The sequence below is a fragment of the Ascidiella aspersa genome, chromosome 1 (assembly GCF_963924565.1).
Source record: "Ascidiella aspersa chromosome 1, kaAscAspe10.2, whole genome shotgun sequence".
Classification (NCBI taxonomy): Eukaryota; Metazoa; Chordata; class Ascidiacea; order Phlebobranchia; family Ascidiidae; genus Ascidiella; species Ascidiella aspersa.
The window spans coordinates 22,477,895-22,622,073 of NC_139447.1; the positions used below are offsets into that span (position 1 = coordinate 22,477,895).

A 144,179-nucleotide genomic window follows, 5' to 3' on the forward strand; every position below is an offset into this window, starting at 1 on the left:
CACCATGAACGTCAAAACTGACGTGATGCTTTCTGCATGCTACAAGCACCTGCTGAAGGCCTAGAGGCAGTCGCTAATTATTTTCTTATCGTTTTGTTGCTCGCGTTTATTTCTGCTTTTTTTTCCTTTCCATTTATTGTACGAGCGTTCAGTGTCAATCACCCTGACGAAGGCGGCTTGTATAGGTTGCCGAAACGTTGGTTAACAATTACACTTACCAGAGGAGCTGTTTTTTGATTTATATTAAAATTGTGTGTTGATATGTTGGATTGGAGTAACATACTATACAGGTGCAAATAGCAAATATTCTCCAAATACGATTTTTTCAAATTGTATTTCATCGTATTGTCGCGGTAATACAAAAAGAGGTAAGGCCGTGAATAAAGTTTCACCCACCGTACAATTAAAGCAGGGAAGCATTTCGAGTAGGGATGTTCAAGGCAGAATATCGGCGACACATTTATAATGAAAAGCTTTGCCTAATAATCAAGTGTCAATAGGGTGTATTTACCGCCGCAAATTTAAATGCGAAATCTTAAGGCAGTGTACGCCTCTCTGTTAGCACCTGTTGTGCATGTTGCTCCAACCAACATACCAATATCAGGCCTAAACAACTAGCAAAACTTTCGATTTAATAGTTTGCGTATTGAGCACATAATAGTGTGTTTCATATTGTTTGAAACTACAGATTTAAAGTCTGTTTTAACAGTGATTGCTCGGACCAAGCCATGGTAAAAATTTACCGAGTAAAAGTTTGCAAAAGTATTGCAAACCATAGGCGTTAAACCATTTTAAGTCTTTAGGAGAATGATAATATTTGCTTTTCAAACACGTAAGCTGGCCAAAATGTAATAAAATGGCCATACACATTATCTACCTAAATTCTATTTATCAAATATATGTTTCGATCATTCCCCAAGTACTACGCCATATTTGAACCCCTTTCGCATCAAAGGCATAAGTTAAGTGGGGAAGTTTTCGGCCCATATCTGTTTTTGCTTGCAGAAACAAGTTAAGGAAAATAAAAAACAAAATATATAATATAAAGTACACAATACAAAATATTAAAAAAAAATCAATAAATAAAATAAAAAAAATAAAATAAAGTAAAAATTGAAAATAAACACTAAGCCCTGAAAATATACCCCTGACAAAATATACAACAACCGCACCCCCGTCTAGTCTAAAGTTGGTTTACCATGCAACTGAGGTAAATTTGTCATGGATTGCGCAGTATAAAATAATAGTAACCCTAGCCTAGAGATAGCCAGAGGTCAAATCAGATATGAGATGACCCAATAGTCTAGTTAATTCACTACACTATGTTAAAAAATCCGCTCCGGTATACAATGGATAGGCAAAGCATTGCCAGTGTGACGTCATATTGACAGACAATGTGTCCATACCTCATTTTAAAAACCGCTAGTATGCACTAAAGAGTGTCCGGATTTTAGGTCACGAAAATATGGTAACCCTAACTTAAATGTCCTTAATATCGACTTGTGTCCTTACTTTGTCTTATTTCCAACAATTATTTCCTCTGGTAACGTATCCGGTGATGCATAGGCTAATATTCTAAAGGTATGCTATTGCCCCGAGATATTATGACATCATAAATAAAAGGTAGGCCTACTCCCGTGGCGTAAAGTACAAGTCACAGACTTAACTTCTAAGTGGGGAGACAGCTAGCGCAGTGAGACTGCTGCACCAGGAGCAGCTGACAACATTTTAGCAGTAAACAGCAGTAAAAGGTTACTGCTGTTTACAGCAGAATAGGGTGCGGAAAAGGCAGCATTTATTGCGAAGTGGTTGTTTATAGAGAAATTGATGCAAGTGCGGTCGACACTTGGATTAAAGCAGTAATGCTATAAGCAGGGGTGTCCAACACGTCGATCGCGATCGACTGTTCGATCGACACATTTTACCTGGTCGATCGCGTTGATTATGTGTCGGGTTTCTAGAATAGCGTTCTTCAAGCAACATTAACGGGATAACAGACCATAATCCTTGATAAATTGCTGGAGCAGATTGTTTCTGGCAAAAACTGTAGAATGTAATACGACATGGCTTAAATATATGCCCCAAAACGATTTTTTAAATGCTAATCTAATTTCTCGGTTGTCTTTATTTTTAGTCTATGTGGATGACAACGCTGGTTATAGGTCATATAGTGTCCCGAGTTGTTTAGTGATCATTGTTATTATTAATAACGGCCCGCATCGATAAGTGGCTTTTGTAGATGTAGTTGATAATGAGTACTCATTTAATTGCCTTTAGTGCCTCGATGTATCAATCTTACGACTACAATGTAGATACTGCATTCAAATTGAATTGTTCATTGTCGACTGCTTCTAACATACGAGCACTCCAATTGGTTCCTTGAGTAACAGACAACACTTTATTCGATACTGATCTTCATAATAACGAATTGAATATTCCCTATCTGCTTCAGTCACAAAAGCACTCGAGTTTGTTGTCTGAGTAAAAGCCATTGTGTATTGATTGAGCACGCTATTTATAGACGAGAATCAGTTAGCAAAATTTCTGTGAACAAAAAAGGATTTACGTCATTTACGTCATTAATTCTTACAATATTTAACAAAAGGTCACGTGACAAGGGCGGTTTCCTCAAACCTTCTTTTTACACTTTTGCCTGACGCGAATATACAATTTTTACGTCAAAATACCATTGCAAAATCATTTCTCGGCTCGCACAAACAACAACAATATATACTTCACGAGCTGTGGAAACATAAACTTTGCTTGCACGACGGCACTGGACGGCGCTTTAAAAACATATGTTATTTGTATGAAACGGATGTACGTTATTTTCAAAACTGATCTGACGCATAAAATTGGTGTCAAAATGTATCGTTTGCACATTGGCTGCAAAAATAACGCAAACATTGTGTATCGTTTGCAAGGAATTTAGGCAATTGAATTTTACTGAAAATTTTCCATTGCGACACAGCGATGAAAACAAAAATTCTCTGTAGCAAAACAACAATATGACAAAGTGCTGCTATACTTCAAATAATATGTTACTGACTTGAGTCGGACGTTGTTGTTCACCCGGAGGGGACGGACCTTGATAGTTTGCAATTGTGTTATTGTCATATACTTTCTACATTCTGAAATTGCCTTCCTAGTAGGGCGTAAAGGAATAAGTTGAGAACATTGCCTCGATGCGGTATATAAAGCTTCTCGCAGCCAGTATTCTTATTCTCTGTCTATTAGACCGCCGTACCGTACTCAAGCTTTTCCATGGAGAATTACAATCGTCGTCAAAAAGTTTCGACATCTATTTAATATTCAGCGACATAATATATGCGCCAAATGTTCAACATATTTGCTTCTCCGTGTTCAGTATTTGCGCATATTTTCGTTCGCTTAACTTGTTCCCATCTAGATACCCATATAAATTGAAATAATTTCGTTTTAAAAAAGGTTTGAACTTTTTTGTTTAGCTTTTGTCAGTGTATTAACTCTCATTGTATAAACCAGTGGTTCCCAAAGCATGGGTCGCGACCCAAAGTTGGGTCGCCTGATTATTTTGGGGGTCGCTTGTTTTTCAGGCATATTATATCTTTTCACAAAACTGGAAATCATAATCAGAAAATATGAAAACTAAACAGCGAAACCGGCTGAAAGTTAGAGCTGACATGCGTGACTCTATATGCTCAAGCGAAATAACGCCTCGATTTCAAAAACTCACTGAGAGCAAGCGAGCACAACTATCTCATTAGTAAATTAATAAACATATTATTTTCGGAAAAAGTAACTGCTTTTGTAGTGCAATTTGTTTATAAGGCAATCTTCAACTTGCTTGGGTCGCAAGATTATACCAAATTATATTTTTTTTTAAATGGGTCGCCCTAAAAACGTGTTGGGAACCACTGGTATAAACGAACACAAATAAATATACTAGCAAACCGTTTCGTGCAGCAACTGACTTAGTGTTAGCGCAATACTTAAAAAACATTCAAATAGCAAAAACTAACTAAAAGTAACACATGTAAAACTACATTAATGTATAGCAAACGTAATATTAACTACATCGTTTGTGACGTAACAGTGCACGACAAATAAAAGTGTGGCATGCCTGTGATCGACTGTTGTGGTATTGGTCATAAATGCTACAAAACAAAATTATTAAGAGCAAAATATTTATAAATTTTTTCATAAAATAGAATAACGTTTTCGCTCGAGTCAGGGAGCAACACCCAAATTTCCTAGCCAAAGTTAATCAGAGATCCCCAATACAATCAAACATGCCGAAAATCAGCAAAAAACATCATTAAACTGAAACGTAACAAACTACTTTCGTTTTACTTGCCGGCAAAAAAAGTCCTCTTTTTGGGTGATAAAAATATGGTAGCCCTAGCCTATAGCCACTTTCGCTCTTATGTTAAAATACGACTAAAAAAACAGCCAACAAACCCTTGTTCCCTGTTCTTCACTGATTCAATCAAGCCACTTAATGACCACGTGAGTAAGCTACACAAATAACTCAACGCACAAAAGGTTTATTTGTTTTTATTTTTAAAGAAAATTAAGAAAAAAAAACTTTTTTAGGATTGTACCGCTTTTATTTATTAGCAGTCCTTAGTCTTCTCTTAATTGCCTCTTGCTTCTTGCGCTCAATTTCTTCTTTAGAACACCTACTAATCTTTAACTGGTTTTCTGGAGTTTGTACGTGTGTGTTCTTCTTTTGCGATTCCGATAACATTACAGCAAACAACAAATCTTCGTCATCATCGGATAAGAAATTCTCACATTCATCTTTACGCATTTTTAATGACACATTCAATTCTTGAATTTCTTCATTTTTTATCGTAGATTTATTTTTACATAACTTAACATCAGTCTTCTGAAGGGGCGTCCGGCCTCGTTGAGAATTTCGCGAAAATCCTTTGGAATTAATAGTTTTTATGTTGGACGTTTTACAAGAACTCGCTGATTGAGATATTTCGTGCTTTAAGTACTTCATTTGTCGAGTATCTCCGCATGCATGTGTAGCGTTTGTATTGGTTGGTGACACTGTTTTAGTGCCACGTTTTGTCGAGGATATTAACACCTTGTCGTTTCTCTGAACGTTTGATTGCTTTGTTTCAAACGGTGAATTACTGCAAGATTCAACCCAACTGTCATCCGCCAATAGTTGTGATAACAGTTCGTCAGATATGCTACTGTTTTGCATAAAACAGTTGGTTGCTTGTTTTTCTACAAAAGGTTTGTTTTGGGGGGGCTGCTTCGAAGACACAAAAAAATTAAGACAACCTTCTTTTTTTGTTGAAAAAGCTGGTTCCTGCTTTATTCTTAAAGGCGTGCTTGTGGAAACAGTGCTTTCAGTTTCTTGAATCTTGTTAACAGTTTCCAGAATACAATCATCATCTAGAAAGTCATCAACCCAAATACCATTTACTTCTGGATCTGAAAAAAAAAGATCTCTTTAAATCTAAACAGATTCCCGTGGCGCCAACCTACGAGCACATAAAATGGGAAGTTAAATTATTTAGGGGAAGTGGGGTAATTCATATCGTTTAAAGCATTTGTAATAGGGGTCGTTTTGACAAAGTGAATTTATTTAGATTAAACTTGAATAATTTTCGTGAAGTGCCAAATAATTGGACAAAAGTCGAAATCAAATCGCGCGAAAAGTAGTAAAATTTCGTTCAAATATTTTTTTTGGGGTCATGGCATTCAGCATGCGATGAAAAACTGTCAAGTGGAAGCAGAACATTGCGATCTTTATTTTCCAGCTCTAAGTGCAAACTGTAGAACAAACAAACACTTGACAAATTTTATTCAGCAAGATGAAAATAGCATTTCTGATTATTAGTTATAATATTGTTCCACTAAGTAATTACTATCTCGTCTGATGTAGTGGTTCTCGACCTTTTTACGAAAGGGGCCCGTTTACCGCTATTTAGAACTATATCCTAAACCACAATGACTAGAATATCAAGGATTGTGCTTGCCTCCTTTTAGAGTCGAAAAGAAGTTTCAACGTTAGTTTGTGTCTTGGGTAATGACCAATTTTGCTTTATTGTTCAAGTTAAGAGATTTCTGATTTACAAAAAAGAAAATGATGGTGACCATATTGGAACCCTGGAGGGTCTCAAAGACATCTAAAATGTTTTTTTTTTACAGAAACGCCGAGAATATACAGGAAAACGTTAATTCCAAGAGGAAAAGCACTAAGGAAAAAATTGTTTAAAGAGCAATACTGATTTACAATACAGACTAGACATTTTATGCTATTTAAAGTTGTATACCGTGTCTTTTATGCATAGATTGTTCACAATTGTAGAAAATATGGTACTTAAACACTTTTGTTTAAGACATACAATGGGCCTTTAAAGCCTGTTAGAGCAGGTTTTCATCATAAAACCGTCTTATGTTTATATGATTTATTTACACAACGATGTACAGTACTGTTCACGCCTTGAGGCAGAAAGCCTAATCCGCAAGGCACAATTATTCACATGGGTATGTCTTACACAAATGTGTTTTTCCAAAAATAAATGTAGAATATGATCTTAGTGACACATACTGATAATTGTGACAATTTGCAATTTAGTACTCGTAATTTAATATTTTATTAAATTTATTTTAAATCGGTAAACAATTGACGTTTATATAGTCGTCAATCCCATATGTGGCGTCCTATGTGTCTGTGCCAACTTGCACATTGTATGCCATTTGTAGCATTTCATTGTGTATGACATCAAAATTCCGTCATAACTTTAGACAATTACATTTTCCAATATAGTTTTTTGTTATCCTAAGTATAACCTTTCAAATGAGATCAATATTTAATTTCTTTAAGCATTTTTAAATGTGTGGCCAATAACGCATACGGATGACGTCATTATAACATGATAGAAGATTTTTGGGAGGACTTTTTTGGTGAGTTTCTTTGTAACTTTTTTTTTATTATTTTTTTTTACTTTTTTTTTCACTCTGTTTCTGGCCTACAACAGAAAATAGAATTAATTGGAATTATATGACTCTATAAAACATATATAAAATGTTTCTGCCAGACAAGAAATCTATTAAAACCGTTGTTGTCTGTTTGGGTTTTACTCTCATTCAGGTTGCCTTCATCAGGATATTGACACTAAATGGTAAACACAAAGAAATAACATATGAGAAAAATTAGGGTTGGGCATTTGACCAGTCAAATAAAATCCGGTCAATTGACCGAAATAACTTATTTATTAACAGAATAACTTATTTTTTGACTATAAATAAGGTTTTTTGCAAAACCATGCACATCTTGCAAGCGATACTATAGCAGTATTGTATCAATTTTTACCATCACTACATCAACCACCAAGTTAAGCCAACAAGTTTATTACCAAAATTTAACAACAAGTGAATGCATCAGTAAAAAAATATTTTTACTCCTCATCACAACTTTTGTCACTCTGAATTTTCTCAGCGTGGTCCAACATCTTTTCATCTCGGGTCAAAAACTGTTTTTTTTATCTTGCGGGCCAAAAACTATTTTTTTTTATTTTGCGGGCCAATGTTTTAAATAGCGATTTTTAGGCTTATTGCTTTAAACATAGCCTATGCTGCCATATATACTAACTTTATGAAATTTACACCTTTGTTCAGCTACGGTCAGCAACACAATGGAAGTTAACGCAATACGATAAATGTTTCATTACATGTGATATTATACATTTTTGCTTAGTGGTGCTATAAATCACAAAGGATCATTCACAAAGTTTTTTTTTGTCAATTACAATAACAAAAATTTAAGTAATATTGCTAGATGGAAGCAAAGCTGTCTATCAGTTTGCGGGCCAAAAAAGTGTAACTCGTGGGCCAAGGGCCTGCAGTTGGACCACACTGTTCTAAATCATCACCAGGGTCCATGGGAGATAAGGTATTTGGTTCTTGTAAATTTCTAAGTAGCCTCAGATTGTGGTATACCCCAACTAGTATTTTCTTTTATGACAAACGCTATTCATCATATAGGTGCATTTATTCTAAATAAATAAATCTACTTTGCTATTACAAACACTTTGTTATTACCACAGAACATGTGTTTGCATCAGGTAAACCTACCATTTCATATTTGAATTGTTTAAAAAAGTTACAACCAAGATTATTAAAAACTCAAATTTACAACATTTGAATCTTATATGAGTATTTGACTGGTTAAATAAAGTGCGGTCAATTGACCGTATTTGACCGGTCAATTGACAGGCTTGCCAACCCTAGAAAAAATGTCTACAATGTCAAGCCTGCTGGGCGAACTAGATAGCTCATTGAAAGGTTGGGAATAAAACACTTAGTCAGAATAGTTGTTTTAGATATATTTGTGAAAAAAACTTAGTCAGAATATCGTAGATATATTTGATAAAACATTTTTGCCCTGAGCTATATATAAAGAATAATTTCCAACATTGGGACTGACCATCTTTCGACATTGCAATGGATGACGCTGATGCTGTAAGTGTCTCGCCATTGCCCGATCTTTCGAATAAACATTCTAATGAATTGCTGGCAGCATCTAAAAATAAGACGTATCTAAATACACCTTATATTTGAAATTGGATATTGGAATTTTTAAAAACGTTTTATAACAACCTAGTTAAATTGGAAATAAAATTGCAAAATACATCAAGTTATTTTGAGCAAATAACATACACTAGACATAATACACCTTTCTGTAATATGTAATAGTGATGGAGGAACAGTAACATAAATTTATACATACTTGTTTGTATCCTGAATTTAATTAGGATGCGAAACTTTGATGATTTTACTTTGGGCTTTTGAGACACTTTTAAGTTTTTTAAAAAATGATAACATTACCAAACTGATTGAGTTATATTAATTTGGTACAATTTAAGTTAAGAGTTTAATGAGCAATTACCAGTGTGAAATTTATTAAATTCTCTGATAAAGCTTCGAGCTTTTTCCAAACTTTTTTCATCCACATTAAAAAGAGAAGTCTTTACTTTCTGAAAACAAGTTTTTTTCCTTTATTAGTCACAAATTAATAAAACATATACAAAAATAATTAATTGAAACTTTAGAGCAGTGGTTCTTAACCAGGGTTCAACGCATCTATTTAAAGGGTTCGGCGAGAACGTCCTCTGAAACAAAAATGCTATTATTTCAAGCTAAATTCGAATCTCTTTTATGTGCCAAGGTGTCATGTAACGTTATAGAAACGAAAACTGATCGAAAATTTGGGGTTTGACGAAAGCTTGCAGAATAACATAGGGGTTCGACAGGTTGCCAGAGGTTAAGAACCACTGATTTAGAGCTTGTATGTGTGTGTATTCTTCAGAACTAAAAATGTAGTTGTTAGGTGTCTTGGCTAAATTCTGCACAATTATGAATAAGTTAAATTAATGTTTAAATAAGTAAAATAGGTTTTAATATCATCTGGTTCTGTAGCATTGAACATATTCTAGCTAACCTATTAATTAAAGTATGCAAATTCACCCAAAATACAATGTCATTCAAACCGGGGCTTAGGAGCCACATTAAAAAAAACATTGGCTCCAGCTCTAATCTGGAGTCATTAAACACTGGGGATGTTCAAAGTAGAATCTTGGGGATTCTAGAACTTCAGGTTTCTAATCTAGAATAACAAACCCAGGATATCAAATCCTAGTATGTTTTTTTTCAAATTATTTAACCTCGATTTTGTTGGTGTAAAGAGATTAATTCTAATATACCATACAGGGCCCACAGTCAAAGAAATAAATCGCAAAGGAATTTGTTAACATGTGTATATTGTAATAAACAAAATAATCTCCCAAATGTTTAACATTCTTAACAACTGTCATTTAAAGCAGTTAAACTGTAATACATGTCCAGGCTATTGTTAAATCCTATTTTTTTTATGTAGTGAGAACAATGCAACACTATGCAATGAACCCTTTTCCGGTCTTCAGCAATCGCCCGGTTTTTCAAAACATTGTTGTGTATTAGTTCTACTTTGACTAACGTGATCTGTTATGCAGTAAAATAGTGTACTACAAAGAATACAACAATACCATTGCCATTTAAACCAATACTTGGCGAGTATGCTGTTCATAACTTTGCTAAATATTGACCTAAAGTTGAAGTAACCCTGTAGCGCATTTTGTTCAAGGCAACAATATTGACTGGTATATTTGTTTTTAACCCTTATTAAAAATGTTAGCCTAAAAATATTATATCTTCAATATCATTACTTCATACAGAAACTGTGAACGCAAAACAAGGTGATGGCTCCTGGCCAGCAAGAAAGATCACTAGTAAAAGGAAAGCTTGGTTACCACAAGCGACTATGTCAGTGGTTCTCAACCTTTTATGCTTTGTGGCCCCCTTTGAAAAGTTCTCAACCCTTGTGGCTCCCCTGCTTATAAAATGCCTAGCATTATGTTTAACGTCTTTACCCTTGTTTTACTTTTTCACGTTAATAACCAATACAGCGATTAATCAACGAATAAAAGTATTGACTTTCTAAAAATAGAACAAATCAGTCATTTACTTTAAATTAACTTATAGTTAGTGATTACAAAGCTTGTTCTTGGACTCAACCAAGGTATTTTTTATATTCGGCTCTGTTTTGTACTGAGCCAAGCGATGTCACTACATTCTTCGAGATAACTTCTTGATTTTCGTTTTATTAATTAATTCTTTACTCTTACTTAACAAATAAGCTGTGCATAACCTTGCGGAATATTGGCCTAAAATGGCGGTGAAACTTTTTGCAACGAAACAAACGAAACGAATAAAAATGATCCAATATTCTACTTTAAACATCCCTACTGATGAGTCAAAGCAGGTATCAGAAAAATGTGTTACAAGAAAGGTTTACAGTCATATTAAAAACACAAGTTTAGGTTAACTGGCATATTAAAAAAGTAACACGTTGGTTGTACAATCCCTAGCTAGAGAGTTATGCCCGTGGCTCACAAGGGCCAAGGTTGAGAAACCCTGGACTATGTCATCAGCAGGAGTACCAAGTTTCAATATGTATTTGATTTATGCCTGATATGTGAAATAAATGGTTCAGCACATTTATCAAAGCACACATCGGACGTATTTTTCAAACAAACCAAACTCCTACAACTTAAAAGCTGTTTTCTAACTTAGTACTTCAAGGAAGCCCGTCCAAAAGTGTTATTGATCTCTATATTGAAGAAATTAAAGTTTTTATGAAGAACCAGTTTGACTCAAATTGGTCATTGGTAAAGGTTTAAGTTTTGAAGCAACATACAACTAAACCGTGGTCAAACTATTGAAGAATTGGCTACACGTATTCATCTGGAGGCTCGTGCTGACCTTCAAGAAAGCTTTCCATTCCCTTCATGGAAATCGCCAAACAAAGTGTTACTGGGATTCTTAATATGAATAATTTAGAATCAGTTTGGCATTGACACCGCCATGGTGTCAGACGAGTACTGTTATTACCCGGACACCCCTTAAGATAGCTACGAGAACTATATAAATGTACAAAAATAGAACAACAGAATAATAGAAAACCTAATATTTAAAAATATAAATGATACCTTGTGAATTTGGCCATGTCTATTTTCCAAAGAAGTAGTTGTTTTTTGACTTGGTACATCTGCAGAACTTGGTGCTGATCATAAAAAAATAGAAAATGGTCAAAGTCTGGACATTTATCAAGTTGTTTTTTAATATCATTATGCGAAATTTAAAAGTGAAATGTTGGACAATAGGTTAACAAAATGTTTCCAAATCATATATAGACTTTAGTAGCCAAAACTGGGGTAAGATTTTCGCTCGCCATTTGCCAATATGGGTGCAATTCGCTCAAGGTAAGTGCTGATTGAAATGCTTCACTTGACTGGCAAGTGCACTTAAACAAATATATATTGGTTGTTGTCAGGTGCGTAGCATGAAATTTTGAAATAAAGGTTTCACAGGATGACAAACCCTAAATACAAATTATTATAGTGTATGCTGAAAATGCTGACTAAAAGCGAGTGGTTACTGAGCATTGTCTGTTTGACACAAGAACAATTCACCTGTAGTTAACCATTTATTTTAGATTTTCAAGCTTTCACTCTTACTTTGTGAAGCAAAGTTCTGCAAATGCTTGGCAATGTTATACAGCAGTGTTTTCACCAAGCGGATTTGTTTTGCACAAATGTCTAAAATTAGCTATGTACGAACAAAAAGTGTTTCGGTCTTTATTTTGAGTTTCATATATCAGAAAAAAGTACTCAAATTAGTTTCTTGAGTTACAAAATAAGAGCCCAATTTTGATTTTTCTGAGTTTTGTACAAACTAAAAAGTGCCCAAACTAGACTTTTTCCAGCTGCATATGAACAAAAAAGTCCCGGAATTAGTTTTATTTTAGTTTCATATGAACAAAAATTGCACATTTAAGGGTCTAGTCCAAAAACATAAAAGCCCGGGCATTATAGGCTTTCGACACCTTGAAGAATAAATTTGCATTTAAATTTGCTTGTCTGATCAAAACATTTTACTTACTTTTCAACTGTTTATTATGCAACTGTTGTTATTTTGTATTTTAGTTTGTTTAGGAATATATTTTTGCATCTACATGGTTGGGATTTTGTAGTCGCCCGCTTAGCAATACGGGTATAATTCACTCCTGGTGCGTGCTAATTAACACCATCCAAAAATTGGTTGTTGTTTTTACACCAACTGAGGCATTTTTTAGGCTGTAACATAACGCATAGCACATGCTAAAAAGTCCTAAACATTAAATATTTCAATGAACAATCAAAACGGTCTTGTTGAGTTCGGAATAGTTATTTTGATGAGCATATGATTAGTTTACTAATACTTCTCAGAAGAGATTTTGCGCTGTGAAAATGGCACAACAAAAGTTCACTATGTTGTTTGTTTAGAAAAAAAAAAACGACTAAGCAGATAAAAACTGATGCAGCATGCCAAGGCCGCACTATCCGTGTTTTGGCTCACATATTGTTGACAAGATATCTCTCTTTAACTGTCCTTTTGTATCCCTTTTCATTTTCAAGATCAGGGTATGATTTGATTGCTACATCCTACATGTACTTATATGGAACCATTTTTGGATTGATCAATAGTAAAAAGGATTGATCAATAGTAGAGATGTTCAACGTAGAGTCGCATGGGATTCTAGAACTTTGATTTCGAATCTAGAATAACGAATCCAGAATATTGAATCCTAGTATATTTTAATTAAATTATATTTAACCTCCATTTGTTTAGGGGAGGGATTAATCTTACTTTACCCTACAAGGCCCAAGGTCAAAGCAATAAATTGCAAAACAATTTGCTAACATGTGTATGTTACAATAAAAAAAATAATCTCCTAAATGTTTAACATTCTTAACAACTGTAATTTGAAGCAGTTGTGTAAACTGTAATACATGCCCATGCCCATGCCTAGGTAGGTTGTTGCCAAAACTTAATATTTTGCCAATATAGTGAGTACAATGCAACACCACACAATGAACTCTTCAATTCGGTCATGTTTATAAAAACATTGCTGTTTATCAGTTCAACTTTTTTTAGTGATTTGTTAGGCAGTAAAATAATGTATATACTGCAAAGAATGCAAAGAATGCAACACTACTATTACTGTAACCAATATTTGACAATTATGCTGTGCATAACCTCGCTGAATAATGGCCTAAAGTTGACCTTAATTAACCCTGTAGCGCATTATGTCCAAGGATAACACTGTCACCAATTTAATTATTGTAACCTTTTGAAGCATAACTAATGCGTTAGGCCGCGGGAACTGCCGTTCGGGTCGGCTACCCGCCGCGACGGTTTTCCTGAGGGATAGAACTTTGTGTGAATTTCGTAGCCTCCCTTTTCTCAGCGCTGCGTGATATCTTTGTGTCGATATCGTTTGCTATTGCGTGCAATGCGTGGTGTCGTTTTTAGTATTATTCGTTGGGTGTTTACCGAGAGAATCGGACGCATTTTGAGCACAGTTTGCAATCTCATTGGTTAGAGACAAGCTGTAGCCTTATGCGAGCACTTGGTGTGCATGGTTATTTGCCGTATATATAAATACTGATTATCGTTCTGTCGAATAAACGTCTTGCTTGAGAAAGTAAAGTCATTCATATCCTTAGCAGCTACTTTAGGATTGTGTCCAGATCTAGTCTGCGACAAGCACGTTTTACAAGAGAATGTGACTTTTGTAACTTAACGGAGTCAAGGAAATTGCTTTCCACGGCGTCAATCGCTCAATAATGTCTGATTGAGACTTTGTTAATCCCATTTAGATTTGAATCCAAAGATTCGTTATTCTACTTTGAACATCCCTAAATTGATTAAACTTCAAATTCTTGTTATTTTAATCAACTGGTTTACTTGTTGGTGTAAGGATTTCTGATAAAACTGCTACAGTGTTAAGAACATACATTACATTTCATTTTTCATTTAAGCAGGTAAATAAACAAACATACTGATTTGCCTTTTTTAGAACTTATGAATACACACCAAGACAGTAAAGCAGGTTATTATTGCCCCTTTTTCAGTCTGTTTAAGGATTCACCCGAAGTGACGCGACAACCCACACCTAATCAGTGCTTACTTGCCATTTAACAGAGCATTCTGACTCAATTGCAAATTCTAGTTGTTGCCAATTTAATTATTTCACAACCTAATTCTGTTTTTGCAAACTCTTAAATATAATCTGTAATTATTTTTTTTTTAGTAATTTGCCGTAACTTAGCTCTTATAAAACTAATTTGGGCACGTGTTTGTCAGTACATTGTCTTAATGTTGCTTGCACAAGACTAATTTAGGCACTTTTTTTATTGTACAAAGCTCAGATAAGACTAATTTTGACAGTTTTTTGTCTGTACATAGCATGGATAAAACTAATTTTGGCATTTATTTGTCGGTACGCAGTTCCGAAAACTAATTTGGGCACTTTTTAGTCGTACATAGCTCTGATAAAACTAATTTAGGCATTTATTTATCCTTACGTAGCTTCCATAAAACTAATTTGTGCGAGTTTTTGGTCATACATAGCTCAAATAAAACTAATTTTGGCCCTTTTTGCTGTACGGAGTTCCATACGCACAAAACATGCACAGCAAGTTCGCATCCTTTAGTTTTATTTGTGAAATAACAATGAACTGTTTTGTATATTAAAACTGTGTACCTAAGCCTTGGCCAATATAAAATAGATAGTTTAAGCTGACAAATTTTGAAAAACTTTAAATGCCGTCGACCTTGACGATAGCTGACTAAAAGAAAGTGACGACTAGGATCAGTGGCGCATCCAGGGGATTTTGGGGTTCGGACCCCCCCCCCTTTTCGTAAGTGACATTATCGTTTTTTGTTCGTTGTTGCCAGAGTTTTACTCACCGTCCGAAGCTGCGTGTTTTTAAATGTAATTGGGTCACGCTTCTTAAGCTAATGTAAAACCAAAATCAAACGCAAAACGCCGTTTTTCGTCTTTTGTTTGGTCGACCTTAAACGCTAGACAGTTTTTCTCTTTCGCCTTTAGTTATTCGTTCGGATTGGCTAATCAGCAAGTGTGCGTTCGACAATTAATAATCTAAATCAAGCGGTTTCCGCTTTTTTCTCCCTGAAAACGTCGAGTTATAGTAGACAGTGCTCATGTTTCTCGCTGTTTGTTGTCTGCGTTAATATCAAATGTTGGTGCAAGACTGGGGTCGGCAACCAACTGTAATTCATCGGGCCCGTCGCCTCTTTGACAAACTATACACGAGTTCATTTCAAATACTTTTTGACTATTTTAACTACGTAAGTGCGAAAAATTTTGAATGATTTTACTACGTTCGGTTTGTTAACGTTTTGATGATGTATTTTGAACTAGATCAGCGCTTCTTTACCGTTGCGCCATGGAAAGCTGCTAAGTGCGTCGCGGACAAACCAAAAACGTATTCAAAAATATTTACATATAACATTTTTTATTTTCGGCAATGTAATAAAAACTTGCAAGAAATTTAAAAGAAATACTGTTATACCAAAATAAAATCCCGCACGCTTAGCTTGCCAGGTGCGACAAACTTAAAACGGTTATCAAACGCTGAACTAGAAAACTAACTTTTAAAGTTATACCGTTTCTTCGAAGTAGTTTTATATGTCGCGCTAATCGAAAAACACCTGGGGAAAAATGATCTCTGTTTAGTATTGCAGGGGGCGACAGACGTGCTTGTAATTTAGCTAGTCCCGTATATGGATCTATCAAAATCAATCACAGATATTTCACGGTCTTGGTTTAGTTTTTCGCCTAAAGTTAACGATTGCATACTAAGCGGTTTTGCAGCCTGGCAGGATTGTCGACAATGCACGTGTACGCTTTGCGTCTAAAAATGTTCGCTTTTGGAATGATTTTTTTTTTCTTGTTTATGACATCATTACTCACTATTTTATGACGTCATATCCGTCACTATTTCATGACGTCATTAACGCCACACGAAAAAATAACGGGGAATTCCTAAGTTGAAAATTTGGAACCCCCCCTTTTTGAATTTCTGGATACGCCCCTGACTAGGATAGTAAAGTACTCTAAAGCATGGCTAAGACAACTCGTTTACTGTGTTCTAAAATTTGGACTAGTTTTTCATGGAACGCATGGCTATACTAAGAGAGCAACTACACATGGGATTCAAATCTTATCTTATCATGCAAAACACTGTAGTTAGATTATCAAGCGCAAAGATGAAATGAAACTACAAAGAAAAGATGAGATGAAAATTATGTGTTTCCATTTTTATCCTGCAACATCTTAAGCAAAACCATACCCTGATATTTTTGCCAGGTTGTTGGGGTTGGTGAATCACAATTCCAATAGACTTCAGCTTCGCTCATAGATTGGGATGATATATCCTCCATTACAAAAAAGCATAGAAATATTTAAATTACAATTATATATTTATAAAGGCAAACAAAACTTCAAAAAAGATACAAGTCTACAACAAAATAAGTCAACATATTTCGAACTTTAGATAATACCAAGATAGAACAATAGAATATTAACAAAATTTATTTTCTTAATAAAAAGTAATTAAAGGTAGATGCTTAAACCTGCATTGTGATCCTGAAAATCGTAAGCATTATTGCAACCGATGGGCTTACTTTTTTGATGTCATACATGCTCTACTGAGCAGGGTGGCAGTGTTTGTTAATCTTTGCACGAAGTGAATTTTTTTATGACAAAATTTCAGATGCAATGAAACTTATAGTTTTTTTCAACAACACCGTAGCTATCGACATCAATTATGGTTTTTCACAGGGGTGCTTACACTGCTTACAATATTCTGCTAAATATGACATCACTAAACACCTGCTAAAAAGACGACCTCATATATGGAGTAATATACATTTAACCTTGCTTTTTAATACTTTTATGGCCTGATAAAAACAAAAAAATATTATCCTCTACCGGTATTTGAGGAAGTGCTTGTTAATGGTCGAATCATATTTTCAGGAAATGCTTGTTAATGGTTAAAATCTTACTCTGGCACTTTTATATAGATAATCTGTTTGTGAGCGAACTAGTGTGTAAACATGCAGTTCAAAACCAGTTAAACATGCAAAGTGCACAAAATAAGCAATTTTTTTATTAAATTGGCAGAAATTTTCAATTTAAAGAGATATGATGTGATGTAATATACTAAGATTATAGTCTCTCAATAAATAGAATGAAATTCAGCAAAATTATTCTGCAATTTTTTTCTTTATTGGACAAACGGTCATTTTGACCTTTCGTGGTAAATCTATAATGAACACACGTGGTTATTCTAGTGTTAACAATAAGATAGATACACACATAGCAGAAGTGGTTTTAAGTACGCGTTAAACACGATAAAAATTTGCATTTACGGAATTAAAATAGACAAAAAATATAGTTAGGGCAGTGGTTCTCAACATTTTTTTTTGTCCCGTTAAGCCTCTTTTTTTGGGCTCTTGATTGGTATTAACTTTTTAGTAATAAACTTTATTTTAGGAAAAAATAAGTTATTAAATTGTCAAATTTAAATAGCACAGAATAAATAAAAATGGTAGAATAAATGAGACTGGTTTAGAATTCTATAACTTTTTTACAGTAACGAAGCGAGTTGTTAAATTAAATTCCACGACCATTTACCAATCATGCCTACTAAAATGTGCGTTTATTTGGTTCAAATTAATAAATTGTAATACATTTTTTATAATTAAAAACAACGCTAAGCAATCTTTTACGAAATAGGCATACGGCAAGCGAAACGACGCGCGCATGAAAACTAAAAGGAAAGGGTACTGGTCCTAATAAAACGTTTACCAGAAAATAAAAACTTTATTTTTAATCGTCAATACAAAAACTGGCGATAGACAATTCACATAACTACGATTTTTTACACAAATACCAGATTCCCCCTTTAAACTTTAAAATTCCCGCCCTTGTGGGAAATACCCCGTTGAGATTTTACAGGGAATAAAGCGGTGCATCTAAAGCAGGGGTCGGCAACCAACGGCCCGCCGATGAAATTCATTCGGCCCGTCGCCTCTTTGAAAAATTAGAAACGAGTCCATTTCACATACTTTTTGACTATTTTAACTACGTAAGTGCGAAAAATTTTCGCGCTTCGCGCAAATGACCATTCTGCGCCGGTTTGTTTACGTTTTGACGCTGTCTTTTGAACTAGATTAGGTCTTTATTACCGTTGCGCCGTGGAAGGTTGCCAAGTGCGTCGCGGAAAAACGGAAAACGTACTTATTCAAAAATATTGGACATATACTTTTTAACATTTTATTTACTTTTTTTAAGAAAATGCCCGTATACAAAAAAAATCGCGATCGCTTCGCTCGCTAGGTGCATTGACTAAAAAAGGTTAACAAACACTGAGCTATAGATTACCTTTAAATTATCGATTTCAATCAAAGTAGTTTTATTACACTTTTCATTCGTTGAACTCTAATTTTAAACCAAACAAACGCTTTTTTTCGCGCTTTGCGTCAACACTTTACTGCCTCCTTAAATGTAATTAAACACGTTTTTAAGTGCAAAAACGATCCGAGGCCCGCCTGATTCAAATTTCTAACATGTTAATAACTCAATTCTTAGTTTACACTTTGTGCGGAAAAGTTAAAATTCCCTCTAAAAATGCCCCCAAAACCTGAAACTAATCATCAAACCAATGATAGGCCCACTACAAAATCATATTATAGTATCATTGATCAAACTTCACTATCAATTCTCCCTTAAACGTTAACATTTATGCGGTGAAAGATGTGCTATTACGTCACATTGCCTATTGACTTATGTAAAGTTGTCACAACGCACAATAACGTTGAAAAGTGCGCCAGTCAGGTGTTAGTGAAATTGGTCATAATGTTCAAATTGATTGTCGAGGTGTAGGCTAGCCTAGTATTGAATTTGCTATAGTTTTAAAAGCTAAATTAACCTTGTCTTTTGCTTCGAAAATGAGTAAAATCACAGACAAAAAGAAAGTTTTTCACGTTAAAGTTGGGAGGAGTTATATTTTGTCACCGCGGTCAGAGATAGGCTACTAGTCATTGCCTTATTTTTCAGCAAAAGATAACTGTGATAAAGGAGTACAATATAACATGCGTCAGCACTTCGAAACAATGCACCGCGATAAATGTGATGCTTACCAGGGCAAAGTAAGAGACCAAAAACACTAAAACCAGCATTTTGCAACCAAAGTTTCGTGGTCAACATTAAGCAGTCCACATCTGCAACAACTCTTCTGCTGACAAGTTGAAGCCCAATATCGAGGTCGTTGTCCATGAAAAACGCTGCCAGTTATAGCCAGAACAAACAAAAAAGTAGCCTAAATCATCAGCCTACTTGTGTTTATCTTTTATTTTGTTCTTGTTGGTTTACATTTCATTGTGAATTGCGGCCCTTGGGCATTTTACATGTCACCATTTGGCCCTCAGAGCAATTTGAGTTTCAGACACTTGATCTAAATCGTCTGAATAAGACCTCACCTGTAGGAATGAGGCTAAATGGCCAAAATAACGCCCCAACTGCATAGAGACGGTATGGGACGATCAGGAGTCGTTGGTCTGGCATCGGCCGTGTCGACGTGGACTTTTGGGCTCGCTGTTTTGGCAACGGATTGTGTGCCTCCGTTTGGGGTTAGTGGGGGGAAAGGTAGGATTAGGGTTAAAATTACGGTATAGGGGGAGTTAGCCTAATCATGTCAAAAAATAGTTTTAAACGCTTAAGCAAATTTTGGCCAAATAAACTGAAAAAATATGCTACTCTCGAACGATTCAATTCAATCTATTTTGCTTATTAAGTATAGTAATGACATCCATTGGTATCGGATCGCGATACTTTTGGTCTTAAATCTCGGGTAGGCCTACCGGAATAAAATGGTAAGTATTGGACATAAAAAAGTAGAACGACCCGTTTTTAAAAAGGCTTGTTTAAAAGGTAATTTCATTCTTATTTTTTTTTCAATTTTTGTTTGGTAGGTTGCCAAAGCCAACACAAGGTGTGTAAGAACTTTTTTTAGATCTGTTACGTTAATCTTAGACCCACTTAACTTAAGCAGTTATGAATTTTTTATCAAATATTAAAACCATAGACCGATTGATATCGACTACATCTGCGATAGCTCTTTTCAAAAAGTATGTCTTGTTGTAATTTATACCGTAAAAAATCAGCGAGAAAGCTCGACGACCAGCTGTTAATATGTATCGAAATCTTTTTTAAAGTGTGTTTGCTGGATTGCTAAAGCCAATACAAGGACTGTACAAATTTTCAGTTATTAGCGGCACAACTTTCGGGAGATATTGGCAAAAAAAGATCTGCGCGCAAAGTTCACCCAAGTGTTATTCAGATTAGATATTGATATTATTCTTGTTTTGGTCTTGATTTAAACTGTATTTTACTCCGACCTTGATGTTAAATCTAATTTCGTTAAGTATTTCTTATTCAATGTTATCATATTTTGTTATAGCTAAGTTCACAGATGCGGGGCTGGCGAGATTCAATTGCTCCTCATAACTAAACTTTAGATTACAGAATGCCTAAAATGTATGGGTCCAACCGTCTTTTATTGAACTGTTATCGAGGCGATCGTCATATTTGTATAACTTTCGTACAAACGTTAAATACCATTGGTGGATGCGCAGGGCGTCACAACACGTAAGTCGCGAAGTAAAATTCAAACAATTCAGAAAATTATACTGCTAATCCTTGAAATTTAAATTGAACAAGAAAGCAACTTAGGACGTAGTATAGAAAGAGAAACAAGAATCGCTTCTTCCGTCCTTATAGTCCTACTGCCTTGTGAAGGACACGTATTAATGTAGTGATCAAAAAGATGTCGAGGATCATCTACCCCAAGTAGGTCTTGATCAGCCTCTAGTGATTCTTCAAGACCTTTAACTCCACCAAATACAATTAGGCAATGACTAAATTTTTGAAAGTTGACATTGTCAACAGTTTCTCCTCGTTCTGAAGTACCAATGGTTACATCATATTTTCCAGTATCTTGAAAAGGACACTGAGATATGACATTACTAAGTGAGCTTGCCAGCCTAATAGTGTAACCCCAGTAGTGTCCGTTTTGTGTACGAGGCTTCTCTGGTGGAACCACTTTTCCCTTAATATATTTTTTTTGCTTTTCACTCTCCGGAAACATTTCCACTGTTACTCTTACATTGGGTTGGATAACTTTGTCAATTTGAACTAGTTTACAAGTGCCGCAATTCACAAAGGAACCTCTTCCGGGTTTTATTGGCCGATCCAAAACAACGCCTTCCCGGAATGGGAAAACATCATTTTCTCTCATGTGGTGAACACAGTCAAGTGGATTTAACAATCCTGCATATTGAAGGTCGGGGTGTTTGGGGAAAAAAGACTTGCGGAGATACTGTGGGCACTCCAAATATTGCAGGATTCTTGCAAATTGCACATTACAGTTTCCTTTCCTACCCACTCCTGTAAATTCGCCAGAAGTTGTCAGGTCATCTTTACTAGTCGTTTCATTGAATATGATTATCTCATCAACCTGTATAAACAAATAATTGTAACATATTTATTTTTTGTACAATAATTTTAGCATTGTAAAAAATAAAAATTGATTAGCCAAATAATGTGCACAGATTTACTTAGTACCATGAAAAGTTAAAAACCTTATATATTTCTATATTTTCTGTGCTTTGCACAACAACTTACAAATAAGTTTTTATGTTAAAATACTAGATTTGTTTTTCTTTTCTGTTCGTATTTTTTTTATAACTTAGCTAAAAAATACAAATGGATTAAATTTATTTGCCTGTTGTTGTATTAAATATATAATTAATCTATTTTTTTTAAATGTCTAAAGGAAAATGGTTGTCATTTTTTAGAACAAAGTATTAACTAATGTGATTGGTTTATAGCTGTCCGGTACTTAAAAATGTGACTGAGTAAAAGTAAGTTACACTTCTAAAAACAAAAATAATCTTTGAAAACAAATACTTTAATAACACTTTAGAGTTGATGTACAATGAATTGTTCAATCAAGCATAAATTAGTTTGACAAAACCATTATCACAAAAACTGTTTTGTTATGCAAACCATAATGTTTAAACTAAGACCCTCAAGCGCTTTATGACATCTTTAACAAGCACATATGTGCTACAACATAGTCTTGTTCCTTATTTAAATGCTCACACAACAAAACTATTTCAGTTTCAATATTATAATATGATGATTTAAACAGAGATTAAGACTTACATCCATAGGATAAGCATTATACTGAAGTTGCTTCATTCAACAAAATCATAAACTAGATTCTATATATACTTTGTACTGGCACAAAAAATGTTATGCAAAAATCGTTCAAAAACCCTAGGTAATCTAAAAGTGTGTTTACTATTAATTGAATTTAACTTTTTTTATTTACCTGAAAGATTACACATGCTCTAGCCACTTGTCCAGCCAAGTAAGTACGTAGCTCAGGTGATTGAGCATTGTCCAATATTGATCCAGGTAGTGCAATGCTTAGTGTAAATGATCGACCATTTGTAGGTGGAAGGTTATCACCAAGTAAGGCTTGTTGGTTTGATCCTTCTTCTTTGACATGCAGCTTTTCAAGTTTTTTCAATTTTCGCCTTTCTTTAAAAACCTTTTTTTCAGATTTTCGTTTGGCTTGAAACCTATTATTTACATTCATCCTAAAAAACAAGGGTATTCTTTTATAAATATAAAAAAGCAAAATAATAACCAGAACATTTTTGCAAGGAATTATATTAACTATGTTGTAAATGAGTTTGCAAAAAATGGTACTGTTCATTTACATGTTCAAAAATATACAGGACATTCCAACATTGATTTTCCAATATATCTAACAACTAGGGATGTCCGATACACATTTTACTCCAATACCGATACACAATATTTTGGAAAGAAAAGTATCGCATAAAATCTGAATGTCATTAGAATGCTCAATTAAGCAAAAGAAATGAAATTGATAGTTAAATGATATTTTCCCTGTTAATAACGCTAACATTTCCCTTATCATTATAAGTTTAGTGACCATCAGTTATTAACCTACTGGTTTTCGATCAATTAACCTTTCAAGCAGAAATCATTGCTTGAATCACAAATTACAGCTGAAATTCCTATATAAGATTGGCATTGAATCGGCACTAGTATAAGACTTCTGTGACTTGGCATCGGTATCTGCTCTGATCAGATAATAACGGACATCCCTACTCAACAACTGTGTAAACCTGAAAAACCCTTTCAAAATCACTTGTGGTAAAAGTTTAAGAGGTTAGAAATCACTGTATTCGAATAAAAAACATCAGGAATAAAACAACAAACAAACAATAAAAAATAATTTAAAAGGTATTTTTAGCATAATTTAACTATTTTTATTCTTCTTTTGAGTCTTTAAAATATCCGGGCACAATGGTGTACTTAAGAGTAGACCAAATAGCTTCTCCAGCTTTTTCTTGAAAATCCTTATCACATATAATTTTAGTGGATATTTGACGCCCCAGTTCACTGCCTTGCTTTGTTATAACTTCTGAAGCCATTACATTGCGAAAAAAATTAGACAGCGTTTCCTGAACCTTAAAAATGTAAAAAAAATCATATGTAAATTAACTGTTCTTTACAACAGGCACAGCATTATTGTGTTACTTCTTTAGAGCGAGTTATTTCTCGAATAAGATTTTGAACTGACAATTTAATAGCAGGTTGTTGAAGCAACTTTTCTACTTGTATTTGTACAATATGGCGAGTTTCATCTGCATTTAGGATACCAAGCAATATCATCTGCAACAAAAATGATATGTTATACATAAGATATGTAAAGTATGAGTGGGCTAGTCCTGGAAAAAGTTTTGTTATTAATTTACAAAAAGGGCTTAAAATGTCATTTAAAAATGACTTTTTCCAAATGTGTTTTTTGGGGCCTAATATGACTTTTATATACAGGGTTGCCATCGACATGGACCCCCCAAAAAGGACAACCGAAAAATTAGATTAGCATATAAAAAACCTTTTTGGACATACATTGTATTTAAACGAGCCGTGTCATATCACATTCCATACTTTTTGCCAGAAACAATCTGCTCCAGCAATTCATCAAGCCTTATGTTTTTTTTTCGGTCTACTTTTTTTAATTTTGCTTGACAAAAGCTATTTTAAAAATCCGACACATAACGCGATCGACCAGGTGAAATGTGGCGATCAAACGGTCGATCACGTTCAAAGTGTTGGCCACTCCTGCTTCAAGCTTTACTGATTTAATCGAAGTGTCGACTGCACTGCACCCATTTCCTCATTATCAACCAATTCGCAAAAAAATCTGCCTTCTCTATTTTGCTGTAGCCTAAACGGCAGTAACCTTGTACTGCTGTTTACTGATAAAGTGTTATCAGATACTGTATGATGGTACAGCATCCAAAACTGGTGTACCACTGCCCTACCTATCTCACCAGTTAGAAAATCCTGAGACTTGTAATAATTATAGAATATTATTCAACACCGATTACCAGAGGAAAACGATCAAAGTTTTGTAGTTGTTGAAAATAAGACAAAATAAGGACTAAATTCGAAAATAAGGACAAATCTTAGAAATAAGGACAGTATGGCAACCCTGTTTATATACCTTGGATGGGAATAATTCAAGTTAGTTAAAAAAAAATTTCATATTTATCTACCTGTATTTATTCAACTCTTATTTTGCCTAACTTTGCAAATTACTAAACGATTTTTTAGGAGGCAAAAATTATAAAACTTGTTTGTTTGTAGTACCATATGTTTTTGTAACAAAATAACAGCAAAAATGTAGGTTTTTACCAATAAAATTTACACACAACTATATAATAAAATTTAAGAGTAACCTTAACAAATAGGTCATTTGGATGAAACTATAACATATAATGTCAGAATGAAATTTTAGACGTATTGGAGAGAACCACGCTTTTAAGGTTAGGGAAATAATATTGAACAAATATGATTACATAGCAAATAGCTATTTTCTATTCAATGAGACCGTTTTGATTTTTCAAAACACATATATTAAATCCGTAATGTACGATGCATTTGGTCAATTTCTTGTAGTAGGTGTGCCAAGCATATATCTTTAGCGATTAAACAAATTAATAATATTTGGTTGTTGAGGCTAACATAATTTGTTACAGATCAATAAGTTAAACCTTCAGTTGAAAAAACACAACTTTTTTATTCACGGCACTCACCAGTGTAGGTGTCATTTAACATTCATCCGGAAAATTGCACTCGATTTTCATGAGAGAGAGAGTGCAAAATTCCTACCCTACATAGCTAAGTTGTCACTACAACAGAATGTCTTGGCATAATTAAGTTACACATTATTGTTTTGTGCTTGTAGAGTTGAGATAAGATATGTGACCACTCCTAAAGACCTACTATTAACTGTAAATTTCACACCAATCGTGCCATTACTTGGATTAGGTGATTTGGTCTAATTAACTTTTGTGTTATCCTTATTATACTCTTTATTATGAGATCAATCTATATCAGCATTATATATTTTGTAGCTCATAAAGAATATGGATGACATTATTATCACATGTTGGCAGGATATTCGTTTTTGGCAATTTATCATCTTTCTTGGAATAAATAGATTTATAGACTTGATTAGGTAAGCTCGTGTTCACTTGGTCCAAACAATTTTAGTGCGAAAACTTAAAAAGATAGTTAAAAGGCAAAGTAGATGGGCAAAGATTCTATGCATATTAAGTATTGAGTGTTAATGTTCCTAATTATTTGTGTTAGCTTTTATAGAAAAAGTATTGGTTGGCTTGTCCTTATCCTCATATTCCATATGTTGAGTCAGTATAACCCCTTATACAACCTAATGCATTTAACAATCATTGCAATATGGAAAGGGTAATCATATGTATAAATGCTCCTTTGTTAAAGGTAAATGCCCAATTTGCACCATCATCACAAAGAACCTTTTACTATTTAGTTTTAAACCTATTGTTTGGGATATATAAATGCAAAATAGATTTGTAAATAGGTTATTTTAAAACATGTAATAAGAATAACTAATTGACATACTTTTAATTTAGTTGAAACTTCTTCTAATAGTTTTGGATCATGGATTACTCCAGAGATTAACACATCAACAGCCTCCTTAGTATTACTGCTAGTCAAAATGTCTAATAAAATATTTCAAATAAAAACAATTATGGAATAAAATTTCATTTAAAATTCTTTACTATGAATGTTTAATTGTTTTGTTCTTAACCTTTTCTGGTTGCATACCACCTATTGTATTGTTACGTTCACCACCTGGTTCCAAAATACGGCATTTTATTCAAATTTACTTGCGTTGAGTTTTGTTGTTTGCTATTTTTACAGTTTCCTGTGCCTGAAAACCAACCAAGTTTAGTGGACCACCCGATTCAGTGGTTGAAATCAAAGGTTCTAAATCTTTTTGCCTTAAAGGACTCCTTTTGGTGTCCTTTAAGGTGGTCACTGGTCATGCCTGCCACAGACCCATTTTAAGGTTTTATAAAGTAAATATTCTAGAAATAGGCCAAACTTTGCCAATGAGAGTGTAATTTACTTTTAATTGAGTGCTACGCACTCATGTTTCTTTTGGCAGCAGAAAAAAAGGATAAAAAAAAATTTCCTTACAGCGCAATAAAACATACTTGGAAGCAAAAAAGTTGCATTTAGGTAGTTAAAGTTCTTAGGAAGTACAAGGCATCATTCTTCACCACCCAAAGTTAAGCACTACATTTAACTATGCTCAAGTATGTGACCCTAAAATAAACAATAACACAAATACTGTTAAGACATTGCTAGCACTGAAAGCAAAAAATGGGAGAAGCAAGATATTACTTTCATATACTTTTGTGTACTAATGTAAACTATACAATTTAAGGCAAGAACAAAGCAAATATTATAAAAAAAAACTCTCTATCTTGCTCAAAGGTCAATCAGGAACAAACTGCACCCTTCCTGATATTCATACTAAATTTTATTATGTATGTTTTGCACAGATGCTATTTGTTCACTTCTAAAATAAAGGAATTAAATAACATAATATTGTCAGTTGTCACATTTGCCTCTGTTACAGCAGGGCTACACGAAGTTGACTGTTAAAGTGTTATAATACTAATTCTTGAAGAATGTGACTAAATTAGTGATTCTAAAACAGTAATTAAAGGTATTCTATGACGGCAGATCACAATCAGTAATTTAATACCACTGAGGCTTTGCAAAAAAATTGTTTGTTTATCACTATTTAATGACTGTAATTCAACAAATTGATTGTGGAGGTGTGCAAACTTAAAATGCCAGAGTGATACATGATAGCTTGCCAGAGCAGTTGCTAATATAGAGAACACAAAATAAGACCTACAAGGCAACAATATCTAAAGCAGAATAAATTAAAATACCATAGTAAAACCAACAGCGTAATAAAACCAAATATACAGTAATATACATGAACAAATAAGATCTTAAATCGTCTGGATACGAATAAGTCATATTTTAAAGAAATTAGGTCTTAATTGACAAAGTAATGCCTTAAATGAAAGGGGAAGGCATGACATTTGTGCACCTAACTCGACACAAGCAAAAAGAGGGTTGTTTTGACAATCAACTCCCCAAATTTGAGATCAGACAATTAAAATAAATGAAAACTAATTTGTCAAGGATACTGAAGGCTGATAATGAGCTTTTATGGTTGGTGTCTTTTTCACAAGACCATTCCTTATTTTTCACAAGACCATTCGGGGCGAATCCTGAGACGCAAAGCGAACATGTGCGGCGGCGATCCCTGTCCAGGTGCCAGCTGCAATCACTAACTTGGGCAATTTTTAACAGCATGTGTTCAAAAAAAATAGTAGGGGCTTTTATATTTGTAAATAAAATTATTTTAGGCACTTTTTTTCACACAAATCTAAAATACAACTAAAATTAGCACTTTTTGGTCGTACATAGCACAAAAATAACTAATTTGAGCAATTTTTTAGCAATATTCTGTAGTAAAAACGTGATACTGAAGGTATTATATTTGTTATTCTTGCAAACTAGTTATGTAGGCTACAGGAAACGATTGGCGTTTAAAATCTGTAAAAAAACAATATTTAAAATTTTTTGCTTGCACTCTTTCCTGCAAAAAGTCATCCAGTGCCCAAAATTTTCTACCAATGCTTATTGGGAACATTAAACACAAATCCATAACATATATATATTTAGGTGGAATTAAAACCAAATCAAATACTTTGAATAAAATGTCTTGACATTTCCATTGTTGCTGAATCATGTGAAAGATGGTCTATAATCGCTTTTGACATTTGTGCAGTTTGGTTACGCAAATGTTCATCTTGCAATGACCTCTGGGCAACAGTAGAAACCTCTTCTACCATAATATCCCTCATTTCATCACGAAAGAAGTAGAAGTAACATCCTAATAAGTAGTAATTAGCATATTAAAATATCTAATAAATTAGAAATATAGCCATATGATTAATCATAATCATAGATGTCAAAAGTTTTAGATGCCTTGAATTTCTGCCTAAACGACATTTGACCAAGATATGAAAACAGTGTACAAAACTATTTTGGGTAAAATTATTACGAAGGTCGCCGAAGTATAAGCCACCAGTAGCATAGTTTTAGTTTACCAAAAAACACGTGGGTTGTACTGTACCACCTACAAAAGTTCCCAGAATTTTTTTTTATAATGTTGTAATGTAACGCCATAACACTGTTCGCGACAAAATTAATGCTAAATGATACAGTGTGACGTTCTGTCCATAGGCGGTAAACTCCAGGGCGATATTTTCTAAACAAGTTCCGTCATTTAATGTGATGAGAAAACTTTATAATACCAAGTAGGGATGTTCAATAATACCAGATTGAAGCTGCTACCTTATACCAATTGGTGCTATTAATACTCAGTCTAGATATGTTGTTGTCGTTCCTATACCATATTAATTTAAAAATTTTAATATGCGGTCAACCACAGCTATTTTAAATTAAGGGTATATCTATCAAAAACGAATAGGTTAACAACGGGTAGGTAACTCACTAACCCTACAGCATACTTTAGCCAACAACTAAAAAGAACACTTTTTAAAGTTTGAATTTTATCCATTTGGCATTTTTAAGCATAGTAATAATGTCATTTGGTATCAGACCGAATTGCGATACTGTTTGTCCAAAATATCAGGTATTGAAATAAAGTAGCGGACATCTTTAATCCCAACTTGGGTCAGTCTGTGAACTAAACAATTGGAACATTTGTTGAACAAAGTTGTCAATTCCTAAAATCAATGATAAAAAAATCGCATTTATGCCTACTCTCGTGCACACGTAATGAGGTAAATATAAGTGTCATATTCACAAACTCTTTATGTTAATATGTAAACTGCAAATGGTTTAGGCCAGCGTTTTTTAACCCTTTTTTAAACTGTGGAACACTTTATACATTTAGATTCAGGAAACAGTAAAAAAAGTTATAATAATGCATTAAAATAACATTATTCACTTTCAGTTTTACTTAGTGGGATATCTGGGCCTGTTTGGATGAGCACAAACATCAAGAATATTCAGGCTGTATTGCACTTAAACCAGGGCCCACACAATTGCCATACTATTATTACACACAAAGTTATTACTCGAGATAGACCGATATATCGGTTTACCGATAATATCGGCCGATATTTGGCTTCTACCGATATACCGCTATCGGTAAATGTTGGCTGATATTTAAATGCAAAAATATGATATAATTTTTCCTGTACATCAAACAACTTACCCGTTTTTTGATGAAAAAAATTTGAGTGTTAGCATGAAGCCAAGTTAATATGCAAAGTAATTAATTTAATAAGTAATAAAGGTATATAAACTAAAACTTCAGTTGGATTTTATTTTCAAATAATTCAAGTTTTAAACATTTTCCAGCTATATAAAAAAATCGGTATCGGTTGACAAAATTGTCAAAAAATGGGTATCGGTATCGGTCCAAAAAATTGATATCGGTTGATCTCTAGTTATTACAACACAAAAATAACTGGGGCAAATCACAAAACTGGTGGTAGCTTAAATAAAACAATTTAGGCCACATATGTCAATCTTCCATTGTGTTTAACCAGTGATTTTTAGCCGGTGTTCTGTAGAACAATGGTCAAATAAATAAAGTCCATGCAGAACACTGACAACCTTTCATGGTTCACCAGTTAAAAATCACTGGTTTAGGCGACAGTACTAAATTACTATTTTTTTTAAGAACACGCTGTTTAAAGGTAGTAAAAGTTGGGTATTGTGGATAAATAATTGTGTAATAGGGTAAGTTTATTGTTCAACCATAGACAGCAGAGGGACAATGCGCTTCCGCTCCCCAGCCATGGTTGTAACTACAAAAAGTAGAAATTTACTTCGGCCCACCTTAAAATCCTTGCTTTGTTTGTGTTTGTGTTTGTTTTTTTGCCAACAACATTTGAAGGACTATATGCAATAACTAAAAATATGCGCCATAGAGTGAAGGCTACTGGTGCACTTTGTGCAAAAAAAAACAAGAAACATAATTTTATATAAATTTTGTTGGTGGGTGCATACAAATACCTGTAGGCAGTGGCGTATCCAGGGGGGGGGGGGGGTTTGGGGGTTCGGACCCCCCCCCCTTTCGTAAGTGATTGTTCGTTTTTGTCAGCGTTTAAACTCACCGTCCGAAGCTGCGTGTTTTTAAATGTAATTGGGTCACGCGTCTTGAGCTAATGCGAAACCAAAATCAAAAGCAAAACGCCGTTTTTCGTCTTTTGTTTGGTCGACCGTAAACGTTAGATAGTTTTTTCTCTTCTTTCGTTATTCGTTCGGGTTGGCTGATCAGCAAGTGTGTTCGACAATTAATAATATAAATCAAGCGGTTTCCGCTTTTTTCTCTCTGAAAACGTCGAGTTAGACTGTGCTGATGTTTATCGCTGTTTGTTGTTTGCGTTAATATCAGATGTTGGTGTAAGACTGGGGTCGGCAATCTACTGTATCGGGCCCGTCGCCTCTTTGACAAACTATACACGAGATCATTTCTAATACTTTTTGACTATTTTAACTACGCAAGTGCGAAAATTTTTCAATGTGATCTTTCTACGTCCCATTTGTTAACGTTTTGATGCTGTATTTTGAACTAGATCAGCGCTTCTTTACCGTTGCGCCGTGGAAAGCTGCCATTTGCGTCGCGGACAAACCGGAAACGTATTCAAAAATATTTGACATATATTTTTCAACATTTTTCATTTTCGGCAATGTAATAAAAACTTGCAAGAAATTTAAAAGAAACGCCGTTATACCAAAAAAAAAATCGCGCTCGCTACGCTCGCCAGGTTCCCCCAAACTTAAAACGGTTATCAAACGCTGAACTAAATTAACTAACTATTAAAGTTAGACCGTTTATTTTCGAAATAGTTTTATATGTCGCGCTAATCAAAAAAACACCCGGGGAAAAACGATCTCCGTTTAGTATTGCAGATGGCGAAAGACGTGCTTGTAATTTAGCCTATTCCCGTAAATGGATCTACCAAAATCAATCACACATATTTCACGGTCTTGGTTCAGTTTTTCGCCTGAAGTTAACGATTGCACACTAAGCGGTTTGGCAGCTGGCACCGGGTAGGATTGTCGATAACGCATGTGTTCGCTTTCCGTCTAAAGATAAAAGTTAATACTATAACCAACTTCAAAATAGTGTCTTATTATTTTTTGAACTTAAAATACCTTTGCTTTGATGACTAAACATGGCAGAAGTTTCAAAGTTTAATTTAAATAACTCCTTAATGATACTTTTCTGTTTGTGTTAAAGTTATTATCGAATTTGGACAGCATTTTATCACATAGTTAGTTATAAAATGTATTTGTTACTATTAGGGCCTTTATATACAATAAGGTTTAAAAACTACATGATGAGAAAAAAGTTAGTTCACCCATGTTCTACAAATCCTTAAATATTACACTTCGGCAAATTTGTATTCTAATTTATTCTAACTTTTGATAGCTTAAACCTTAAAATATTATTATACACTTGGAGTTGGGAGTATATATATCATAAATCACAAGAAATCCTATAGTTCAATTTTTTGTAGTTATGGTTAAGCACAGTGGCTTTAAACCTTTCATACAAAATGCACCCCTGCTCAAATTTTGGAAAAAATGAAAAACACAAAGAGTCTAACTTCTGAACAATTAAAAAAAAAATTGATCCAAAGGCAGGGCGAAATTTCAATTTAGAAAATTACCCTATTTTCTGTATGACGTAAGTCAATAATGACACCCGATCTGTTAGAAATTAGTGCATTTCTAAGCAAAAAGGTCTACGACAATCAGAGCATCCAATGGCAGAAAAGTCTAGCCTTTTAGATCTTGAGGTCCTGGCAATACACTAATTTGGACCTTAAGTAACTCCCGGCGTAGATAAATTGAAAATGTTCGTTAAACATTCACAAAAGATTACAAAAAGTGTGAGATGGCATTAATAAAACTTGACCCACCCCACCCCAACCCAAACGCTAACCCTAACCCTAACCCAAATAATGTGCGTTAATGTAATAATTATTTGAATGCTGGTGAAAAAGCCCAAACTCAGGTGGGCATGAGATAGTTTCTCGTCTATGGTACCATAGGATTGTTACGTCACAAATTGAGGTATTGGAGCCTGAAGCGTTTATGTAATTATTAATTCAATGCACATTATTGGGGTTAGGGTGCTGGTTAGCGTTTGGGTTTAGGTAGGTCAAGTATTATTAAATTTAATCTTTTGAATCACATTGTTAAGTCAAATTAGTGCATTGTCCGAGACCTCAAAGTCTAAAAGACGGACTTTTTGATCCTTTGGATGCACTAATTGTCGTAGACCTTTTTGCTTAAAAATGCACTAATTTCTAACAGATCGGGTGATAATGACATCATAAAATAGTGATTGTAATGATGTCATAAAAATATCAGACACAGCCAATTAATGTTCAGCAAAAGAGAACCTTTAAGACGCAAAGTGAACACGTACGTCATAACCGCTTAGTGTGCAATCGTTATTTTCAGGCGAAAAACTAAACTAAGACGGCAAAATGTGTGTGATTGATTTTGGTATCCCTTTGACTATCTGCTGCGCAGTTTTAAGTTCCATGTACGGGAGTACACTAAATTATAAGCACGCCTTTGGTCACCTGCAATACTAAATAAAAGTTTGCTTTTTCCCAGGTGTTATACCATGATTAGCTCAACATCTGCGCCAAGCAGTATGCCTAGTTAGCTAAAATACAAGCTGCATTTGAGAGAAAATAAGTTGTGTCAATTGTACACTAAGTGACTAAACACGTGGTCTTACGATATGCCTACAGAATAATTTTGCACTAACCATTATTACATAAAAAGGCGGCTTTGAACAGTCACACGATCATCTTTTAAGAAAATCCGCATTAGTTAAAAAAATGGGTTATACCAACATCTGATATTTTCGCAGACAGCTAAAATCGAGAAACATTCGCATAACTTGACGTTTTTAGCGAGAAAAAAAGGAAAAGGGATAGAATTAACTTACAAATTCGCTAAATTTTGTTGATTAATCTTTTACAGTAATGCATTACCATTAAAGATTCCTGCAAGCATTTGTAATGCGGTTTAACACAAAACTTAAACCCAGAAATGCAAACTTGTAACCATAACAAAGAGGCAGGGCAACACTGAACTGTGTCATTGTAAGTTAGCATGAATTTTTAATGTAGAGCTAGATTGCCATTAAATACTCACAGACTCCCGAAAAAAGAGATTACATACTAAAATAGGAGGTGAAATTCACTTGAAGCGCAGGACAATTTTCATTTAGCAAGTTAAAAAAATGGGCGGAACGGCAAACATTTAACACAGACTGGCTGTTAGAAACTAATGGTATAAACAGGAAAATAGTCATACTTTTAGAATAAAAAAACGTTTTAATGTAATTGCTTATATTTATTATTTTTTCAGATAACTTCACAAGTTACATTATAAGTTAGGTAATCTTATAAAAACTGGGCTGTTCTTGAAGAACTGGTTTGCAATTATGAAACAATGTTATGTTAACCTGAAAACAAAAAAAATGTGTTTAGTTTGACTCAGTTGGCAAAGGTTTGGCTTCAGTTGGCTTCATGCAAGAGGAACATAGAAAGACCAGCATTATTTTCTTCACAACTGGCTGCACTGAGATCACATAAAAAGTTTACTTTAAGGCAGGGGTGTCCAACAAGCGGACCAAATAGAAAATGGCACGCAAGCCCCCCTAAATTACTTAATTTGCTATTCAGCCAATTGTAAAAAATACCTAATTTTTATACAGTAAATTTCCATTGCATATTCAAATCACGAGAACTAACAATTACTTCTAATATATACTATAACATTATATTGTAGTGGAGGCTAGCATTCACATAACTATAAAGTTTGGTGTGAAGAAACAAAAAGCAAAACTCAGGTCACCGACAGACATTTAGATGCAGTAATGCACACTGCTAACTACATGCTTTTATTATTAGAAAGATTTATATTACTAAACTTTGGCACGGGAAAAAGTTATAGAATGAAAATTGGCACGCCGGCATGTTTGAGTTGGACACCCCTGCTTTAAGGGCAAAAATTATACTCTGTGTAGATACTTTATTCAAAGGATACACATGTTAACCTTTTATAAATCTTAAGTAATTACTGTAAATCAGTTTATACAGTTTAGTGCTATTTTTATACACACCTGTAACAGCAATAATGCCAATTAGGGCAAATAGAACCGTTCCTTTCCAAGTGTAAACTCTTTTAATATCATCAAGTTTTCTTAAAGCAGATTCAATAAACTTGGTTTCTGAATTGTGCTTCTTTTGTTTGGGGTTATTATTTGTGCTGTATCCAGATGACTGCGAAAAGATGACAATCTTTGAGAGGAATCTAATTTGATGAAATCTATATATACTGTACCCATGTGTTGTTGTGTGGTGGAGCAGATTTGCGCATCTAAAGCATCCTAATAGATATGCCTGCATACCTTAAGACAATGTCAGCCTTATCAGCTTGAGAAAATAAGATAAATTGTGTCAGTGAGGGGAATCGATTTTTTTAGAATAAAAAAATGTTGTTACTCAAATAAACCTCAAAGAGTAACTATAGTTAATTGTGTATGTTTATGATGTAAATCGATACATTCTCACCGAATTAGAAACAATCCGTCAAGAAACGTGAACATTTTGCCAAATTGTATAATATGATGATTGTAATCTGGTTTCATACGCATAGGAAGGGGGTTGCAATAGGTTTTTGAAAATTGAAAAAGTGTTTTTTTTGGAGAGTACAAACGTTGCAAAATCTTAAAGCATCCCAGTTTATCAACCCCTGCTCTAGAGTAGTGTTTTTCAACCTAGGTGTCACAAGAGGATGTTCTATGCACATTATTTGGTGAAGGAATAAAAAAAACAATAAAAAAATGATAAAACTAATAATTTAACAGTAAAGAAGGAGCGATGGCATGTGTTTGTGTAAACCAGTCTGGTATATGGGTGTTCTTTAACCGGGGTACACAGTGCACTCCATGGTGCACCAAAATATGCCAAACAGCAAACAGTGCTTGGTAAGCTATACGTTGCAATATTATTACATGGGGATGGGAAAGAATGGCAGTACAAAAGGTTATAGATTGTCGCCAAAAAAATCTAAAAACTTTTGGCAGAAATTTTACTTTGAAGACAGTATACATGTTTACAGAAATAGTTTTTTTAAATGTGATAGAATTGCTGTATAGTCTTCAAGACTCACGCAAAGCAAAAAATGTAAAAAACAATTTGGCAGAAATTGCATTTTGTAGTCTACACCAGTGCTTCTTAAACATTTTTAGTTTTGTTCACCCCTAGCATCTATCTCCAGATGTCATTCACCCTTGTCTCATGATATGATAAAACTATCTCGTATTTATATAACAGCACAAAATGACTTGCCAAGTTTTACCATTGCAAATCTACAATTTCTCGAGTCCAGAACTATAAAGCTACAAAAAGCACAATACACAGTCACCAAATCTTTGTACTTATACACTCAGAAGCAAAAAAAAAACACCAAAAAATTACAGTCCAGTAGTCGATTTACTGGAGAGCTATCACCCATTTCTGACGGTTCACCCTTATTCACCCAAAAATTGCAAATATTTTATCCACCCTGGGTGAACCATTCACCTGTTTAAGAAACACTGGTCTACATTACAGTATAAGTATTCACAGAAATAGTGAAAAAAAACTTTCTTTAACCATAATAATTTTTGTCAAAAACTTTTTCTAACCGTAATAAATACAAATAAGGTTGAAGAGCACTGCTGTATATCATGTCACAAAAGATAGATGTATTTATTCGGAACATTGAACGCAAAATTAAACAATAATACAACACACTGCTACAAAATTCACGGTTCTGAGTTCCCAGGGGGCAACAAAACGTACATCATGTCATAAAGCCATAAGTTGTGACAGCAATTGTTAGAATTGTGTGATATTCATGCTAATGTTTGTTTGTTTGGGTTTATTTGGCTACAATGTAAATTTTGCACTGGGATGAATTACAAGTTTTAGCCTAAACTGAAGAAAAATTAATAAATCATGTTATTCAATTAGTCACAGTCTGCGATTAGAATTTAGTACAAATTCAGTTTGTAACTTAATACTGTTTTCATTAAACAGAAAGTTATATTCAACATTTAACTTATTAAAAAATACTAGTTTAAGATTTTTTTCAATGTTAAAGTATGTTGGCAAAAAACAGATAATTTTTAGTGGTATCTGGAGTGTGGCAAATATTACACATTCCTTTTGGGTGGCATCCAATTCCAATCCTTTACAGATGGTAGTTTAATTTGCTATGGCCAGTAAGAATTCTATCATTCAGGTAACAAACTGCTTCGAACGTACGAAATATCCCGTTTAAAAATGAAAATTAAAATAACAGCTGTTATAACCAATAAACGTAATATTTTGCGAACTTCGCCTATTTTTTGCGCGGTGACATACTGCAAGAGGTTATAACAACATTTGAAATATTAAATTTTATTTTTATCTCTGAGGCAATACATTTAATTTTATTTTATTTTACGGCAACTGCGCTAACAATGTTTGAAAAAGTTTTGAAGGTGTACATGGTGCACTTGCGATGTTTGCACCAAATGTGCACTAAATCTGCATCTAATGTGTACCTCACATGAATTTGATGTGCTCTTAAAAAATAATTATTATTAAACTTAAAAACAGACAGACAGGAAGATGTAGGATTTGTACTTGCTAAATTCTTACCAGAACATATACAGATAAAAGAAAAACGGTCTCCGTGGAAAAGGACCGCGCAGCTCTCGCCACATTTTTTGTTACTAAAAATTGTACGAGAAATTCTGCAATATATATTTACAAACACGAAAGGCAATATTTAAATGTGAAATCACAATGCTATAGCATGCCACGTCAGATAATGTCACCTGCAGGCAGGGAGTCGAACCGTTTGACTTTTGCGGTTCAGGTTCGGGTTTAAGGATTATTTCAGAATTCTGTTCAGTTCCGGTTTTGAGCAATTTAAAAGTTCCGGTTCAGCTTCGGTTTGACAATTTGTTATTTCAAAACCGGTTTGTAAAGTTCTGGTTCGGATACAATATAACTGCTTTAAATCTAAAAATATGGGTCAATAAATGTATAGAGAATAATTTTTAATTGTAAATCATTTAAGCTAAGTTACATGACGTATTAAAAAAACAGCAACTCATTATTAATACATCTAAAAAATGAAAAATCAACGTTTTATTTAATCAATATTCATATTTTTGTCATAAAATTTGGAACATGGCATTAACTTAACTCTGTAAAATACAAGTTGTGACATCATGCTGGAGTGAACCTCTTTGTTCCTTCAAATTATTCGGTTCAGTTCAGGTTCGGGACCTTAAATTCTCACAAAAAACGGTGCAGGTTCAGTTACGGTTTGGCAAAAATTGACCTAAAACCGGTTCATAAAGTTCCGGTTCGACTCCCTGCCTGCAGGGCTATTAAACAAGCATTGATTGCTCGAAGTCTTTGACGAAAAAGAATACATTCAGGTGCAGGGCTAAAAAATTAAGTGTGCAGTTTGCAGTAAAGGTTTTTATGTGGCTAAAAAATAGGTTTGCAATTTGCAATTAATTAATGTGGAAAAATATGCAAACGAAAGCTGGGAACGTTGTCCAGTTTGCGTTAGATTGATTCTTTACCGTTTTTGGATGTTGCATAAATGTAGGCCTATGCCTTTACTTTTCAATCTCAATAGTTATTTTTTTCTCTGTAATCTAACATTAAATATTTTTTATGTTTCTGTAGCATTTTCTACATTCGTCCTTAACTTCCGTTTAATGTAATTGATTTTTAATTTTTTTATTCCGAAAGCCTTTCATTTTTTATTTATCTTTAATTTATTTTAATTCCATTTTTCATTTGAGGTTATATTTTTTTTTCTGTCGGATTTTCATATCACATATCTATCAATAGTATTTTGTTTACAATCTTGCTTAAAGTTTTTCAGAAATATTGCTGCTGCAGTTTAGGTTGCGCTTTTCGTTTTTCTATTCAACCATTTCCAACTTTTTATCTTACAGTTGATATTTTGCCTTGTAGTGAGTATTTTTTGTTCCTAATTTTTGTTGTGCTATATGCGTGCCGTGACACCTTAAATTTTCTGGTTTTGTAAAATAAACTTTTGTGTTGAAGTTTTTTAAATTTACACAATTATAGCCTGACTTAACGTTGTACAATCACTCATTTTGAATGTATTTTATAATAAAAATGCTTGTATTTTTTGAAATGCAGTGAATCAGAGAGGTTAATAGAGCCACTAATTACGAAGTTATTTTTAGGGGTCATTGATCATTTAAAAACAAAAACAAACAATCTAAGCTGACGTATCGCTATTCAATTTTTTTTCTAAGTTAACAAAATTAAAATGCAATATTGCAGTTAAATTAGATTAAAAATGGTCAAACATAGATCTTTAAATACAAGAAGTGTTGCCATAAATTTAAAAGGTCCTATCAACATGCAATTGGGTAGGGGTGCCCAAAACGTGACATTTTATGCCGATAACCAATATTGTGGACTAAAAGTATCGCAATCCGATACCCAATGACGTCATAACCATGCCCACATAAGCAGAGTAGACAAAAATTATGAACGTTAAAAATACTTTTACAGGTTTTAAGGTTAAATTTGCAGGTTTAGTTATCTCCAGTTGTTAACTTCTTTTGTGGTAAATTTACCCCATATTATCAAAAGTCAATACAATTGGTAATCAATTAAAAAAAAATTGAATTATAAAAAGAATCAATCGAAAAATAACATGCATAATAAATTCAGGCGCTCTTTCACTATTGTACGTGAAAAGTTATGCAAAATAAATAATAATAATAATACCGCATACCACAACGCATATTGTTTGGGTTAGGGTGCGGGTTAGCGTTTGGGTGAGGGTGGGTCATGTAATATTTTGTTTATTAATAATAATAACTTGACCCACCCTCAACCAAACGCTAACCCGCACCCTAACCAAAACAATATGTGTTGTGGTAAACGGCATTTGAAGAAAGTTTTTTTTTTATTAATTTTTACGTACAATAGTGAAAGAGCGCCTAAATTCACTCCACATAATCGATAATCTATAAAATTGGGACAAATCAAAAAATATATAATAATAAAAAGAATTGCACGAAAGATAACATGCATTACTTGATCCTTTCCATACACAAAAACATCAAGTTATTTCTTTTACTGTATAACGTGCACATTAAGGGATAGTGCACAATGTGCACTTAATCGTCGCATATCGCAAGTGCACAATGTACACCTTCGAATTTGCACCGAACCTTGCACATATCGCAAGTGCACATTGCACGTTTTGGTTGAGTCCTTGCTGTGTGTAGAAGCGTGAGCAGTTTGATTTCGCCGCTCGATTTACCAGGAGGGGTCGTGACTTTTTAATTTTTATTGTTACCCTGTCAGTGTCACCAAATCGATGACACCTGTCACCGATTTTGTGACACTCTGTCACCGATTCCGTGACACCCTGTCACCGATTCCGTGACACCTATTATAGTGTATGATATTTGCCGTACGTCCCGGTTTAGCCGGGACAATCCCGATTTTGAGGCCTCGTTCCGTTGTCCCGCCCGGTTAACCAATTTGTCGCGTAATTTTCAATTTTAGATTTACGAAAAACTATAAATCTCTTGAGCCATTTTAGCATTTCTCTCTCAAAACTAACTAATATTCCAATTTCTGGGGATGCGGTATCCGGCGGGAGCTGGGAGATATCTTTTTGAGGGAGGTCTCAAGTGATAAAAAAGAATTTTATTAAGAAGGAATATTTTTATTTTGGATGTTGGGAAATATGTTTACTGTTCCCCTTAGGGGCCTTAAATTAGGGAACTTAATCATTAAATAACAGTACGCTGTCATCGTATAAGCCCTATATGTAAGCTCTATATCGAATGGTAGCAATATCTCGTAATTAGGCTACTCGTATCTCAATTTCGTGGTAGCGTAATGGGATTTGTATTTCAAGAATTGCTTAAAATAATATTTTTTGATACGTACCATATTTAAATCGTTACTATTGAAGCGGCGTGTTGATTACAAGTCTCATTAAACTAATTTGCCTCGGCAATCAACCTAACTATTACTTCAATAAGTATTGCTGTTGTCTGATTACAATTCCACACAGTTTGTGTTGGCTATAATGGGCAAACCGGCTAATGCCGGCAAGCACAACCACTCACTGTATTGACTAGACAAGACTAGATATATATTGATATAACGCGCTGCTTATAACAAGGTGAAAATTTGCATGAACAAAAACAAAGGCGACACAGAAAAGCGGAAATGTTTCATATCCCGAAGCCTTTTTGTCAGCCGGGAACTGTTACAATAACGCGTTCACACAGGTGAAATACTTTTATCTATAACGGAAATATGTGTCACGATATAACATTATTCATGTGTGAAACAGCCGAATGCTTTGTTCTCAGAATGACAGCGAGTGTTTGGTAAAAGGCGTGAAAAAGTGACAAATCATAAATCGTAACATATTTGATAAATACACAGATTCTATAAACGTTTAAAATATTCAATTAACCTCTAAATTGACCCCTGTCGTTACACTATTATGCCTATTTTTTACCTACTGATCGTAACTTGAATTGTAGGCCTATCTGTTATCAAACTGTCCCCTTTGCATCACTAAAGTCATGGTAAAAGGGCTGGGAATTTTCGTCCCATATCTGTTTTTTTCTATCAGAAAAAGTTTTGGGGTAGGTATGTTCACTCGTTTCCTAACCCGTCAAAAGGAGTGGCTTTCAATCCGTTCGCTGCTGATAACATGATTGTTTCGCTAACGGCAAGAATCGAGCGTTGAAGTATAACTATTTTTAACGGAGTATTTCCGAAGTCAAACGTATATAGTTGCTAGTGTTTGACAACGGAGAACAGCAAATTTTGCACTGGTTAGGCTGCTAAAGTGTATCTAGTGTGACAGTTAGTATTTTTTTATCGTAAGGAAAATGAAGGCGCTGGTCTAGAATCTACCACATCGAACATTATTTGGGTTAGGATGCGGGTTTGGGTATGTTTAAATTATAATACTTGGCCAACCGTCACCCAAATATTGCACATTGCTTTAATAATTGTCTCAACCCTGTGGTAGGAATCTAGACCAGAGCCAAAATAAGCTCTAAAGTAAGCCAAAGTAGTTGGTCAAAAGAAAAAACTAAGCTGCTTTTAAATCTAATTAAGGAAAAACAAATACTATCTAAAATTGATGATTGCTGATTGGTTAAAAATATTTCAGAAAAATTACCTGATTTACAAGTAGGCCCTACAACAAAGAAACATATGCATATCAGTAAGCTACAGCTTGTACACTTGATTGTGCATTGCGTTAATAATTGCCTCAACGATGAGTATGATTCTAGGCCAGCGCTAAACACAGTTTTTATTAGTCATGTACATCTTCCTCTTCTTTTGTTCACTCTGACTTGTATGTAGCCTTGACCAGCACGCATGAGCTTAATTTTCCCGCACTGCACGCATGAGCTTAATTTTCCCGCACTTACATTCTGTGTGCCAGGCAAACAGTAGCACTATACAGTCAAAAACGTACTTAATCGGCAAACCTAACTCAAGTTGGCCTAATTCTTTATTTTTAGGTTATTAAAAACGAACGAGCAGCAATAGACTGCTAACGCAAGGAGTAGGCCTAAGCCGAAAAAGTGGTTGTGCGTCCTAAGTTTACTGGAATATTATATGGAATATTTATATTATGTTCAGGGCCATTTTTATTTTAACCTAAAAAAATGTTTTGACTTTATTTTGACTTAACGAAATTGCTTGTTTGTAGAGGCCACAGTTCTTTCTTGAGTTAATGCCAGGTAACCAAACATAATATTTTGTCGATTTTAGACCCAAACGTAATATTTTGTCGAAAAGTCATGGTGTTTTATATATTACTAGACAAAATACCCAGCGTTGCCCAGGTTAAATAGAATATTTACCAGTTATTTTAACTTATTAAAAATTAATTACACCACAATAATCACCATAATGTACGAAGTCTACATGAATTTTGTCTGATTAACACTAGAATTACCGCGCGGTGAACACACCTAAAATTACCGCGAGCGGTCAAAATAACCGTTTGTATAATACAGAAAAAAAAGTCATAATAGTTTAGATTTATTTCATTCTATAAGTTCCCTTTACTATTGAGCGACCTTAACCTTTGTAAGTGTTAGATTAATACGCAGTATAGGCTCCATTATAATATCATGTTCTGAAATATACTTTAGAAGCCATATCTACAAATTGATGCATTGTTGGCTTTCAACCTGCTTTTTAGCTGCGTATGGAGAATTTGTTTTTGTATGTTTTCTTTACAACTAACATGAATATTTATTGATTTGTAAAACAATAAGTTTTTAATTGGGTTAAAAATATCAAACATGCATTTTTATTATGCTGCTTGTCACATGGACCACAAATAGCTATCCAATGTATACAAGAACCAAAAAATTAGCAGCGCTTAGCGCAATCTACACATTCAAGTTTCACACAAGTTATACACTATCCGGAATCTAATCTACAGCAACCACAACACATTTTTGATTTTATTTTGTCAACAGTCACCATTAGTTTGGAATTACTTTCGCTTTCTGCTTCCGTCAACCATCGAATTTGGACAAGAATTGTTGAGTTAAAATTATGAACTAACATGTGACTAACTGTTACCAGCTGCTGCAGCAATTGTTCCATGCTTGTTTAAAAATAATAGCGACACAAATAGCTATCGTGGCGATATAATTCGTGGAGGAATTAGAATTTGCTTTACGGTCAAAATGACCGTTGACGGTAATTTAAGGTAAATCGATTCCTATCTTATACTGTGGTTATTCTAATAAACGAAAAATTTACATAACAAAAGGTGACCTAGACTTAGGAAAAGTCAGGAAGTTTCAATGTTCTACCAGTGACCAAAACGGAGATATATACGATTGAAAATCAAAATCGGTCAAATTGACCGCACCGGTAATTCTAGTGTTAAACAAAATGAAACAATCCAACATACTGTGGGCTCTTTATCACTATTGCACATTACGTTACATGTTAAACTGCTAGCCTCATGTCATAGCCCATGTTTTATGAAAGCGTGTCACTAAATAGAAATTTCAAATCATGAGATGTGTTTCAAATGTCATATCGTGTGTCTAAAAAAAGGTTAACCTAATGCTTCCCCACAATCAGAGTAACACCCCACAGCCTGTGTGAAAGCGAAATTGCAACGTTGTGTGTTTTTTTTAGAGCTACTAAACACATAACATTCGCTAAACACGTCTCGCATAATTTACGTAACGAAAGCCGTAACATATGTCGATCAAAAATTACTAACAAACGTAAAAAAGTTTTAGCGCTAATTTTTGTGCGCGAAATTCAGGCAAATACGTAATCCCGGTAGGTACCATACTGCATCCAACGAAAAAAAAACGTTTAAAAAGTAAATTTGCTTAGTGTTCCAACCGCTGCAATAAAAGTGATATTTTGCAAACTCAGTCTAAATGTGGCGTAGGTTATACTCGGTTAGGGTTGCTGTACGTTGTCTAAGTGTCTTAATTCCTCATGAAAGAATGTTAAAGAAAACGCTGCAATAAACGCAATATTTTGCGAACTTAGGCTCCATTTACGTGGTTAAACAAACTGAAAAAGCTATTAAACATAAAAGTAGAAATTTTGCTACTTAAAATTTTATTTTTACCAAGGCATTGTTCTTGACTTGATTTTTACGGTCACTCAAGTTATTCCCCTAAAATTTTGGAAACGTTTTACCCTTATATACGCGAAGAGGTTTTGCGAGAAGTCGCTCGCGCGCCCTTGTATTTAACATGCAAACAAACTACAATGTTGCATGATGTTTTTGAAATGGTACGGCTAGACTATATCACATGTCACTTGGTTAAGCATGTCATACATATTTTAAGAAACTAAACCCCATAACATTTGTCAGTTGAGAATAAAATACGTAAAACTTTAGGTTGAAGCAGCATTTGTTTAAACCTGCTTGATAGCGTGATATACGTAATCCAGGTGCTAAACTGCGTCAAACGTGAGAAAATCCTCATTGAAAAAACAAATGCTTACTGTAAACTATACTGCAATAAACGCAATATTTCGCGAACTCTGCTAAGTATTGCATGGTTAAACACGGTTTGTTGTACGATGTCCGTGTAGGTTTCCTGATGTTTAATCAAAGCATGTTTAAAAAAGTGAAAATTGCTTAACCTTTGCACTAAACGCCAAATTAAGCTGCGTCTAACGTCAGACAAACCCGAAACCTGTAGAAAATATAAATTGCCTACTGTTTAAAATGCGACAACAAACGCGATATTTAACTCTGCCTAAATTTGGCATTTGTTAAACTTTGTTAAAAAGTCTTTACTTAGAACGTTGCACACGATCGTTAACATGGATTATAACATGTGATGTGCTTTTTACGTAATCCCGGTACCATTTCTTCCAACGTAAGTAAATCTCTCTTAAATGTCCACGCAGGTAATTGCGCTTAACAAAAGTTGTGTGCGGTGACGTTAAGAGGTTTATGATATGTCGCGCGCCCGCCCGTGGAGAAGCGAGCAAACGACGGGTGGTCGCCGGTCCTTTTGTCAGTCGACGACGACGTTGCTCTGCCAGGAGCGACCGGGCGAACATGTTGCCACACTCATCTCACAAATCTTTTCTTTTATTATGTAGAAGATAAAAAGTGCGTCGTATTTTTTGCGATAGATTTAGCTTGCTTAGGCATTTTTGTATTACAGAATGTCAGTAGGCTATTCCTAAAATCCAAACTGTTGATCTTCGAAAAGACCACGTTTATGAGGATGAAGTGTTTTATAAAAATGATTTAAACTTGTAACTATGAATAAAAAAATGGACAATTTGAGATAAAAGTTACTGCTGAACCAAGTGGACATTGTGACATATTTAATGCTCTTATGGGTTGATATGGTTTAATTGTGTCGCAGTTCCTGATTTACAATGCTTCCACGATGATTTTTACAAAAAGTATTCTCAAGAAACACAAAAACTTTGTCTAAAGCCATAATTTGACAAATTTTGACTTTATTGAAAATTTTAACTTTATTGTAAATTTTGACTTTATTTTGACCTATAAACTTCTTAGAAACAGTCCCCTAGGTGCTCAAAAAAAAACTTTATTCTTTGATTCGTGGACAGGCGAGGTCCTTAACAATTTTTAACTTTATTGACTTTTGCGGGCCCTAATTTATAATGCGTATCAATGCAGTTTGTACACTCAAGCTGGCTTGAATTTCGCGCTATATAGTTACGACGCTGGAACGGATTACTTTTCAATCCAGATTGAACCTCAATCTAATCCAGTGGTTCCCAACACGTTTTTAAGGCGACCCATTTTATAACAAAAATTCAGTTCGGTAAAATCTTGTGACCCAAACAAATTGTCGTAATATTTTAAAAGCCATTCAAGACTGCGTTGCAAACAAACAGCTCTACAAAAGCAGTTACTTTTTCCGAAATAAATATGTTTGTCAAATCACTAATGAGATAGCTGTGCTCGCTTGCTGTCAATGAGTTTTTGGGATATAGCCTCATGTCGGCTTCAACTTCCAGCCTGGTTCGCTGTTTAGTTTTCAATACAGACATGTCGCTAAATCCAGCCTCACAAAGCCAGGTTGTTGCAAATTGAGTCAATTCAATCACTAATTTTGAAACTGCAAGGATACACTTTCTATACGGAAGCCCAAAAGTGGATGTTTCCAGAATCGTTAGGGTGTGTTGTTGATAAAGGGAATAAAGACGGGAAGTCTTCAGTATCGGTGGTTCATTCAATTAAATGGAATTAAGACTCCTTCACATGGATAAGAAACTGCTAGAGAACATCATCAGCCTTATCTACTATGCGTCTTTTCACTGTGTTGTTTGACAAAGAGATTGCATTTAACTTTTAGCTTTCTTTTTTTCTGCTTAGTAATTTGATAGCACGCAACCAAAGAGATAATCTCTTTGGACGCAACACAGGAAGAGTAAACAGCTAATTTATTTATTGCTGTAAATTAAGTCATACTATTTATTTGTACTTGAATCTATTTTAACTTGCTCTCAAATATTTTAACTTGCTCTTTTTAACTAGCTCTTAAAATTCAACAGGCCTATTAGCACTGTTTGGACGATTTTCCTCTAAGCGGCGTGGCAATTTGCCCTTTTTTATTGGTTCTGTCGAGCAAATTTCAGACATATCACACATTTTGATTTTCCGTCTAGTTCTGTGAAACCAAGTTTTAAAAACACTTTATTGCATGATCGTTTTGTCATTTTTCGTAAGCTTAATTTAATTGAAATATAGTTCACTTATCAATAACAATTATATTAATAACCATAACAACAATAATTAAAAGGAAAACTGTTAAATGTTCTTGCACTACGAACATGCTATAAAGCTTTCCGGTGCCTCGACATGAAACGCTTCATGACTTATATTTAAATTTCCAGTTTTGTAATCTCTTCATTTTTTTAAATTTTTTATTGTAATTTTTTCGCCCAACATATGTTATGCCTAAAAAACAAGTGACCCAAAAAAATATTCAGGCGACCCAACTTTGGGTCGCGACCCATGCGTTGGGAACCACTGATCTAATCTACCCGTTAAAGGTACGTATAAACGGGCTTACTCTGTTTGACTGAAGCCACGCTTGATTCATTAATTGAAAAGTGTAATGGTGACGTCATAACCCGACTGGTTCAGTTCAGCAAAATTCACCTAAACACAGTTAGACTGGCGGTTGCTTTTGCTTCTTCTTTACTGCTAAACTTTTAGTTCATATTGCTTATTTCTTATGATTATGTTTATCACTGCTACGCAGCGACCCCTTTGGGAGTCGCGACCCTCAGGCTGGGAACCACTGATGTTAGGGCATAGGCCTACTAGGTGTACTTTTAGCTTGTTTATTTATTTCATCACAGAAGGATTCGAGGGGAAGCAAGGGAGACCAGAGAAAGTGTTCTGGCCTTCGCGAGAGACTTGGGCGGTCTCTGGCAAAGATAGTAGATTCAGAGCATATAAGCAGACACAAGTAGAAGGCGATCGATGCAACACAGCAGGGTTATAATATCTGAAAAAAAAAATAGAAATATTGATTCATGTATTAATATTGATGCAAATATTTCACAAACAATATTATACTAAATAAAATACTTTTATTTAATTTTAAACTGTAACCAAATATGTTTTGAGGTATGTACTATGTAAAACATACAACATTTACCAACTTAGCCATACTGCTATTAAAATGATTTAAATTGCTTATTAACTTTTTGTATGCTGGCATACCTTATAAAAATAAACCAGACAATTATTATGTGGTTTGAGTTAATTCACTGAGGGGCAAAATAGGCAATTTCAAAGTCACATTTGCGAACACTGTGCTGCATATAAATTAACCAAAAAAGTATTTAATCTGACAGTTTTCGTCAGATTGCTAAAAAATATCAGCCATCAAATGACGAGGGTTTCATCAGCTTCTTCATTGTTAAGATTTATCATATCCTTTAAGTTTTAGTGAGTCCTTCATTTCACATAATGCAACAATTTTAGGCTCAATAAAGTGTCATGTTGTTACGCACTCTGTTAATAGAATATAAAAAAGTGTTATATCAAAAGTTAGTAATTGTTTTCTAAACTGATTTAGCATAAAGGAGTACGAATAGTGGGGTAAATTTGTGCCGTGTACCCTCCTACTCTATGCTACATTACTAAACGCAGTTAAGAAAAAGCCTAACAGTCTCTAGATCAGGGTGGTCCAAACCGAGGCCCGCGGGCCATATGTGACATCAATTTTCGTGGGCCGCGACCACTGTTGTATTATTACAATGCGTACCATTAAGGGTTTAATCTGAGACCAAGAATATGTGACCAACGAACAGCAAGAATTTTCGAATTGTTGGGTTATGTTTACATTTTTCTGGTTACCGGTACACCACTAAATAAACCAGTTTACTAACGCTCATCAAGTTCGAAACCAGAGGCTGTCAAGAACGCCTAATTTTTGATATATGTTAGTCCGGTTTGAAAGTCGCAGTACATCTTATAAGAATTTTTTTTAAATGGTTACTTAAAAGTTATATTTGCTTTTTGTTCTCCGTCTTTTCATATGAACATTACATAAAAGTAGGACCCTATATAAATTACTATTTTTGCAACTTTGAAGCTAATAAAATATATTGCGCTTCTGGGAAGTAGTGTTTTACGTGTTTTTACTGTGAATAAAGACTGACGCCCTGATCCTTTCCAAGTTGCAATTTCAGCAAAATGGATCTAGTTCATTCTGCGCTTATAAAATGCATGCTTCAAAATTTAAAGTTATGTCAAATACGCATTTTTTAGCGCTTCGCGCGAAGTATTTTCCCACTGTCGTTATCACCCGATTCATTTGCGCACAAGTTGGACGAGAGCAGCAAGTTTCTGGAGCGTAGGCCTATATGTCTTTCGACGTTACTTTTTGACGATGCTTTGTGGCGTCATCTTTAAACATTTTATGCCCCGACCAAACGAAAATAGATCCGCCCCTGGCACGCATGCAGCACTTTAATGCGGCCCGCAAGGAATATGCAAGAAATATTGTGACCCGCGATGCTGTCAACCTTGGACCACCTTGCTCTAGATCACCATAAATAATATGATTTAGCTAGTCATTTATTATTTAATATTGCACGTTACTGATGAAATTTATATAAAAAGACAAATACTGTAGACTCTAAACAAAAAACTAAAAGTGAATTGACTATTGCAGGGTTCTTTACTGAACAAATTATACTATTCTTTTATGTAGAATTGTAGATCCCTTTGGTCAGTGGTCGGCAACCGCCGGTCCACGAGATGTATATTACCGGTCCGTAGCAGGGTTGTCAAAAAAAAAATTTGATTTAAACAAAAAAATGTTTTTTTGATTTAACTGTACGAGCTAACCTAAAAATGTCCAAAACAATTAATTGTGTTTTTACATTAAAAACACAATTAACTTTTGTTTAAATATACATCACGGTTGATCAAAATGATAAAAAAAACACAATTAGTACCAAGTTCTCGTTGAGGATCAAAACAATTAGTGTGCTCTGACCATATGAGTTACATGGCACGCAAAATCCAAAAATGCATGTATTTTTATTGCAAATAGCCAATCTGGCATGTACGTATGAAAGTTTTTGTATTAATAACTTTAAAAAGTGTCGTGCAGGATCTGCATGGTAAGGGGAACTGAAAATACATTATAGCAAAAGAGATTTGAAATACATTATTATATATAATACAAACTGGGACTTCAAAAGAATGCTTTATATATCTTTATTTTAACAAGCTGGTGTAGGAATAGGTAATAATGGTAGGCTATACAACTGTCATTTCATGGTACAAGTGTAATTTAAGATAAAACGTAAATGCCAAAAGTTTTATTTAGGCCGCGGGCTGGGTTCAATTGCTTGGCGGGCCTAATGCCAACGGCGGGGTCAATAATTCATTAGGTTCAATAATTCCTAGATGGGAGCATCTTTTTGCGGCAAAACAAGCTTAAAGTTCGCATTGAAAAAAGTTCTAATAAATTTTTTTTATTGAATATTTGTTGTTTTGTAGGCTGGTCCGCGACTAAGTTTCAGTTTTAAACCGGTCCGCAGTGCAAAAAAGGTTGCCGACCCCTGCCTTTGGTGATCTATGAAAACGGGTGTTTCCAGATAGCTAACCGATATTGCAAAGAATATTACAATAAAAAAAACTTAAGTTTATTACAAGATAGGATAGTTTTTCGCAAAAAGTTACCATAAGATGACATTTGCATAACACATAATTTTTCTATAATTATAGATGAGTGCACAAATATTTCAGTGACACAAATTTTGGCAATTGTTGTCAAGTATTTTGATGTAGGCCAGCTTGTTGTGGTTGATGCACTGGTTGATATACGGTTGCACTGCAAGGCACTGCACAAGTCCTAATGTGTAAAAAATATATATGAACTTATTATTTCATTTGACGTTTTGTGACGTAATATTTAGTACGTAATTTTGAGCAACCTTGTTAAAAAAAAAAAAAAAAATTGTGAATATAAATCAGAATGATACGAACATTTTTACACGCTGCCATTGCATAAGAGACCTTAAAACATTATCGCGATCGGTTATGAAATGTCAATATCGGTTTTTGCCGACAAAAACCTTGCTCCCTAATTAATTTATAACAAGCAACGCATCATTGGAAAGGTGAGATTTGGTTTTATCTGTAGCAGCCTGCAATTGTTATCGGGCCAAACCTCGGTTATTTTGTTTGAACTGTTCGAATAGGACGGCTGTTTGTTACGTCATCACGCCTGAATACGTGTGTCGTTCTAACTGTCAGCATTTTGCTGGACGCGCTTTGTCAACCGTCTAATTTCCTGTTTTGTGGTAAAAGCGTTGTCGACATCTGGTACATATTTAAGTGATGGCAATTTATGGCAAAACAAGCGGTTATGTTCTGTTTACACGTGGAGTCGATTGCGTACGTTTACGAAGATTAAGTTATTGAACTTAACGTAACTAAACCCGTAAGTAATGATTTATTGTTTGTTTCTTCGCGATAAATCTTCTTTTATTGTGGTTCACATCCACACATCCTGAGATGAAAATTATATGTGCACTTTTTGGTCGGATGTTTTTTGGCTGAAAAATTGCGATACTGCGCCTAATGTTATATAAACATGAAATTAAAATCAGGTATCAGTGGTTTCAACCAGTGACAACGTTTTTATTTTGATGTTTATTGCGAATATCACTATTGGATATTAATATTTTTTAAATATTTATTTTTAAACTTGAAAAATATAGACCGCTCTTATAATATGGTGGTAAAAAGGGGTTTATCGCAGGTTAATGGTCGTTGGCTTTATGTTTGCATTTTGCCCGAATTTAAAGTTATGTAGTGGCACTTTTTTTGTTAGGTTTACCCTAACAATAAACACACCGCCATAAAGAGACAATTCCCTCGTCTGTACAGCGAGAGAAAAGAAAACCCCTATATGCATGCTGCGACGTCTAGCGGAACTCTTAAAGTATCCAATACTATAAAAAAATTGTCACTAATTGACTGCACAGAAACTCCGGCCAAGTCTCGGGGTAGCCTTTACTCTATTGCAAAAACCTAAGTATGAGTGCCTAGCCCATCAGCCCTCCTTTACAGAGTCGAATTTTTGGGGTAATTTTGATGGAAAAACTACGACCGGATATCACACGAAATTGTTGTGAAGTTTTTGCAATAAAGTAAGGCTTCCCCAAAACTGGACCGCAGTTTGTGTACTGCTACCTAGTGACAAATATTTTATAGCATATGTTACGTCAAGAGTTCCGCTAGACAAGGGCTACCATATTTTCAGCACGCAAAAAGAGGAAATTTTTGCCGTCCAGTAAAAGAGGTGCAGTCGTTAGATTTATAGCTATAATGCTGCTTCATTGTAGGAAATGCCACGGTGGCTTCGGCAGCTGCAACTTCGTCTCCTGAGTTTACAAAAATAGTGAGTCACTTTAGATTGTGCTTCTTAACCTTTTTTCAGTAGTTCTGAAAAGGGATAACTTTTATGGTTTATCTATAAGTTAGCAAAACTGTAATTAAATAGGGCCGTTATACTTATACCGGCGCTCGTCTAGAATCCTACCACAACGAACATTATTTGGGTGAGGGAGCCGGTAAGCGTTTGGGTTTGGGTGAGTCCAGTAATACCGTTAAACAATATTAATTGACCTATCCACACCCAAACACTAACATACACCCTAACCCACATATTGTGCATTGCTTAATATTTATTTCAACGTTGTGGTAGGATTCTAGACCAGCGCCCTTATACCTTCGATGATATGTGTATTACTAATAAACAGAAAACATCCAATGGCACTCAAAGATAATTTATGCAAAAAAAGTCAACAAAAGTAGAAAATTCGCGAAAATTTGTTGCAGTTTCAATGTTAAAGTTGGCAGAAACAGAGCTTGTTCAGCTGTAGCAGTGGTGCCACACCAAACTGCAAAAAATTTAAATATTAAAGTAGAGCTCGCGAACCAATAAGACAGTACGCCACGGTCAACAGTCTAACAATTAACTTAACGAACTACTATAGGAACAGTCGATTAATTATCGGCGTTTACATTTTCAACGGTCTTATTTAAATAAACGAGTTATAATTACCAACCAGCCAGCAACACAAGTAGTTCACAAATATAAAATACTAACTGTAGCATTAGCAGCAGTAAACAACACCGTGTGACGTAATAGGCGTTACTGTTGTAAGATAATTAGCAATTTTTAAGCAAGCAAAACTTGGCGGTTGACGTAACACTCCCCCCAAATGTGGGAACTGGGAGACACATTTTGACAGCATAGTCACATGCAATTTAGTCGGAAACTTAGTGTCTCGGTTTCGCATGATGCTGGCGAAAGCGAGCTTCTCATCAAGGCTGGGTCTCGCTTCTATCGTCAGCTTCGACAATTAGACACAATTTCGCGATTGGTCTTTGGAGTTCCCCGGAGCTCGTCCGTACTCGGACCTTTCGAACATCGCCAGCGGCGTCAGGAATAGCTTCGATTACCCTTGCAATCGGCCATCGACAGCGTCCATGATTTTCATCGTATAGCAGCACGATGTCGTCCTTTTTAGATTCCTTTTCTTGTCGTGCAACTTGGAGCGCGTCGCGATCACTGGAAGGTATTCGCGCCGCCATGTCTCCAAAACCCATCAGATAGGAATTGAATTTGTCGCCACCTCCTCGCCGAACAGAAGCGGGCGCATCTTGATTTAAGTGTCGTCACAGATATGTTTTGAATCGAGTTAACCAGGACACTGCTTTCAGTAGCCGATGTGAAGATGAGAAATGATCAATCAGTTTGTCAGTAGCAGCCTTCATTATTGCTGCCGTCGTAAATGACTTTGCTGCCGTTTCGTTTAAAGGCTTTAGATCAGTTGGTATCTCAGGACATTCAACTATTTGTTGGGGCCACTTTTCTACAGGCTGACGAAGAAAGGTGGGACGATTGAGCCACTGGCCGCTTGTAGCCAGCTGTGTAGCAGTTAAGCAACGGGAGGCTTCGTCGGCAGGATTCAGCTCTGTCGGGACATACCTCCAGCTCGATGCGTCGCTCAGTCGGTTCGCAACAAAAACAGGAAAACGTTTCTTTGCGTTGAAGATGGTCTGTAGTCCTGCCGTAGAGTCGCTCCAGAAGGTGGAGCTCACAATCGGAATGTCCAACTCCTTTCTCATTAAATGGTCCAGCTTGACAGTGAGCACGGCAGCAGTCAATTCTAGCCTCGGAATAGTTTTTGTATTTAAAGGTGCCAGTCGAGATTTTCCTATCAGAAAGTGGCAGCTGACGACACCTCGGTTATCGGTCGCGCGCAGGTAGGACACATCTCCATAGGCTTTTTTAGATGCATCGGCGAAATGATGCAATTCGTATTTTAGAGGTTCACAAGAAGAAGTCGGCTTAAAGCAACGAGAAATCGAAACGTGATTCAACAGAGGTAAGCTTGCAACCCATCTGTGCCACTGTTTGGCGTCTTGTTCAGATATAGGTTCGTCCCATCCCAACTGCTGTTTGCACAAGCCTTGAAGCAGCAGCTTGGCTTCTAAAACGACAGGTGCAAGAAACCCGACTGGGTCGTAAAGCGAACTGACAGTCGAAAGAATTCCTCTTCTCGTGATCGGCCTTGTCGGTAAATCAACGTTGAACCCAAATTCGTCGTTCTTAACGTTCCAATAAACTCAAAGAATTCGTTGGTGCGTCCCTTCATTTAAATGATGAGTAGTTGCCATCTTGGCTCTATCACCTTCGGGAATCTCTTTCAAAACGCGCGGGCTATTGGAAAGCCATTTCGTCAAACGGAATCCGCCTCTTTGCAAGAGAGCACGAAGTTGCCTTGAAACGGCAACAGCAGTCGCTTCAGACAAAGTAGATACCAGGCAATCGTCGACGTAAAAATTACGGTTCACAATGTTAGTCACGGCGGGAGAAAAGTCACTTCCAAATTCGTTGGCGGTTTGTTTTAGGGCAAACGCAGCACAACTCGGCGAAGACGTCGCGCTAAACAAATGAACCCGCATTCGGTGCGGAATAGGCTGCAGGTCCAAGTTACCATTAGGCCACCAAAGGAACCTTAAGGCGTCACGGTCGCGGGGCTCCACGAACACTTGATGAAACATTGACTCGATGTCAGCCACTAAAGCAATTTGTTCCGCCCGGAATCGAGTCAACACACCGACTAGGTTGTTTGCAAGGTCAGGCCCTTGCATTTTTGCGTCATTTAAAGAAATTCCTTTGCTTTTTGCGGCGCAGTCAAAAACCACGCGGAGCTTATCTGGTTTATGTTGGTTAAAAACGGCATGATGTGGTAGATACCACGTAGGGTTTTCAGTCTCAAGTTCCTCTTCTGGTATTTGCTCAGCATACCCTTCACTAATGTAATTCATTATAGTTTCGGTGTATTTCGTGCTCATGTCTTTATTGGAGGAGAGTCGTTTTCTTAGGCTGTGCAAGCGCCTTTCGGCCATCACGCGACTACTTGGCAGCTTTGGTGTCTGGAAGCGCCACGGTAACGGATTTTGAAAGTGCCCATCAACATGTTTTACAGATGTTTGCATAATTTGGTGTGCGATCCTGTCTTCTCTGGATGTTGGCATGTCAAGCACCGAAGTTCCATCACCGAAATCGCTCTTCCACAGACAATCAATTTCTCTTTGGAACATAACACGTGCTACTCTTGTATTGCACCTCAATTTTCCACAATGAAATTCATTTAGTTCAGGACCAAACAGTGTCCATCCGAATGGTGTCTTTACAGCGTCCGGTTCGTTTCCACTTCCGTTCGAACGCTTTCGAACCGAAATGCTTCCGGGACATCTGCCCCAATCAAAAGCGTCACTGACCCATGTTCAACTTGTGGAAAGTTCAGATCTAGCAGATGTGGTAGCTTGTTTAAACTTGCTTGATTAGGAATCTTGTTTGGTTGGACCGGAATCTCATCCACAGATAAACAGTGATGCAGCTTTATTTCCTGGCCACCAGTTAGCGAGGTTATCGATAGGGAAACGGCTGTCGTATCGTATTGCTTGTCACGATCGGTTAAAGTATTTAAGAACATCCCCATTTTTTTGCCTTGAATTCCGAGTTGATTAATTAATTTTCTTTCACAAAACGTCGAGGTTGACCCATCATCCAAAAATGCATAGGTACATACCTCCCTTTGGCCGCATCGGACCTTTACTGGCACAACCTTAACGTACACTCCACAAGACTGATTCACCGTCATCGTAGTAGATTGCTCGTGTTCTTCTGTTCTCAATTGGGGCGGGGGTTCTCGGTTCGGTTTTCGGGTCCATGAAGGATCATGCAGAAGTGTGTGGTGAAATTTTCCAACGCAACCTTCCACTCCACATACGGCTGGGTATGGACAACTGGTACATCTGTGACCGGATGTCAGGCATTTAAAGCATAAATTATTTAATCCAATTAACTTTCGGCGCTCCCTTACAGACATGTTATTGAACAGATAGCAGTCGGCGGGAAGGTGGTCGTTTTTACAAGCAGGGCAATGTAATTGCGCTGACACTTCTTCGGTTGCTGTCACATTGTAGGCAGCAGTGCGACAGTTCTTCCGAGGCTCATTCTTACACTTCCGAAACACAACTTCTCGTCCATACAGGCTGTTTGCAACACGCGAACGGTAAAGAACAAATTCAACGAATTCAGAAAATTCAGCTTGGCGCCCTGTGTCCTCAAGAACCTTCATTGAGTTTTCTACCCACTTAACTTGCAAGGAGTGTGGTAACTTATATATTATTTGCCTCATTGTATCGAATGAGTTGAGGCTGGCGAATTATTGGATTTCTTCTAACGAACAGCGACACATTTCCAACAAATGGGCAAATTCGGCCAAACTTTCAGCGTTGTCGGGTTTAACTGTTTGACAGCGTTTTAAATGGTTTTCACATGCATTCGCTATGATATGTGGCTGCCCATAGTCGTAGTGCAACCTCTGGCGTGCCCTCGTGTATCCTCCAAATTTGTCCTTGTTGTAAATCTCGAGTTTGTTAGCAATTACAGGTTCACAGTACTGTAAAAGGCATACGAGTCGCGATTCTTCGGAGTTTGTCCAAGGGTGGAGATGTGATTCAATTGCACTAACGAACCAGTATAAAAGCGGGTCGCCGTTAAACATTTTTACTGCGGGTTGTGGTAGAACTATGCGCTGTTGCAGAAATTCGTCATGGCATTGCGGTTGTGAGACAGAAGGTGTAAACTGGGGAGGCGGTATAACAGTCGGTGCGGTATGGGCAACAGGTGACGCGAATAAGGTTGGCTGGGTGGCCCTTGGGACATTGGTTGTGTTAGAAAGGGTAACTAATTGATTTGAGCTTGGGAACGATGAGCTGGGGTAATAGTTACAGGCTGTGGTACCTGAGTTACAATTCTGGAATAACTTTGTGGGCCTAACGGTTGTGCTTGCTGAATCGTACTGTGGGGAGAAAACTGTAACATGGGTGAAAAATCATTTGGCAAAGCTGGCTGGGTTGTCACTGGCCCACCATAGTTTGACAAGGTAGAAACTGGATTCTCAAGAGGTATAGGGACGTCATAATTATAGGTAATGTTTCTTTGCTGCAAATGGGGTGCGGAAGTCATCATATTGCTATGTGAGGGTATATTAGAAACGTAATTCTCACTCATCGACGCCTCGTCCCACGCACGAGAAACAGCCTCGGCTAATTCTAGAGCACGATTTGCTTCTCTTTGCTCTAGTTCCGCCTTTTCACGAGCTCGTTCAGCCTCCAACTGCGCTTCTGCTATACGAACAGCTGCTTGACGTTGTAGGATCTTTGCCCTCTCAACGGAGACACGGACGGCAATTCGCTGATTACGGACTGAACTTGTGGTTGACACAGAACTTACAATATCGTCATCTCGTGACGTGTTGCTACGGATGGGAACTCTTTGAAACCATTTATCAACCCTTTGGGAAAATTGCTGCATTGCCTTAATGTTTAATTCTCGGTTGACAGCAATTTCTGGGGACTGCTTTTCCAGTTCAAAGTACGATTGTTGAACTGATTGAAACTCTTTATCTACCTGATTTAAATAAACCTTTTTTTTTCTGCATTCAAGGGATTTGACATAAGTTTTTCAGCATGTAACCAACTCTGCTGCAACTTGTACATGCAACACGAGATGTTAAGTTCCGCGTTTGGATCTGACGTAGATGCTGCGGGGCTTTCCATCATCAACGGTATCCAAATCGCAGTCTTCCAAGTTTCCAAAAGTTCGAAACAATGTTAAGGCGCCGAGTTCCTAATACGTAGTAGCCTGTTTACTGTCCTAAGTAGTAAAACTCGCCTTTGAGACAAGAAGCCAATCGTCGTTCTTTAATTCGTCCAACAAATGCGGTTTCTAAATGCAAACGAAATCAGTAACCAATAAGACAGTACGTCACGGTCAACAATCTAACAATTAACTTACCGAACTATTATAGGAACAGTCGCTTAATTATCGGCGTTAACATTTTCAACAGTCTTATTTAAATAAACGAGTTACAATTACCAACCTGCCAGCCAGCAACACAAGTAGTTCACAAATAAAAAATACTAACAGTAGCATTAGCAGCAGTAAACAACACCGTGTGACGTAATAGGCGTTATTGCTGTAAGATAATTAGCAATTTTTAAGCAAGCAAAACTTGGCGGGTGACGTGGTGACGTAACATTACATGTGAGGTTCGGTTGCAATTTTTCTGTCGCAATGTTTGCAATAATAATCAAGAAGATATAGGGCTGGCGGGCATTTTGTTAGAAAACCTTTAAACCAGCAATTCAGCATGGCTACAGTAATTTTTTTGGAAATAAATACAACGTCTCGCCAAAAAGTATTGTTGAAAGTAGAAGCAACTAACTCAAAATTCGAAAAAAGAGGACATTTGGGCATTTTTGAGCGTCCTCGGAGGACCATTAACTTTTGTTGAGAAAAGAGGACTATAGCAGCCATTTCGTTAATTGTTAATCGTGTAAGTCTATAAACACGAATTAGGGATAAGCCCATTACCTGCCTTTGTTAAAATTAATAGCGAAAAAGCAGCAATTTCAAAGCGTATGTTTTTGTGATGCGTCGTTATTTTAAAACTTACATTGAACGAATTGTGCAAACTAAAAAAATGCAAATTTTTAAGGAAATGTTGCTCAATGTTGAAAATCAATAGAATTTAATTTTGTATTGAATCGCAAAAGATGTTACGTGAGTAATTACAAATTGCAGTAATTAATTGTCTCAAACTTTAAAAATATTCTAAAGCGCCTATATGTATAAATATAAATATATGAAACTATAACCAAAATGTTAATAACCTAAGTTTGAAGTGCTGCAATAAAAATGCTCCCACGACATTTTGAACACACATCTCCGCAAAATATTTTGCATTTTTCAGAAAACAAACAAACGTTGGACAAGCGAAGAGATCCAAACGCAGCGCACAAAATCAACGGCTTTCCGGTGACGTCAGAATTGCAACGCACCGAACAGGGAATTCCCCTGCTGCCGCACAGATTGCCTGAAAAGCTCAATCCACAGCAATGCAATGGTGTGTCAAGCACACAACAATTTCGAGCAACTCAGCGAACGCTGACATCAAAGTCCTCGGTTGCCAGTTCAGGCACCAAAGAGAAAACTTTCTCGAGGAATCATGAATCTGACTAAAAACAATTGCGCAAATGCGTTATGTGATCGAACAATTTTCGCGTCCACGTGTCCACACACATTTCACAAAAACAAATAACCAGCTTTAAATATGCAAGCTGGTCCAAAATCTAGCATGGGAGTATTTATAGCAGCCACTTCGTTAATTGTTATTTATCACAGAGATTTTTTTGTTTTATCGCTGTATCACCGTTTTAATATTTCGTCATGGAAATTTTTCTGTAAAAAACATCAAATGCCGATCTAGCAAGATTTTGCAAAGACACCATTTCTCACTGAGTCAGGCCTCGCCGGCTCATACGAACATCCGTTTAAAGTTAACGCATGTTTTGAAATTCGCAATATTGTCAACAATTCGGTATTTTTAGAATCGAATATGCGTTTGGCCAGTTACGTGGCTTTGTCGATCGAAGGACTTTTGTTTTAGCCATATTGGGACAAAAATAGAGTTGTCTCTTTTTGGCGATGTGTTCATCATAGGGTAGACCTACAAAGTGCAACTACCTAATTTTAAATTCGGGCGAGAAGCCGAATTATTGTGGTGCACGTCAATACAATTTTGTATGTAAGGCGATCGTTTTTTTTTCAAGTGCTAATCGCACTTGGCACTTATACTTATGTTTTGCAATAGAGTAAGGCTAACCCAAGATTCGACCGGAGTTTTTGTGCTGCCACCTAGTGACGAATATTTTTTTAAAATATGGTACGTTTAAATTCCGCGTCGCACCATGCATATAGGGGGGTTGTCTCTTTCTTGCGGTGTGTTCATTATTGACCTAGCTCAAGTTCAACTGTATACATTCAAATTCGGGAAAAATGCAAACATACATATTTTTGGGATGACAATTCGCGATATTGAGCTTTTAACAAATTAATATAAAATTTAAAAAACTTTGATAGTTTTTACATTTTTTTTTCTTTGACAAACAAAGCCTTTCAAAATCAACGTGTAAAAGTTTCGTTCGATTTTGATTTATATCGAGCATAGTAGGGACTTCGAAAATTATCGCGTTATTATGAATATAAATATCAGAATATCAAAGCCCATACAGAAGTAGTAGGTATCATTTTGAACGTTTCGAATATCTCTTTATTCATTTTCAACATTTCATTGATGTTGAAAATGAATAAAGAGATATTCGAAACGTTCAAAATGGTACCTACTTCTGTATGGACTTTGATATTCTTATTACGTCTTACTACAACCTCCAACCATTATGTTCCAATATAAATATCGGTTTTTGCCGGATAAAACCCATACTCCCTATTACTAAGCGAGGCATTGCTGAAAAGGTGAGATCGATGCCTATGCAATGTTTTTGGTTTCTTACTTTCATCCTGGGATGAAAATTATTGTGTGCCCATTCTGGTCGGTTTTGGGAGATAAAAAATCGCGATATTGTGACTATTAATAGATAAATATGAAATTTAAAAAACTTATAATGAGCATACTAGGAAAAAATTGTCGCGATATGTTATGAATATTAATATCAGTTTTTTCCGAATCAAACCAAGGCTTCGTACAGGTATTGATTTAACCATACTCCCCAACAAATTTATACCAAGCGAGGCATCGCTGGAAAGGTTTATTCCTGCGCTACTGAAACAAATCTAGTTTCAACATAGAATACTAGTATTCTATGGTTTTTACGTCAGATGACATCTTTAATTTGATTTTAAGGCTAATATTATTATTGAATATTATTTTTTTTAGACTAATAATTTTTTCTTCAAAATTTGAAAATTATAAACCAGTCTTAAGACGGTGGTGATTTTTTTTTAAATGACACGTAAGTATTTTTATTTTGGCGATTTTTTTTGCTGACTAGGGCTTGGATAGTTGTAGATTTGCCAAATTCAGGTATTATTATGTAGCTGCATTTTAGAGATGTTTTTTCATGTTATTTAACCATTTAAAATATACTTCTCTGCCCTGGTCTAGAATCGGCGCTAGTTTAGAATCTTACCTCTGGGGGTTTATATTGCGAAAAATATCAGTTATTAGTGCATCTAAAGGTTCGTGAAGTATGACTTTTAGACCTTGAGGTCTTTGACAATGCACTAATTTGAGTTAACAAATCTGCATAAGAAGATTAAGTTTAATAATACTTAACCCACACGAACCCAAACAGCACCCTAACTCAAATATTGTGTGTTGATTTAATAATTACATAAACGCTTTAGGTCCCAATAAATTAATGTATGACGTAACAATCCTATATGCCCTGGACAAGAAATTATCTTTTGCCACCCGAGTTTGCTTTTTCTCCAGCGTTTAAACAATTATTAAATTAACCCTTATTATTTTGCTTAGGGTTAGCGTTTGAGTGGGTCAAGAATTCTACCAAGTTGTTGAGCGCCGGATTTTAGGTACTTGCTCTATTTGACAAAGACCTATTTGTACAGAACTGCACCAATTTAAAGATTGCTGTGTGTGTTGACCTCAGAGGGATAACTAGACATTTATTAACTGTGTATTCAATAAACATTACCTGCAACACAAAGAATATATAATTTTTCTCATGAGAAAGTAATAACACCACCTGTTCCTTGGCTGGTTCCACTCATACAGCTATTTTTTGTTTTATGAATGGCTCGTATTAAACCATCAAATGATCGCCACCAATGCTTATACACTTTAATGGCCTCTGGGTTATTAGGATTTCCAGGCGGGCTGGACTTATCAGTCGTTCCATCTTCCATGGTATTGGGCAAAGAGCAAGGTTAATGTTAAAAAATCAGTTAACAAAATTGTGGTGAGTTAGGAATTACTAGGATTTTATTAACTTTGAGGTAAATATGACTTGCAACACAACATCGGCACAAATAAACATAAAAAATGAATAACATAAATAGCATAAAATAAGGTACACGGCACAAATTTACCACACTGTGTATAGCTTGTGTGTTTCAGTCTCACTAACACTGTGCATTCAATATGCAATATATTTCCAAGCTACTGTCTAATATTGGATAATTTGTAAGGATCCTAAACACGTTGTTGTATTACAAAAACTACTTATTCTTTGTGTTTGCAACCACCGTTGTTGAAGAGTTTCAAATGCCGAATAAAATAGCTATCTTTATCAAACTTGAACTGTACCAACAATTATTCTCACACAAGAGGCTCAGAGCACACTATTTGACATAAAAAGACAGAAAAAATTTTAGCAAGTTGATTATATTGAAGTTGCAAAGACAGAAAATTGAAAAGAAAATTTGAAAGACAGAAATATAAAAAAGGTATATATATTAGGGTTCCTCTCCGGGAATGTTTCGACGGGAAATTCCCGGGATTTCCCGCGAAATAACGATCCCGAATCCCGGGAAATTTTTTTTACAATCCCGGGTATTCAGCTACAAAGCAAAACTTAAAAAAATGTCATTTTTGACTAATATAAAGAAAAAAATATTACCAAACCTATTAAAGTCGTTGCCTGAGTTGCTTTATTTGCGCTTACCAGCGAAAAAATCCTAATTAAATTTATTTTACCGATAAAAATGCGCCCTGCATGCGCGTGTTTTCTAAATAAAAGCAAATAAGAGTCCAGCCTTTAATACGAGAAGGTCTTGTAAGATTGCAGAAGCAATACTACAGAACATAAATGAGCTTAATTAAATGTTTAGAGCTAATATAAAGTAATTTTAAACATCATAATGGCGTAATTAGGACACAAAAATTACGTCGAGATTCCCGGGAATTTTTATTTTTCAATCCCGTTTCCCCGGGAGTGAAAAAATCGGGGAAAAAGAGGAACCCTAATATATATATATATATCAGTTATAAACAGCTCTTACTTAAGTTACATAGACCTACACCAGCAAGATACAGCCTGGTGATAACTTTAAATCTTCAATGCCCTTATTTAATGAGTTACCCTTTCTACACCCAGTAAATAATCTCAGCACCAGTGTTTTTTTTAAGGTGTAAATTTCTCCAACGGTTTCCCAAATTTTGGACTTCTTTTTGGTATTTAAATGAAACACTTGCGGTCTCTTAAACTTACTTAGCGGTCACCCAAACCAAACCTTAAAAAAAACCTGCTCAGCACTATTGAGAAAAAAGTTTTATATGTAACATTGTAAATTAATATGAATCAGTAACTGAACCTGCAACTCCCAAAAATATATACACACCCATGAATCTGGTTACTCTGTTTTTCTAGGTCCTGAACATGCAAGATCTACCATACTTTACAGAACTAGGTGTTCACACCACACTTAACATGAAGATGTTCAGTCTGTCACTGATCATTTGACAAGTTGTTTAGAATGTCATTTATTTGTAATTTAATTGTTTTACTGCTTTATATATATGTTAGCAAATATTTTTTGGTTTTGTCACTAAACGGTATATAATGACTACACACCCCCTCCAGGGTGCTGCCAAACCCCACCACCACATTCCTATTTGAGCTATTAATAATTTTGACTTAACTGTTTTTCATTGAATTGCTATGAAGTTTTTACCAATGTATAAAACACACTATTAAATACTTTTTTTAAAGGTATATGTTATTTAACAATTTTTGTATTGCAACATTGGTACAATGACTCTTTTAAATCCTGGGTTCCTACCAGTACCTAAAGATGGGAAGATTGATACGCTCAAGTTCATTGAAGCATGTGAAAAGATACCTTCATTCTTTGATATGTTAGGCCCCACAGTGTTTGCACCAGTAAAAATAGATGTAGAAGGCAATATCAAAAAGATAAAGACTAGATACTTGCAAAAACCAGATTGTTTTGCTACATTGTATGACATCATTGAGAAAGAGAAGCAGGAGAAAGACAAAGAGTTAAAGGTCAAAGATGGTAACGGAATTGCCACTAATGCACTAATGTGGTTAAAAAGAGGATTATTGTTCATACTTGAATTTATGGAAAGATTTTTAAAAAATGACTATGGTGAAAATTTAGAGAATCTAAAACCTTGTGTCAAGAATGCCTATGCGACTTCCCTTGAGCCATTTCATGGTTGGATGGTTAAGAATGTTGTAAAGTTGGCTATTAATGCTTGTCCCTCACGCTCAACCTTCATAAAAACTTTAGCTACAGAAGAAAACGTTAGTCAAGATGAAGCATTACACCTTGCTAGTCAATTTGTTGTCAACTTCAGAGAAAATGTTGACAATTTGTATGAATTGTATAGAAAAATGGATGCTGAAACAATTGCTAAAGTGTAACTTATCTACCAACTCAACTAAAATTGTATGGTACTTATAATTGTATATGTAATTGTAAATTGTTAAATTTATTAGCACTATTTTTATTTGCGCTTCTCCATCTGTCACATCTCAGACAGTAATTTTGACCAAAGTTTTTTAAATTTTTTGTATGATTGCATTTCTGTGCAATGAACTTCATATCAGTGCCTTGACTTTCTTTTTTTTTAAATAACTATTGGATTTTTGAATTGTGTTTAATATAATTTGCTTTCTGTAAATTAACTTATTTTAATACTGAATCATTGTTTACTTAATCTAATATCATTTGACCAACACTATGCATTAATTGCATTTATTTATTATTCTATTTCCTTTTTTTAAGCACACTCCTGGTATAAGCAAACAAATTTAGGTATTAAATAAATTGTATGCTCATGATTTTTAATTATTTGTCAAATCATGTGTTGTGAGAATTTTGTTATGTAAAATGATTCTTTCTTAAACCCAGAAACGATTGGTGTAATTTATGTTTGGAAATTTAACTGCTTTGTTATGTAGTGTTTTATTATAGACCAAATAGATGTGTAAATTGTTTTTGTCATCTTGTAGAAATATTTTAGCATTAAACCCTATTTGTTAGTCTATGAAAAAATAGTAGCAAACCTGACCCAGCTTATATTGAATTTGATGTTTCTAGTACCCTGTATTTAATGTTGTTTTTAATTTGTTGCCTTGACAACAACAAAGTTAAACGCCATGTCCACATGATCACTAATGGTGCTGAGGGGCTCTGGAAAACCTTTTACTTTTCGTGTATTTTATACCCTGAAAACGCTGATTATTGGCAGCAAGTTGCTCTTTAAAATCGCCTGTTTGACGCTAGAGAAATGCAAAATTTAAAATGGTTTACGCACCCACGGAAGAATTTCACGCGATTTCAATTTCGCACATAATTGCGGTGTCACAGCAGGCTATGTGACAAGCTGCACTTAAAGCTTAATAACAAAGTTTATTATCAAATGTTTTTTTTAGGAACGTTTTTGCGTAATGTGGTATCTGCAGTACGACTTCGCCAAATGTATGAAGCGTGACTTCAAAATCGCCCTTTTTTACTTGCACTTAGTTAATTAGTAAATACCTAAGCTGAAACTGCGCAAGGAAATTACAAACATGGCTTCTTACCGATGTTATAATAAGCCAGCAGTTCTCAACCAGTGGGCCATAAGAACAATTAAGGTGGACCACAGACCAATTTAAAAAAACTAGATTCAATTTCATTTTGATCATTGTATATAATTTTACAGGAATATTGGCTTGGGGGGAATTAAAAAGGAATGTAAATTTATTGTTCAGCCGGAAGTATCTCACTAATACACGGTTAAATAAATAATCTGTTCTGAAACATGTTCTGCTGTGTTTTGTTGTAAACCTGCTTTGAAGTTTTTTTTCATAAAAATTTATTGGGCCACCGATTTTTTTGCAACTTAAGTGGGCCACGAAAGAAAAAAAGGTGGAGAACCACTGTGATAAGCCCACTATTTATTAGAAGGGAACATATATTTAGTCATCTCTTCAGCGTAAAACATTTTTAGACGATTCATCTTGGACGTTGACAAATGTATCTAGTATAGTGGTTCTTGGCACGTAATGTTAAACTAGTCGGTTACTCTCGTAACTTCATGTGGGCTGTGTGACGATCGTATACCGTCTGAACGATAAGCAGGCAAAATCACGGGTGTATAATACTTCCCAGCGATGTTCACCTTTTGATAACCCCTAGCGTAGGCCGGTGATTCCCAAACAGTGTGCCGCGGTAGAATAATGTGCCTCTGGAAATTCTTTAAAAGTATGTGCCGCGAAACTTTTTGTAATATTAGAAATCGTATTTTTGGTTTGGCAGATAGACATACGGGCATAAAAAAATATAAGCATGCTGTTCTGTGATGACGCAGTAGTTTACCACCCTTATTTAATGCTGCAAGCTTTGTTAACTTTTTTGCGTAAAAGCGCACCTGTACACCTTTTAAAACGTGGTACAATGCAGCATGAAATGCTTTCAGCTGCCCCCTGCCTGGTGGTCAAGAGTTTTTCTGGTAGTAAAAATATCACTGACACACGTATTTCTAAACCTAAAATGTTAGTCCTCACGTCAATACTTAAAAAGAAAAATGATACTTAAGAAAGAAAAACCAGCAATAAATTTTTTCAACCAAGCCACTATTCAAGAGGTCTGCGCCATACCAACTTGAATTATTTCAACACTGAGAAGCACCATTGAAAAGTCTATGAAAAAAATGAGAAAACATAGGTGCCATCAGCGCTTGCTTGTTTTGCTTAACGGGTAATCCAGCCTTGCTAAAATGGCAACATATCTTACCGAGTTAGCGACAGTTTCGGCCATTAACAGTCCAAAACATTTAAAGTCTCACAATCTGCGGCATGTAATACTTTGTTATTATAAACTTGTCTTAAGGGTTTACTTAAACACCTTTAAGTACAAGCACTGACGTTCACTAGTTAACGGCGAACAAATTAACTTGCGACGAATTTAACTGAAATAGTTCACGAAATGGCGGAACAAATGATTTAGGTTATTATGGCGATGTGCAATCATACTTCAGATGTTATATTTAACAATTGGGTAGCGTGGAGAAGTTACCACAAAGGTATTATTAGGGGCACAGAGCGATTTACACCAGAATTATATTTTATGCTAATTTTAACTACCCTAAATACCCGCCTAGTTTGGATGTCTTCAGGCCGGCTTCTAATTTCATATCTTCGGCCTTCAAGCCGAGCTGTGGATAGCTACTAATCCACTTGTGAAAGGAAGTACCGCTTGATGCTGGTAGGTTATTTCACCCGCACGAACCTCCGTGAAAATGGTTACCTTTACTGATCCCTCTAAGAAATTTTCTACTGCGCAAATATTTTTTGTAGTAGGCTACGCAAGAATACTTTAAGGCTGAGTTGGCAGTAGCCCGTGACTGATCAATGTTTTTGTATGGGGACAAGTCGTGAAAACACAAAGCCGGACAGTGACACCATGAAACATATATTCTTAAGAAACTTGTATGTGTAACTGCAATCGGGTTTAAATACGTTCAAGAATATGGCACCAAAGCGATCGCGCGAAAAATTATCCGAATATTTGGATTAAATTGACATAACGTCCAATTTAGCAAGATAGGATATGTGATGCCAATAGCACACAATCAAGAATCGCGAACTATTCGCTAATTTGTATTTATCAAGAAGATTTTGTCAATTTGTGAGGGCCATTGACCCCAAAGCTGTTTAAATAAATCACGTAAAAATTGCGGTTATGTCAAAAATATATGTCCCCCAAAATCATATCGGCTTTATGATCCCGAATCATTGTCAAACACTATACTGCTGTTCAGCACTCTCCTAAACTTATTTTTACCTTTGAGCTTTTTTTTTCCTGTACAGACATTTAATTCTACGTGAGAAAACATGAACATCATGGATGATAAAAACCTTAACTGCGCAATTTGTCTGATGTGGCAGCGCAATTGCGAAGTTGCGTACCGGAGACAGACACTGGTAACTGTGTTCATTTGGAACTATTTCTTCTGGTCAGACCGAGGCAACTGGACAAGCTACAAAATCATCGTTTATATGACTATGTTATGATTTTCCACAGTTTTCAGTCATAACTCTGCAAGTATTGCATTAACATGTTCTCACCGTCAATGTCAAGCCAAGCATTTTAACGTTGTCGTCAGGGTTTTAAATTAAAACTTTAGCCTGATGTAGGTAACAAAACCCGTCGCTGGTTTAGAATCCTACCACCCAGGTAAGTAAAGAAACCAGCTCCCTAAATTAAATTGAAATTGCAAAAACAATAAATACCGTATAATACTTGACCCACCTGAACCCAAACGCTAACCCGCATACCCTAACCCAAATAATATGAATAATAAATCAACGCACATTATTTGGATTAGCGTTATGGTTCGGGTCGGCCAAGTATTGTTATGTTTGTTCTCCCAGTTTGCCATTACAATTTTTACCGCTGGTTTCGTTACTGTACCTAGAAAAATGGTAGCATTCTACACTAGCGCCCAAACCCTTTTCAAAACATAACCAAAAATTTGCATCGTATCGGCATCTAGTATCGGACGAGTTATATAGTACCACTTGCATGGCATCGGCTTCGATCCGACATTGTTGGACATTTTTCGTAACTTTTTTTATGACGCTTAAACAACAAATTAAAAAAACGAACGAGAATGAAAAATAGCACCTATCAAGAAGCGACAGGGTGATTTAAATGTGAGCTAATGTCCCAAAAATATATTTTTTTAATCCCACGAAGAATCGCCTAGCCTGAAAAACTGTTGTGGCTCCGTTACCAAATTAATGCTAACTCCTGCTATAAAGATACCGGTACTAATCTATGACCTAGTAAAACTTCTTTCATGAGTTACACGTCTCAACTTATTAAATCGAAATACCCTCGATAATCATTTTATATAAATACCTATCATAGTTTAGACCAGTGGTTCTCAACATTTCCTTTTTATTTCCTCCTTGAGCCATTTTTCCTGTAAAATTAAATATAGTGACACAAATGAAACTAAACCTAGCTTTTTTAAATTGGTCTGTAGCCCACCTCAAATGTTCTTATGGCCCACTGGTTGAGAACCGCTGGTTTAGACATAAGTAGCAGTTGTTCAGGGAGGAGTTTCACAAAAAGCCAAGATAAACAATTATATTTTATTGACATTTCTCAATTTTCATGAACAAATAAGAAATTTTCTTTCGATATAACAGAAATTGCCTGGATCCGAATGGTGAAAAAAAAAACGATTCTGGTTGAACATCAATGATAAAGATTTAATTAAGTATAGAAATTAGTAAACCGAAAATCAGTTTGTTTTGATGTTTTATGATAAATATATTTCGCTACTAAAAGCAACATCAGCATCTGAAAACATAACACAATATAAATCAAGATGTACGCTAATAAAAACTGAAATCAACTGTTTCAGGCAAGTGGTTCACTATACACAAGCCGCAACTGCTGCAACTAAATGACGATGCAGTCAATAAATAAAAACGCGCCATGAGGTTAAATTGGCGGTAATGAAAGACTATAGTGGAACAGTTCGATATTCTCCTTTAGATAGTGGGTGGTTGACTTTGTATTGGGTTATATGCAGAGTTGAACATTATAGCTCTACGTCACAGTTTTTTTACATAGGACACTATTTTTACGATACGCCGTCCCGACAAAAATCGCCTATAGTTTAAAACTCGTCCACGAAATGCGCAAATCAATTGATAAAAATCTAGAGGATTTTTTTTAAGAATCTTGGCGTATAACGGTAGCAAAATTTAACCGTTTTACTATTGCTGAATTAAAGTATTTTAACGCCAGTTGGCTATTGTGTTACATTTATTTCATAAACCCTGAAAGCGAATAACTAGCTCTGTTCAATTTGTTTCTTCAGACAATTAAGCAAAAGCAGTTATGGCCCATTGCATCTCTTTTCCAAACACAAACCTGATCAACCATGCCCTCCACACTTACAGCATCTTGGGTCGCAAAATAAAAAAATACTCGACCACTGATTTGAACAATGCGGTTCTTGCTCAATTCGGTAAACAGTTGTAATTCAGATTACTTTACTTTTAAGGGGGTCTATTCGTTGTAAAAAAATAACCACTTTTCGTAAATCTCTACATACAGCAAATTCAAAAACACGCTATATTTGATAGACCTTCAAAAATCTACAAAGAGATTGCAAATATTTAAATGCAAGCTACCGGCTATGAATACAAACAAAATAATTGGCAGATATGAGCTGTATTTAATTATCCTGGGTCAAAAATAAATTAATGGAACGCCACCAAGTGCTTTTTAAGAAGACAAAAATTGAACTGAAACTCCAAGGATTAACAATAGCCTACACACAAAACTTTAATGGTGCCAAAAAGGCGCGTGGTATATGTGAAACAGCTTTGTATCGGTTTTAACTAAATATGTTGTGTTTTCAGTATAAAATAGTTAACCGATTCTTGCTGCACAGATTATCTTAATTTATCGTAATAAAATTGCATTGTGTACAGTCTGCAGTTTCGTTTCGGTTCACAGATGCTGCAAACAGCTTAAGTCAACTGCACTTGAAACATTGCACCATCTTTCTTATCACCACTAAAATGTTGAAGTGGGCAATTTTAACACTGTCTAAGGCGCTTTGTACTTAAGGCCACCAGAGAGCTCAGCTAGTTGCTAAATGGAGCGAGTCGACGGTATTGATGAAATAAATTTGCTGTCTAGAATGACAGTTATCGAACAACGGGTATTGCTTCTGGGAAGCATTTCGAGGAACGTTTGTGTTTCTCTAAGGGCGGGTGGACGAAATTTGAAATTGTTAAAATAAACATGAGTAAATTGGGTGAAAATAGCTCTAGAAAGTAGCTGATTTTGAAGTAGGTCCTTTGAGGTAAAATTATAAATCACCGAGTCAAACTTTTGTTTTGCATTTCCTTAATTCTTTTCCGAGTTGTCTGGACCACTTTAATTTTTATAACAAGATAATTAAGTGTCGCCATTCAGTATAACGATGATTGATTACTTATTCTAAACTAAACCGTGCCAAAAGAAGTCGTTCCAACTGAGATAATTACAAAACCTAATCCGTTGGTCTATTTGCAATAACCCTAATTTTGTTTAAACGAAAGACCTACTGCAATCGTAAGACCTTTTAAATGCATCATTGTCAAATTACCCTTTTTATTAGAGCCTTGGTAGACTTTTTTCTCTTACTGTGGTGGAAAATATACTTTTTTTATGATTATTATACTTTGTAAGGTAAAGAGATGGCCTAAAGCGAAATCAACATCCCGATTGTATGACTCGTTTTCGATATATGCTTTTTGAGCAATTACGGCAGATCAGTCAATCCCAACAGAGATGGGAGGCAGCACGAGCCAGTGCGCACAATGGTTTCCTCGGCCGACATTGCTGAGCAAAAGTTCGCTTTTCCGCATGATTTAGTTAGCAGTTTGAGTAGTTGGCGGTGGAGATGTCACCCAAAGCACTCACCTCTTTTGTGCCAAGGGACCACTGGTGACGTCGGCCAGGCAACGTGATATGCTGCAAAATTGCAGAACGAGACGGTAAACAACCTTTGGTCGTTTCTTTTAAACTGTTTCGGTAAGCGGAAAGCTGCTCGATAGCCTTCGTTAGAGTCTTCGCAGACTTCTAGGTTAGATCGTTGGTATCTGACGAAAGCCAAATGGAGAAAAAGGCGCTGTATGGCCAAGGGGCAAGTCGCTTTCCTAATCTAATTTTGAAAAATATATTCGTCAAATGTGGTAAAAATTTATACGTATTATCGACTGTCGGTCACTTGTAGATTAAATGAATCCTCTGTTTTAACATTTGATATTAACTGGTTTGCTAACCTAACATACGATTTCTGAAGCTTGAGGTTCCAACCACAACTAATGAGCACGTTGAAAGACTTAAAACAGCTGTACCTGGTACTTGTCAGTTAACTTGTAAAAGACTATTTTATGCGAGACTGGCACTTCCTGTCTATACACTTTTATTCCTCGAGTACAATGGATTGTTATCTTTGAGGTGCCTGTACTTTTTTAAATTTGGTAAGACTGTACGCTTTGTTACTAAACATTTGGTGTTCGATGGCTCTGCGTAAAGCATGAAGCTTATAGCGGTTTCAACTTTAGTCGGTGTTGTTATGCTCATGCAATAGAATTCACCTTTTTTTTCAGCCATTTGTTCTGTGATAGTTTTAAGCGAATTGTCACAGAACAGTTTTATTTACATAATAGTGTGACTTAACAACAGGTCGGCATGAAGCAAGCATTGCTGCTCTGTTTTCTGTCTTTGTTCGGCGCCTTAAAAGCGCAAGATGATTATGATTCAGATTTCTTTGGTGGATTTCCAGATGAAGAAGAGCCAGCGGGTGAGTGTTCTAAAGAGTTTTAGTTTATGTAATTGTTAAATATTTATTTTCGTTTTAAGTATGGCAGGTCTAATGATAACTTGTTTTAGCATATTTTTTTAATAATGACCTTTAAGGGTACTGGTCTACGTTTCCCAAATACTATACTATCGGATTTTGATAAATACTTGTAATAGGTGGCACGACCGAGGCGTTCCTTTAGTGCAAGTCATAACTTTTTTCGACGGATTTCGTAAATCAGTGCTATACTTAAACTTATATTACAGTGGGCCGGCAGCTTGCCTTCTTGTGTTTGGTGTGTTAATAACATGTTTCAAAAAAAAAAAATCACAGAATGGCAAGAATAATTTAACTTGTGCTTAATAGTTATAGTAGCTCTGCTATAGAGTATGGACCACTAATTCTAATTTTTTCACGTCTTGCCAAACTTTCCCCAACCCGTTTTACCTACCAGTACACTTAATATGAATTTGTACGGCCAACAAATGGCAAAACAATGAGTGATCAAATGTAGTTCAATCCTTATCCAAAACACCTATGACCCGTCTTTAACATTCTTATGGTATTCCAGGTTTGAAAAAAAAATAGTTTTACCTAATTTCATAAAATGAAGTCTACCTGTTAACTGGATTTAGCTTCTGTTCTCGACAACCTAAAGTCAAAAATATCAATAAAAGTCGGCCCCAGCCTATCGGTTGAAAAGCGCTGGTGTAGACCACGGGAGTCCAATCGGCGGCAGGCGGGCCACTTTTTGCCGCCAAGACTCTTTGAACATTGCCCGGGAGGCTATATAACGATGACGTCTTACTTTTGTAATTTAACATGTAAATACTATTCACCACGGGTATATCTTCGACCAATTGTTCTAAAAACATAGGCCGATACCATAGCAGTGTTGTTCAACCTTGTTCTCAGTTGTATATGGTTAACTACTTAATAATAACTTCGCATATGTCACAGTCACAGCACTACGAAACGCGGCACATTATTGTGTTTCATAGAGAATTTATCCTAAGGAGATCAAACAATTTTTAGGCCATTTACCCGATATCTGTGTGGTTCCATTACAACAAACATTGCATACGTTTTCTACAGGCGAAAAAGACATCGTGCATTACGATTGTCTTGTTAAACATATAAGTTGTATCCGGGTGTTAATGACGATACAGCTTTTCACACAAAAATTTCGCAACAAAGCAAGGTAACTTTACAATTAGAGGATATGGCTTTGTGCCCCCATCTCCCTGGATCTTCTTCTTCTAGTAAAAAAAAATTATTTGTTTAAAATTGATTATATTGGTCTGATATTTGGCCACTAAATCCGAGCGATTTCATTTACGTCACAATAGGGATGTCCAATAATATTACATCGGATTGGGGCGGATACCCGATTAAAAGTGGTAGAGGTAACTGAACCTTTTACAGCCGAAACCAATTTTGGCTTAATTACCTGGAGATAAATTACCTTTAAAAGTTTAAATTTCTTCTTTTATGTTTGTTTCGACAAATGGCATCATTTGGTTGTGAATCGGATCGCGATAATTTTGTCCAAAACATCGGATATCGGTTTCGGAATAAAGTGTTAAGGATCATGCCTTCCTAAAAGCTTATAAACAACATAGTTCACGATAGCTAAAATACAGTATTCAGTCACCGTTGTGTCATTCACTAATATTGACCTAATCTGTATACGGTTTGTATACCTTTTGTCAGTTGTATACCCTAGCTTCGATCCGGTATTTTTTGAACAGTATACCTGGTTAAAGAACACTAAACCATATCAGAGGAAAATATCTCATTTTAAAGTATCAGAACCCACTAAAATGTAGACTTCAGCAATAAGATCGAAATTAGAATAACGGTATCGTCAGAATAACAAAACGTTCGCTTTGAGAGAATAAGCAACCGTTTATTATTTTGTGAAACATATTAAAATTTAGTTGCCAATTTTAATTATAGTTGAAAACTTACCTGGTTGTTTCTTGTAAGTTAACTTTTTCTTCAGAGCAACTACGTATCTTGATGCTAATCGCAAAACGTCCATTATTATTTTTTATATTTAAAGCATATTTGACCATTCGAAATTTTTTAACCGAAAATTTCGCTACAATATTACATTGCAATAAACTTTTATGAATGAGAAACTACTATGTCATCACTGGGGCCCGCATAAGTCAATAAAGTGAAAAAATTTTAAGGAGTTCGTGTGTCCACGAATCAAAGAATAAAGTTGTTTTCAGCACCTAGGTGACTGTTTTTAAGAAGTTTATAGGTCAAAATAAAGTTAAAATTTACAATAAAGTCAAAATTTTTAATAAAGTTAGAATTTGTCAAATTATGGCTTTTGACAAAGTTTTTGTGTTTCTTCAGAGTAGTTTTTGCAAAAATCGTCGTAGAAGCATCGGAACTGCGACACAATTAAACCATATTAACCCATAAAAGCAGGAAGTATGTCGTCAAAATGCCCACTTGGACCAGCAGTAACTTTTATCGCAAATTGTCCATTCTTTTTAACTATAGTTACGCATTTAAATAATTCTTATAAAACGCTTCCTCTTCATAAATGTTGTCTTTTCGAAGATGAACAGTTTGGATCTTAGGAATAGCCTACTGACATTCTGTAATACAAAAATGCCTAAGCAGGCTAAATCTATCGCCAGAAAACACGACGGACTTTTTAAATCCATAAAACACTTTGACTTTTCGACAAAATAATACGTTTGGGTCTGTATAGTGTTCCTTTTTTTGGTTAAAATATCTGTAATGGCGCTAAAACCACATTCAACTGAATATGTAGTCGGAATTGGAAGAAGTGTTTGCTCTGCAACGGTTAATTTGGCATACTTAGCACAAACTTGTGGATCCAACCGCATGTTTTTTAAATGAATGATTGGAAAAAGTCGCTCTCGAGCGTTTGCTTTGGCATTTGCAGAATTTAAAATATATACAGGATCTGGGCAATCTTATGTTCCCCTTTTTTTACTTTACTTTTACTTATTACTTTTACCATGCTTTTACAACCATGCTAAAACAAACAAACGATGTAAAACAGACACCTGGTGCTAGTAAATAAAGCAGCATATTGTCTTCACAATTCACATAAGGCTACTTTAAGTCGTATAGTAAGTAGACGTTCCCATTTAAACTTTGAGGAGTTAGTTATGTGTTATAATTATCAAATAATAAAAAGTGAGCCATTTTCATCCACTTTTCCTCCCCAAATCCTCCCTGGAACAAATTTCCTCCCAAAAATTTAAATCCCCCCCGAAGTGAGCCAAGTGGCTCCTTTTGAGAACCACTGTTATAGTCCTTTATTCAGGAAATCACGTAACTGAAAAATAATTAAAGCAATTGCTAATTTTTTTTAGGTGGAATTTACGACGACTACTACGGCAGTGGCGAGGGTTCTGGAGTGGTAAGTATTTTCGAATAAGTTGACATAATATGTGGGCCTAAAGTGAGATTGATTAGCAAATTCCATTCTAAAATTTTACATCTGAAATATCTAAACATAGAATAATCATATGTTTCAATTATTTATTTTTCCAATAGGCGACTATTTAATAATGTCAATATAAACACAATGTACAAATTTAGTCTTGTTTTCTAACCTTACGAATAAGAAGTGTATGCAAAGTATTTTCATTCTATTTCGCAATTTAAAATCCTGCCTTTTTTCAGGAACCAACTAAGGGTAAGTCAAAATTGTCATATTTTTTCGATAATTTTATTAGTTTTGGTGTAGTCATTACCAGTTGCAACGCAATTAAAAATACATTTTTAAGCGGAAAATATTGTCCTAAAACTCAAATTGCTCTCAAACAGGCGCTTCAAAAGGAATGAGCTTATTGCAAAAGATACCTTGAGGTGGTTCGTAACAAAAACGATTGACTTTAACCATCAAACCTGTTTATAACACGCTAAAGACCGAAAATGCATACAATTATATAAGTAAAAAAGACTAAATCTTAAATGAATTGCAACAAAAGGTTATAATAATTGCAACAGAATGCCAATAACTCCACAATAGTAGTCCTCCGAAAAATGTAATATCTAACACGTCCTGAAACGTCATCCATAATATTCCTTTTGTGATACAAATTTAAACATATGCTTACTGAAACTCGATATTTGTCTCATATTAGGGCATACTGTAAATAAGAAAAAAACAAAACAATGCAGAAATAAGTTACCATCTGCTACAATACACATTGGTTAATATATTATCTTATCTCCACAATAAGTTACCTGGTTTTACCTGGTTTTGCGACTCTTGTTTTAGTAAATCTTCAAGATCTTTGCCATGTGGCCATCGTATCATGAGAAGCACCAATCCAACTTTTTAAAACAAGATTAACGGCATGTATGCATTTTTTGTTTCGTGCGAGGTTTTACATGGTTTCGGTGCAGCCATGTGTAGAGTCAAAAGTCCTGGGTTAATCAGTATAGCCTTTATATAGAGGTTTCGGTTTCTGTCAGACTCGAATAACCAACTGGGCGTTTTTATTTGTAGTTAACGGAAATACCGATATTTTACAGGAAAACGCTTATTTTGTTGGTAAAAAACAAAATACCGGCAGTTACGTAACTTTGTATATCTCAATAAGTCTTTGGAGCTTGGCATTTCACCACCGTTAAAGACATCCAGTGGAATTTAAAGCTGGTTACGAAAGATGTAATACCATATTTACTAAATTACTTTGTGATTGTACGCAGGATAAATATAAAATAACTGGGAACTGAATATGTTTTTTAATTTAATAAACGTAATTAAAACCTGCGACTAACGTCAGAACTTGTATTACAATTTCAATACTCTAAAGGAATGTTTTTTTCTTGTGAATTTAGTTTTAATGTGTGGCCACTCCTAAGTACCTGCTAAACTGCAAATGTTACGTCATTTAAAGCAATTTATTGATGACTTCTAATGACGCCTTAAGTTGCACTTATGAGACCATCTGCAGGCATTTTAAACTTTGTATAGCCAACAATAAATATGGATAACGTTATTATAGACAGCATTTTTCGGGCCTTAATCTGATTTCTTGCCTCCTTTTCTGCGTTGAATCAACAAACAACCTTTTGCTGCAATTTGTTCGATTATTGGACTATATACAGGCCTTACAAGGTTTACTACAAAAATGTATAAAGCGTGGCAGTAGGAGCTTACTATACTAAACTAGAGTAGTTTTCACTAAATCAAATCGAAATGTAAGAAGTCTAAAACAAAATATTCATAACTCTTTGAAACTCAAACGGCTCTGGTAACTTAGTTTAATTTTGATGTATTATGCATTTCGTACTTGTATCTTTTAGGACAGTATGCTATTACACTTCAAATGAGGTTTCGCGATTCACTGCTGGATTCTTCTTCGTCCTTTTACAATAAGTGGTCAACCGAAATAACCAATGCTGTAAGTTATGCAATAATTTGTACTAGATTACTTTTTTTATTAAAGTGTTAGACTATCATATTGTTTAATTTAATATTGACCATATTATTCCAATTAAGAAATTTTATTAAATTACCTAATGTCAGAAAATTAAAAAAATATATATTTTCCATGCTGTTTTAATAGTGCCGGTACCAAAACAATTGTTTTTCCTAATGTATTTCTATACTGCACATAGACCATATTTGTTTCTACCTCTAGATGATAAATAACCCAAATGTCAATTTAAAGAGTATTGCTATAAAAAAACATTCAAACTTGGTTAATTGGGAGCAAAAATACAATTCTTAAAATAAAATAAGAATCTAAGCCCCTTAGTTGGAATGCATGCAAACAAAAAAAAAAAAAATAAATGCAAAAGAGTGTGTATACAGGCAGCTAAAGAGATATAGACAATATAAGATCTGCACAAGAAAGAGGATTGCAGCTAAAACAACGCACACCTTATTGTTTATAGGATAACTTTTTAATAACACATGCATTTCTCTACATCTAACATTCTAAATGGGGCTAAAAATGGTAGGCCTATGTAAAAAATATTTTCATATCAAAGAAAAGTTAGACTTAATAAACCATTGTTTGATACTATAAGGTTGCTTTTATTTATTGATCATTTAACAACAATCAATCTTTAGGTGTCAACATATCTTGAAAATACGCTTGCGGCGGCCCCCGGTGATTTCGAGGTTGAACTTTCAAAATTCGAGGTCGGTGCAGGCCCCCATGCTAGGCGTACAAGGGCCATCGTGGATGTCACTTTCCAACCTTTGACTTTAATCACCAAAGACGAACTTAACACTGCGATGTTGGACCTGAAGTCAAAACGAATCGGGCGTAAAAGAACACGCGTAACGGATGCTGAAGGTAACTTTAAATTAAATATTTAAGTTTTTCTTTTAATATTTAAAAACGGCAGCTGTCGTGGCAATGACAGAACGATTCTTTGTTTACAACTACTATGATCATGCTGTTTTTCAGAAATCCCATTGGTCGAGCCGTCGCTGCCAACAGAAGAAGTTCTGGTAAATAATTTTTATGTTTTAAAAATAGATGATGTCGGGTTTGCTTTAGGTGGTGTGATTTTTGTTTTGCTGTAAAATGATTTACAGACGAATAGTTTTCAATATAGTACCTTATCGATCAGAATGTAGGCCTATCAGTTTTTTTCTTTAACCTCCTACGACAAAGGCGAAAGAAGACATTTTTACAAAACACGGGTTTCTGTTGTAATAAGAACTAAACTTCGGAATCCTTGGGTGAATAAATTTTGTTGACATATTTCATTTATCTGTAGGTGAGCTTTGACGCGTTAATTGTTTATAACAAACGATTTCGAAAACGCTTATCAAGTGACCAGACTCGCCTATACAAAGACGAGAAACTCGCAATTGAGCAAGAGGTAATTTCTTAATAATATTAAAAATGTTGTAGTTGAATTTTTCTATTTATTATTTTATTCATATTTCTCAAAATGCTTGCAGGTCGTATTCCAGCTGGTAATTAAGCAAGCAATGGCAGAACGCAACATTGTAAGTTCACTGGTTTTATACTATGCGGAGCTGAATATATCAGTAATTTGTCAAAAAAGCATTGTACACAAACGTTTAGCATTTAAACAATAGATTTATATGAAAATGATTTTCTGATTTTTATAAATTTTACCTATTGACTTTTACTGAATGTTTTCGTTCACCATTAAAAGATGTGCCCAAATAGTAGTCAGTACGATACCTTAGAAACGCTGTATCGTAGGTTAACATGTTCACCATGCGAAAATAAATTTATAAATCTAATAAATCAAATAAAAATACATCAGATTAAATTTTTATTAAAATTTATTGTCAACTGTGCAGAAAAATATTGTCGTCAAAGAGTTTCGGTCGGAACCGGGTAGAAGAACAGGAGCAGTAGTTACCTTAAATCTCTCCAACATGTCGGATGAAGAAGTCCAGCTGGCTCTTAGCAAACTTGTAGGCCTAAATGTGGTCAATAGTAGAATAACAAGAGCAGGTAAGTACCTAATTAATACAATTGTTTTATGTTGTTTATATGCCAATTTCACTACTTATATATTATACCTTTTTTGGTTTTTAAACATTTATTAGAGTTCTAAACTAATCATTGTTTTGGTTTTAGAACTGCTACAGGATGCCACCGCAACGACCGCCGCCGAAGGTACATTTTTTTTGGTTAAAGTTGCAATTTTAGGTTATATTCGTCGCATGAGGCAAAAAAAACTCTAACTTTGCTCTCCGATTATATTTGTATTTACGTTTGTGGCCCGAATTTATTATTTTTAATTTCAAACAGGTCAATTTTCGTTAGCTAAATAATATTTTCTTCCTGTCCTAATATAAATTTCAGTATACAAAATGTATCCGGAAAATAAAACAAAATCCATACATTTTCCAATAACAGACATTTCCTGTGTATGTTGGCTAGTAAGCTTTTAATCAAACTAACAAAACCAAAACGTTATGGGAAACTTACTATTGTGGTATAATATTCTCACTGCATTGGCCTAACTTATCTTTTCTAACGGGCTACTACAGATTTTCTCAACGTTTTTATTTTGGACGCCTTTGTAAAACGTTATTGGACTCTAAAGGCACCCAGCAATTGTAATTTCACTAATTTTTAATTATTTGTTTCTTTAAAACAGAAAAAAAAATATTTATCATAGAAAAGTCAGCCTCTCTTGTGGCTTGTAACATTGATTTCGAATACATTTATTACGAAATAATACTAATACTAATATGTTTGCAAGCAATCTTTACCGCAGTTGAGTTTAACTACGAAATGGAATCATTGCACACCGCCTTTGTAAAATTGAAACCACGCACCAGGGCGTCGCGACGCACAGCCTGAGAAATTCTGAGTTATTTTTATAATTTTGTTTAACCAACTTAAAAACGTACTGTACCTTGCATTGTTCATATACGTGAATCATGTTTTTGCATAATACCCCTTTTAGCCTAATATACCACACGAAATGCGTTGGCTGCCAGTGACTACTTCAGTGGTTACATCATCCAATACTTTATTTAGGACTTTAGTACATTAATTTGTTTAGCCTTCCTGGGATAAATTTCGTAAAAAAATAATATATCGTCACAAATACCTCTTATCGTTTTTTTTTAAATTAATGTTTCAGAAGAATCTGAGCCAACACCACCAGCACCCACCGAACCTACACCACCACGTATGTACAAAGTAGTATCATGTTATATGTGAGGTATTTTCTCTCGCTTTGCTTTTTGCCATTTTGGAAGATGCTTTCTTGTTTTAAAGCAATTGCAGAAATTCCGGATCACTGCCAAGTGTTACAAGCACCGGAATACGGCGGAATGCAATGCACTTCAACCAATAACATCGCATCAGAGTGTCGCTTCTGGTGCCAAGAGGGAAGTTATTTGACTGGTGCTAATAGACTTGTTTGCACTACGGATGGACATTGGTCAGCGGATGCTCCCAGCTGCGTTCGTAAGTTACCTTTACATCATTTTAAGAAGTTGTATTTCTAGGCATTTCCAGGATGTTAGGTGTAGGTATATAATCTTCCCTTAAAAAACATGCAACTTACAGAAGTCTGTTTTTGTCAGTCAAACTTACCCGCGATCGGGCATTTATAATTAGGATTAAATACATTTAGGTTGTTTGAGCCGAATTAAGAAGTCAAGTGCTTAGCGCGAGAAAAAGCGACTTTATTTATTTGTTTTTCCTATGCAACATTCGTCATAAAAAGTTTTACGAAAAAGGTTGGCAAACAGATAAAATGAGAATTTTATCTAAGTTACCTTGCAAAAACTTATAACCAAAAAAACACTTAATATTACTGGGCTAACTATATACTCGCTGCGACGACGTAAAAGTCATTTCTACTTCAACACAAGAAAACAAAACACGGATCACGTATTAGCACTAACCAAGTTGGCTAAACAGATCAATCACAGAAAATTAATATCCATGCAGAGTAGAGTAGAGAAATCCTGGTTGACTAAATGGCAAAGCGCGTTAATTTTGGTTGATTGACCAGTACACTGAGACAAGGTAATAAAACTGTCGACTAAAACGAGACATATGGTAAGCCAACCTACATTAAGCCTATTTGAGGTTTACCGCAATGTTTTTTTTTTTAATTTGCCTACTTTCAGTTCAATTGGCTAAAATATATCAGTTGGAAGAGCCTTGGTTTTAATGTGCACAAATCAACAAGCCAAAAATATAGTTTCGCTAAACTTTTGCGCGAAGCGAAGTCAAAAGTGCATTTCTCTAGTGTTAAGATAAATTCATTATGTCGTGGCGTATGATCCTAGGACGCTATGGTCACTTGGTGAAAAAAGGATGATTAAATAATTGAAAGTAAAATGTTTACAAATTTTCAAACTTGATTAAAGACCCATGCAACAAATTTTTCCGAAAAAATTGTATCCTTTTGGAAATCGTGATCGAGATGTATGATTAAATTTTATTATTAGGTATTCATTTTCAAACTAATCAATACGACATTGTAAAATTGAGATCTATTTATTTCAAGGTGTTTTCTGCGAGCCTCACTTTAACCTTCTTGAGAATGGTGAGTTCAGTTGTACAAATCGTAACACGTACGGCTCATTCTGTACTTTTGAGTGCAACGACGGTTACCAGTTGGAGGGTGAGCCCACCTCGATATGTGAAAACACTGGACAATGGTCCAACCCAAAGCCGCTGTGTGAACTAAGTAAGAAAACAACTTTACAACTTATTTTTTGCTTTGACTCAATTGTTTACTACAATGTTTGCTTGTTTAATTGCAACTCAACATTTGCATACAGTTTCTCTTCCTTGTGAACTGGAATTCGGAACTTGGTCGGAATGCGATGGCACGGCTAAAATCAGACCGTCGTACATTGTAGCCGAAGCAGTTGGAAATGAAACCCCATGCCCTTCTGTTCTTCCTGTTCAGTCCCAAGGTAATACTACAGTGGTTTTCAAACTGGAGTCTGTGAGAAAATTTGTCGCTCAACATCTTGTAAATTCTTATATGCGCCTTCTACCCCCATAGCAATCTATACATTATCATCGTCCCATTACAATACAAAAATACGGAAATAACGAAATATACTAAACATACAACAAGTATAACAATCTCAGTATATGGTGCATATCTATACCTTTTGAGGTCTTCAAAGAACGCTTTATTGTGAGTCATTTTGGTCAGGCAACTCATAAAATGGGCCACAATCTTCTTGGCAGCTTGTACGTGGGCCTCACACATCAAGCATGGGTGGATCCAGGATTAAAAAACATTTTTCGGGCTATTTGAGTGCTATGCAAACCAAAATCTGTTTTTATTAATTAAAATTTTTATACATAACCAAATAACCTAGTAATTATATACTTAGCCTTTAATAATATTACTTCTTTATTAGAAATATATTTTTATTAAGATGGCCCTTATTAGAAATATATTTTTAATAAGATGCAAAACGAAAGTGTTTGGAAAAAATGAGCCGCGGGTCGGATTAGGTTGCTTGGCGTGCCGATCCAGCCCGTGGCCCTATTTTACCCAGTTCTGCTTAGGCACTTACTGAAGCTATTTATACGGATATAACTAATATAGATTTCGGAATAATGCATGGAATTTATGCAAAACTTAGGAATTTAATTTAAAATACTGCTACCAAGCGTTAACCCCAACCTTAACGTAAATCAATGTTTTTTTCACGTATGGGTGCAAGCTACACTATTTCCCAATCGATAAAATCACGGCAAGTACAACATGGGACTACGGCTTTTATTTTACGCACTATTCTTATTAAAATAAATGAACCTGGCAGATCGATAAATCCGTAAACCTCAATTTCCTTAAACAACGGTTTATATTTATTTTGTATCTTTAAATCGCAAAACAGCCCTAATAGTAAAACTGTGATATATGATAAAGTTGTGGTATTATTGTTTTAATTACAGCACTATTTGCTAAATTGCTTAAACGAAACATAATTCATTTTAGGATTGCAATTAATATATTTTTGCCTGATTCGCAATATTAAAGTCTCAGGACATGAAAGCTAATTCTTAATTTTTAGGTTAAATATCAATATTGCCATTAGATGCGCTGTTTGTTTTTCTAACGTTAGCCGCTATCAACAGCATGACTCTTATTATCATGTTTCAAACATTAACATCTACTTTGTAATTTTATTTATTTCACACGTCTTTGTCATATATTTGATATCGGTCATGTTCAAATGGCGGATCGCGATCCGGTTCCGGATCTTTTCAGGGTTTTGTGCGGATCTTCTAATGTAGTCTTAAAAAATTAAACTTTCTACAGTGTTTTCATGTGAATACCAATTGTCAGTGTTAATGAATTTTGTAAAAAAAATCAAGCATAGAACGAGACCCCCAAATGCTAATCTTTGTGAGCGTTTGAGGATATCAGTAAGCGACAGAAAGCCCCAATTCGATGCTATTGTAAGACCTAAAGTCTAAAACAGGGGTCGGCAACCTACGGCCCGCGGGCCGCATGCGCCCAGCCAATGAAATTCATTCAGTCCGCCGCTTCTTTGACTAGATACGAGTCCATTTCAAATACTTTTTGACTATTTTAACTACCTAAGGGCGAAAACTTTTCCCGCTTTGCGCGAATGATCTTACTGCGTCCAACTTGTTTACGTTTTGATGCGGTCTTTGAATTAGATCAGCACTCCGTTACCGTTAATGGAAATCGCATGAAAAAATATTGGACATATATTTTTTAACATTTTGGATTTTCGGCAATGTAATAAAAACTTGCAAGAAATTTAAAATAAATCGGTATACTTAAAAAAATCGCGCTTGCTTCGCTCGCCACGTTCGCCCTCACTTCGAAAGGCTAACAAATACTAAACAAGATTAACTATTAAAGTTATCGCGTTTCTTCAAAGTAGTGTTATTACACTCTTCATTAGTAACATGGATGACGAAGTTTGGGCTAGAATTTTAAACCAAACAACGCCTTTTTTGCGCTTTGCGCCAACACTTTACTGCCTTCTTAAATGTAATTAAACACGTTTTTAAGTGCAAAAAGGTTCGAGTTCCGCCTGATTAAAAGTTGTTCTAACATTTAAAAAACACAATTCTCAGTTAACATTTTGTGCGGCCCACAAAGAGTTTTCTGAGTTACAAAGTCATCAATATGTTGTAGGGTACATTTACATAAATAAAGCGCCATAAATTTTAAAGCGTGGCCAATATGTTTACTATTCGCATTTGGTGGATCATCATGTTGTCAGGTTTGACTGTGGTGGATCATGGCAGAAATCATTTGAACACCCCTGTTTTATATGATGGGAGATTGGGAGCACCTATGGTAAATTGTTACCTTTTTCAACCTTCCATATGCAATCAAAAAGCTGAAGTTTTGCCTAACCATGCTACACAAAGCTATATCTGGTTATGCCTAAGCTGGTACAAAAAAATAAACAAAGGTTTCAAGTCAACCATATGCTCGACTTTTGACTTGTATAATACAAAAGTTTGACTATCGTAACTCTTTTTATGATGTTGCCTACCTGTGATACTTATGTTCAGTTTGTTCCAATTGCGAGGTTACTTGGGGTGAATGGTCGGAGTGCAAAGATGGCTTGAGGTCAAGATCTGAAGTGGTTGCTACGGTGGCATCGAACGGTGGAATTCCATGTGCTCCGTTAGACTTTGAAGAAGAAGGTTAATATTATTTTAGGATTAATTCTCAATCTGTAAGATTAATTCTCAGATCTTTTGGGTTACCATCTACACATTTTTGTTTTTTCCACAACATTGTTGTATTGAGGTAGTGAACTTTGTTCTGGCTTCAATGACTAAACCTTTTTTAATTGATAGATAGGACCCTAAATTGTATTGCTTAAATTTTTACAAATTTAAAATATTTAATTACAAATAAACCCAGAAAGTATGGGTTATACGTCAATTGTTGCCTTTCTCAAATCGTTAAATAGAAACAGAGATTTCAAATGAAAAAAAACATTGCTTTTTTTAATCCTGGACCAATAAATTTTATTTCATTTAATTATTTATTTATTTATTTTTTCTAGTTTTTATTCCATATCCTTTGGTGTCATAAGGTAACTCTAAGATAGCGACCTTTTTTACTATACCAAAATTAGACGTTATATCAACTGAAAGCTCATAAGAGCATATTTTTCGACTTGGTACTTTTTGTCCATAGCAATGTTACAGCCAAAATAAATAACAATTTAATTGCCCAACCCAATATGCGCTTTTACAATTTAATCTATTTAAATTCAAAATTATTTCCCATTTCGAGCCAATCTTGTTGTCTTGTCAGTGTTACTAGAGCGTTATAATATTGTCAGTATTTCCTACAGCGTTAAAATGTCTTAAACAAAACCCAAAATGTTGCTGATACATCTTGACCATTCGCGTATTTCCGGTGTAACGATAGCTTCCAAGATTTTTATTTGAGGATGCATATATTTTTCGAAGGTGACGTCGCAAACTTACGGAGATATTCATACATAGAAAATACACCAAGGAACCGTCTAAAACGCGAACATTTTATTTCCAAATTGAAAGAAGACATTACGCATTGGGCACACAAAAAAACTTATAACTCGTTCGATACCATGTCTTTGCTCATTTAATTTAATCAAAACTTTTAGAATTATTCCACGGATTTTTTTTGGTAAACACTGTAATGCGAAAAAAGCGAAAAAATAGTTATATATACATAATTATGTTCCTTGAAAAGTGTAAGCCGGAATAACTCTTACGTAAAAATATAAAACCCTTATTCAAGATTGTGTACATTGCGAAATGACGTGGGGTGAGTGGGGAGATTGCAGCAACGGCCAAAGAGAGAAACTTCAAGTGATAAGCGTAACACCTGTTGGCGCCGGAAATAAATGCCCAGAGCCTCTCATACAATCTGAAGGTATTTCGAAGATAAAATGTAATTGACTTGTTGCTGTAATCAAACCGATAAAAACACTACATATTTTTGTGGCTAAGCTTGCACTGATTGTACCGTGGGCTGGGGGCCTTGGAGCGAGTGCTCGGAGGACAAACGATCGCGTTCCCAAGTAGTGGTCCAAGACGTGGTAGGGGCTGGACAGGTTTGTCCCGAATTGAGCTCAGAGGAAGAAGCTTGTATTGACTGTCAACTATCATGGGGCGATTGGAGCAGTTGCACAGATGGGTCTAGATCCAGATTGCAGTACGTTCTCACAAATGCGATAGGAGCAGGAGCCGAATGCCAAGAACCCGGTCAGGAAACCCAAGGTATTTATTTAATTTTATTTATGATTACCTAATTGTTTCATTTCTTATGCTTTACAGCAGTGTTTTACAACCAATGACCTAAACAAGGTCCGCCATCGTGAATCAGTCGGCCCACCGCCTTTTTTCAAACTAGGTTACATGAACTAAAAACATTGGGGTATGACCTCGTGCTTAGTTTGTCAAAGTAAAAGCGGTCCGCATGAATTGCACTGGAGGGCCGCATACGGCCGCTGTGGATAGAAAGGATTACAGTACAACACGGCACTGAATATGTTTTCTTAAAATAGACAAAACGATTTTAAAATAAAAAAGGTGCGTTAAACGTATCCTAATTTGGATAATTGTAGTACTTTTAAGCTTTGTCTTTGCGTTGTGCCTTTGATCTGTGATGTGACAAACATTCACTGACGGCAAAAGACAATCTTGTGAATGCCTGAAAAAAAAGCATGGATGTATTTAAAATTTTTAGGCAATAAATTGAGCTTGCACAAGTGATCCGTAAAATCTTAATTTTTACACTTTATTAACAAAGATCGCAGTGTTTGTACAGTTAGACCAGTGTTTCTCAACATTTTTTACTTGGGGGCGCACCTAGTGATATTTGAAAAAGTGGCGCCGCACTTGCGAGCGAAGCGAGCGCGAAATTTTTTAGGTTTACCTGTATTTCTCTTAAAATGCTTGCAATTTTTTATTATATGGGCTTTATAGTTGCATATCTTTAAAGAGACTCCAGCCTTGAAACCAAAATAAGCAAACATCAACTTCGGAATAAAAGACAGTTAGTAATAGGGCGTAAATAGGGCTAATACCTAATACCGGTAGTCGTATAATGACAAAATCGGAATCAGACCTACATGGCCAAAATAAGGCATATACAACCTTTTATGTAACCCCAAACACCATCCATAACTATCACTAACTCCCCGAATATTTTTAACCCCAACCCAAGTGTTAACACCACCAACAACCCGCTCATAAGCCCAAACAGGGGGAAAAATGGGGGCCAAAACAGCGGCGCACAAATGTCGACAGCAAACGGACAATGCCAAACAGGTGTCCCCCAATCACCCCATACCTTTTCCCTACAGTCTTTTCGTAATTTTGTCTATTTAAGTCTTATTTCGATTACTTTTGGGCTTAATTCGACATGTTCAGGTCTTATCTAGACTATTTTAGATCTTATTCTGTCGTGGTCATTACTGCGAATTTGGAGTTATTATGTCGGTGGTCTTAGTACTATGGTAATATAGATTATCTGATTTAGATATTGTTGCTTTGTAGGTCTTATGGTGTTTTTTGTTTTAAAGTACTGTGGATTCAGTGAGCTAAGCTTACTAAGAAAGTAAAAATACACGTTTTATATTTTAAATTGTTTTTTCCTGTTGCTCGCGGCGCACCTGGCAGCCTTTCCATGGCGCACCGGTTGAGAAGCGCTGAGTTAGACTGAAAGAATGTCAAAGCATTCCACCTAAAAGCGTATTCCTACCGCTACCCATTTGTACCCAACATTTACGATTTTTTCTTAGTATGCATCGACTGCACGGTGGGTTGGGGTCCATGGAGCGAGTGCTCCAATGACAAACGAACCCGTTCCCAAGTAGTGGTCCAAGATGTGGTAGGGGCTGGACAGGCTTGTCCTACATTGCAATCTGAGGAAGAAAAATGTATTGACTGTCAACTTTCCTGGAGTGACTGGGGAGAGTGTGTTGATGGTTCAAGGTCCAAAACGCAATATGTACTTGTTGCAAATGTTGGAGCAGGAAAAGAGTGTTCTGAACCTCAAAACCAAACTGAAGGTAGTAATTATTTTCAAATTATACATATTTGATATTATGGCAAAAATAAAAATATTTAAGTTAAAAATGAACTGTATAAAATAGCAGGAAGATTATTGTTTTTAATTTACAAAAAATTTCGCTTAGCTTGCGTCGATTGTACCGTGGGCTGGGGACCTTGGAGCGAGTGCTCCAATGACAAACGAACCCGTTCCCAAGTAGTGGTCCAAGATGTGGTAGGGGCTGGACAGGCTTGTCCTACATTGCAATCTGAGGAAGAAAAATGTATTGACTGTCAACTTTCCTGGAGTGACTGGGGAGAGTGTGTTGATGGTTCAAGGTCCAAAACGCAATATGCACTTGTTGCAAATGTTGGAGCAGGAAAAGAGTGTTCTGAACCTAAAATCCAAACTGAAGGTATTAATTATTTTCAATTTCTACATGTTTGATTTTGGTACACTATGTACGGATCTGTAATGTAGCTTGATAATAAATTGCAAAGACCAAAAGGTTGAGTAGATCGACATCATCTCGATTACAGCGGTGTTGATAAGGTGTCAACGTTCTGTTCGGGGCTGCAGTCTTAGATAGCGACTCGAGTAGCCGCAATCTAAAAACGTCTGAAGCCCATCCGAGAACTTCGGGTTTGCAAAAATCAACCTTATGGTCGGAATGTTACAAAAAATGCCTGCAAACCTCTGATTTTTCATCGACCCTATGTTCTTTGACCTCGTTAACAGGTTCCGTCGGGTTTGGCCAATGTAAGAAGCGCCGCATAACTGCAGCCCCGAACTAAACGTCGACTGAAGGGTGCTAAATTATGCTCCTACTTTCGAAACTCAGACTGATAACAATTGCGTCCTATCTCTTATAAGTGTTGCTTGAATGGCTTCTCAGTCACATTAACTGAAGATGATTCAAGCTCGTATCGAAACGTCTTAACCAAGATAATATCGATCTAATCGACCTTTTTGGCTTTGCAATTTATTATCAAGCTACATATTTGATATTATGGCAAAAATAAAAAAATTTAAATGAACTGTATAAAATAGCAGGAAGATTATTCTTTTTTAATTTATAAAAAAATTTCGCTTAGCTTGCGTCGATTGTACCGTGGGCTGGGGACCTTGGAGCGAGTGCTCGAATGACAAACGATCGCGTTCCCAAGTAGTGGTCCAAGACGTGGTAGGGGCCGGACAGGTTTGTCCCGAATTGAGCTCAGAGGAAGAAGCTTGTGTCGACTGTCAACTATCCTGGGGTGGTTGGAGCAGTTGCACCAATGGGTCTAGATCCAGAACACAGCATATGCTTATTGCAAAGATAGGAACAGGAGCCGAATGTCCTGAAGTAGCAACTCAAATTGAACGTAAGTGCCTTGTTACGTGTTTATCAACACTTAAACACCCAAATTAATTAATTACCATAAGTCAAATCTTAGAGTTCATTAAATCTTAGAGTTTCGTCTTTTTTTAAATCTCAAAACTAAAAACTGAATTAATCGCATTATAGTCATTTTAAATTGTTTGTGAACATTTTAAATTTTAGCTTGCCAGGATTGCCACGTCGAATGGGGAATATGGAGTGAATGTGTTAACGAAGTACGATCAAGAACCCAAGAAGTCACAGCTGTGAGGATCGGTGCCGGTAAAGCTTGTCCGAAGTTACAGAGTCAAAATGAATGTAAGAACTTGAGTTTTGATAGTTAGCTGTTTTGTTTACCTCGTGATTTTGGCAAGGGATATTCCTGAATACCTTTGATTCAATAAGGATTTTGCTTCAAGCAAAACAAGACTAGGCAGAGATAGCCTATGGTGAGGTTAAAACTCACCAGTTCGGCCACAGGCGTGCTTAAATCAGACATTACAGCAACTGTTCAGGTTTTGCCTAGATCGTGAGTTAAAACCTTACCTCAAGCAGGATTACCTGGTCTGTACTTGATTGCACAACAAAGGCCGATTGATTTCGGTAGTTTTCAACTCACCGGCTGAATTAGCAATGTGCCGTAATTTATAGTCATATTAAAACGCAAAAATATATTTATGTCTCTATCGCTACCTCGTGGCAACAATATCTTTCAAAACAGGATTCGGTACTGATATCTTGTCTTAAACCTCTAGTAATATAGAGGGATTGTATTATTTTAGCCGAATTTAATTCTTACATAATTACCAATGGCTTCATGATTTTTTCAGGAATACAATGTTGGTAATTCTTTGTAGGCCGGGTTTAATTCCTTTGTAGAAAACAAAAAGATTAAATACCGAAGAGCGTTTGTCCATTAAGGGTCTCTTGAAACGTAACACTTCAAAAACCATTTTGGCTATATATTTATACTTGTACAAAGCGTCACACCATGATAGTAATTTCGAGTGAGGTAGTTCATCGAGTTTAACATTAGAAAGTTTCAAAAACATCACTATTCAATATATGACATCACGCTTTATTACATGGTAATATTGAATACCCAGAGAGTTTTCTTAAATACTTTTTTGATGTCAATTTTGTGTTTGTCTTCCGTGCAACGCATTGGCTAAATTGAAATTTTCCTCGTTCGTTTACTTCATGCTCTCCAATCAGGTTGTCAATTCGCAGGATAAAAAATGTGCAATTGTTTTTATAAATTATGGAGCTACGAGTTGAAAAACTTTTCAATGAATTAGAGGAAAATGCTTTAGTGTTGGAAGATTATATGTTAAAATTAAATTAAACTTGAAAGGGTTGCGGTTGTTGTATATTTTGTCATGGGGTATTTTTCAGGGCCTTATTTTCATGGGTGCTTTAATATTTGGGTCATTATAAATATAGTTCTCTACCAGGTTAGTTTTTGTAGTATTACGTATTATACTTTGGTTTATTCGTTTTACGCTTTACATTAAGTTGTACTTTCTCCTGTCTTGTTTCTGCAAGCAAAAGCAAATATGGGCCGAAAATTTCCTGCCTTCACTTCTGACGTAGATGCAAATATTTCACAAAACAAAAATGCCTATTGATTTAACACCCTCCCCCCAAACCAAAAAAAAAACTCATTTCCCCCCTATTATTAAAAAAATTGTAATCCATTAAAAACATATGTTTGATTCTCCCGAAACCAAAGATAAACGAACATTCTCCACCCGGGAGTAAATATTTCATTAACAAAATAATATTTAAATTTTTTTTAAACGCCCTTTAAAAAAATGCTACCCCAACCCTTGGGCCAAAACCACAAAGGGATTCGTAGTATCATTTTTATGGTTTACTAGCGGTTTGACTTAAATAACTAGCATAGTGGCGACCACTTAATAAAGGGAGGTATATTACTGTCGCTAGGTAGGCGTAGAGAGCTTCAAATAACTTTAACGTCACACTATTTTATAACGAAAAAATAGGACCCGCTCATAATTTTAAACCTATAAACCAAATTTACATAATAAACATAAATTTTAAAGATGACAGCCGAATATGTCAAGTTTTAAAGGTTAACTATATGAGTAACAGATTATAAACCCTCAAAACTATTTGAGGCACAATTAACAAAATCCGTTTTTAAATAAGAAAATGAACATAAAAACAATTAAAAAAACATTTTCGCGCTTTGCGCAAAAACACTTAACTTAAGCTGCTTGTTTGCGGTCTCTTTCGCGTGACAACAGCAAGTTTCTTAAAAATTTGAAAACGTTATGACGTTTCCGGCCTTTTTATGCCCCTTAAACCATCATGTTGTTTAACAGAGATTACGTAAAAAAGATGGCAACCCTAGTAAATAGTATTCCCCAACAGATTTTGCTTTGTTTACTTGTGTGTGTATCATCTTCGTTGTATAAATAGATGACTGCTTTTAACAATATAGTCAAAATATTTTGCGATTTTTCAAAAATTACATTTTCTTCTTAAAACTGTGAAAAATATGTACCACACTTATAATGGATCTTGTCCAATATTAGGCTTTTAACATAACTTATGCCAGCCTTTGCGTTTTAAATGATAATCCTGGTAATGGAGATTGTAATGTTTCTTTGAAGTGTGTGTTTTGGCTAAAAGTGAAAATATTTTGCTCTGTAAATTTATAAAACATTTAGTGCATGTTCCACTTAATAGATTGCGGCAAACTCGTTTAGTTCTTTTAAACAGGAAACGAAATTTCCAAGATCACAAAAAATTTGTGGCGTTATATTCAAAGTCTGATTTCGTTTTATAATTGCCCATTATATTCTACCATTGCAAGCGAAAAGTTTTGCAGTTTTCGTGTAATAATTTTTCCAGTTAAAATTCAAAATTGTAATTCTTCCTAATCCTTGCGAATAATAATATTTTTATGCTAGTGAAGCAATAAATAAACGTTGTTGGGTAATCGCAAGCGCGTAAAAGGTTCCGGTTCTGATTAAGCGTAACCTAATTCGGTTTGATTATTATGTTTCGCTATTCATTACGTATTTTTGTTCCAATGAGGTGCATTGGAGGTCACTAGAACCACATCACTGCAGTTTGTACGCGACAATTAACAGCAATTATATTGCGTTACGCGGTGTCTGTTTAGGGCGGCCAGGCATCAGTTTCAAGATAATGCAGCCAACCAAAAATCATTTCACAACAGAACAGTAGAAACACCCCCAAACTGCAGCTGCGAAAAATACGTCAAACGTTTGTGCGCCCAACCGTGACATAATGGATGAAAGACGCTGATAAATTGTGTTTTCGTTTTAAAAATGATTTTCCTAAAATCCTAAGACTGCAATTGACTTATTATTGTGACATTAAATTTGAAAAAAATGATTTTTCAATTGAAAATCGTTTTTTAAACGTTTAAACCGAAATGGGCAAGTTTGTTACAAAGGGCCGCATGAGATACAAAGTTGACTTTTGTAAATCTTATAGAATTGCGCAACGATTCCATTAAAACGAGCTAAATCATACTAGGGCTACAACGTTAAACAATGTTAGCTTTTAGTGAAGAATCCATAACATACCGTAGTACGTGTTTTTTAGAGTGATGTTATACGTTTCAAAGAATTGATTATATTATGGTTTGCCTAATGCATTAATGATAAAAATATAAATACACAAATCTAAAGGCTTATAAAAACGTAATGGTCAGTTTTCATATTGCATATATCAGCTGATGGCAGGGAATATGTTTAGGTTTCGGCTGTAAATATTGACATATTTGTGTCTGGCGTCCCAAGGCAAAATGTACTCCTTTGGCGGAATCTGTTTCGCTGTTTTAAAAGTGCCCCTTTGTCGCGTATTAACGCGAGACAGTCTGTATAACCGGTGTCGTTTTAACCAGATCCTTTTATTAGGAAATATTGCCACCGCTAGGTAGGAGTACAGAGCTAAAACCAATTTTACGATGACGTCTTATTTTGTTTCTAATTTCTACCCCCAGCTGAAGGCCCCTGGGTAAATAGGCTTCTAAACCCTTAAAGGCTCATCTACATATACGCCTCCATCTTGTATGGACTTTTGAAGTCTCTCCAAATTATAGTTTACCTGTAAAACTCTGGACAAAAAACGGTCTGAAACAAACCAAACAAACCCAACCAAAGAAGAATTTCAGCAAAAACAAGATATGTCTCGAAAATAAATTTTCGGCCAAAATAATAAGTAAAATTTTATCAGATGTGATCAGTTATTGATGAGGTGGAAAAACAGAAACTAATTTATTTAGGGAGTATTTTTTTAAGGGGATAAAAGTCTAAAATACCAATATAACAAAAAACAATTGTAGCCAAATTAGTATAATTAATAATTTTGCGTAGTCTTTATCAAAATACCAGCAATTAAAGTGTATCGATTGCCTAACTACTCCTTTTTAATCTGTGGTTAACGTGGAAATTTTCGTCCCATATGCAAAAACAAGCCAAAGAACAATAGAGCAGGTGTAGCCTTAAACCAGTGGTCGGCAAACTTTTTTTGTCGCGGCCCAATATTCTTTTCCAAAACCTGTTGGCGGCCCACTAAGTTAAAGCACTACAACAAAACCAATTAATGTTAAAGCCAAAGATTAATCGCTTGTACAACGCACTAGCTTGTTACAAAATCTTATTGGCACCAGTGCAATTCTCAGTTATCAGACTACCAAAAACGACAAATTGCGTTTTTAACAGGAATTTTGAGTTACAAGAAAACTAAACAACGATAGCAAAACAAAAGAGCAAAAATCGTAATGTCAGTTTCCTCCGTTGAAGCCAAAGCAAATCAATACGTAAAATTTGACACTAAATGGACAAAATACCGATATTACTGGCACACAGCATTTTAATCGTCAGGCTTAGCGGAGCTAGCTAAGAAAGTATCAGTATTTTCTTATTTTATTAACCATTCAGTGCGACAAGTGAAACTGTTTGCATTCGCTAGTAGCAAAATCTGGAAGGAAGTTTGTTGTTGTGGCAACAAGTAAGTTTTTCAGGCTCGTATCCTGCAAGCGGTTTCTGCGAGCTGATTTTATTTGTTTCATTGCTGAGAAAGGCTGCTCGCACATATACGTAGTGCTGAACAGTGATATAATTCGGTTCGCTTCTTTTTTCAAGTATGGAAATTGCTCGTGATGAAGCTCCTGCCAAAACTTCAAGACAGATGAACTATAATTACCATTGGTATCGCTTTTTTGGGCTTTGCTTTGGAGACTTTCGTCATAGGCTACTGAAGTTGCAATATTATCCCCAGTTAAAATTTAGCTCTTACTTCATCTTCATTTGGCCTCAAGTCTAGCATCATTATCAAACGGATTACGAATTAATTTCGCAGAGACACCTAGGTCGGTAAATTCAGAAAACCTTTTCTCCATTTCTTCATAAACGTGATTTATATTTTGTGCAAATGCCTTCATTTCTTCTTTACAAAATTGTTCATTTTCGTCAGTTACACACAAGTTTGGAAAATGAGTAGGATCTCCGTTTTGCAACTGTCGTTTGAAGAGAATTAACTTTCTTTTCATAAAATTAATATTCTGCATCATGTCACGTAACAAAAGGCCCTTACCTTGCAAATTAACATTTAATTCGTTAAATTTAGACGTGGTGATATCTGTCAGTGATATCTGTATATTCATCAAGCAAAACACGAAATTGACGACGGTGAAGTAGATGTGCACGAATATAGTTCACGATCTCCAATTTTCCTTCTTTTTGTTCTGATGCTGTCTGATAACAAATAACCAGTGACGTGCGGTGAGGTTCCTAGATGGTGAGACACAAATTTTTTCGAGTCACGTTTTTCTTTAACAACCACAAAAACGGTATCGTACCGGTAATAACAAAAAAATAAATAAACTCAAAAACCATTCAGATATCAAAAACAAAACGACTAAAAAGTAGTAAAACTACATTAATATAGCAAACGTATTAATATGACTACATCGTTTATGACGTAACAGTGCATGACAATCGAAGGTGTGGCATGCCTGTGATCGACTGTTGTGGTAGGTTACTGCTCATAAAAGCTACAAAACAAATTATTATTAAGAGTACAATATTTATAAATTTTTGGGTGACCATGCCCCCCCTGGCTACGCCTATGACAGCTACACATATCCTCCTTTTTAACCAATCTCTTTGAAAGTTCAGTGTTATTCTTTTGTCCAGTCGTCTGATGCAAAAGTTTAAAATTTGCAACAGGTCTGCCTTTATTTATTACTTCAACTTTAGAGCTTTACACTACAAGAAGTACACGTACTATGCGGGCAACCGGGCATTCAAGCTGGTCAGAAAAAGGTTTCATAGCCGGAACGTCACAATTGAGGCATGCCTCAAATCCTAGCTAAATCGTTCATCATATTTTCCGAGAGAATTAGCGAAAGAAAAAGGCTCGCATAATGCAGTGCATAGCACTTCTGTGATCTGAACTGAGCCACGGCTTGGCGCTGCCTCACTTAGCGTATTTCAACGATTTTGACCGCGTGAACGCTTGATATGAATGACACAACAGAAATAGAAGAAAAAATAAAGCACACTTTAGCTATAGAAACGTAAAATTTGCGGTAGAGATATAACTGATATAACTTTTGCTTGATATATATTTTGCTTTGCCAGATGTTGACAGGTGAGGCACTGACTCACCTGCCTCCCCTGACTGCACGACCCTGCAAATAACACATTGAGGATCATTACTTTTTCTTTCAATGAAAAAGTATTTCTTTTCCCATTCTTTATTCCCTTTTCTATTTACTTTTCTCTTTTTCGAAACAGACATGATTCGTCTTCAGAAGTAATCTAAATCCTGCTGCCTGCACTATACGCCGTATAGCGGTCATGTTGAAATGGCGGATCGCGATCCGGTTCCGGATCTTTTCAACGTTTTGTTTTTACGTTTTGATGCTGTCTTTTGAACTAGATCGGCGCTTCGTTGCCGTTAACGGAAAACGTATTAAAAAATATTGGTCATATATTTTTTAACATTTTTTATTTTCGGCAGTTTAATAAAAACTTACAAGAAATTCAAAAGAAATGCTGGTATACCTAATTAAAATCGCGCTCGATTCACTCTCCACGTGCGCCCTGACTTAGAAAGGTTAACAAAACCTAAACAAGATTAACTATTAAACTTATCGCGTTTCTTCGAAGTAGTTTTATTACACTTTTCATTAGTAGTATGGATGACGACGTTGAGCTCGAATTTTAAACCAAACAAACGCCTTTTTTCGCGCTTTGCGCCAACACTTTACTGCCTCATCAAATGTAATTAAACACGCTTTAAAGTGAAAAAAAGATCCAAGGTCCGCCTGATTAAAAGTTGTTCTAACATTTTAATAACACAATTCTTAGTTCTGAGTTTGGTGTTGCCCGCGACTAGAAAAAGGTTGCCGACCCCTGAGTTAAACCAACTAATCATTTTTGTCACTGAAACAATCTTGCTGATGTAGCACACTTCAGTTTTGACTTTTGCAAAGTTATCAACATGTTGTAGGGCACATAAAATTAAAGCGTGACCAATATACTATTCGCATTTGGTGGATCATCATGTTGTCAGGTTTAACTGTGGCGGATCATGGCAGAAATCATTTGAACACTCCTGCCGTATAGTATACGGCGTTGTCTAAAACGTTTAATTCTAAAGCAGATCCTACGTCTAAATGTAACACACCCACCCTAGCCTAAACAAAATATGGAACATAATATTTAGTTTATACTAACGCCTCCAAGATAACCGGTTAGCCAGTGACTCCTAGAATAACTTTTGCCAAACTGCAGTGGCCAACCTTACCCTTTCTCAATCTCTAAAGAGCCTCGCCTTGAAAACCAATAATTGAAGATAATTACGCCTGCCTCGCATACCAGTATTGTTAGACTTAACAATGCAACTGTGATGTAACAATGGTGCCAATTAACAACTTTTAGCCACACCAACATTTAAAATTCAGACGATTACGCGGCCTATAATGACCTTATTAAACTAAACTTTTAAAAAGTTCCTTGCGGCCCACAATTACATGACTAAACTAAACTATTAAAAAACAGCTCGCGGCCCACTAAAATGCCTCTGCGGCCCACATTTGGGCCGCGGCTCACAATTTGGCCGACCACTGCCTTAAACAATAAAAGTGATTGAAAAATATAATTTATTAAAAAGTAGCCCCGATAAATAAACCTATTTATACGAATCACATGATATATTATCGCCTACAAAATGTACCCTAACAATATACAGAACGACCGAAACCCTGTCTGGGTCATTCTAAGGGGGCAAAACCCACAAAATATGAAATAATTGTTAGTTTACGATTAAAAGGCTAAAATATTAATACATGGTGAAACCATAAATATGTTGTTCGTTTTTTCATGGGTAAACTCCCAACGAGTGAGTGATTTTTTTAACGCTATACCATACCACTTAATTTGTGATTGTCCTTACTAAGCGATCCTTACTAAAAATATGCCCCGTGGCAAACCACTCCTTCCCACCTGTAGTCACACGTGAAGGCTGGATATTTTCGTTCTTTGATATAATGTGCTTAAATGTAACAAAATTTACTGATAATGATTGAATACATCTTTATACTGTATAGCTTGTGGAGACTGCATTGTGGAATGGGGTGAATGGCAAGAATGTAAAAACTTTGAAGCAGTTAGAAGCCAAGTGATCGTCAGTGAACCTGTTGGCGTCGGAGCAGCTTGCCCAGATCTGCAGACGGAAACTGAAGGTGCACCTTATGCATAGGATTAAACCACATATCTTTCCTAGTAACTACACCTTACTTTAATTACTGTCCAATGTCCATAGAAACTAAACATAACCCGATTTACAACAAAACTTTGTTTGTTTTTTTGATATTTATTTTTACTGTTTTGTTTTAACATTTTTCCTCGTTTTACCTATCTAAAATAATACAGCCTTTGGTAAAAGACTAGTATATTTGTGCAAAATATAGGCTACGAAGCAGTGCATATCCCTAATTTACTTAAATTCGCTATTCGTCCTTGGCAGTACCAAACTTAGCTTTTTTCACTGATATATCATTTTTTTAATTTATTGATATGGTAACTCCTTTTTTCGCGCAGAAACTCTCTTCAATAGAAGTCTACTTTACAGAACTTCTAACCCAGGGGTGCACAACATTTTTGCTATGTACGGTCGCATTAGCATTCTCTATTTTTCTCACAACCGCCAGTAAAAATGTCACATAATATCGAACCGATACCAAGTGTTAGCATCGGTATTCACCCTATATTAGGCCTACCATATGTCCTCTTTTAGGAGGGTTTGTCCTCTTTTCTCAAGAAAAGTGAATGGTCCTCCGAGGACGCCTAAAAATGCCCCAAATGTCCTTTTTTTCGCATTTCGAGTTAGTTGCTTATACTTTCAACAAGACTTCTAGGCGAGACGTATTTATTTCCAAAAAATTACCACCCGATCCGTTAGCAATTAGTGCATTTCTAAGCAAAGAGGTCTACGATAATTAGGGCATCCAAGGGCAGAAAAGTCTTACTTTTAGACCTTGAGGTCCTGGCAATGCACTAATTTGGACTTTAGGTCAACTCCCGGCGTAGATAAATTGAAAAAATACGCTGAAAATTCACAAAAGATAACAAAAATGAGAGATGGAATCAGTAACACTCGACCCACCTGAACCCAAACGCTAACCCGAATCCTAACCCAAATAATGTGCGTTAATTTAATAATTACTTGAACGCTGGCAAAAAAGCCCAAATTCGTGTGGGCATAAGATAGTTTCTCGTCCATGGTATATAGGATTGTTACGTCACAAATTGAGGTATTGGGACCTGAAGCGTTTATATGATTATTAAATCAACGCACTTCATTTGGGTTTGGTTCTTGGTTAGGGTTTGGATTTGGGAAGTCGGACTTTTTGATTCTTTTGCTGCAGTAATTGTCGCTAGCCTTTTTGCTTAGAAATGCACTAATTTCTGACGGATTAGGTGAAATTACTGTAGCCATGAAATATGCTGAGTTGCTGGTTTAACAAAAAAGGTTTTCCAACAAATTGCCCTACCAGCCCTACCTTTTTGATTGTTAAATAACAAACATTGCACCAGGAAATTTGCAACCGGACCACACATGTAAAATAGCCCATTAATAAAGCAATGTGTGCGATTATTCACTTTAAAACGCAGCATTTTAAATCGTCATTTATAACTTTTTTTTAGCCGCCAACAGCAAAACTATCGCGCTTGCAACAAATAGACCAATATTTGCGCTCGAGTCAGCAATCAATACCAATTTCCTATCAAAAATTAATCGGAAAGTCCCGAAACAACCTAACATCCCCAAAATCAGCATAAAACGTCTTTAAACTCAAAAGTAACAATTCTACTTTCGTTTTACTTACCAGCAAAAAAACGTCCTCTTTATGGGTGCTGAAAATATGGTAGCCCTGCCTATACTAGGATGGTATCAGTGTCCATTACATCATTTCTAACGTCCAATTTTTGTTAGCCTAAGTAGCGTATTTTTGAACGACCTGGTTTGCAGCTGCAACTATAAAGTTGATAGATGGCAAGAGGTTTCTTAGAACGGAAGTGGCCGCATTAGGCACATAAAAACGATTACCACTATTGAATGCACAGCTAAATGGCTGCAAAGAAATCAAGTTAAAGTTCGCACGACTCAAAAAAGGCATACTTTGTGTTTAACTTGTTTTATAATTTGGATCGATGTTACTCAATGGCACATTGGCCGCATTGGAAAGACGTTATAGGCTTGCACAAACAGCAAACATTGCGTTAACTAGATATTTTGGCTGGGATTGCATTTGTAGTAAGCCGACGCATCTTGCGAAATCGAAAAAGATTTTTTTGAAGCGCTAAAATTGTTTACATTTAGGTGCTTAAAATTAATATAACATGTAGTTGGGTGGCATCGCCTCGTGGCCCTGGATCCGCCCATGGTATTATTCATTTGTAATCATATCCTGAAATACTTTCTGTTTAAAATATCTATATCGGAATTATGGATGTTCAGAGTAGAATCCCACGGGATTCTAAACTTTAGGTTTCGATTCTAGAATAACGAATGAAGAATATCGAATCCCAGTATATTTTTATTAACTTATTTTTCAACCTCGATTTTGTTTGGGGGAGAGATTAATCTTAATATTTTCTAACATGTGTATATTGTAATTAACATAATAATCTCCCAAATGTTTAACATTCCTAACAACTGTCATTCGAAGAAGTTCTGTAAACTTTAATGCGTGTCCAGATTGTTGGAAGAACTTAATATTTTGCCAATATAGTGAGTCCATGCAACTCTATGCAATGAACTCTTCGGCACATCGGCAGTTTCGTAAAACATTGTTATGTGTCAGTTCTACTTTTTTCTAACGGGATCTATTAAGTCAAATATGTACTGCTGAATATTGGCCTAAAGTTAACCTTAAGTTTAAACTCTAACTCTGTAGCGCATTTTTCCAACGCCAGCAGTCAAGCAGTCCAGTACGTTTTACAGAGAATTTTACTTTTTCAACTTAACGCAGCTAAGGAAATTGCGAACTCTGCACCTGGCTTATACACGTTTGTCGCTCGCCCTATAACGCTTGATTGACACTTAATTATGCGTCGAAGGTTATCGCTAAACGCGAGGGAACTGTTCTTCCAAAAAATCGCTGACGACGCACTACGTTGCTATATTTAAAACAAGCACTAAAAATGTGCCGCCGCGGCGGCGCCAGGCCTTTATCTAATTTGCCACTCGCGTATGTAGAATTAGGAGCAACCATCGACGTTAAAACATTAAATTATAGCGTTCCAATTAACCGAAATAAACGGCAGAATTGGATATGAATCCAATTTGGATTCGAATACAAGTATTAACGTTTGTCAATCATTTGGACCTCTGGCAAGAATTTTGCAAATACAGGAAACTTATTTCCGACTTGTGATCGGGGTCTTATGCAATCGAATTCGTTATGTCGTTTCTTACCTTTTTTAGCCTATTTGTCGTAAATCGGTATATAAAACTGCCCCTTTCCAATTGGCTCAACAGATCTGTTGGTTTTTAAACTAATTACAAGCTGTTTTCTACCAGTTTTATTGGGAGACCTAGTTAAGACAGATATGATATTCGTATGTTAGCTACCAGGGCTCGACTATAATTAAGCTCTTTATAATGTGGTAAGCCACGGTGTCATGTATTGTGCCGTAACAATTTTTGCATTTCTACTCCACACTGATCTTAGCCAACCGGAAGACTGGCAACTGTAGGCATATGTCTGCCCAGCCCCCTGGCCTACACCACAATGATCTGTTTACTAGACCAATTTAAGAAGCCTAATTTCCGCAAGTGAACCAAAAGTTTATGTTAACGTATGGCCGCCGCCAACAATGGTGTTTCAAACATGTGCAAGGCCGCATAAGTTAGGGGAGATCTGGGACCAGTGGATCATAGGGACAAGTGACTCGGGAGCTTTTTTCCCCTTTCTATTTAAAATAGATATTTAAAATTTTGGATGTGGTATCGAGATTCAACGCCATCTTTGTCTACGAGTTTTCGAACAAGACGATAATCTGTGTAGATTTGAGACAATAAAACGATTTTTGAGGCAAGAAAGTAAAATTTTCACATCTAATAGAAATTGTATCTTGTACTAGAGCAAAGCGCTTAATGAATGTGGTTTAATAGGAACAATTCTCTTGTATTTTGGTTAGTTGATGGCAAATATTACACCTGAAAAGCTAGTATAAGTTTCAACTCAGGCCATGCCAAGTGCAAATGGCTGTCACGGGGACCAGTGGTTCACAACCCGGTGGGGACCATTGGATCAGTGAATCAGCAGTATTGTTCGCTTACCGAATAAATAAATCACCCAAATAAGCAAATTTTCTACAGCATCCCTAAACTTTAAAGTTGGTGGTAGCCTTAAACGTATTAACAGACACACAAACGATAGTGATGACGTCACAATTGCTTCTAAAGCGACATAATACGGAACTATGAATTAAACTACAAGACCATGTATATAGTAATAAATATAAATTAGCAAATATTGCAGATGAAAATTGTAATTATAATTGACAGTGTTTGAGTTCTTCTTCTTCAACAAGATGTTTTAAAATCAGTGGTCCCCAACCCTTGAACCAATAGTCTTCATGGGTGGGGGACCAATGGTTCACTTGAGTAGCATTTTTGGCATGCAAAATAAACAACTTTTCTGTGCTGACATTTTAAGTTAAATGCTGTGGTATGTTGTAGGATAGATTAAAGTTCATGTTAAGACTTCTAAATCCCATTTTACGACGCAAATAAACCCTGCAGATGAAAAAACTTCAAAATTGAACCGCTGGTCCCACATCTCCCCTACTGTCAACGGCCGCAGGTTGTGCACCCCTGATCTAACCGTTAGTTGTCTTAAGATTGATGAATTTATGTTGCTTTTAGTATTTTTTTATGATGCTTTTAGGCCGACAATAGATTTGTACGTTACAATCTTTACGCGGTTAGTTATTAACTATTTTTGGCTGCCTTCTATATTTAATAGATTGTTTTGATTGTGAATTGGAATGGAGCGGATGGGAAAGCTGCTCAAATGGTTCGAGATCAAGGACACAATTTGTATTAGTCAAAAAGATAGGTCTTGGAAAATCTTGCGCGAGGCCAGAAATCGAAACTGAGAGTATGTACATTACGCTATTTCAACATAGATATATTACTTGTATGTATAGATATGAGTGTTGTTAACAAGTCATTCTGAAAGGACCTAACTCCGTTAACCGAAAAATGTCCTAGTCTAGAGTAGCAATCAATTTATTTTCATAACAATTACCAAATCGGTGAACGCGTACCATTTCTGATTTCGCTTAAGAAATATCGAAATCCAAGCAAATAGTAACTTGGTGTTTTATGTAATAATAATTACCTCTCGTAAATAATTCAATTTTACTGAAACGTATTCAATTAATCCATTTAAAAAAAGTCATATTCAATAGACCACATCAGCTAACACTTTTTTTAACCGAGAAACATTATTGGCCATTGTTGAGTTGTTAAATTAGAAATTGAACAAAATATTTTTGCTTGTTTCACAAAATACTTTCTGAAAAAGATTGCGCCAACTGTGAGGTTTCTTGGGGCGAGTGGGGACCCTGCTCTCTCGGTCAGCGAGACAGATCACAAGTCGTTACCGTGCCTGCCTCAGGTGCTGGGCTTCCGTGTCCTCTTCTTGACCAAGAAACTGAAGGTTACTTTATCATAGAACTGTGCAGTATATGTCAATTTTAAATGTGATATAGCTTGTTTTCTTCTGGTGTCAAATATGCGTGAAATGAAAAAAAGAATGATTTTCATTTCTTACAGACTGTGTGAATTGTTTAATGGAGTGGGGACCCTGGAGTGAATGTGCTGATGGCCAGCGAGAAAGATATCAAGAAATTGTTAATGAGACTGTTGGGGCTGGAAAAAGTTGCCCTGATCCGCAGGTTGAAACTGAAGGTAAGTATACTATATAGTTATGTTTTTATTTTTTTAGCATTATTGCAAAAAAACTAACTCTAAATTGAAGATTCTATCGTCTACCAATAAATTCTTTGTAAATCCAGAGTGCATCGATTGCGAATTAGCATGGGCAGACTGGAGTGACTGTTTGGATGGCACAAGAGTGAGGTTCCAATACATTTCAACGGAAAAAGTCGGCGCTGGCAAATTTTGTCCTCCTGTCGGTGCTGAAACTCAAGGTTAAAGCCTAGTTTAAGTCAAAACAAGAAGGTTAACCAGTACGTTTAATTAACTTAAAAAAATATCTCTGTATACAGCAATTTGAGTTGGACAAGTTGCAAAAAGCATTGATAAAATCCCCTGTTTAAACATTGGCCGCTTTCTTTAAAAGCTTTAAACCAGTGGTTCTCAACCGGGGGAATTTCGAAGTTTTAATCCAAAATTATCCATTATATCGAGTAGCTGGCTATTTTATTTTGCCAAATACTTCATAAATCAGTTAACCAATATGGGCAAAAAAATCTAAATCTACCCTGAAAATATTTTTGCTGGTGCTTTCACAGGAAGCAGATTTAATGTTAAAGACATCAAGGTATAGAACTGGATTATAAATAGAAACACAAATTTAAACCTAATCAGACACACTTTAGATGGGGGTAAAATTTGTATTGCAGCAAGTTGTGAACAGAGCCCACTAGAAAATCTAAACACTACTAAGTATTTATCGGAAGCTAGCTATAAACTACATTTGATTGAAGTGGACAGTTAGTTATTATTACGTCACAATGCGCTATGTGTGCCCTCTGCTATTTACTGGTACAGAGTACCTTATTTTGTTTTTATGTGAAATGTCATTCAGTTAAGTTTATTAATAATAATATAGTACGAATATAGCGAAACAAATTTTACAATTAAAAAAAAATGTGTACTCTCTGTTGTGTTGGCATATATAAAGGACTTAAAGGTATATTTGCAGATGATAATTTTGTTAGGTACAAGTCGAGTTTTGAATAGCGGGTAAAAAGGGGTCCACGGAAAGAAACACTGCTTTAAACAAATGTTTAGTCTTTTTTTGGGACTTGATCGTACCCTGCTCTACAAAAATAGTATCGGCACGTTTTATCTAAGTGGGCCGCGAGTCACTTTTCTTTACTGTATTTTTTTAGTGTTATCATGTAGCTGCGGGCCATGTGATAGCCGTACATTCATTGTACTTTGTTTTAAAAGTACATGTGGCTTAGAATTTTTATATTGTTTTAACGTGGATTAAAGTTAGACCCACTTACCAAATGTGGTCTTGAATACCTGTCAACTATATTTTTTGCCAACTTAAACTTTTTTACGTAGTGGGCGTTTAATATCTCTGAAAAGAGTACTTTGGGCAGCGACAAAAACGTTTGCGGACCACAGGCCTAAGGTTTCGCAAGGTTAGCTGTCCACGGGAGTTTAATAACAGTTCAAATACGGGTTGTTGTGTAGAGTGTGTACATTGTGTTGTTGACTGGGGGGAGTGGAGTGAGTGCTCTAACAACGAAAGATCTCGGTCACAACTTGTCATAACACAACCTCGTGGTGCCGGTTTGCAATGTTCAACTCTGCAGAGCGAAAGTGAAGGTACTATTTGTTCATTGTACCTAATTTCTGCATGATAACTAGATTTTATCTACCTTCGAAATACTTCTGTTACAGCTTGTATTGATTGCATTTTGAAATGGGGAGACTTTGGTCCGTGTATCAACTCAGAAATGACAAAAACGCAAAAAGTTGCACAAGCTGCTGTTGGAGCAGGGAAAGCATGCCCAAGTCCGAGCACCGAAAAACAAGGTTTTAATTATGATATCATCGCGTATTTATCGTATCTATTTTTTATTTTATTTGTATTTCTATTGGTTAGGTTAGAATCTATTCATAACCTATTATGAATTTAACTGCCTATGTATTTGTCCACAAATTCAATACTATATGCCATGGAATAATTACTTCAATTGCAACTTGTGATAAGGTCGGTTAGCTTGTAAACATGAAATAGCTATATGAGTACAGTTTTCAGATTCCTAATTTTTAGATTACTAATATCTTAAAAAATATATAGTTCCGCCATTATTCCGAGGTAATAGAAGTGGTGCATCAAATATAAACGTGTGAAATCCACTACATTACAATGACGATCTAAACATGCGAGGTATATGTTTGTTTTCCTTCCATCCGCGGAGTTAACATGTGCGCAACACTTGCGGCCAAATAATACAAACTCAGTTTTTGGTGAAAACTGTCTAACGCACATTTTCATTAATTTATGGAGTTTTTGATATCGCGTTAAACCTAATAAAAATATATTTGCAACAAGATTGTGCCGATTGCCTCATTGACTGGACCGCCTGGACCGACTGCGAAAATGACATCTCCACAAGGACCCAAGTTGTGTTGATAGATCAATTGGGAACCGGCAGAAACTGCCCTCCCTTGCGTACCGAAACCAAAGGTATTTAACCTACCAAGTATGTGTTATCTCAAACGTTGAGTGGATAAATTTATAAAAACGTGTTATATGACCAGATTGTGTTGCCCCGTCGACCGCTTCAACATTGGTACCAACGGTCGTAGAAACTAGTTTGCCCACACAAGCCGCCCCAACCGACGATGTTTTGTGTCGATTTGTTCGAAACTTTTTGGGATACGGAACTAATCCAAGATTGAGAGACATCTTGTTGCTTGGCGATGAATCAGGCAGTATCGGGTGGATAAACTATGAGAAGATTAAAGCTACTTTTGAGGTAAGATTTGATGGTAAGGTTTACATATATTTTTTTTTTACCTAAAATTACATTTGATTTGGATTAGGTTATTTACAAAAAATGCAAATGACTTCACCTGGATAAGTCATTTCCAAGATATCTGTTGTCATTACATCCTTAGAGGGTGCTCTCACTGCTATAGGTGATGTTTAACTTTTCCTAAAGGGATTTTGCTGTTCGCTAGCTGTTAAGTCTGCTTTTATGCTGTCTCAACAAATCATAATTTTCGATTTGGGAGTTTTGAACTACTAATACAGCTTTTTCAATGGCTACTTCGACTTGTATTATTTACTTTTTGTTCGGAAAATGGTTTGTCATATATATATTTTAAGTCAGCAAATGTTTTGTCATATCAATATGGTACATTACAAAGATGGGACACAAGAAGATGCCCCAACTATGTTTCTATGTTTTACTTTTCGAGCATATCGATTCGCCTAATTTATCCGTGAGAAAAGAAATGTTTATTTTTTGTGCTTTGCAAAGAGATAGATTTTTTGCTTAGATACACAAACGAACAAACGTAATATCGTGGGCCACACTTTGTATACTATTCTATTTCTGATTCCGTTTTTTGGAATCCAACCCTTGTGGCGAAAACTGGGTAAAAATGGATGAAAACACTTTCCTTAATATAATGTACATATATGTATGCAAAACAACGTAATTTCAAAATTTGTTTTATGTGTTAGTTAAGATATGTTTATATCTATATTTTTATTTAAGAAGTGTTTTTGTTGTCCTAGTGTAGTGTTTTATTATATAACGGGTTTCTATATTTTAACAGATGATTGCAAAGAACATACAAGGGGGTATTGGTGAACAAGAATCGCAGATTGCATTGGTGTCTTTCTCGTTGTGGTCTCGTCGCCAGTTTGGTTTCGACGATAGTCGCACTCCTGAGGAAATTGTAAAGGCCATTAGCAAGACCATTTATCATGGTGGACACCGTTCCAATATTGGACAAGCTCTACAAGAAGCAAACTCGTGGCTATTTCAGCCCTCTGCAGGCATGTTTCATTATTTGTGAACGCACAAAGAAGGTCGTTTACTAAACCTAAAACACTAAAACGCTAATAATATTCTAAAACTATTTGTTGTTTTTTCTGCCCTTAAAAGGTATGAGAGGCTTTCCAGGGAATGATGATAACATTGACCACGAGATTTTGATTGCAACTGATGGATGTAGAACTTCTCCTGGTTATTACCTTAACCAGGGTCTCAAAACCATTAAGAAACGTGGAATCAAGGTTCGGATTTTTTAGAAGATTAAATCAATTTTTATTTTACTTAATTTTTTAATATTTTTTTTCACTCACCCTAGTTTTTCCTGATTAGGAAATTAAAAAAACAACGTCGTTTTTGTGGACTTACACACGTTTTTGTTCATAAACCGCCAAATTCAAGCTTATTACTGTTAATGTTGTAAAAGTTTGTTTTCTTTTTGACGATCTTCGATAAAAAAACTCCTTAGAAGTATATATGAATGGGAAGTATTAAGATCATTGCATATTTTTTGGTTTAAAAGATTAATGGTCACGTTTGTTTGACAATAATGGTTTGAGTATGTCTTATCCACATTGCCATATCACCCTGTTGGATGCAAAACGGATATAAGAGGCTTATACGGCGTGTACTCGGGACAATAATCACTGAACTAAAATATTCTTATCACTACTAAAAGGCGGAAAGAAGTTAGGAAAACAGGCGTTTCAGAACAGTAACTTGAATCGACCATTTTTTACTGCTGATAAAAACGTTTAGTATTGCTATTTAAATATCGTTTGATTTTGTGACAGTTATCTGTTCTTGCTGTGTATGCTCGTGATCCACGTTGCCAAGAAACGGTTCGCACAATGGTGGATGACCCCAATGACCTTTATGAAATTGGAACTTGGGATGATTTGGAACAATTTACTACCAACATCGGAAACGGTCAATGCCGACCTTAGACTTGAAAAAAAACAGTTTAATATAAATTCATATATAGAACATCGCCATTATGTTGGATTATCTTGTAATGTTGCTTCTTTAATAGGCTGTATGCTCATTTCATCCAAGTTATAAAACTAGCGCTTTGTTTTAAACGTTTAATACTGTTGCTTAACTGGAAGGTAAATAACCAGTGTTGAGATATTGATTGGTGTATTAATTTTCCTCTCGGTCGTTTAAAGCCATCATAACAACATACATATTAGATAAAAGATTCATTCTTTTATTTGCATACGTTTCGGCAAGTGCTTATGCCATCTTCAGTGCGGTAAAACATATTTTTGTATAGATACATATTTTTGTTAAAAGTAGAAAATCGCGACATTATTTTGGGTGAAACTGTTTAAAAAGCGTTGATTATTTGCCACCGTATATTGCCAAACACAGTTCCAACTCACGATGTAAATATTGCAAAAAATGCTGCTCATTTATCGCTTAAATACAAAAGGATAGCAAATTTCGCATCAACCTCATTTTGAATTTAAGTTTTAAAATAATGTTAGCTACACTTAATAAACTGCAATTTAGTTTTAGGTTTATTTGTTATTATTAAAAAACAGCTCGTTTGTAAAACACTTGACACAGGCAAAAAACGGGGTCACGTTTAAAGTCGTTGTTCAAATCTCATAAATACCATTTTAGGATATTACATTATAATTCGGTTCTGTGGGTCTAAATTTCTAAAAAGAAGTTGAAAAGAGGTTATCCAAACACCTCTAAACTATTGCCTATAATCAACTGAAGTTGGCCCGGCAATTTCTAGGCCCTTTTCATTTTTGAACCTTTAAAATGTTACATGTAGGCATTAACAAACGTAAAATAATTGACGTCAAAAATGTAGAACTGCTTACGTAGTATAGGATCTTATCTTGGTCAATGGGTTATATGGGGCTCGCTGTAAAGGCTACTTTTTACTTAAGGATGACTAACAATTAAAGAAAAATTGTAAAAAAAACAAAATTAAAGTTCAGATCAGAGCAAAATCATGCAAAATTAAAGTTTAGATCTGAGCAAAATCATACATCACCCAAACCATTTTTTTGCTGTAGTAAACCGATCGTGTTTATATTTTGCGTTTGCTTTCACTTAATTGCCCTAGATCACCTTCAGTGAAATGTATTTTGGGAAGAAATATAGGGGGGTCGCGTACGTTTCCGAAAAGCGAAAAATAAAACTTAGACAACAAAAAGGTTTTGAACACCTGAGCTATTACCAGGGATAATGCTTTCGTTGGTGATATCATCGGATAATGATTCAGAATGTTCTCTAAACTTCACAAACTCAAGTTTTAGTGTAGGCCTAATATTATGGCGATCTAGCTGTTGAAGGTGCAAGAACGGTGCTTGAATGCAGCAATAGACAAATATTTCATATCTAAAGTTTTATAAGCACATTTACGAGTATTGGCTAGAAAACTCTTTCTTTTTAGAAGCACTTAAGTGTGTATAGCATTGTTTTAGAGTACTAAGTATTTGAAACAACAAAACTAAAGTCAATTAACGTAACAGCTGCGCTAGTCTTAACTAAATTTTAGTTCGTTTCGCCATATTTTCTGCACCATTCAAGACCAAGATCATTTAAACGATATTTTTTATATTTTGTTAATTATATTTAAGAAAAAGTTAAATAAGATTATATGATGAGATATTGTTAATTAACATATAGTAAGCTAACAGCGGCGGCCGTTAAAAATAAAAGACTGTAAATATATAAATTGCTTTTCACCATGGCAGGAGCGTATCCAATTCACTTTTAGGAGCGTTTTATTTCGTGAAGATTTGCAAACCTGATTTTACTATTTTCTTATTATCGCAAATCGTAAAACAAAGTAAAATGAACTACCCATTGTATAATTTGTGCTGAACTCCGGCTGTCTAGTTGATTCGATTCACTCTGCCATATATACCATTAAAACATGGTATTTTATTATTTATTAATTTACTCACGGCTGTTTTGCCTCATGCAGCCTATCATTGGTTCACGATAATATGGCGTTAGGTCGGTTTAAAAGTTTGGAGCTTCCTTTCTAACATAAAGTCTTTCGCAATATCCCCGCCACCGTTCCTTAACCTGGCCATTTTTTATAATTACGGAGCCATTTAACGCTTTGAGATTCCATCTGGCAAGATTTAAAATCTGTGTTTTTGTTCGTTATAGTTTCTTTAGGACAGCAAAGAAATCTTACATTCGGTCTCAGTGAATGCTGTTTACAAGTTTTGTTTTTGTAATGGTAATTGCAGAAAGTGTTTTAATTTTGTCTCAACTGTCTATTAATTTACCTCGTCAATGACTTCCTCAATGTTCTGTCATTCGCCGGGTGTTTGCATGGTGCTTTTTGTTTTCGACGCTTGTCTGCGAGGTCTAATGTATTTGATAACCATAGTAAATATCTATTCCATTTTCGTATTGGTATTAAACGTTGGGCAGATTCCGTAATAGGATTGTTTATCTCTTTCCATTTGTTGTTGATTGACACCTCATCTTATTTCAATAATGCCTAAAACCTATTGTTTGGCACAATCACATACTTTTCAGGAATGTAGGATCATAATAGATATTTTTTGCTATTTGCTTTGATAATTTTATCCTAATTTTCAGTTTTGTCAGAAGTTCGTGGTCGCGTTCGCAGTCGCCGCCAGGGTGTCTTGCTGTTTAAAACACTTTAGCTCCATCGAGAAAACACAATAAGACATTCCCGCTCGTGGAGTGCGGAGCGAAAAATGACAAGCAGAGCAAGTTACGCTCAGGCAGTCAATAAAAATGCGGCCAATTTTAAGTAGCCGAATTGCCTTAGTATGAGGACAGTAAATCATTTGAAAAGAGACGAAATTCTGAATCTTATGAAAAGCATGGATTATCCTATGCTGCACCAAACTAAAAGCGCCGTAACGCGAAGTAGGGCTCGCTGGGCCGAGGAGGTCGAGAAAAATACAAAATACTTTTTAACCTTACAAAAAAGACATTGCGAAAAGAAGGGTATTAACAGACTTTTGGTCGACAATCAAATGATAACTGACCAAAACAACATTTTGGACGGCCTAGTCGGATTTTACAAGTAACTCTATAAACAAAACGGAAATTTAATAAACAAAACCTCAATCGCTTCAAAATTAAAAACACTAGATCTCCGAAAAATTAAGGCAGAACAATCAAAAATATTAGAAGCGGAAACAACAGAAGCAGAATTCTTTACTGCTCTCTGCAACATGGGTAAAAATAAATCCCCTGGCTAGACGGTTTTCCAGCAGAGTTCTATATAACATTTTGGGACAATATCAAATGCCTCTATGGCAGCTTGGCGACATACTGTAAATACGGGTAGACTGTCACCTTCGCAGTCAGAAGCAGTAGAAACTTTACTTCCAAAAGCTAATAAAGACCATCTTGAACCGGAAAATTTTAGACCAATAACGCTATTAAATGTAGACTACAAAATTGCATCAAAAGTAGCTAACACCCGAATCCGAAGTGTACTAAACGACATTATCTCGTCTGCGCAAAATGGTTTTATTCCGAAACGATACATAGGCACTAATATTCGTCTTTTATTCGATATCATCGACTGCGCCGACTATTACAATATTACCTGGCGCGATACTGTCCTTAGATATGTTCAAGGCCTTTGACACGGTGAATTGGGACTTCATCTATGCAGCCTTTGCTGCTTTCGGTTTCGGTCATGAGATTATTAAATTAATCGAATGTTTTTATCAAAATCCGTCGTGCGTAATTGTCAACTTTCTATCACAATCGTTCAACATCCTCTCTCTCCAACTTTATTTGTTAAACCGAACCAGAACTTTATGAACCGGTTTTGGGTCAATTTTTTCCGAACCGTAACCGAACCTGAACCGGTTTTTATAAGATTTTAAGGAGCCGAACCGGAACTGAACCGAATAATTTGAAAGTACCTGGACACTAACCAAACCCGAACTTGGAAACAAAAGCGGTTCCCTCCAGCATGGCGTCAGAACTTCTATTTTACAGAGTGTAGAGAGTAGGTTTTTGATTAATGAGTCTCAATTAAATGTTCTTTTACCTAAATCAATCACCAACTTCTCAATGGGTATTGTCTGAGTCTGATTACAAATCCACACAGTGTTTGTTGGCTGGTGTTTAGCAAGCCAGCCAGAAGCCGGCAAGCAACACAACCTTCGGGTATTTAACTGGCGACCAACTGAGTGTATCGAAACGCCAACACATAGATATATTTGCACTTCGCATGACGAAAACAGGTTACGTGTCAAAATCTTTGAACCCCAACCGAACCTAAACCGGAAAAGTCAAACGGTTCGACTCCCTGGTCTAAAATCCCTGCGCCACGTAACCGTTATATGTTTCATTATAGAAGGAGGACGATCATTTTCTGCATTATAGGCTATTTAAAAGTGTTTTGCATTGTTTGTTTATTGTGCCTTGCACGTACTATTTCAGACGTTACATCGTGTCGCACAATCAGAACTACCCCTGGAGTTGTCCGTTGGCCGCCAAGACAAGGAATTCATGAACCCTCTTCGCTCTATTGAACACCACGATTCCTAACACGTGATGTTTCCATATTGCACGAATGTCCGACGTTCTGTGGTTTGCTGGTCGACTCGTGATCGGATCCTGGGAAGATTTTAAATAAGAAGCGCGGCCCAACGAACTTCTCGGAACTTTTTTCGTTTTCCAGGGAGGAGGGAAATGATGTAGAGGACCCAGCGTCTGTATTTGTTATTTACTGTGTTCGTTGTGCGTGTGCTAAAATCCTGCTAAAATCGTTCTGCCATATTTCCTTTTCCTGCATCCTGCTTGTTAACTGGCCAGTTTTAATCCTCAACGCATTCCCTTTTACTGCAATGTTAGTCGCATCCTTTCTACTGCAAATCAGTACGATGCACTCCTTTTTCCATTTTATTGAATGCGAGCTATATTATGTGAATGAACAATAAATCTATAAGCGACCTGACAGTATGCACTTGGAAATGCTACGACAGTTTGTTTAATTTCGATTTAGTGAAGTTTAGATAGTACGGTGGTCATATCTCACCTGTTGGAATATACACATGCATAATAAATCCACTCCATATAATATTAAATCCATAGAATTGGAACTCAATTAAAAAATATATAATAATAAAAATAATAATTGAACGAAAGATAACATGCATTACTTGATCTTCTCAAGTGCACATTGTGCGTACAATGTGCACGTTTTGGTTCGCGTACATATCGCAAGTGCACGATTGCGCACAATGTGCACCGTAGAATGTGCACTGAACCGTGCACAGCGCACAATGTGCACGTTTTGCTTTTAAGTCCTGTTAAACTGCGTGGCTTGGGTAATACTAATTTACGGAATAACGAATGGTCGGAATGGTCGAAACGCTCACTAATTTAAGTGTTATCACGTTAAAACAATTATTAAACCAACGCAAAATATTTGACTTGGGTGGGGGTTAGCGTTTGGGTGAAGGTGGGTCAAGTGTTGTTAGATTTAATAATATTACTGTGTGCGTTCCGACCATTCATCATTCCGTAAATTAGTGTTACCCCGTGGCTCTGACAGAGAGTCCACTCCAGACCCAATCAAGGACAATAATGAGAGCTATTAGAGCAGGGTTCGGCAACCTACGACCAGATTCGGCCCGCAAATGTAATTTATCTGGCCCGTCGCCTATTCGACTAACTAGACACGAGTCAATTTTTCCTACTTTTTGACTATTTTACCTATACGTAATTGCGAAAAAGTGTCGCCCTTTGCGCGAATCATCTTTGTACATTCGGTTTGTTTACGCTTTGATGCTCTCTTTTAATCTGTAGAACAGCGCTTCTTTACCGTTGCTGCGTGGAAGGCTGACAAGTGCGTCGCGGACAAACGAAAACAAAAATATTAGACATACATTTTTAACTTTTTAGTTTTTTTGCAATGTAATAAAAACTTGGCAAGAAATTAAAAAATAGCGGTATACCAAATAAATTGCGGTCGCCTTGCTCGACAGGTGCACCCGGACTAAATTAGATTAATCATTAAAGTTATCGCGTTTCTAAGTAGGTGTATTACACTTTTCATTAGCAGTATGAATGACGAGGTGTGGACTCAAAAAACATTTACTGCCTCCTTAAGAGTGGCAGCCCTGCCTCTGACCCCACCTGGGCGAAGTTGGCGCGCTGGATTGGTTTTGGGCAATATCTCCGAAAGTTGTGACAATACAGAGTTGAAATTTCTACACAAATCTTATATTGGTTACATCCTTCCAGCAATCACACTTTTAGCGAAAAAATATTAATATTCATTTTTATGGACTACAAGCGATGCCTCATTTTGAAGAGTATGCCTTGTAATTTATTTCGTGAAAAAATTAGCATTTGAAAATTAAATGTTAATATGGCTGAATGTTAATATTCATAAAAATGAAAATTAATATTTTTTAAACATTTTTTTCAAAAACTGTGATTGCTGGATTGCTGAAGCTATTATAAGGCATGTGTGAAAATTTCAGATCTCTAACGTGAATATTGGATGCCATTTGGGGCATTTGAAATCAAAAGGCCATATGTTGAACTTACGCAGTTATGAAATTTTATAAATCCCTCGTGTAGCCCTTACTTTTCAACCTGGGCGATATGCACATTTGGTGCACAATGTGCTTGTTTTTGTGAGCTGCCTTGTAATCCTCGTCCCTGTATAATACTATAATCCTTGATTTGCGTTGTTTATCAATGACTAGCACTATAGTTGTCTTAGTAAAGTCAGCCTTTACTAAGACAGTCCTGTAGCGCTTCTGGCCTTATTCCGATTTCGCACATTCTTACCTTAGGAAGTGCCATTAGTACTTTTCTGACTAGGTACTTGTACCCCTATGTCATTCCTGCAGTTGCAGAGAATTAAAAAAAGGAATTGAATGTGTATACTATGTTGTGCGAAATTTAAAAGAAATATACATGCTTATTTTGCTTATGTTTCCCTTTTATACACTGGCGCTCTTTAGTTATAAAAAAAAATTGTACAATCTATTTTGTTTAAATAGGTGTTACATATTTGCATCATGGCTATTTTAACTCCGCTAATATTGCTGTTAAAAAATTCAAAGTCTTGGCAAAAATCCTTGACTCCTGGACTTGTTTCCAGTGTTATTTTAAGCCTTGCATTTGTTTTCTGCCGAAAAGTCTGGCCTGTATGTTATTATTTACCGTTTAATGAAGAAATTTGTTCATTTGATTGGGTAAGTTTATAATAATGTATTCCTTAAAAATATAGTTATTAAAAGCTAACCACAAGTAATGTTAATTGAAAATTGTGATACTGTTATGTACCCACACATTTGCTTAAATAACCAACCTGTAACAATTGAACGTACATGGATTATTCCTGCTTTTTCGGTAGATGTTTTAAATTATGGGTATTTTTCCAAGTTGCCCTCATTGTATATCAGCGATTCTTTTACATTAATTTATTGGTGATATTTTAAATTTAGTAACCCTATTAAAAAATGTGTATAATAAATTTTTACATCATAATTGTGGGTATATAAAATATATATACTTAGTGCCATATCCCTGGGGGTTGGGGGTCCGAATGGTTTACCAAGTTTATTTTTCTGTTCTGTGCAAACTGACAACAAATCAGTACTGCAAATCGTCATTGGTAAGGAAGAGTTTTGGCATGTCAGGTAGGAGTCGTCATACTGAATCTTTACATAATTTTAACCGCTATGTGCCACTGATTGCTAAACATTGTATGAAAGTGGTGAAAAGATAACATACGCAGGGTTGGGCTTAAGCACTCGCCCTCTTGCCAATGCGAGTGCAAATCGCTCCTGGCGAGTGCTGATTGACACTCACTCGCCCGACTGGCGAGTGGCTTCGGCGAGGAATTTAATTAGTGTGTGTAGGAAAACTTGTGTTAAGCACCACTACTAAGCGAAATATTACTTAGCGCCAGTTATTTCCTTAAACACCAAGACGCAAATATATTCAACACTACACAAATAATAAGGTTAATCGAAGTCACGTTCGAAGCTCGTAATAAAGACTCTTTGTCCCGTTTTAAACAAAAATACGTCATCTTGTGTCGCCTACTTGTGTAAGTACAGCTGAGAATTAACAATTAGTCTACGTAAGCATGTGTTGCGATCTTTTAAGTTAATAGCGGTCAACCAAGACAAAGCTTAAAAAAATAATATTTTTTATGGGATAAAAATATTTTTTTATGGGAATTATGTTAAGATACACACCGAACCATTGCGGACACCCTTGGGAAATTGAAATGACCCACACTATAGGGCGTCGCAGCATAGAACCTCTGGTGCTTGTGGTTGTTAACTTTTCGAATGAATGTTTAGATGTAAATTTGACTATTTTGTCAGTATTTGCTGTTCAACCAGTAACTATGGTGTTAGGTGAAATGTGGCATTTTGTTTGTGGCTCGAAGCAACCTGCGGTGAAACACCTTCAAGCACAGAAAATAAAAATACTTAAAACGACAGCGCAAGCGCGAGCATTTTTAGAAAAATGGCGTTATTTTTTAACTAAAGATTGCAACAAATATTTCGCTAAAAAAACATTGTTTTAAGCGTAAACTGCTTCATTGGAAAAAAACTAAAGTTACGCTTAGAAACCATAAGACAAGTTAAGAGGATAACCCAAGAAATTACCACGCTTGGATGGAAGTTTGCAAACGGCGCCAAATATTTTCGGCGAGTGTTATTTCGTCCTGGCGAGTGCTGATAGATAGCCGCTCGCCAGGCTGGCGAGTGTAAATTTTTGCTTAGGAACAACCCTGATACGTCCTGCTGGTCATTGATAATATTGCTTAGAAGGTAATTGTCTAAAATTTGTTACAAATGCAGGTTTGGGCTTAAGCACTCGCCCGCTCGCCAATGCGAGTACAAATCGCTCCTGGCGAGTACTGATTGACACCGACTCGCCTAACTGGCGAGTGGATTCGGCGAAAAATTTAATTAGTTGGTGAAGGACAACTTGTGTTAAGCACCACTACTAAGCGAAATATTACTTAGCGCCAGTTATTTCCTTATACACTAAGGAGCAAATACATTCAACACTACACAAATAATAAGGTTAATCCAAGTCACGTTCGAAGCTCGTAATAAAGATTCTTTGTCCCGTTGTATGATCGTAATAAAGACGGCCAACAATCAAAAACTTCATTGCTGCAGTGGTAAATAGTCAAAGGTTTAATGCTTAACCTTTACGTTGTTAATTTTTAAATCTTTAACCTGGTCGTTGACGCCTTTTTGAAGAGTTTACTGAACCTGCGATGTACCCAGCGATAAGAATTTTACTTTTCTATATTTATTGAATTGTTTATATAAGAATATTATCAGCAATTGCTGTAGTTTTTGGCAACAATGAGTTCGAATGCAAATGTCTTATTTTATTTGTAAGTAGTGTTTTTTAAGATGTTTTGAGGGACCGAAACAGCCCACCGAACACTACGGTATTTCAAAAATCCGCCTACTTAACTACACCCGAGAATTAGCAATTAGTCTACGTAAGTATGTTGTTGCGATCTCTTAAGTTCATAGCGGTCAACCAAGCCAAAGCTTAAAAAATAACTCTCTAAAATATTTTATATGGCAATTATGTTTTGATACGAATCGAAACCATTGCAGACGCCCTTGGAAAATCGAACAACCCACTATAGGGCGTCGCGCAACACATAACCTCTGGTGAATGTGGTTGTTAAGTTTGCGAATGAATGGTTTAGCTGTAAATTTACAATTATTTAGTCATTATTTGCGATTCAGCCAGTAACTTAGTGTTGAGCAATATATGGCGTTTTGTTTGTGGCGCGAAGCAACCTGCGGTGAAACGTCCTTTAGGCACAGTAAACCAAAATACAAAAAGAGAGCGCAAGCATTTTGAAAAAAAAAGGAAAATAGGCATGTCGTGGCTATTAAATTGTCAGTATTATTTATTTTCATTATAGATTGTAAAAAAAATATTTCGGCTAAATACTTTCTTTTAAGCGTAAACTGCTTTATGGGTCATTAATTTGTTCATCCATGCATGGAAATAAACGACCAGACTTTTATAAAAACTAATGTTTACGTATAGAAACCATACGCCAGGTTAACGATAACCCAAGAAATTACCGCGCTAGAATGGAAATTTGCAGACTGCATGCCAACAAATTTGGCGAGTGTTGTTACGTCCGGGCGAGTGCTGATTGATAGCCGCTTGCCCGCCTGGCGAGTGTAAATTTTTGCTTGAAGAGAACCGTTTGTTACAACTCCATAATAGCCTATAATTTTGCCACGGCCGTTTCCAGGATATTGGTCTTGGAGGGCATGAAAAATTTACAACAGAAGCGGAGAATTTTTTTGTACTTTTGTTGTAAATATTGATCGAAGTTTGTGGAGAGGGTGGCATGGTGCACCACTTCGTTCTTTTTTAACCATATTATACTGTTCAGACTAAACACAGTCCAAATTGGCCGTAACAAAAATAGCAAATATTGTTCCAAAATTCGAGAAACTATATTAAAGCATAAGTAGCCTCAAAGTTCGCAAATTGAAAAACTATGAAGCAGTTTTCTTCAATTACTTTTCTAAACATGTGTGATTTTGATGTTATGCATAGGGCAGCATACAATCAGATTTAATAACTAACACAACATGGAGCTGATAAAATCATTATAAAAATTACATATTGGAGTGGAGCTTGCACCCAACTAAGAATTGCTTGGCGCCCCCGGTTAAGAACCACTGTTGTAGAACAACTATTTTGATTGAATCATGTTTTCATCTATTTTAAGCTTACAACTAGCATTATTCAATGCTATTTGTAGATTAAGCTATAAAACAGTAGATGATATCTATCAAGAGCAATCATTTGAAAAAATATAAAAGTTGTGAACCCAGTTTTTTGTAAAAAAAACAAAAACGGAGCTACTCGCGTACCACCTGTAAAACCTTTGTACCACAGGTTGGGAACCCCTGTATTAGACCCTTATTGTGAGTTATATCAAAAACAAATTTAAGAAATTGAGATGACGTCAGATTTTACTTTTCAGTTATGCTTCAATTAGCACAAAAGTGACCTTAAAAAAAGATTATAAATCCTGCTAGTATTGAGTAAATTAATACATCATTTTTGTCAAAAAGACTTTTTTTTTTTTTTTTTTTTAATTTTAAAAATCTGAAACTAGCAGTTAAATAGCCTGGTGAATTGACATGGTATGACCCCGGTATTTGCTTTTAAATTCCTAAATGACGGCCTTCCCCAGGCCAGATAAGCTGGAATTTAAAATTGGTCGATACAGAACCAGGGTGGTTGTAAGTCTAGATAGTCCCGGATTTGTCTGGGATTTTAGACTTTGTGTTCATTGGGGAGTTTTACCTTGACCAATTCAATTTAGTGGGAAAATTTGAAATAAGATTATTGGTGTTTAATAAATAAAAGCAGAACATACATAAATAGTACATTATATTAGTGCCGAGTAGATATTCAACCTGCCATGATTAAATTTGGCATTTTTGTTTTTACAAAAATTAGAACAAAATTTAGAAAAAGGGTCATGAGTTAGTTTTGCACCCGTGATATATATGTAAAATACTTTGCTGTGTGTTGCCTAATTTGGTAAAAAGTTTTTTCCTTTTTTTATCAGAGGGAGGTTGAGATGTTTATGTTCTTTATGTGCCTTATGGTTTTAAAGAATCGAGCTGCTGTCTCATTAGAACAGATGATAACTACAACACTCATGTATGCAAAGCTTGCCAATGCTGTACTTTTTTACAGGCTTGATATTCGTCTATGCTTTGTATATACTATTTTGTGCTTAAGTAAGTATGTTGTATTGCAGTGGTTGTCAAACTTTTTTGAGCGCGACCCTAATCAGAGTTTTATGAACATGTCACAACCCAAGCCTCAAACATCAAAAAATGTATTTTTCTGACATGCATGAAATAGAAAAAGACACAGACAACCAGATGCAGTAGTCTACACAGTTCTATGAAACAATGATTTATTATTACAAACAAAGGATTGATTTTAACTTTTAATAATACTACCTGCAACTTTTAATGACCTAGTTCTGGGATGGCGAACCTTTTCATTGCGCGGGTCACAAACAAGATTTTTTTCTTACAAAATACACTTAAGTGAGTCATATATTTAATTCTGCTTTTCTGCATGCATTTGTTGAAGTGCAGTTAATGTAGGCCTACTCGTCACACCTAAAACAATTTTGCACAACCAACAGATTGGGAAGCCCTGATTTAAACTAAATAGTGCTATCTAACAAAAAATTGTTTTTTTTACATTTATTCTTTTCTGAAAATGATTGGTAACATTTCGGTATTTCTATACTAGAGAGACAAGTGGGTCATTAAAAATCTGTGGTCAGTGGTTCGCCATCCCTGACCTAGTTTAAAGGAACAATCCTATACCTTGCATCAAAAGAAACAAACCTATAGCTCGCATCATTAGAAACGAAACTATACCTCGCTTTAAAAGAAACCTATAGCTTGCATTAAAAGAAATGAACCTATAGCTCGCATCAAAGGAAACGAAACTATAGCTTGCATAAAAAGAAACGAAACTATACTATCTATTGAAGCACCTTAGAGCGACGCATTTTTTTGCCCTACCCAAACATGGGTTGCGACTCATACTTTGAGAACCACTGTTTTATTGTATACAATCATAATTTTTCTTACAATGATGCTCAAAATCCCAAAATGAATTCCAACACTGATTGTAACCATAATAGATAAATTCTTGTGGCGGGTATTTAGTTTTACCATATTAAACAACAGATTTGTAGAATTTATATACTTGTTGTCAATCAAATCAGTTTATATTATTGTTTTGCAAACTACTCTCATTCTAAAATTGACCTGCATAAATCTAAAATTAACATTGATTAAACAATCCTTTGGGTTATTAACTGTTTAGTAGGAAAAGCAATTTACACTTCAGTCTAGTGATGACCAGCTTCTTTAATTTTATTGCCTGTTTAAACTCGCAATTTGAGTTGATTTTGTGTATTTAGTCAGGTTGTGGATATTTCCAGAAAACTTTGTTGATGGCCCAGAAGAAATAACTTACTTTAATGACAAGACTTTAAAAGTAAGTTTTAATTATTGTCATGTTAGCCAGACTACAATGAATTTGCATGCATACAAAGAACTAGAAGTGTCAATAAGCTTTAACTTGATTGATAGGAATTTAAATATGCTACATCATATTATTGAGTTTAACCCATAGGAAAATTTTGTTTGTTTTATTGCAAAATAAGATATATATGCTTTTTGACCTGTTGGATAGCTGTGTTCCTTTTATTACTGTGTGGTATACTTTTACCTGCAGTCAGCAAGTTTCCTGACCATTGTTTTACATAAACTTTACTATGCTTCTTTCATATTACACATTTAAACAAACATCAAACAAGTAACATTTGTCATTTAGAAACATTTATAATGATTGGGATATCCCAAGATCTGTTTTAAATAATTTTGAATTCAAATGTTAAGGCTGTTGGTAAGTCTGTCCCAAACTAAGATTTTTTTTATTGTTTTTAAAATTTTCTGCTGAATATGATGTCATCAAATGCCAATTAAAAGGTGATTTTATAACAATTGTTGTAAATCAAGACGCTTAGTAACTAATAAACCACATTGTTTTTTTTAGTTAATATTCGCTAAAAAATTTCAGAAAGTTTTAAAAGATGAGCCTAACACCACATGGGTTATGCTGTTTTATGCAACATGGTCGCCTCCTTGTCAAGTTGTAACCCCTGCTTTTGGAGCTCTGTCAAATGAATTTGCAACCGAATTCCTGCGATTTGGAAAGGTTGATGTTGGAAAGTACCCGGATGCTGCTAAAGAGTAAGTTGGTTACTGTGCTTTTAAAACATTGTCTTGCAGTTAAAAGCTGCTGATTTGTAATAAGTGTACGTCAGTATGGTAGAATGCTGGCAATGAGGCGACTATTTTGGCCGGTGAATCAGCCAGAAAATTGATGAAATTGCTTTAAAATAACTTGTTCCAATTTTTTTATTTGATTAGTGGGAATAATTAATAGTTAGAGATTGATTAGTGAGAAAAACTTGCTGCTAGGCATATAAATTGTTTAAAAATTACTCTATTTCAATCCAAAATTAATAAGTGATTGCAGCAGTATGGCAGAGCGCTGGTGACTTAGTGACTATATTTGCCAAGGATCAGCCAGAACGAGGAAATTGGTTCCTAAAAAAATTATTAATTTTTTGTTTTTAATGATCCATTATACAAAGAAAACCTTGTTGTTTCCACACATATTCAATCATTAGCGCCAAACCTTCAAAACGTGTGGAAACCGTCCGGGCTTCCCTATATTATCATTGAAACAATGCGTTGTGCTCTTGTAATTTAGTCGTTATAAATTTATAGCAAATGCACTCTCTAAAACGATGTAGGACGGCATATTGTGGCGATCTACTCTGCTCGTTTAAAAGAAATCGCCTAAGCCAGAGGTTCCCGTCCTTGCTAACGGCACCCTAAAAATATAAATATTTCGCGGCAACCTTCCTAGTTTTTACGCTAAATGGTTTGCTGTGATGTCACAATAAAAATTAAAACAACACACTGTAGAAAACATTTAAGAAAGCTAAGTAAAAAAACAAAACTTGGAATTAAAATGATATTAACTTAAGTATCTCTGGGCATCCTTGAGCATTAGAAACGGCACCCAGGTTGGAAATCACTTTGCGCTTAGCGGAACATTGGTTTAAAATATTTTAATCGTATTAAGATATCTAACTGTTTAAAATCCGTTTAAATTTTGGCTGACACTTGGAACGTAAGAAATAATACCCAGACCTTTCGATTCTGGTTAGCTGTGTGATTTGTGGTTTAAAAACCCAATTAGGGTATCCGTTTTTTCTCATGAGCTCGGTGTAGTAAGGTGTTTACAACCAAGCATTTATGCTGAAAATGGTGGTCCGGTGTTATCTGAAATTTATGAAGCAAACTAAATGTGTTACTTTTTACGGGTGATCAACGGGTGCAAAAAACAGGTTACGGGTGCAAAAACAAACCTGAACCTTTGTTTCCTGTTTCCACTGTGAATCTAATGCTTTGTTCCAAACTGTTCAAAGTGGTTGAGGAACTGCTGTAAGAGATTGGTTTTATTAGGACGAACTTGTCATCAACTTATACCTTTCGTGTGGGGAATGACGTGAATTTAGGAAACATTGTTCAATGTCCTCCATTTTGAAGTTTGCCACAGTTACTGAAACGGGTGACCGCATTTGTGTTCATTAGGCCTAAACAGTTTTTTTATCATTAACGTCAGACCTTTAGTTACAAATTCGGGAGCCCCTTTTGGATTTCTGGTACACCCGTCGCCCATAGTACTGTTTGTAATGTTTCTTCTGAATTTAAGTGATGTGGAATCTAGGCATATTTTAAACCTTTTAATTATATCATTATTATTAAACTTCCCCTGTTTTCCAGTGTGTGGTCTTGGTTAAGACGTTCATTGGCCGCTTGTTAGGTAGGTTTGCAGGGAATTTGGTAAACAGGGACTAAACGTAAAACATGTCCTGATTTTATCGTCTTGTATTTGGAGACTTGACCGTTTGTCCTGAGGTTAAATTAAGGAAATACGTTCCGCTAGATTAAAGGTGAGGGATACAAAAAATAAAACAAAAGGCTTATGCGGGGCTTGTGTATCTTGGGAAGAACATAGAGCAGTGGTTCTCAACCTTTCAACCTTTATGGCTTACGGCACCCCTTTAGAAATAATAAATAGATTGCGGCATCCCTACAAGATTTTTCCGTAGGTAAATCACTAGAATGTCGCAATAAACGGAACTGGAACAGCACACATCCACTCTGCACAACGTAGGAAGTTTTGATTGGATTTATTTCACTCGAATGCCACGCAAAAAGTTTATTGTAACCCTTTGAAGCATACCGGTAACTAATGTGTTAGGCCGCGTGAACTGCCGTTCGGTCGGCTAACCGCCGCCACGGTTTCCCTCAGGGGTAGAACTTTGTGTGAGTTTCGTAGCCTCCCTTTTCCCAGCGCTGCATGATATCTTTGTGTCGATTTCGTTTTAGATTGCGTTGTGTTGCATCATTATTCGTCGGGTGGATACCGAGAGAATCGGACGCATTTTGAGCACAGTTGGCAATCTCGTTGGTTAGAGACAAGCTGTAGCCTTATGCGAGCACTCGGTGTGCATGGTTATTTGTCAGATACTGATTATCGTTCTGTCCGATAAACGTCTTGCTCGAGAATTTCTGTAAGAATTGAGCAAAAATCAGATTTCTAAAGATTCCCAAATATCTCTTGGCACCCTTTGGCATTAGAAATGGCACCACAGCGTGCCGCGGCACCCCGGCTGAGAACCACTGCCGTAGAGGAATGGCGATGTAGATTCAGGGCTTTAAGGGTTCAGTTCGTAATGATTCCATCATTTCTGTTTTTAGTCTTAGCATGTTTGTACCTGTTTACCTGTTTTTTTTATACCCTGAGTGGGACTAACCATAACAGGACAATAAGTGTCCTTGTCTGCGAACATTTTGTATAGTTTATTGTTTCAATTTTCTCCATAACAACTGTTACTCATTGAAGCACCAAACCTGTATTGTTTTTTAGCTCTGTTAGGGCTTGTTTTTCCAAAGATTTATTGTTAATACATAATCTTTTTATATTTATACTTTTTTATTATATAAGCTGGCTAACGTAGTAGAGTTTTAATTTTAACCCTGATGAGGTAAACTGGTATCTTCTGTCGAAACGTCATTTTATAACTTCAATCCACCAGAAGAGCAATTTCTATCTATTGGTATGTTGTGGAGCACAGTCTATTTTTTAATTTATAATGTGTTTAACTTACTTAGGTATGGAGTAAGTGTGTCAACACTCTCGCAACAACTGCCCACTGTCATTGTATTTAGCGGAGGTAAAATAAACAACTGGCGCCCTATGATTGGTCCCAAAAAGAAATTTATTAAATATATATTTTCTGAGGTTTGTCTAAAAATATGTATTTTATAAATGTTATTTATTTACTGATTTATAAAACTGACTACATTCTTGTTTTAACAAACTTTAAAACAAATTGGTTTGACAAACAGCAACGCAAACTTAAGTTGTGTTGAATTGTAAAAATCATGTTATTTCAGTATGATGCAAATCGTGCACGTTTCGTCTAACGCAGTGTTTCCCAACGTATAGGTAGCGACCCAAAGTTAAATCGCTTATCACGATACAAAATGTCAGCGTTTACTATGTGAGAAAGAGTTTGTGACGTCATCTCTAAAATATCTAAACAAAATAATAGACAAAACAAAAATCCTGGGCCCGCTCCTCACCAAAAGAGGCTTGGATCGCGAGATTTACCCAGTTCAAAATCTTTGAATTTTGAGTCGCCTTGAAAAAGGTTGGGAACCACTGATCTAACCAACTCGAAAATAAAATGATTAAAAGCGCATTTTGTCCAAATTTTGTTATGTTTATACCTTGTACTTCATTATAAATTGTTTGTTTAGGAAAATATGAAGCGTGACTTTGACCTGAAAAATCTATTTGAGCAGTCATTGATGAAATCGAAGTCCAAGAAGTCTAATAAAAAAATAGAGTAAATAATATTTTTCATCACCAGCCAACATGTTGTGTGTTTTGGTGCTCACTCTGTTGTAGTGCTTCACGTAGGCGTAACGAGTTGATGTATACGAAACTGTTGTTAAAATGTTTTCCCCTTAGCATCACATTATTGATTTATTTACTGTGCGTCGAACTTTTATTGCCTTCTTGTATTTGAAGTCTGTCAGGTTTTCGCATTCTTATCAAACCGGTGGAGGCCTACATTTCGGGATTAGGCGTTTGGTGCTTTCAGCTCGTTGATTTTCAGTATTTTCCTTCAATAAATAATTTTTTGAAATTTTGCCATACCGACAGAAATCGATTTTTGATTATAGCACCACTCTTTAATACTTAATTTAATATCGCAGTGTAAAAATACGTTTGTCTCCAGGTTTGTTTTTGTTTTTGAATTTATCTGTTAAAATGTTTCCGGACGAGGCTGGATATTAAACTAATTAAGCTAAAATAAAGTTTTGTTGAACCCTAAAAACTGCTGACAGACGCCTGGGTTGGAGATTTCGGTTTAAGACAACCCAAACACTTTCACATTCTGTACACTACGAAAATAATACAATACCGTTTCAAAATGGACAACTAATAATTATTAGCCATAAACTGCGAAATAATAGTTTAGTAAAAAAAGTGTGCGGCAATGGAAATAAGACCACGTAGAATATCAAACTAGGTAATTATGCAATAATAAAAAGTGGTTTTTAATTAGATCAATATTTGTGAACTCCACAAAGATCATATAATAGTTTTTTGTAATTACGTCATAAATAGAAAAAAAATCTTATCATAAACAGCCAATTAACGTGCAAAACCAAACTTGAGACGCCAAGCATATACGTACCGCGTCGACACTCCAGCCAGGCGCTAGCTTGGAAACCGCTTGGTGCGCGATCGTTATAATTTCAGGCGAAAAACTAATCCAAGACCATGAAATATATGTGATTGATTTTAGTAGAATCATATTTTGACTATCGGCAGTGTCTGCAAGTTCAGTGCACGGCACTGCGCTAAATTACAAGCACGTCTCTTGCCATATGCAATACGGTTGTTGGTGTTGTTTGATTAGCGCAACACCTGCGCCGGGGAAGATACAATAAGACCTAAAAAGCAACAATACCTAAAGCAGAAAAATCTATAAAACCATAAGTAGGCTATTAACACCAACGACATTATAATGCCAAATACGCAGTACGGTAATATCCAGTTTAGTATAAGATAGAGATCATCTGAATAAGATCTTAACCTGTCGGAATAAGTCCTAAATTCATCAGAACAAGGCCTATGGTCGGAAACTGAAGGTATATGGGATCAGTCTGTCGTCCGTCGGTTTGTCATCGACCGTTTTAGTGTCGACATTGGTACCCCTAGTACCGTTAGGGTGCCGCTGTTTTGGCACCGGATTTTTGGTCCTGTTTGGGGTTACTGGTGGATTATGGGTGGGGTTAGAAAATGGGTTAGGGTTAAAGTTATTAAGGAAGATAGTGATGTACATAGGGGCGGGGAGGTAAATATAGGACTGATTCTGGTCATTTAGGTTTTATTCCGACGGGTTAAGGACTTATCCGATATAGAAGGGACCATCGGGGCCGTCGGTTTTACATCGGCCGTTTTGGTGTCAATGTTTGGATGCCCTAGTTTAAACGACGCCATTGGGCCCGCTGTTTTCACACCGAATTTTGTTTTGCCACCAAAAAGAATTTTTTACCTGTTTAGGTTGTTAAGAAATTGGGTTAGGGTTTGTCACAAATTTAATTATTGTAACCCTTTGAAGCATACCGGTAACTAATGTGTTAGGCCGCGTGAACTGCCGTTCGGTCGGCTAACCGCCGCCACGGTTTCCCTCAGCAGGGGTAGAACTTTGTGTGAGTTTCGTAGCCTCCCTTTTCCCAGCGCTGCATGATATCTTTGTGTCGATTTCGTTTTAGATTGCGTTGTGTTGCATCATTATTCGTCGGGTGGATACCGAGAGAATCGGACGCTCGTCGACAGGTTCTCTGATATTTTCAGCGATGCGCCGGGAGACGTTGATTTTATCAAGCACCGCATTCAGCTGACGGACAACGAACCCATTCGTTCAAAGCAGGACTGGGGAGCCGGAGCCCGGAGCTAAGCATTTTCTTTGGAGCCGGAGCCATTGTTATTATTTTTGTGGAGCCGGATCCGGAGCCCTTTTTATTATTTTTGTGGAGCTGGAGCCATTTTTCAATTTGTGGTGCTAAAGCTAACAAATTATATTTTGTTCCATTTCCAACGTTAGTTAGCCAAAAGCAATTTTTAAAACTTGCCATTGAATAAGTGACTGGTGGCACCGGAGCTGGAGCCGGAGTCATTGGGTGTGTGTTTGATGGCTCCGGAGCCAAAGTATATGAGTTTTACGACTCCGGAGCCGGAGCCATTTAATAATTGCCTGATGGCTCCGGAGCTAATGCTATTTTACGGTGGCTCCCCAGCCCTGGTTCAAAGCCCTACACCGTCCCGTTTAGTTTGAGATATGAGATGCAAAAGGACATTGATGACATGTTACGGCTCGGGGTTATCCGGAGGTCGCGATCTGCATACGCTTCTCCGGTGGTGATATATAAAAAAAGATGGCTCAAACAGGATATGCATCGACTATCGCAAGCTGAACAAAGTTTCAATTTTCGACTCTGATCCGATGCCTTCAGCCAATGAGGTTTTCCAGAAGTGATTGTCGAGGAGTAACTACTTTACAAGAGTGGATCTTACAAAGGGTTACTGGCAAATACCTGTCGCCGAAGAAGACGTCCACAAAACCGCTTTTGCCACCAACGTAGGGACTTACAAGTTTCTCAAAATGCCTTTCGGCAAAAAAAAAACGGTAAACTCCGGGGCTACATTAATGCGGGCCAAGCGACCGCTTCTTAAAGGGCTTGAACATGTAGAAAGCTACGTGGATGACATATTAGTTCACACTGATTCGTGGAGCGATCACCTGGATGCTTTAGAGAAGCTGTTAACCCGTCTGCGCGAGGCAAGTGTAACAATCAAGCCGTCGAAATGCGTCATTGGTACGTCCAGCGTCAACTTTCTAGGCCATAACATCAAGAATAGTAGAATCGGTTTAAATGATGACAAAGTAGCCAAGATACGTGATGCTGGTCGCCCACAGACCAAACAGGAAGTGCGATCCTTCCTTGGCCTAACTGGATACTACCGCGACTTCATTCCAAACTACGCTGCCATCGCAGCACCCTTGACGGATCTCACCAGGAAAAAACTAGACTTATCGTTGTCATTATTTATTTCTAAATATATTTTTTGATATAGATTTAAGACTATATGCATTATAGATTCTAGTTTAGATATATTTTTTAGATTCCACTACATACTGTTCAACTCACATTATTTGGGTTAGGGTGTGCGTTAGCGGGTGTGTGTGTCAAGGATCAGAACAAATATAATTGCCATTAATAATTGTTTTCGACTCGTGGGTAAGATTCTAGACCAGGGATGGCGAGCCACTGTCCCCACCACAGATTTTTAATGACACACTAATCTCTCTAAAAATACCAAAATGTTTTCAATATTTTTTTATAAAAGGATTAATATAAAAAAGTGTTTTAGGGTGGTGAGTAGGCCTAAATTAACTGCACTTCAACCATAGAGCACTAATACTAGAGGCGATTTATACAAACCGATCAAAGTTTGTTAGGTCTTTGTTTGCCATAGGAAGACCAGATTTGGCAAAAAATGAAGAGGAAAAAGCGCACAGGACAAGCTTGCGTCATTTTATTTTGCAGTTTAGAGATCCTTGCCAAAATGACAAAATTAAACACATGTTACATAAGGAAACGTAGGTTGCTGTTTTTCTGTATATAAGTGCTCGTTTTAAGAAAATGATAATATATTCAGGGCGGCGATTTGTGAAGTCCATTTTGAAAAAGAGAAAATTATTGCACATGGAACAAGAAAACGATTAGCGATTGGGGCACTTCCAACATTGCTCCTGCCTACAAAATCTTATTGCAATAAAGAAAAGGTAAGTTTTATAACGAAATATATTTTGTAAGTGCATCTGAATGTTGTAGTCTATAACTTTTATTTTTTTATTAATCTTAGTCAGCCAGAAAACCACCAACAGACAGACAGCCTCCTTCAGCTAAGATTAGGCACTCAAATTTAAATGACTTAGATTTATCAAGCAAAAAAAATTGGAAAAGTATTTAGAGGTAGGTAAATTTAAACCTCCCAAATATATAAGTTTATTTGCAGTATTATTTTACAACACGACAGGAATGTTTTTTTATTGAACTTCATGAAAAAACTTACATTCATCCCAGTGTTAGGTTTGTGAGGTCCACTGAATTTCTAATTGTATATTACTTCACCGCATACTTAATTTATTTTAATGATTTTGTTCAGTGTCTGTATATCACCATCAATTGAAGTAAATTGGGTTGCATATCATGGGTGGAGATTGGTTTCTCCCAAGCTGGACATTAAATATTCCACCCTAAATTCTTTCCTGGGTATACATGACATTTAACAGCGTATTATCTTAAAATAAATAAAGTTTTGAATGACCCTTATTTGCAAACAACAACGTTACAACTTGTACATTTAAGCTTGAAGAAATGAGCATATGCAAAGGTGTAAATCAGGCAATAAAAAATACATCTAAACAAGTACTTCAATGGTGGGAAGAAAACCACTTGGCATCAGAAAAGATTATTAGATCTCTAAACTGTGATGTTTACGGTAAAGCATTTGTTGTGTTCTTCTTACACTGTAAATATTTTTAGCATGTATTTATGTAGTAAAATTCGGGGAAAACTGCTTTAACTGTATGAGGTATGATGTAAAGACAGCATATAACCGGAAATATGCAACAAAAACAGATGTGCCAGATGAAAGTTACGAGAATGGTCTAGTAGTGACTGAAGATCTTCATGCTGATATAGGGGTAAAACACTTCTGTGTTTCCTAAAATGATCTGTATCATTAAGATTTATAAAAGCATGAAATCAAACGTTAAATGATTTGTAGGACTTAATTAAAAAAGAAGTGGGAGAAATGAATGCATGGCAAAAAATGTTTTTTGGAAATCCAACACAACAATGCAAACCGAACAATAAATGGTCATCGATATCACCCTGATGTCATCAGATGGGCAATTGAACTTTATGCTCGATCTCCAGCTGCGTACAGACATCTATCAACGACTGAAGTACTTGTACTTCCATCAGCAAAGACTTTACGCCATTATAGGTATTTTTTCAAAAATTAAACTGTATAGTAGATACCATAATTGGTTTATTATTTTAGGATCTCTGGAACGGGTTCAGCTGGTATAAACAAACAAATATCATCTACATATAATAACACATGTGCAAAAACCAACTTTACCTGTTTCACGTGTAGTAACACCTGCCACCGCGTGCTTTGCCTTTTTTCTTCTTGATTTACAATAATGGCATCGAAGATTTTGATCAAGAACTGAGCTGCAACAACTTGTTGCATTCCTAGAAAGTCGCATGCATTTTTGCAAACATGTGCATATTTTTTGTACAGCAATTCTGGTTTGGGGTTAAGTACAAATTCCTCTATAGTTGATTGGATATACAATTTGCAGACATCAGTGCTCACGTCTGGTACATCTATCATTACATTTTTAGCCATTTTTGCAGCTATAGAATAAATTTTTTCCACTTCTTGAGGTGATACATCAGTTTTGGTAGCACCAGGATGACCTGAACATTTTGCACTGTTAGCCCCAGTCTCTTGATCAATTTCGATGACAATCAGGTCAATTTCCTTCTCTAGGCACGTTACTTCTTCTGTATTCATATTAAGGTATGTTTTGTATCCAAAAAAATAATTACCGGGGGTTTGCTTTTTATTTATTAGAGCAAACTTCGAGAAAATTTTAAAACGTCCTATGCAATTACCAGCAAAATCAAATAAAAATGGTCAAGTGGCAACACTTCATCCAAGCGTGACCAATCTGCAGAGGCTGGTCAAATAAAAAGGTGTCGCAATTCTTTATTTGTTTAATTTTTGCAAAACTAAAACTTTATTCCAAAGAATAAAGTTGTTTATTACCTTATTGTTTTAAAAAATATATATTTTTTGCTAAACAAGAAAAGTTATGATTGATTTTACGCTTGAGTGAACAATCAGTTACCTCTCTTGTATTAGTGCTCTATGCTTCAACAAATGTGCACAGAAAGGCTTTTGTTTATTGCAGAAAAACGTAAAGGGTGTAAGAAAAATGAAGAGTTTGCAGACTAAAACTTAAAAAAACTATGGTTAAAGCAATAAATCATGCTAAAAAATCTTTCTGCTGAACTCCTGTAATTCAATAAAAATGCTGCAGCATTTGTTAACTATTTAGCTTCTTACTATTTGTGAGAGTCCGAATTTGGATATTATCTAAAAACCTTGAATTACCAAGCCAATAACACTTAAAACGACGCAGCAGAAGAGTTTGCATAAAATTAGCAAATAATTAAATATATGACCCACTTGATCATTTTGTAAGGATTAAGGTCGTGTTTGTGACCCGCGCGATGAAAAGGTTCGCCATCCATGTTCTAGACCAACGCGTAAAAATTCAATAAATAGCCATGTTTTATGAAATAGACGATCTTAGATCTAAATCACCAAGCAATACCCTTGATGTAACATATTTATTGATTTTTTTACTAGATTGTTCTATAAAAAAATATAGATATAATTTAATGTAATTCTAAATATTTACTGTTAGAAAAACATGGCAACTATGCTGATTTGTGTTTAGGCATGGGTAAGTTGTTCTCTTGAATGTCATTAAAATGTATTATCTTTTTCATAACTTATAACTGCACTGATTTTGTCAATAAATGGTATGTCTGGCGAGTTTGAAAGAACATATAACTGAAGCTGATAATGAGCTTGCTGACTGTAATAATGAAATCAATTCATCAAACATCGCAAGAAATAATTCAAAAATGTGCGAGTAATAATTATATTTTTTGTTACAATAAAAAAAAAAATCAAATTGCAACCAAAATGTTAACAATATGCTACCATATTTACCTCAAAAATTGAGGGAATACACATCTAATAATAAACATGTAACAGAAAAAAATAGTCAATAAAACAAAATGATTCTGTTAACCAACACTGCATTTAAGTACAACTAAATATGGGAAACATTGCAGGATCTAAAAGCATTTTAACCATATATTGAAGATATGTTAGCAACACAAAAGTGGTTTCTTTGCATCTGCAGAACGATGTTCATCAATTGAAAAGTCAGTGTAAAGGTAACCTGACATGGCGCTGATAAGCCTGTTATAACAATCAAGCCATGGCTACCTTTAAGATGACAAATTTTAACAGGTTATGTGTATGTTAAGATCTGTAGCCAATCAAAAATCACCATTGTATATAGTACCATAATCAGAACCAATCATTCACTTTCAAAGCCCTACAAATGTGATGGACATAGCAACTTTACAGTTTAGTCATCCAAGTGGGCAACCCTCTGTTCTGAAGTGGCGTCAAACTCTTTAGGCTTCACGCTACAGTTATTAATGTTGACAATTTTGCTATATACGTTTTTGATCGTTTGTTAACAAGTAGGTAACTTCAATGGCAGTTGGGCAAAGAGTGAAACTCTCGCCACAATATAAATTAAATGTAAATTACACTTTGATTATTCCCACACAGCTGTAGTGTAAATGGGCCTCAACAACTTAATCAATTTATTAATTATGTAAGATTTGTGTCCTAACATGAAATATATATTTAAGTTTTGTAACCTTATGAATATTTTAAAGATTTAAAAAAAATGGAAAATAAAAGTATTCATTTTAAAGATGAACTTATACCTAAAGCTATTTTTTGTTTAATAGTTTATTGAGGGTTCCTTATGTTACGTGGCAAAACTACTCTCGAACTTTAAAACCCCAAAATTAGTTTGTTCCTATGGAAAATAAATGTTATATAGATATTAATGTTAATGCTATTTTGAAAAATATTGAACTATCAAAATATACAATGTATTCGATCTACAGACCATTGTCTGAAAAACTCCAGCTTGGTTAAACTGGGATGGGGATGATGACTTTAAATCAGTAGGAGATTTGTTTAGAGTCTATTGAAGTTGAAAAAGGTAAATTAATTAATCAAGATGAAGTAAACCTGATCAATGTAACAAGACATTGTATACTTGAATGTGCTGTTTAAATCCTTGTAAGGGCTGCATCCTGAAGTTGGAGGACAGGATAAAACGCTAACTCTAAAAAATTGTTGTTCATGCGACTTCATGTGCAACAAGGTGGCCTGTATTAGAAGGATAAAGCCTAGTGAAAACAAAAAAATCCAAAAAATGTAGTTATAGGATAATAGGTAAGAATATCCACATGTTAATTCACTATTATATGCAGCTCTTTATTAAACTACTGATTTTCAAATGCGGCTTGCAAGCTAAAAAGTTTGCCAACTGAATTGGTTTACCCAAACTATTATATTCATACCAAAATCATGTGCTTGCTGTTTTTGCCAAACATTAAAGCAATTATGCAAGCAAGTCCACATTGATTTACTAGAAATAAACCGTAAATGTTATTACATTATTGCAAAACGCATGCAGCCCGCATAGAAGGGTGACACTAGCGTTAACTTAGCATTCTGGGCTTCTGTGTAGTTCATTTCTCACAATATATAAATGTTTTTTATAGATGGAGAATCGGAAATTTGTTTGTGGAGGCAATTGTAATATTTGCTACTGGTGCTGTCCAGGTACTGCCACTGGGGTTTGACCCTCAACCTACAATAGAATTTCCTAATGATACAAAATACCCTTTGGTCAACACATGCTGCAATGTGGATGGGGAAATAAAGATTTTGCATGGGGAAATAAAGATTTTAAACTCCCTTGGATTTGGTGTTACATAAATCTGCGTTGTTTTTCATTAAATAAACACCAATCATAGATTTGTACAGATTTTTTTATTTTATAGTCTACTCTAGAGAAGGGCAAGCCAACAAAATGCTACTTTTACTCAAGTTACACATCTATAGCATTATTGAATGTCAAAATAAATTTTTCGTCAAGTATAAAATAATATTTGTTGCTACGAATTGAAGACTTAACTTATATAATATGTTTTCCACAAGGATTGAATTGTGCGATCAAATATTGGACATTCAAAGAGTCAAATCATCAATATTCCTTGTTTTTGGCAAAATGGTGTCATTGTTATCAATATTAAATAAAGGGCCCAGGCTCTGCAGTTGTAGTAGCTGGTACCTTCATACAATACAGTTACAGTGGTGTGTGGTACGTTCAGTGGGCCATAGATAATTGTTTATACTATGGGAGGACAAAAAAGATCTATGCTTTTTGTTGGATCAAGCAACAACTGCTCCTCCAGATAATTAGATTCATTCACAAAATGGTTAACTACTTGATAAATTTGAATCGTATTTAATCTAAGTTTCACGATAAAATAAACAACAGATTATGTTAATGTTGATGGTCAACTAGGAATGCAGGGAGTCTAACGGACCCACATCGGAGTTTTATAAACTGATTTTGGGCGTAACCAAACCTGAAACGAGTGTTTTAGGATCACTCAAACCTTGCCCGAGCCCGAACCGGTTTGAAAAACGGTTTACTCCAACACGATGTCAAAACACATGATTATTTTAAGTTTTCTTTTGCCCCCAGAAGTATATTAATGTATTGTAGAATGGTGTGGACTGTCGATAACATAAGCTATAAAATATTACCTATTTTTATTATGCTTTTTATTTAAAGTGTATGATGCGATAAATATGCTTTCTACCTATGTTATAAAAACTTGGATTAGACAAAAAATGTGTAAAAGGCAACAGCAAAAGGGAGAAAGATTAAAACATTGCCAATTCTTGTTTATTTTTCATGGGACACTTTCACATTTGTTTTATTTTTGCCCCCTTCGATATTTATTTTTTACGCGTTATATTTAACATGGCGTTCTATAATTTGATATATGTTATTACCGGTATAGACTATCAGTTTTTGTTTATATTTAACAGTGGTAAACCCAAAGTCAAACATTTTGACTGCCTGCAGCCTGCATATAGGAATGTTAGGGACTACAAATTAAAAAAACATTTAAAAAAAAGTGTATTTTAAATAGATTTAACAAGCCTATACTAAAAGATTCTGAGGGGACCTACTAAGCAACAACAACAACGAACACGCTCCGAAAGAAAAAACAGCTGATTCTAACTTCAGGCAGAACAGAAACTTTATTAATTTTGATACGCCCTATAAACAACTCACGTCAAAGTTATACCGTAATGAAATTTTGTCCGATTTAATTTAAATCAGACAAAATTTAAATCGGACAAATTTTCTGTCCGATTTAATTTAAAGGGACAAATTATATTCCGATTTAAGCTAAATCGGACAAAATTTAAATCGGAAAGGAATTTTGTCTGATTTAGCTTAAATCGGAATATAATTTGTCCCTCTAAATTAAATCGGACAGAAAATTTGTCCGATTTAAATTTTGTCTGATTTAATTTAAATCGGACAAATTTACAGTCCGATTTAAGCTAAATCGGACAAAAAAGTTGTCCGTAGAAGCGTATTTGTTTTTTTTTCAAACGGCGCCCCATAGACTTCGCGGAAGTCTGTCTCTTCTCTCTTAAAAAGCCAAGAAACTGATTCCTTTTGCTAACTATCAGAAAAACAAAAAAATCAAACATTTGATTAACATAATGTTCACAAACCTAGGGAACGGTAGACCGCTGTGGACTAACGATCAAGTTCGATACCGTAAACAAACCTTTTTTATAAAGACCATAATTAATACTGGCATTTGGAATTACGGGCATCTTATTAACAATACAGGGTGTTATACGCCATACGATAATCTCGCACAACAATACATTTTCCCCAAAAACTATAAGAATTATTTAGAACATTTTAGAACAACTAATTTCGGTTATCCCTGGAGAATGTACTTTAACGAACCTAGCGACCTTTACATGCTTGACAACAAATTGCAGACTTGTACTATAATTCTTGTTAAAAACTTAAAAAAATTCACATATTAAAGATGTTGGCTCGAAATGTAAAAATTCTTGGTTTTTTATGTTAAGTGACGTCATGTAGGTATGACCTACTATATCAAACAGCAAACCAAGTGGCAACAGGTCTTACAAGTTTTACCCTGAAAAACGGTACTAAACTACCTAGGCTACAAAAAAACTAAACCTTAGTGCCATCTTGACCAATAATGGAATTAAAGATTCTAAATGTGTTTTCTGCTGCGATCATTAGAAACTGTAGCGCACGTATTTTATTTTTGTTGCAAATAAACTTTCTGCTAAGAGGTAACTGCTTGGATCTAGGCGAAACTTGCGATAATTGTAGTCTGAAATTCTGTTCATATATTGTTTGGTATTGTGCGAATCAATCTAAACCCCTGTTGGATTGTTTATTGTTGTGTGCGCGTTTTGTTGTTGACCGTTGTAAGTACGCCGAATCCGTGCCGAATTTAAATATGTTCTTCGACATGGTCCAAAAATCGAAACATCTTATTGCCACTAAGAATAATAGAATGTGGATTTCTCTGCAAGTGGACAGGGCTCTTTTAATGCCTAGTACAAGTAACCCTGAATCCCCAGCTGTATGTTTAACCTCCCTACTAATTCGTCGCTTTCTGACATGTGTTTTATCTCCCTCTTTTTCCACCGCATTCGTTTGGTTGTGCCTTTATATACGTTACTGGCGACGTTGCTAATAATTGCTGCTGTTAGTAGGCTATTATATGAAGATAAATTAAAAAAAATGTTGATTTCAGAACACCAGTGTTAAGTTGTGCATAATATATAGGCCTACATTACCTAGACCAGTGTCCAGTGGCATCTGAGACCAATGTCCATTTTAAAAAAGAGTCGCAAAAAGATCAAGCAGTTTATTAAAAATAAATTTTAATTAATACCAAAAAAACACAAAGAAGGCAATATGTTTCTCTTCCAATGCAAATTACGCCCAGTGCAGCTGTATAGTGTAAACGGGCCTTTACTCTGAAACGTCCTATTTCCCTGCTGGGGGCATGACAATTTTCAGCTATGACGTCACAAAGTTACACAATTTAACAATTAATCTTAAAACACTTGCTGTTATCTAACAAACTCGTGCGCAAATATGCTTCTGATCAAAGTCTCTGTAGAAATCACAAGTTGCGCAGCTAACTCGCTCTTAGTTAGAGCGACATGGACGCCATCTTGTTTCCCAAATTACAATAGGCGCTTATGGCAAAAAGCAAAAAATCGCAATTTATTAACGATTATGCCGAATAAAAAACATCTGGATGAATGGCAATAATTAATACTAGTCAAACTAAACATTTTAGATCAGAATAAATAAAATTTGCGTAAAAATGGCCGAAATATAGTCGATATTAGCGTGTCATGTCAGGATCATACTTTGTCGTCCACAATACTTTAGTTAACTATGCAAACAAAAATATCAGTAACTAATGTAAAGTGTAATGAAAATAAAGAAAATGTTGGATTGTTACTATTGGTTGAACAAGCATTTAAATTTTAAAGTAACTTTCCCACTTTATAGCCTGTATTAAGGAGACATAATACGTTAAAAAAACACTTGTCCATTGGAATAGACTCTTAATTATTGGTTTGTTAATTTGGTAATAGATAAGAGCTTTGTGTATGTTGAAAGCAAACTTTTATTTCCCATCTTTTTACAGCGGGATTGTAAAATCAATGGAATTACAACTTGATAGGTTGATAGAAACAATATTTTTTATATAAAATTTGTCTAAAAATGAAACAATTTTGAAAACTGAATTTATGGACGAAGGTTAATCACACAGTGTCTTCTGTTCCTAGTCAACCTTTGCAGCATATTTTTCTGTCTAACAAGACTTTTATAGTTATTGGCATGACTTTGCCCTTTGAAGTTTAAACTGAGTGGAACTTGCACAGCACAACACTTCTGTACAAGGGTGTGGCTAAAACAAGCATCAAGTAATGGAACAAATAGACCAGGGGTGTTCAAATTATTTCTGCCATGATCCACCACAGTCAAACCTGAAAGCATGATGATCCACCAAATGCGAATAGTAAACATTTTGGACACGCTTCAATTTTTATGGTGCTTTATTTATGTAAATACACCCTACAGCATATTGATTACTTGGTAAAAGTCAAAAGTGAAATGTGCTACAGCACCAAAATTGTTTCAGTGCGAAAAATGATGAGTTGGTTTAGACCAGGGGTCGGCAACCTTTTTCTAGTCGCGGGAAAACACCAAACTCAGAAAGGTCTTTGTGGGCCGCATAAAATGTTAACTGAGAATTGTGTTAGGCTATTAAAATGTTAGAACAACTTAATCAGGCGGACCCCAGATCTTTTTTTCACGTAAAAGCGTGTTTAATTACATTTAAGAAGGCAATAAAGTGTTGGCGCAAAGCGTGAAAAAAAGGCGTTTGTTTGGTTTAAAATTCGAGCCCGAACGTCGTCATCCATACTACTAATGAAAAGTATAGTAAAACTGGTTTGAAGAAATGTGAAAACTTTAATAGTTAATCTTATTTTAAGTCAGGGTGCACGTGGCGAGCAAAGTGAGCGCGATTTTTTAGGTATACCGGCATTTCTTTTAAGTTGCTTGCAAGTTTTTATTACATTGCCCAAAATAAAAAATGTTAAAAAATACATGTCCAATATTTTTGAATACGTTTTTCGTTAACGGTAACGAAGCGCTGATCTAGTTCGAAAGACAGCATGAAAACATAGCAAGTTGGACGTAGAAAGATCATTGTGGCAAAGCGCGGAAATTTTTCGCACTTATACGTACAGTTAAAATAGTCAAAAATAATTTGAAATGGAATCGTATCTAGTTTGTCAAAGAGGCGGCGGACCGAATGAATTACATTGGTGGGGCGCATCCGGCCCGCGGGCCGTAGGTTGCCGACCCCTGTTTTAGACTTCAGGTCTTACAATAGCATCCAATTGGACTTTCTGTCGCTTATTGATATCCTCAAACGCTCACAAAGATTGGCATTTGGGAGTCTCGTTCTTTGCAATTTTTACAAAATTCATTTGGGAGTCTCGTTCTTTGCAATTTTTACAAAATTCATTAACGCTGACAATTGTTATTCACATAAGACACTGTAGAAAGTTTATTTTTTCAAGACCAGATTAGAAGATCCGCACAAAACGTTAAAAAGATCCGGAACCGGATCGCGATCCGCCATTTGAACATGCCTGAAATAGACCCTATCACTAGGAAACATTTTTAAAAAATGTTTTCTTATTTTCCAAGCACATATTTACAATTCTTAACAGTCTTTGGTAAGTGCTTTTATATCGGCAAGTTTTAATCTTAAACTAAATAAACAATTTATTATAAATAGCTACAAAATCACAATGATTGCAAGCATTTGTTATAATTTCACATAAACACATAATTTTATTAAAAATGGCTCATTTTCAAGAATGTAAACAAACACCAATATTCAAACTAAAACCAAGGAAGTTTATTTTTCACATTTTCTGTGTAGCTTAAAAAACAAAGTTGAACATTTTTTTGTTGAATTATAATTTTCTTTAAAAAAATCCATTAGATGCAGTGAAGATATCTTGCAATTCTTATAGAAGGGAGTCCAGAAACAGGAGGATTTTAATTATTCTGTTAAAAATAGGGGTATATCACCTGTAAGACAATATGCTAGGTTTCATTTTAAACATATTCAGATATTTAGATATCTCTTTATAGGAAAACTTCAAAAAAATTGGCTATTTTAATTTTTAGATGATTGCCTTATTTTTATGATTGATTTTCTAACTCGTACCTATTGGCTATTTGCCTGGCACACTCGAGCAAGCATACACTAATTTGTAATTATATATCGATTTACCTACTTAGTAATCCGGGTAAATATCTTTTTACCTAACAAAATGTATAAACCTGTATAGTTGCTACCTTTAATTGAGGCGATTTGGGAAACATTTGAGCGCGTATAAATCTGAGTTGCACAACTTGTATTATTTCTATGGACTTTGCTTCTGATAAATCAATTTATTTTTTGAATCCTAATGGGAGCCGCTAGAAAGACGATTAAGAGCCACATGTGGCTTTCGGGGCCGCGGTTAAGAACCACTGAACTAGACTGATAAAAAACAATAAGTTTAATAATAGAAGCATCTTGTATTTTACCGCAAACTATAAAAGTTATTAGCCTAATTAATAAGGTAATACCAACATGAATATACGTCATAGCTATCACGTATATTTTGACAATGATTGATTGAAACGGACTGATGATCGCCCAGTGTGAAGTTGCTTGTAGCCTACTAACAAAATGTGCAAGTATTGGCGCATGGTTGTTTCTCGACTCGCTCCTCTCTGAGCCTGCATAGCTCAGTTGTTAGAGCGACGGTCCCGGCTTGACCGGAGGTCGTGAGTTCGAACTTCACTGCAGGTCAGCTGTTTTTCTGGCTTGCTCTGCCTGCAACATAGATCGACAGATTCGGCGAGTCTAAGAAAGAATAGCTAAGAAGAAGACAAGTCGATAACTAAGAAAAAGACAAATCGATAGCTAAGAAGAAGTTTTTCTGCAGAAATAAAAAAGAGTGATATTGGTTATAGTGAAATAAAAAGTTAAAAAATGCACCACTTGATTGACAATTTAACTGTTGATCACCCCTTTAGATAAAATATCTGAAATATGCTTTATTTTTGTGTGTATAGGCCTATAACAATGTCGTGATGTATTCATTTTGCCATTTTGCACTAAATGAACGATAAAATTTATCTCGCTTTTGGAATTATATTTACAGCTTATATCTTCCGACTGCAAACTGGCCCCGAATCTTTCCTAAAATAATTTGTAAATTGAGTCATTGTATCGTATGAACCTAAAACCTTAACAAATAAACTCACAGTTTGCTTTTTTCGATGATTTCTGTTGAACTGCTATGAACCCTTTAATATGGTTTATTTCGGCGTGAAAAAACTTGCGGCCCAAATAAGTCTGTACGTCTCTTTGTTAACGGCGACGGGTATAAGGGTGATTATAGAGAGATCGTATATCTATTTCAAGTTTACACAAACACTACATAAACTTACTATGACACGATTTTGACATTCTTTACTAGACAATTTTTGAGTTAGTCGTTAAAGCAAACGTGTATTGCAGTGTTCGGCAAACTGTGGGCCGCAGAGCCATTTTCAGTCGGCCGCAAGGCACTTTTTAATTGGTTAGTGTTATCATATAGTTGTGGGCTGCGTGATAGCCGTACATTCGTTGCACTTTGTTATTACATGTGGGTGATCATTTTTATATTTTCTTAGCGTGGTTCAGACCCCAGCGTGGTTCAGACCCACGTGCCAAATGATGTAAACGCAAAATTTTCGCGTTTCGCGCGTAAATTCTTTGTTTTATATTATGTTTTACAGTATGGTGTAGAAGCCATTTTGTCATATTGTGTTTACACAGAGAATTTTTGTTTTTTAATCGATGTGTCGTAACGGAAAATTTTCAGTA

General features: G+C 35.6%; 7 protein-coding genes and 1 long non-coding RNA gene across 11 annotated transcripts; 4 read left to right on the plus strand and 4 right to left on the minus strand.

Annotated features, from left to right (window-relative positions):
• Window positions 1–4,588: 4,588 nt before the first annotated feature.
• LOC146168300 (uncharacterized) lies at window positions 4,589–16,889 on the minus strand. Its single transcript, XM_083390795.1, has 5 exons — window positions 16,746–16,889; window positions 11,535–11,608; window positions 8,897–8,984; window positions 8,435–8,530; window positions 4,589–5,433 (listed from the first exon to the last, which is right to left on the minus strand). The coding sequence occupies exons 1-5, from the start codon at window positions 16,834–16,836 to the stop codon at window positions 4,589–4,591; spliced, it is 1,194 nt and encodes a 397-aa protein (XP_083246921.1). The 5' UTR covers window positions 16,837–16,889.
• Window positions 16,890–21,010: 4,121 nt separating this feature from the next.
• LOC146168301 (28S rRNA (uridine-N(3))-methyltransferase-like) lies at window positions 21,011–23,785 on the minus strand. Its single transcript, XM_083391268.1, has 2 exons — window positions 22,854–23,785; window positions 21,011–21,974 (listed from the first exon to the last, which is right to left on the minus strand). Exons 1-2 carry the CDS (start codon window positions 23,241–23,243, stop codon window positions 21,165–21,167), a joined length of 1,200 nt encoding a protein of 399 aa, XP_083247394.1. The 5' UTR covers window positions 23,244–23,785; the 3' UTR covers window positions 21,011–21,164.
• Window positions 23,125–53,773, minus strand: LOC146168302 (uncharacterized). The gene is made up of 8 exons (XM_083386250.1): window positions 53,614–53,773; window positions 37,926–37,952; window positions 37,747–37,841; window positions 35,178–35,337; window positions 28,689–28,874; window positions 26,510–26,610; window positions 24,098–24,232; window positions 23,125–24,027 (listed from the first exon to the last, which is right to left on the minus strand). Exons 1-8 carry the CDS (start codon window positions 53,771–53,773, stop codon window positions 23,827–23,829), a joined length of 1,065 nt encoding a protein of 354 aa, XP_083242376.1. The 3' UTR covers window positions 23,125–23,826.
• An 84-nt stretch (window positions 53,774–53,857) lies between these two features.
• Window positions 53,858–58,076, minus strand: LOC146168303 (uncharacterized). The gene is given in 4 exon segments (XM_083386251.1): window positions 53,858–54,702; window positions 54,877–55,781; window positions 55,973–57,446; window positions 57,770–58,076. Coding segments are annotated over 4 exon segments (3,531 nt in total).
• A 6,221-nt stretch (window positions 58,077–64,297) lies between these two features.
• On the plus strand, window positions 64,298–65,553 carry LOC146168304 (glycolipid transfer protein-like). The gene has a single exon (XM_083389045.1). The coding sequence runs from the start codon at window positions 64,337–64,339 to the stop codon at window positions 64,970–64,972; it is 636 nt and encodes a 211-aa protein (XP_083245171.1). The 5' UTR covers window positions 64,298–64,336; the 3' UTR covers window positions 64,973–65,553.
• Window positions 65,554–72,699: 7,146 nt separating this feature from the next.
• Window positions 72,700–110,597, plus strand: LOC146168305 (uncharacterized). 2 transcript variants are annotated; one of them, XM_083388995.1, is made up of 33 exons: window positions 72,700–72,918; window positions 76,287–76,333; window positions 76,600–76,612; window positions 78,235–78,332; window positions 79,007–79,235; window positions 79,350–79,393; window positions 79,666–79,770; window positions 79,853–79,900; window positions 80,225–80,381; window positions 80,508–80,546; window positions 81,526–81,573; window positions 81,663–81,854; window positions 82,909–83,091; window positions 83,186–83,323; window positions 85,929–86,063; window positions 87,157–87,291; window positions 87,369–87,638; window positions 89,165–89,434; window positions 89,561–89,830; window positions 90,510–90,779; window positions 90,959–91,093; window positions 99,396–99,530; window positions 104,325–104,459; window positions 104,889–105,023; window positions 105,140–105,274; window positions 105,382–105,516; window positions 106,757–106,891; window positions 106,967–107,101; window positions 107,625–107,759; window positions 107,834–108,051; window positions 108,860–109,082; window positions 109,192–109,322; window positions 109,872–110,597. In XM_083388995.1, exons 1-33 carry the CDS (start codon window positions 72,807–72,809, stop codon window positions 110,022–110,024), a joined length of 4,743 nt encoding a protein of 1,580 aa, XP_083245121.1. In that variant the 5' UTR covers window positions 72,700–72,806; the 3' UTR covers window positions 110,025–110,597. The 2 variants fall into 2 exon arrangements, with proteins under 2 accessions (XP_083245121.1, XP_083245122.1); XM_083388996.1 differs by having other exon boundaries at window positions 81,529–81,573.
• Window positions 110,598–117,081: 6,484 nt separating this feature from the next.
• Window positions 117,082–129,862, plus strand: LOC146168306 (thioredoxin-related transmembrane protein 2-like). 3 transcript variants are annotated; one of them, XR_014494650.1, is made up of 6 exons: window positions 117,082–117,272; window positions 121,679–121,853; window positions 123,065–123,141; window positions 123,727–123,899; window positions 126,117–126,847; window positions 127,554–128,812. XR_014494650.1 is itself a non-coding variant. In XM_083384006.1 (6 exons), exons 1-6 carry the CDS (start codon window positions 117,096–117,098, stop codon window positions 127,644–127,646), a joined length of 825 nt encoding a protein of 274 aa, XP_083240132.1. In that variant the 5' UTR covers window positions 117,082–117,095; the 3' UTR covers window positions 127,647–128,169. The 3 variants fall into 3 exon arrangements, 2 of the variants coding, with proteins under 2 accessions (XP_083240132.1, XP_083240139.1); XM_083384006.1 differs by lacking the exon at window positions 126,117–126,847 and adding an exon at window positions 126,903–127,032 and having other exon boundaries at window positions 127,554–128,169; XM_083384013.1 differs by lacking the exons at window positions 126,117–126,847; window positions 127,554–128,812 and adding an exon at window positions 129,585–129,862.
• A 2,589-nt stretch (window positions 129,863–132,451) lies between these two features.
• LOC146168307 (uncharacterized) lies at window positions 132,452–135,711 on the plus strand. Its single transcript, XR_014498675.1, has 3 exons — window positions 132,452–132,583; window positions 132,667–133,649; window positions 135,681–135,711. It is a non-coding gene; the product is annotated as an uncharacterized LOC146168307 (long non-coding RNA).
• The last annotated feature ends 8,468 nt before the right edge of the window (window positions 135,712–144,179 follow it).

Coding starts and splice junctions, on each gene's coding strand:
- LOC146168306 (XM_083384006.1), top strand. CDS start 117,096: ATGGCTATTTTAACTCCGCTAATATTGCTGTTAAAAAATTCAAAGTCT. Junction 117,273..121,678: donor AAATTTGTTCATTTGATTGG/GTAAGTTTATAA, acceptor TTTTTTTATCAG/AGGGAGGTTGAGATGTTTAT. Junction 123,142..123,726: donor TTAATGACAAGACTTTAAAA/GTAAGTTTTAAT, acceptor AAAAAATTTCAG/AAAGTTTTAAAAGATGAGCC.
- LOC146168301 (XM_083391268.1), bottom strand. CDS start 23,243: ATGAACAGTACCATTTTTTGCAAACTCATTTACAACATAGTTAATATA. Junction 21,975..22,853: donor GAGCATGTGTAATCTTTCAG/GTAAATAAAAAA, acceptor TTGTTTATACAG/GTTGATGAGATAATCATATT.
- LOC146168300 (XM_083390795.1), bottom strand. CDS start 16,836: ATGGAGGATATATCATCCCAATCTATGAGCGAAGCTGAAGTCTATTGG. Junction 11,609..16,745: donor AACCTGGCAAAAATATCAGG/GTATGGTTTTGC, acceptor TTTTATGATCAG/CACCAAGTTCTGCAGATGTA. Junction 8,531..8,896: donor ATTTAATAAATTTCACACTG/GTAATTGCTCAT, acceptor TCTTATTTTTAG/ATGCTGCCAGCAATTCATTA.
- LOC146168302 (XM_083386250.1), bottom strand. CDS start 53,773: ATGGCGGCGCGAATACCTTCCAGTGATCGCGACGCGCTCCAAGTTGCA. Junction 35,338..37,746: donor TTTTATCTGTATATGTTCTG/GTAAGAATTTAG, acceptor ATCTTTTCGCAG/TCATCTGGATACAGCACAAA. Junction 26,611..28,688: donor GTCAAGACATTTTATTCAAA/GTATTTGATTTG, acceptor ATATTTTATTAG/ACATTTTGACTAGCAGTAAT.
- LOC146168304 (XM_083389045.1), top strand. CDS start 64,337: ATGACTCTTTTAAATCCTGGGTTCCTACCAGTACCTAAAGATGGGAAG.
- LOC146168305 (XM_083388995.1), top strand. CDS start 72,807: ATGAAGCAAGCATTGCTGCTCTGTTTTCTGTCTTTGTTCGGCGCCTTA. Junction 87,639..89,164: donor ACCCGGTCAGGAAACCCAAG/GTATTTATTTAA, acceptor ATTTTTTCTTAG/TATGCATCGACTGCACGGTG. Junction 106,892..106,966: donor TCTGCAGAGCGAAAGTGAAG/GTACTATTTGTT, acceptor CTTCTGTTACAG/CTTGTATTGATTGCATTTTG.